At 38.8% G+C, this 136,364-nt stretch overlaps 2 protein-coding genes across 2 annotated transcripts; both read right to left on the minus strand.

The window, feature by feature from the left end:
* Positions 1-289: 289 nt before the first annotated feature.
* LOC121504742 (NACHT, LRR and PYD domains-containing protein 1-like) lies at positions 290-4,223 on the minus strand. The gene is made up of 5 exons (XM_041779792.1): positions 4,065-4,223; positions 3,831-3,959; positions 3,597-3,738; positions 3,186-3,218; positions 290-584 (listed from the first exon to the last, which is right to left on the minus strand). The coding sequence occupies exons 1-5, from the start codon at positions 4,188-4,190 to the stop codon at positions 322-324; spliced, it is 693 nt and encodes a 230-aa protein (XP_041635726.1). The 5' UTR covers positions 4,191-4,223; the 3' UTR covers positions 290-321.
* Positions 4,224-31,186: 26,963 nt separating this feature from the next.
* Positions 31,187-104,218, minus strand: LOC121504148 (astrocytic phosphoprotein PEA-15). Its single transcript, XM_041778783.1, has 4 exons — positions 103,804-104,218; positions 33,779-33,953; positions 32,232-32,387; positions 31,187-31,398 (listed from the first exon to the last, which is right to left on the minus strand). The coding sequence occupies exons 2-4, from the start codon at positions 33,948-33,950 to the stop codon at positions 31,334-31,336; spliced, it is 393 nt and encodes a 130-aa protein (XP_041634717.1). The 5' UTR covers positions 33,951-33,953; positions 103,804-104,218; the 3' UTR covers positions 31,187-31,333.
* Between the last annotated feature and the right edge of the window lie 32,146 nt (positions 104,219-136,364).

Here is a 136,364-nt window from a genome sequence, read left to right on the forward strand (position 1 = left end):
CCTTTTCTGTTTGAAACCTGGAAATCAAGGAATATAAAACATTCAAGACATGAACTTCATCTCTGGCTGAACATTATACATTTTTTGCATTAACTTTAAGTGCAGCATTTTTCTTCAACTCTGACAAAGTGATATTGCAAGCTTTTGTTTTGTATGCGTATCAAAAAGTCCAGTGAACATCCAAGTAATTGTAGCAGTATCCAAAGGCTTCTAAATGTCATCTCCTCACTTCCACTTTTGTGAAACTTCTTTGTAATCCCTGTGACAGATGTCTGCCCAGACTCAACAGCATGGTGGTACTTAGATTCACACATTGCTGCATTATGTGGACCTTTTTAGATCTTCTATTAAATTCCTCTCGGCCTTTTCCAGGATCTCATAGAGAGTGTCTTTTCCTCGCTTGCCTGCTGAAGTCACAACTTGAAAAATCTCTCTCATTTGCTCTTGGGATGTCTTCAAAGCTCTCACTGTGTCATACTGTTCTTGTGAGATCCACTTTTTTACTAAGAGCTTATCAAGGAGCTCTCCAGTCTTCCTCACTCTCTGTACCAGGGCAGGCCGGTAGCGGTCCACGAAATGCTGATCTGAGACAATCAACACGAAAGCAAAGATAACAAACAGCAGTGAGTACTACAAGCTGCTTTTCTCATTGCAGTGGTGCAGTGCTGTCAAAAAAATCTCCCCTTCCTGATTTTGTTTTTGTTTTTTTTTTTGTTTTTTTTTTTTTACATATTTGTCACACTTAAAAGTTTCAGGTCATCAGACAAATTTTATTGAACAAAGATAACCTGAGGGAAAGTCAAAATTCAGCTTTTAAGTGATGATTTTAATTATTAAGGGAAAAAGCATCCAAACCCCCCCAGCCCTGTGTGGAAGAGTAATTTCTGCTCTAAAACCAAGTGTACTTGAGTTTGAGGTCACAAACTGATGGCTGCACATTCTCCTTCAGGATTGTCTGTTTGAAAGCAGAATTCATGGTTCTGTCAAGCACGGCAAGTGGTCCAGGTCCTGAAGTGCCAAAGCAGCCCCAGACCATCACACTGCCACCACCATGTTTGACTTGACTGGTTTTATGCCAGATGTAATGAATAAGGTCCACTTTTGTCTCAGTGAGGTTCAAATGTGAGACGAGGGTTTGTGTTCTTTTTTGTCAGCAGTGGTTTAGGCCTCTTCCATGGATGCCGTTTTTGCCTGAGTCAAGGGAGGCCTGCAGGTCTCTAGATGTTGTTCTGGGTTCTTTCGGGACCTCCTGGATGAGTTGTTGATGCGCTCTTAGGGTCATTTTGGTAGGCCGGCCATTGTTGTGGAGGTTTACCACTGTTCCAAGTTTTCTCCATCCCAATGGCTCTCACTGGAGTTAACTAGAGCTGTAGAGCCCTAGAGATGGCTTTCTAACCCTTTCCAGACTGATAAATGCCAGTGGCTTTGTTTCTCATCTGTTCTTGAGTTTCTTAAGATGGCAGTATGTCATGTTGCCTTTTGAGATCTTTTAGCATACTTCACATTGTCAGATGGTTCTATTTAAGTGATTTCTTTATTCTGCAGCTCTGGCAGTGATCAGTAGCCTGTTGCACCAGCTATGCGTTACAAGCATCACAAGCCACACACAGTTTCTGATGGGAATCCAACCAGATGCTAGGAGTGCACGGTATATGCAGTAGATGATATAAACGGTATAAATTTGGCCTATGGTAGAGGTTTGGACTCTACCGACCAATCGCGATAACGCTTGTTAATGGCGTCACCGTATCTGCCTTAGTGTGAGTTAGCAGGCAAAAACACGTGTTTTTTCCTTTCAAAGTCTGATGGCTGTACCACAACAAAGTCAGGGTGCTGTCTCTTTCAGCCTGCCTGGGGCTTTAACCAGCTAAGTGCTGCTTTGGCTGGTCGCAGAGGCCAGCACTACAGCTCTTCCTCTTACAACGGCATAAACAACTGTTTAAAAGTCTATTTCAACTTATGACTTTCTTTGCTAAGTCCACAGTGAGTCAAAGATCCAGGCTGCGATGTTAAATGAGGTCAGAAAAGCTGCTGTAAACTAGCTGTATTCTCCGGTACGGCAGCCAAAGCTAAGCTAACTCAGTGCTAAACACAATACTTCTGTCAAGCTCTACAAAATAAAAGCCCGCAGCTGTTATTTTTCTGAAACGCTTTTATTGTGAACGCCTTCACTAGAAAACGTATTCAAGTCATCAGCAGCTTAACACACTTTATCAGGATAGATATAAAGTGTGAAACTTGGAGTGCAATTAGAAGTAAACCTAGAGAGACTTAAAAAACATTTTTTTCTGTGTTCCTATACTCAGACATAAACTGACTATGCCATTAAAGACTTGTTTTAAGGGGAGAAGGGAGTTAACAACACTTGAATTTGGATTAAAAAGCATTATCTCTTTTTAATTTTGTAATACTGTGATATAATACTGTTATCGTCAACAGCAAGAAAAATACCATGATATGATTTTTAGGCCATATTGCCCAGGCCTGAATGCTCTGATGAATGCTCTGTCTGTCATATCTTTACGGGCCAATCGGAGCAACAAAGCACATGACATCATCACTGCTACCGAGGTACCCGACTTTTATCGTTTTTGAAAAGAAAACAACTCACTGCTGTTCTTTGTTCTTCTTTTAACGAAGAAATGTCATCAAGTTATGATAAAACTGGCACTTTAGCAGCATCCACGCTAATGTCTTCTGCCATAATTGCACCGGCCTCTTGTTGCTGCTTGCTGATGTCACGACTCCGCCTGAAAGTACTGCCCCTCGATGCTGATTGGTTCTGTCCCTTTCTAACCGGGCCCAAACGGTTCAGACGGGAGCTTTGCAAGATGGATTCGCCAGTGAGAAACACGGAAACGAGCAGATTTATCTGCTTTGCAAGGTTATTCCCCTGACCTATTCGAGCAATTAAAATTTGAATTCCAAAATTTGGAATTAAAAAAACTGTCAAAATAATTAGACCATATGCACTAATGCAGCCAAAATGGTGAGCAGATAGAGAGGAAAAATTTGCTCTTTATCTAGTATTAAAATTTGATCTTGAACATTTCAGTGTGACAAAAAAAAGTGCAATCAGGAAGGGGGCAAATATTTCTATCACAGTACAGTATGTTCAGAGTCAAATACAACAAGCCAACTCTTTGATACTTGCTTGTTTTGGTAAAATGCATGTCCTTTCTTACCTTCTTCATGTGTAGACTCATTCATGTAGTCTCCTGAAGTAAAGAAAAAAAGTCACAAACCCAAGTAGTGGCTGTAATTAGTTGAATTTTGCATTTACTTAAAAAAAAAAAAAAAAAAGCAAAATACATCCTCTGTGCTGCATCATACACTTCAAAGCTCCTATAGGGAGCTTTAACTGGTTATGAGACTGACATAAGAATAATGATGTCTTTTCATGACCTACAAGATTATAGGAGACCTACAGCAACATTATCTAATATTCCTATTTTGTTATTATCAGCACCTCTGTATGCCACTAAAGAGTTACAGCATGCCATCTTTGTTTACAATATTAATATCCACAGCAAAGACTCTCAGTCAGTGATACATTTGATACATTTTTTGTGTGAAAACACAGTGAGAGTTGTCACCTTTTCTAATTGTGCAGGTCCAGACTGTATCCTCTCTGCCGTTTTTCTTTTGCTTGCTTGTGAGTGTCAGGCTGAAGTCACTTTCTGCATTCCTGATGAACACCTCAAAGAAGTTCCTCCTGTCATATTGCAGCTTCAGTTTCTGTGAAGAAAGATAGGAGGCCTTTAGACTAAGATTCATAAGTGGTTTCCTCATGATTCCCAGTTGTATTTAAAGAAAAACAACAACTTTACATCTGGATTGATTTCAGCAGTGTTCATGTTTGCTGTCAGGAGGAAATGATCCTGCATTTCAAGAGACTTGTCAGGGTTTGGTTTAGGGATTATTATTGATCCGTAGGATGTCTCCTTTCTCTCCACTGTCTGTAAATGATCAGTTGGAATTAAATAACAGAATTAAATAACTTTTTTTAATGATTTGTATCCGTCACTATTTAAAAAAAAAAAAACAACAAAAAACTAACTAACCTGTTGTACATCATGATCAGGTGGGACCAGGTAAACATGCAGTGTGAGGAACTCTTTTGTGGTCTGTCTGTATATTAATGTGTCATAGTAAACTTTCACTGGGAGGCCCAGTCTCTTCCTGATCATGACACCTCTTGGAGAGAAGTTTGGCTGGTTTAACCTCACATGGGACGATGTAACTTCAGTCACATTTTCCACATAGTATCCACAGGTATCCACATGCAGAACAACAAACTGATCTGACGGTGTAGATGTTTGATCTAAAAAAAAGGAGACAGAATCATTAAGTCACACAGAGACATGCATAGATATAAACATATATATCTCATAAACCCACAGTTTGTTTACAATAAAACATAAACAACATATCAGATGTTGAAACTGAGACATTTTACCATTTCATGAAACATATCAGTTCATTTTGAATTTAATGGCAGAACTATATCTCAAAAAAGTAGAGATGGGGCAACAAAAGGCTGGAAAAGTAAGAGGTAGTAATGAAAAACAGCCGGAGGAGCATTTTGCAACTAATCTGTTGCTTGGCAACAGGTCGGTAACATGACTGGGTACAAAAGGAGCATTTTAGAGAGGCAGAGGCTCTCAGGAGTGAAAAGGGGCAGAGGTTAATCAATCTGAGAAAAACTGTCTAAAAATCATGGAAACTTTTCAGGAAAAAAAATTCTCAACATAAAATCATGAAGACTTAGAATATCCCACAATATACAGTTCATAATATCATCAAAAGATTCAGAGAATTGAGAGGAATCTGTGTGAGCAAGGGACAAGGCAAAAAGTCAATATTGGATGCTTGTGATCTTTGGGCCCTCATGCAGCACCGCATTGAAAGCAGGAATGAGTCTGTATTGGATATCACTGCATGGACTCAGGAACACTTCTAGAAATCATTGCTTGCAACACAGTTGGCCTAGCCATCCACAAATGCAAGTTAAAGCTGGATCACACAGAGAAGAAACCATACGTGAACAGGATCCAGAAATGCAGCTGTCTTCTCTAGGCCTAAGCTCATCTAAAATTGACTGAGGCAAAATGGAAAACTGTTCTGTGGTCAGATGAAGCAAAATCTGAAATTCTCTTTGGAAGACATGGATGCTGTGTCCCGGGACTAAAGAGAAGAGGGACCATCCAGTGTGTATGGTTGCAGCCTGCATCGCTGATGGTATGGGGGTGCACTAGTCCCTACGGCATGGGCAGTTTACACATCTGGAAAGGCACATGAAGACAGCATCTCTTTCAAGGAAGGCCTGGCATATTTCAAGACTGTTGTTCAACTTGAATCCTACATCAGGCAAGAATGGGACAACAATCCTCTCCCAGAACTCCAGCAACTGGTCTCCTCAATTCTCAGAAGTTTACAGACTGTTGTTAATAGAGCGGGATGTTGCACAGTGATAAACATCGCCCTGTTCCTACTTTTTTTAGATGTGTTGATGCCATCAAATTTAAAATGAGCTAATATTTTTTCATGAAATGGTAAAATGTCCCAGGTTGTAGAGACAGGTAAGTTTAGTCTAACAACTGAGCTTTGGTTAATGAAAAAAGACCACTGGAAATAGAAACTTACAGTTGTTAGCTTAGCAAAAGCACCTTGCTCCTATGTTTGTAGTACTTATATTCTGTGGTGTGACTACATTTACTTAAGTGATAAAGTCAGAGTGCTTCTCCCTCGGCTGCAGCTCACCTATTAACATGTTAAATCCCAGTTTTGTATATGCAAAAATCAGTGAATCGAGGAGCAGGGAAAGGGGAAGTCCTGAAAGCAGGTCAAGGTTACATGTTAACAAAACAAATCAGTGAAATGTCTCTGATCTAATTTTTTGCACAATATTAAAACTCTCAAATACCAAAGCTGGGATGTTATGTAAAACATAAATATAAACAGGATACAGTGATTTGCAGGTCCTATCAAATTGAATAAGATATTTTATTTCAGCATTTCAAAGAGGCACAGTCTCTCAGAAATTCTGCAAAAAACTGTGTCTAAAAATTGTGGAACAATTTCAGAAAAATGTTCCTCAATGTAAAAATAAAAGCTGGGCAGCTTACACATCTGGAAAAGCACTATCAGTGCTGAAAAGTATATAGAAGTTTTAGCACAACATATGCTCCTATCCAGACATTGCCTCTTTCATGGAAAGCCATGCATAGTTCAGCAAGACAAAGCTAAACCTCAAAACACAGCATCACAACAGCATGGCTTCACAGTGCCTGCAGTGCAGACCTTTAACCAATAGAAAACATTTGGACTATCATAAGACAAAAATATCAGGTAAAGAAGACCCAGGACTGTTAAACAGCTAGAATCCTCCATCAGACAAGAATGGGATAACATTCCTCTCCCAAAACTCTAACACCTGTTCTCTTCACTTCTCAAACTCTTACAGACTGTTGTTAAGAGAGCGGGATGTCGCACAATGATAAACACTGCTCTGTCCCTACTGTTTTTGAGATGTGATGCTGCCATCAAATTTAAAATGAACTTATATTTTTTCATGAAATGGAAAAATGTCCCAGTTTTAACATCGGATATATTGTTTATGTTCTATTGTGAATAAAATATGGGCTTATGAGATTTGACAGTCAGTGCATTCTGTATGTTTTGAAGACAATTACTTGGCAGTGTCTTATACTGCTTACCTATCCAGTGTGGAAAGTGCATCTCCTCTATCTCCCCATCTGAGACAGTGATGTCCAGTAGTGGTCCAGCAGGCATGTAATCCATGCATTCAGGCTTTCTCATGTGTTCCTCCCATGAGCTGAACTGGAATGTGAAGGCTACTTTTTCCTTACAAACCCAGCGCAGAGCAGACACACTACATTCATAGTGACCTGCGCTCGACTCTAGGCTGAGTATTAGGAAGAAAAGAACAGGATTGGATACAGTTAAATGAAATACTGCATGAAAAGAGAGATACCTCACCCATTGTTGATGTTTTATATGTAAGGATTAATGTTAGATGAGCATTAACCTGCTCATGCCATGGTCATGAAAATAATAAAATAAAATTAATAAGAACACTCATTTATCATTTCATATGTTTTACAATCAAAATAGAAAGTTTTACAAACTGGGATATTCATTCCAATCCCACAATGTTCTTTGGGAATGTAAATGGAGCTCAGTACTCCAGTTGATAGGATGGGTCATAGATACAAAGTCGAAACCAAACAAAAAATTAGTCTGCTCAGCGCACTTTCTTTATGGATTTATCAATGAAAAGGCAATTTAATAACATGATGAAAGCCCTCATCGTTGTACTTCACTTCTCAGAAGATATGACTGCTGCAGGTTGCCGTGGTTACTCCTATCATCTAACTGCTGCTGCACATTAATTTGGAACAGTGTAAAGATTTTTGACCGGAAACACTTGAAAGTTTGATTCTAATTGGCTCTGGAATTTCCATAGCCAGTCAGAATTGAGTATTCACCAAGACCATGGTACAATGCAGTGCTGTTAAAAATGATTTGTCCCCTTTCTGATTCCTGAGTGTCTGAATAATTATTTAATCTTTTAGTGGGGGGGCTATGTCAAAAAGAATTTGCCCCCCCACATGCTGACAAGCTTTATGGAGATGCTTATTTCATTTTCCAGCAGGACTTGGCACCTGCTCACACTGCCAAAAGTACCAAAAGCTGGTTCAATGACCATGATGTTACTGTGATTGATTGGCCAGCTAACTGGCCTGACCTGAACCCCATAGAGAATCTATGGGGTATTGTCAAGAGGAAGATGAGAGACACCAGACCCAGCAATGCAGATGACCTGAAGGGCGCTATCAAAGCATTACACCTGAGCAGTGCCACAGGCTGATCGCCTCCATGCCACGCCGCACTGATGCAGTAATTCATGCAAAAGGAGGCCCGACCAAGTATTGAGTGCATAGACATGAACATACTTTTCAAAAGCCTGACATTTCTGTTTAAAACATACTTTTTTTTATTGATCTTATGTAATATTCTAACTTTCTAAGACACTGAAATTTGGGTTTTCTTATCTGCAAGCCATTATCATCCAAATTTCAAGAAGTAAAGGCTTGAAATACTTCACTCTATGTGGAATGAGTCTGTATAAATATGGGTTTCACTTTCTGAAATGAGTGATAAAAAATATTGAACTTTTTCATGGTTTTCTAATTTTTTTGAGATGTACCTGTAAGTGTGATAAATATGCAAAAACGTCAGGAATCAGAGAGTGGGCAAATACTTTCTCACAGCACTGTATGTAAATATTTTGTGGAAAGCTGTATTCCTTACCAGTAGGTTTGGGCCTCATCCACTGTTTTGATTTCAGGTCTCAGTTTAGCCCAGTCAACGTTGACCTGTTTCAGCAAGAAACGCCCTTTGTAGTATTTGCCATTATAGGATCACTTTTTCTGTTTTACACCAAACAAGAAAACATAAAACTTACCCCAACACCACAGCATGCCTCAAGTTCTCCTGTAGGCTCTTGTTGAGACACATTGGTAAACATTACTAAACGTTAGTTGTAACCATTTTATAATTTACAGAAATGTTAAAAGCAATAAGAAACAAGATAACTTTCATGACCTAGTAGCAATAAAAACCATAGAGAAGCACTTTGAAACTGAGGCTGTGGGCACTACCAGTGTAAAAAAATGGAGATTGTGGACAAAAGCCTCTGGTGGACAGTAGACCTCCCAAGAAGACACTGGAGAAATTTATTTTGCACCTCTACATTAGCCTAATTTTCCAACCATAAAAGCTGCTGTTTGTCTTTTAATGAAGGCCAAATTGTGATCATAATCAGCTCTCTTACCTTCAAAGGTGGTTCTTCTCTTTATGCTATAGGCTACAGGGCCGCTGATTGTAAATCCAACGTAAAAGGAGACTTGACCAGGTTTCCACAGGCTATCTCTCCGGTTGACATTTAACTCAATCTCTGTGCCGCCAAAAGTTGCATACAGCTTGTATTTTCGGACAACTCCCTCAACTCTGAGAAGGCGCTCTTGGACGTTGGGATCTTTAAAAATTTTCTCAGATCTCCAGTTAGTGTTTGGGTTTTGTAGTACATCCTGCATCCACAATGTCTCAAGGACTCTTCTGTGGACATGTCTGCTCAGACTTTTGCCTTTTCCAATGAAAAAGAGAGGGCGAAGGTACCTTGATTGAAACAGTGTCTGATATTCTCGTTCATAGGAGTGCTTTAACTTCCTGATTAACTGCTGGAGGTCAGAAACAGGCTCGTCTTCATCATCTGTGGGCCAGCAAATGAGCAAAGCCAACATGTGAAACTCGGGGGCATCTGTTGAGCCTAGCGGCATTTGTTTTCTAAATGTGCTTTGGTAGTCAGAGATTGATGTCGTGTCTTTAACATTTGCCAGCATGATATTAGTGAAGATGTAATTGACCAGTGCATTTCTAGTGGTATCTTCCCTCAGACATAGTTCTTCCCACCACAAAGCAATGTTTTTGAGCGCTGACTCACTCCAGCCTCTCTCAAGAAAGGAGAGCACTCCTGCCGAATGGGCAGCAAGGTTTTCTTTAAGCTTCTGGATGGTTTTGTCCGATTTTCCTTTGTGTTTGGGTTCTGAGTCTCCAACATACTTTCTGTAGCATTCTGAAGTCACTCTGGGAATGTAAAGTGCATAATTTTTCTTGATGATGGGATCAGAGTAGGTTGAGAAGGTGCTAAAAAATTCAAACTTATTCTCAACCTTGTCTCTGAGGCTGTTAATGAACTCACTGTATCTGAAGAGCTTATTGTCTCCAAGCAATTCCAAGACTGAGCCCAGGGCCACAGTCTTTGTGAGAACTCCTCTCCAGGTGTCGCTCAGGTTGACAAGTAGATCGTACAGAATGTTGCATACCTGCAGAAAACCAAACATCCCTCTGGTGTTTAGATCCCATGAAACTTTAGTCGTGCCATCTTCTTTTGTGTGTTTCTCATGTTCACCATAAGCAAGTTGTTCTTCCTTTTCGAATGCTTCAATGGCCTTCTTTGCGAGTTGCAAGATTTCTCTTGGTGTGGCTTTGGAGTCCATGTTTCTTAGATGGTTTTTGTGTACTTGACCTAGCGTATCTGCAATGAAAGATTTGTCGGGATCTCTTTCTATTGCTGTTTTTGCCCACATTTCAGCTCTGTTGTAATCCTGTATTTCTCGGTAGTAAAAACGTGCAAGTGCTTGAGGAAACATTGAATTCACAACAAATTTGTTTGATGCAACTTTTAAAACAGATGCACTCATATTCTTATCCTCCATCTCTTCGATGTCTAAGATCAGCCTAGAGAACAGTTCAAGGTCCTCATCTTCTCTTTTCTTCCCTGGGTCGTTTTTTTTTTCTTTTTCTTTTTTCACTTCTCTTTTGGTTAGCATGTCTTTGATAAACCCAAGCAAACATGGACGAACCTCACCTGTGCACAAACAGGTCAAGAGGTTTCTTGCTGTGTCACTTCTGGTCACACCTGCCTCAGCTAGTAGTTTAATACAGTGCGATGCTATCAAAGGGTGAGCCATGCAGACTCTTTCTTCAGACTTTTCATCTTGTTGGAAGGTGATGATGAGATCACTAAAGGGCTCTATTTGGTCCTCCAGTGAAAGGACTCCATGGATCATGTCTTTATGATTGAGGAAGTGTAGGCACTCAGACTTCAAGAGATATGAGCCTGGCACATACGCATTCAACAAGGACAGGAAGGCAACAAGCTGGGTCTTTGGTGATTTTTTTTCTCTTTTTATTGTTTTGAATGCAGAGCATGCCTCATGGATGTATGCCTGAGAAGCGTTCGTTTCCATTACGTTAAAGCCATGGAACTGGTTGCACCTATCACCATATCTTTTGTGAAGCTCCTCGTTCTTCTTGTTCAGTTGTTTTTTCTCCTTCTCTGAGAGTTCTCTCTGGAGAATGACATACCTTGTCTTGCTCCATGCATCTTTTGGTTTCCCTGCATGTGAATGCTCCTTTTTGTTGGTGACATGCTCAAGTTCTCTCGCACAGTTCAGTATGATCAACACGGGCATGTGAATGTCTATCTGCTGCTCAGCAATCTCTTCCATAATTCTGTCCTGCAGATTGTTCAAAATGAGCTCATCACTCATCAGAAGTAATACTGTGTTTTGACTGCCATGACTGCCAGCTGTGAAAAGGTGGACCACCTCCTTCACAATATTAGTGATGTCTAATGTTGGGCTTGTTAAAGCAGCACATCTAAAGGTCTTCCGCAGGTCCCACAACACCTGCATTGCGAGTGTGGTTCCCCCACACCCTTGCTCATGGAACAGCTTGATTGTCGATGTTCCAGGGCCTTTTCTTTTTTTATTAATTTGTTCTTTAAGTCTGTCGTATCCATCTCGTTTGATTAAAGATGTTCCAATGCCACCAGATTTTGCCTTCTCACTGATGTAAAAGTTTAACCACGTAGGTGGTGCTCCTCTGTAAAAGTTTTCCTCTGTCTGCTCAACAGTTTTTGGGTTTATGACATCTCCTTCAAACTGATTAGCAAAGACAACATCCAGAAATGAATACGAATCTCTGAATTTATGTCCCACATATATTTGTCCACTCTCAGCAGTGGACAAGGCTGGTGTCTGGGTCATGTTCAGATAGTCAGTGACCTGAGTACCTGAGTGTAAAAATGTTGAAGAGAAACAGGTTAACTTGAGCTGAATTCACACTGAAGGCCAAAGACACCTGAATTTTGTTTATCTATTTATTCATTCATTTTTTTGACTCAAATCTATCTCATGAAAGTACACAGCAACAACTGGAGTGTTAATAATCCATTGTTTAACATTTCAGAGTTGATTTTAACTCCCAAAGGTTATTTATAACACAGCCTCTTGTTGCTGCTTGCTTATGTCATGACACCGGAAAGTACTGCCCCTCATTGCTGATTGGTCCTGTCACTTTCAAAGCAGGCCCAAACGGTTCAGATGGGAGCTTTGCAAGATGGATTCGCCAGTGAGAAACAAGGAAATGGGCGTATCCATCTGCTTTGTAAGGTTACATCAGTCACATACGTATGTGGAAACGAGGTGTAAGGGTTAGGATGCCAAAGTTTAAAGTAATTTTATATATTTTGTGATAAAAATATAAAGTTTTACTGAATCAACAATTCCATTTCCCTAGCAGCGCCTGAGGGCTTGACTAATAACTGGAATAACTGGAAAAATGAAAAAAAAAAACACGTAGGCTACTCCACAAACTCACTCGACAGGTTTATCAATAAAAAGGTATGAAGATGAGGGAGACGGAGCATCATCTTTGATCAGACTATAAACCTGTAAGTTAAAATGGACAGTAGAGGTGGGCGGTACACCGACATTAATACCGTCCCCGGTAAAATTTTTGCCACGAATGGGTTTCTGCACCTCCGTCATCACTGGTTCAAATGCCTATGTTGTGCTGTGATGCACACGTGAGGCATATCCGCTCCCACAGCTGGCAGAGTGAGTGATTTGTGACGTACAGCTCAGGCTGAGTCTAGTCAATTGCACGTTTAGCTCTAGTATTACGTGTAGCCAGGTAACTAACCGAATGTCACCCACTCTTGCCATTGAAAATAAGCCCGGTTAGCAGGCAAAAACACGTGTTTGACTGCTGTACTGCAACAAAGTCAGTGTGCTGTCTCTGTCTGCCTGCCTGGGGCTTTAAGACAAGCCAAGTGCTTCTTTGGCTGGTCACAGTTTGTCGAGAGCCCAGCACTGCAGCTCTTCATCTTTCAACGGCTTAAACAACAGTTTAAAGGTCTATTTTAACTTATGACTTTCTTTTCTAAGTCCACAGTGAGTAAAAGATCCAGGCTGCGATGTTAAATGAGCTCGGAAAAGCTGCTGTAAACTAGCTGCAAAAACTCTCCGGTACGGCAGCCAAAGCTAAGCTAACTCAATGCTAAACACAAGACTTCTGCCAAGCCCTTCACAATAAAAGTCTGCAGCTGTTATTTTTCTGAAACACTTTTATTGTGAAGGAAACATGCCCATTTCATTAGCAGCTTAACACACCTCATCAGATTAGAGATGAAATGCGAAACTTGGAGATTCAAGGCTGTAGTAGTTCAATTTGTGTAAAAAATATCATCAGATATGTTAGTTGTAACAAGACTGAGCGAGCAAGGCATTGTTGTTATTATATGTGCTATGAAATTTTGCTGTCATACTACAAATTAAAGTTTCTGTAAAAGTGTGAGAGGTTTTAGGAAGAGATTTACTACTGGTGAATGAGGCCCACTGTTCATTTTTCTAAAGATTCTCACCACTTTTTCATCAAAATAATGTAACTGTACTTTCGCTTTCAATACTAAAGTAAAGTTAGAATCAAAAGTGCTTTTGATACAGGAGTTTAACAACCACAACATGCTTTAAGGCTTTTACTTATGTATTTCAGAACAGATGACTCACCTCTATGTAATTCAACTCAAATATGGCTTTAGGTACTTTATTCACCACAAACTGCGACATTTGCATAAACTAAAATCTAAATAGAGTTTTTCTGAAAGCGCAAATGAGGAAATACTTTCTCCACAATGTATCCAAAATGTTTCTCCTATAAACAAGATCTTATGTTTCTCTTACCTTTCTTTTGAATGATGCATCTCCTCTGATGAGTAGGGCTGTGTTCGATGTCGGTGGATTTGGCTGTATAAAAACTGAGACATGACGGACGCAACAGGAAAAAGCACCACACCCAAGTAGGTGGTTCAACTATGTTGAAACAGAAGCATACAGTACACAACAAACACTGAAGAAATTCCAAATAGACAATATTATCGTTGCTTATTTCTGAGGGTAATAATGACATAAAGACATGGAAACAATTCAACAGGATTGTAAACCAGGTGTAAGCAAAAGTAAATCATGATGATGCAGCATGGTAGCAAACGTGCCATAGCAGGCATAATGTTACAAGCCCATGACTTGTCCTACCTGTTTGGTAAACAGATTCCAACATGTTTAAGTAACACTGATTTTTTTCCAGGTGAAAAATCTGATAAGCTGATGTCAGGTAAAGATGTAGGAAAGCCGCCCAAGGTTATTATAGTTGTCTAAATATCTAAAACTAAAATTCAAAAATCTTTTTAGTTAACTGAAACTAAATAAAAACTAAGCTTTACCAAAAAATAAATAAATAAAAAATAAAACTGTATAGTGCACTTACAAAACTAACTAAAATAAAAACAATAATGGAGACAAAATATGCTTAGTTTTAGTCTTTGGCACAACCAGACTGACTGGCACTGAAACCCAAGTCTTTGGAGAGTAAAATTGCCTGATCTGATTGGTTAAGACTTCACACAGTGGTAGTTTTATGTCTAGAGTTGTATTCAAACATCATTAAGTAAATAAAATGATAAACGAAGAGTCGCCTGTTTTAATATGTTTTTAAAAATGTTTTACACTCAGTCCTGACATCTATTTGTAAATAACTAAAACTAACACTAAAACTAATAAAAGCCAAACTGAAATCGAACACAGAAAGTGAAAATGAAATAAAAACAGAAAGTAATGAAAAATCCAAAACTATTATAACCTTGGTGCTGCCTTGTGATGTCAAGAATCGTATTGGAAGACCCAAGTTTCATTGCATTTTACTTCTTCTAAAAAAATTTATTTCCATCAATTTTTTCAGCATGTATCGACTGTAAATTTTTGCCATCTGTACTAAACCTACACCCACTTTTCTTTGTTCATTCTCAGTTATTTTTACTTCATAGTATGTCTTAAGGACTCGTTTCTTTCTTTGTTCATCCTTATTAGGGCTGTCAATAGATCGCATTTTTAATTGGGATTACTCTCACAATTTCATAGATAACTAACAATAATCACAAATTAATCACACTTTTTTTAAAAATCTGTTCTGAATGTGCCGCACAGGAATATTTCTCAAGATTTTTGCAACCTTGTCAACACAAGTGGACAAAAATGCTTTCCTTATGCAAATGTTTGTTACTGAATGCTCCAAAAATCAGAGCATAACATTGTAAACTCAAGCCCAACAAGGACAACAGATGACTGACCTTAAAGAGGGGGTATTATGCCTTTTTTTTCAAAGCTTTACACCATCTCTCTGATACTCATGTAGTAGCTTCACAAGGGTTACAGCTCAAAAAACTCATGTTTCTCACACTGGCGTCCTGAAAAAACCCTTATTTTAACCTTCATCTGAAATGCTTTGTTTTCGCTGCTGTCTCGAAGGATAGAGAAGGACGTATCTGTTTGGTAAGTGTTTAATTACTGTGTTACTTTGATAATGGTGGACTTATCCCTCGCTGCATTTAGTGGTGTATTTATTCATGTCTGTTCATTTTGTGGGGGCGGTCTGCTCCGCTTTGCCGGCAGCACGGACGAACCAGTCAGGAAGATTCAATTGTGATGACCTCATCAGTTTGCTCCATCGAAATCTCGTCTTGGGAGGATCTCGGAGAGATTCCCAATGAACCGTTTTCATCAGTTTATGCTCTAATTCCAAGATTACTGCCACATATGTTTATCTTGCGTTTTGAAAGTTTGCATACGTGAAGTATGGACACCCAACATTGTGACTTTATATTTCTGTTTTAAAAATTGGAAAAGTATAATACCCCCTCTTTAATGTAACATTACTGAATAACACCACAATGTAGAGTCCAACTTAAGACTTCTAGAAGTTAACTCCTCTGTTGTTCTCAGCAGCTTATCACAGAATCACAGATCTCATCATCACACATGGACATAAAGTACACGGTAAATTTAGTTTTAAATAAATAAGAGATCATTCCTGGACCCCTCACACTTAAAGCAGATCATTTCAACCTCACATGGGGGAAATAAAATGTCTCATAGAAACATCCCTGAACACCAAGAGGACTCACAACAGGATTATACCAAAGACAGACTAAATACAGTTCAGGAATTAAACTACAGATCACCGTCAGAAGTCAAGTCTCCACTGAGAGCTCAGCAGTGGCACAGACACATCTAATGGTGTTTTCACTGTTCTGACTGACTACCTGTGGTCAGAGCTACTCGAGTAGCTGCAGAAAAAACAAGTTATTAAAAAATGTCTGCTATTATTTATTGGCTTTTTTTTTGTTTTTTACAAATAAAAAAGCCTAAATGTAAAATAAATGCTTACAGTAAGAAGTAACTGTCATCAGTCCAGTAGACTTACTGGAATGATGTCAATAAACACATTTGAAGCTGCTTTTCAAAACTCATGAACACACAAAAATAAAAAAAAAAGTCAGATTTCAGGACTATTATTTAAAATTGAGGACTTTGAAGGTGTAGTAGTAGGTGTAGGACTTAACCATCTCTTCATTCTTCAGATCATAGAAGAGCTGCAGATTTAATCTCAAACATTTTTTTCTTCATAAAGAAAGGGGACCCACAGTCTAACAATGCTTTAAGCTTATATTATGATACTCTACAGAGCTCATTCACTGCTTCAACCAGGGGTGTAGAATTGGGTAGAGACGCTACGGACACGTCCCTATAAATAATATGTCCCTACCGCATGGTCCCTTCAGCGATGGTTATTGATATAAACACACAAACAGTTGGGTAGAAGAATAGGCCACTGACTGTGACTGTATGTTGCAGCTATTGGTAGGCAGGCTAAACAAAAAAAAATCGTCATTTCCACGCAGCCTATCACATCCTGACTTGTGCGCAATAGCATCATGTCAGTGAACGCCCCACCAATCACAGATAATCAAGCGCTATTTTCAAAGTAGAAACTAGCAGTGAGAGTTAACTTCAGCTAACAAAATGGACAAACGGACATTTTTGAAGGCAAAAGGTAAAAACAGCTGTGACTCAGGAGTCATCAGCAGCAGTCGCGACGCTGAAACAACAGCTGATGCACCTGCATGCCGACAGTGAGTTACCTCACCTGTACAGACAGCTGAGAGCTGAGATGAAGAGGTAGCAACATCCGCTAGCAGGCCGCTATCACTGGGTACCTGAATTATGACTAACGGGACAGACCTGAGAGGAACAGGCAGCGGTTCATCCATGTCACGGTGTCACATCTTGCTATATTAAGGTAAGACCATGTTTTAATTATAAATTTGGCCGCCGTGCCTTAACACTAGCTCTTTATTTTTCGCTTCCCGTAATTATGTTTGGATGCATTTATAGCTTTATTATGAGATAAAAACAAGCCGTCAGTAGATCATTCAGTGACACCTGAAGTGTGTGAATTCTGTCATGTGAGCTGTCCCACAGCTACTAACGTGGGTGTGTGTGCTGTGAACTGTGGAGGCAGTCTACGTCATTTAGTTGTGTGTGTTTGTGGGTCCATTTGCGTGTGTGTTGGCGCAGAGTGTGTCCGTAGTATTGAATCCAAACAGAGGAAATGTGTTGGTTGACACATAATCTCATCCTGTCCTGAGCACAGCAGCTGATTTTAGGGTTATTTCTGAAGAGAGTTAGAAGTTCTGACTGAAGTTAAACCCTGTGCACCAGCTGGACTTAAGCTGCTCTTATGACATGGTGTAACATTTTATGCCAGGGATGAGCTGGCGCAAGTTTAAAACATCTTAAGTAACTATAGTAAGAGTGGAAAACGCACAGCAATGTTCATAAAACGTGACACCTACATGCAGCATACACCTGTCCTCTGAATTTTCCATCTACTGGCTTTTTATTACTTATAAGTGGTGAAATTTCTCTTGTAACTCTAACTGCTCTTCTCTTTGCTGTTCTTAAAGCTGTCCGGTGTTTTTAGGGGCAGTTTTCTGGCTGCATGTGGTTAATCTGAGTTATGCTGCAGTACTTGCAGCATTAGTCTCTCTCTGCACCTGTTTGTAGGTGCACTCTTGTCCTAGAGGTGTCATTCATGCCCGGCGCCACTGATCATACTCGACCATTTATCAACATGTATGACATTATATTAGATATAATGTGCAATAATGTCATATCAGGAGAATACAGAGTAGTGAGGCAGTTGAAGTGATGAAAGGTGGAGAGACTGAGGAAGCTCAGGTGAGGTCTTAAACTGATTAGTGAAATATGTATTAGCCCATTAATACTTTTAAACATAATTTTAACATGAGAATTTTGAATTTTAACTAGAACACCCCACCAGTGTTCTGCACATTTATATGGTGAAATGCTACTCCATAGTGACACATAAGTGGATTTTTTCCTGTTTAGTTTTAAAATGAGCCACCTTTGTGCTCAGGAGCTGCACCTTGACAGCTCATAATCATTATGCTTTGATTAAAGACTCAAGCCATTTTGTTCAAGAGGAAGAGGGAGAAGTGGTTTTTCTGGGTGGTTTGCCCACATCTTAAGATCATAAAACATATACATACAGATATTATACATGTCTTTATATAGGTATGCACAGCACTATTTTTCCAAGAAACATTTGAAAAAAGAATAAAGAGTAGACCCCACTGCCACACTCATACTAAAACTACTACTTAAGATATTGATGAGTGTATGAACATATTTATTTTAACAATTATAAACACTTTGAACATGGCAGCAGAAGCATACATGACATAAACAATGGCAAGTCAGAACTCTAGTCAGATCAGGGCCGGTCCTAGCCATTTTGGTGCCCTAGGTAAACTTACAATTTGGTGATTTGATAAGAACAGTGAAAAAACCTTATTTTTCAAGGGCAGTGCTTGAGTGAACATAATATTATAATAAATATTTGAATATCACTATCTATATCAGTATCGGCTAAAATTAATCTATAAATATTGGCATATTGGTTATCAGCAAAATATCCAATACCAAGCATCCCTAATTAAAACAACTCCACAAACAATGGAGATTGAAACAACCTCATCAGGAATGACTTAATGCTTCTTTGTTTTTTCATAAATTTGCCTGTGTGCAAATATGATTAATCTTCACACACTTATCTGCCCATTCTTGATTAAAGCTGCAGTTTAAACTGCTGTCTTTTGCCTTCAGGCGTTTTAGGAGTGCAGTTATCTTGCTTGGGGATTTTACCTATCGCTACACAGCATATTAGCATCAAACCCAGTGATGGACAATTTAACCGCCACAGAAATATTCAGCTAAAAATATCTAAATTGTCTACTTGTGGCAGGCTGCAGTTGGGGACTGATATCGCTGTTCGAGGTGAAAAATTAGGTACTTCTTTAAGATTAAAATGTTAAAATAAAAAATATGTTGATTAGACCAAATCTTTTTTTTCTAAAATTTCTGGTATAGTCTATTTGAGAGTTTGGCCCCCAAAGTGCCCATCAAGCTGTATAGTGTGTGAACAACTAAAGCCGCATATGGGATGCCTCCCAATCAGAGGAGTTCTGGATTTTCACTAGTGTTTTTTTTAATTTGGTTTTCACTTTTAATTCCAATTTTAAGTTTAGTTGTGGTTAAGCCACGTCGGTGTCTACCTGCAGCCACAGTGACGGAAAACAAGTCCATCACTGCTCCTTGTCTCATTTCACTCTCAAACTCTCAGACGCCTCAGTGGACAAGTCAAAACTCATCTGCATCTTGTGGTATTAAACACTCACCTAGTTACTGTTCTCTTATTTCTTCTTTTAATTGATAACAATTTTTTTTTGTTATTAGGTTAATGTTAACATCTTTAAATCTACCTATATAAGCAGGTCTGTATCAGGAAAACAATGCAAAATAATGAAACTTTAAAATGCAATACAAAGGATGCCTGTAAAATTTGAGGCGTTTGACAGCCCTTGTAGTAACTGAAGACTTGGAATCCAAGCAACTACTGATGCCTGTACCATTACTTAACTAGAAAAGCACTCGGAGAGCGTAGACCTCCGCCATTAGCCCTATCTCCCAATAGTACAGAATCTTTCAAAAAAATTCCTGGATCCAGACGGTGATCCACATCACTCCCAAAATCTAATCAGTTCTTCCTTATGCAATTTGTGACATTTCCTGAAAATTTCATCAAAATCCGTCCATAACTTTTTGAGTTATGTTACTAACAAACTAACAAACCCTGCCGATCACATAACCTGGCAGAGGTAATAAAGAACCATAGTTGTTCTCCAAAAGTGAATAACACCCCATTGTATGCTTTTAGAACAATGAAAAGATGACATTTCTATTTGCTAATTTATATAATTCAGAAAATATAACTGAGGATAGGTGTATTTGAAAAAAAGGCTCCTTTGGATCCTTGAAAAGTCTTATATTGGACTACTAGTATTACAAATTTCAGCCCATAAAAGTCTTAAAGCCAGATTTTTATTTCAGAAGTCTTTACTAGTAGTACTTCTAAAACTTGTTATCCTCTCAAGTAAATCTTTACTTGAAAAACAAGAAAAACAATTCTAATGGGATTAATACTATAAATGCAGTACATACCACACTTTTCATTGTTTTTTTCTTCACTGCTGCCCCTAACTTTAAAAGAAAATGACTTCAACCCAAACAGCTTAGGTTAGCAAATATATTTTAATATATAATATTTATATTCATTTTAGCACAATGACAAAATGGCATATTTTCAGTTCAGTCTCATTTAAATCATGACAAAAAGCCACACCTTTATATTGGTTTGATGTCATATTTTGTTGCAGTCATTGTTAAATTAATCCTGAAGTTCTTCTCGCCCCATGAGAGGAAAATGTTAGCAAAAGTTTCTAACAGCATAGAGCCCATGGTACCAACAGAGTTGTATTGTGAGCTGGAAACGTAAAAATGGATGTTGTGGAGCTTTTCTAAACCGTCACTGTCGGAGAACGAGATCAATTCATTGTCCTCAAACCGAATTCAACTGTGTGCACCTGCTAACAGGTGTGAATTTAACACTAAAGTAGATTGACTGACCCAGTGAAAAACATACGCCACTTGCGACTCCATTTAAGAACGAAGCACTTTACAAAATAACCGGCCAAATACGAGAAAACATCCCATTAACTGACTCACAAAGCAGCAACACAGCAACTTACGGGTCAACTCAAAAAATTACGCTATTTCTTTAACGTCTAGCTGAATTTGTCACGTTAGCTTCCGTTCGTCTGAGATGCGGCTAAAGCTAACGGAGCTTAAGTCAACCGCTAAACAAGCGTCTGAAATAAAGATTTCCATTTCAAACAAACATAAATTTAATGAACACATTTGCTACTTGGAGGTTAGTGGTCAAAAGAATTGTCTTAATTTGTCTAGTATTAAAACTTTATCAGACTTTTCAAGTCCTGGCTTACACTTCTGCATAACCTTTCTGTAAATTCAACTCATTCCTGCCTAGTGGAATTAAAAGATGCACAAACCACATCACAGAAATGTTTTTCAGCCGTACATGAAACCTCCAGTTACAAAGATTAGCGCTGCAAACACAACACTTCAAAAATAGCGGCTATTGCCCACTGCTGCCAAACGCACATACTTCAAAAATCACGAATCTAGCCACAAACATTAGCATGACTTTTCAAAATAAAGATTGTTCAATAGAAACATGATGAGAGTTTACTAAATGTCAAGCATAGCATGATTTCAAGTCCATCCACCTCAGCAACTGAATCAAGTTGGCACTTTAACCTGTAAACTTTATCCTTCAAAATTAATATATTTTATCTGTGCAGCTCTTTAGAAATGTAAGCATGTCAGGTTAGCTTGTGCACAATATTCAGGAACCTCTAACCTCATACGATTATTCCTGCAAGGTTAGAGGGGCAAAGGAAAAGCTGCTGCACAACTTCACCCCATAACCGACCCGACATTCAGCATTCCCAACATCAACACGCCTCTATACCACTGCGCACTTCTCACAGTTTTCAGCATTCTTGTGCAAGACTTGCCACATTCAAAATACTAGCTAAATGCAGATACAACAGAGATCTTTCTGATTCTATGAGCCCATTTCTCTCTGTGCTCACGCCTCTACATTTTATTTGTAACAGCTACAACCGCCAAAAACTACCGTTCACTATTCGCAGTACTCAACCCAGCACTGACACACATCTCCCTACTCTATCACACTATCCACACAACCTTTTACCATTCACTTACACCTTAAAACGAAAAATAAAAAACACCTATTTAAACTATGGAGCCTTAAGAGTTCAGTATTAAAATGGCTGAGTTAGGAAACTAGCTAACAGCCTGAATAAACCTTGTTAAGTAAAAATGGCCTAACGAACAAGAAATAACACTAGAATGATATAAGGAGTTGAACATAAATGTCTCAAAACATTGTTTTTAATTCAATGCGTCACATTAGCCAAGCTTCTTTCAGTGTCACAAGCTAGTAAATATAGCTAGTTAGCTTCTGTCAGCTAAATCTGTAACATCTTTAAATGTGTTTTTTCCTTCTAACTAAAAGCTGCTGCTGTTTATACACGGTTCAAATAAAAATAAACTAAACTTTCTTTTCTGTATCCTAACATGTTGCTAACTAGCCAGCCGGTTAAGCTAGGCTGTTTAGAAGTGTTACCTCAATCCTGATGACTAGAAAGCAAACTGAGGTTTTGTTTGAAACTGCATACTTTCACACTATTCATAATTAAAGTGGCATCACTCCGTGGATGTGTTCTACATTTTTGGTGGAACACTAGCCATATAGCTTGTTAGCTTGTGTTAACTAAAGCTAAAACATTTTTCAAAAATCTAAGCTTCTGCTATGAATAAACACAGGTCAAGTAAAAATAATCTTTAATTTGTTTACTTGATCTCAACAACATACTATTTATCTAGCTAGACTGGCTAACTGCCTGTTGCTTAGAGGTGTTAAGAAAGATGCAACTCAGGTTTTGTGCAAAACCGCACACTTTCACACTGTAAATACAAAGCATGTCGTCACGTTTAGTAAATAGTATGTTCTGAATTCATGCTAGAAATCCCTGGATGTATAGCGGATTTGCTCAGATTGTTGGGTAGCTAACTGCTCATTCTAACTGCAGGCAAGTTTAGCTAATTAGCTTGTGTTAAGTGGCTAGCTTGCTGCTAGCTTAGCCAACAAAGTGCCGGCTAGAAATGATTAATGAGATGACTGACGATTAAATATGGTGGAACTGCATACTAAATGTTAGCTTAGTAAGCAGAATGCAGTATATTTGTTTGAATATGTAGTAGTAGTAGAAGTAGACGTTGTAGTAGGATGCAGTTTCGGACATTTAGCTAGCTAGCTGGCACAGGAGTTAGCATGTCTATTCATTTAACTCAAATTACTTTGCTAATGTTTTTGTTCTAGCTAACAGAAGCTAACTGGCTCGATTTTCTTAGTGAAAGTCATCACTTTACTCAATTTCTTCTTACTGTGATTATTAATTCTATAATTATTATCTATTTATTTAATACTCAACACTTAAGGCAGTTGTACAAAACTAGAATGACAGCCCATTGTTCAGAGGCTTGCCAATATCGCCTTTCTTTACCTCAGTTTGATTATTTAATCAGTAGATGAGCAGATACTTCAACATAAACTGTGCTAAAGATATAAGTAAAGACTGCAAACCATGGGTGAACATTTCTTAAACTTTGTAAAAGCACCTAGCTCAACATTTTAGACCATTCACTCCTTAAATTTGCCCTTTGCGCAATTCCTATGTGAAAACATGTCCCTAGTAACCAAAATGGCAGATTTTGACTTTGTGACTGTGTTTATCTTTTGTCATGATTTGGAAACTCTCTGAATAAAATCATTTTACAAGCAGTGACCACGACACGTCTGACCAAATACAACACAGTAAAACAGAATATGTTACATATCAGTAAATACAATGAAATGAATATCAATTTTTCTTTTTTTTGAAAAATCATCACCCAAAGCCAAAAAACAAAAAAGAATAACATGAGTTATAAAAGTGTTTATGCATGGTTTGCTTGATATTGGAGAAGCAACATGGTTTCATCCCCATGATTTGTTTCCAGTTAGTAAAACAAAATCAGGATAACATACATAAAATCAACAATTATAAGCATTAAATAAATTAATTTCAAAACAAACACAGTGATATATATTCAAAATACATATTTACAACCTAATAAAATGAACAAAAACAAAACATAACACAGTCTTATCCTAAAGGGACACTGGTACTCTGTTGTTTGGATGAAATTTTATTGACTGTTAGCACTACGTACAGATGTTTACCTTCACATAATGGCTCAGTCCCACTACGTTCATTCCCCTTATTACTTAGCCTACATTTGGCTCAGGGTAGAGTGTCCTGATTGTTGCTGGAATAGATGGACAAGATAAAGTGCAAAGGGTACATGACCCTTCAAATGGAGATTCTCTAGAGGCATACTCCAAACCAAGTTTCTGGGAAATCTCCCAGACTGCCTTGGGAATCATTGGGAATCAAGCAAGATGATACCCATCAAATGAAGGGTACAAATGTAGGTATTCCATGAATATCTTCTGCATGATACTGGTAGAGCAGATATTACCTTAAAAAGCGAATTACCGGTGACATTTATCGTTGATAAATCAGCTGAGAATGTTGGCCTTCATTGGCTGTAAATATTAACCATGATCTGCTGCAATTATCAACCGCTATCAGTTGTAAATATCAACCAATAATAGCTGCAAATTTTGGTCTATATCTGATGTCAATAACAACCATATTGGATGTGAATATTGCCCTATATCTGCTGTAAATGCTGGTCTACATCTACTGCAAATATTGACCTAGATTAGTTGTAAATATCGACCAATATCAGTTGTAATTATTGGTCTTTTTGCAACGTTAATAACAACCTTTATTAAGTGTAAATATTTACCCATATCAGCTGCAAATTTTTGTCTATATCGGTTGTCAATAGCAGCCTATATTGGCTGTGAATATTGGTCTGTATCTGCTGTACATATTGACCTGTATAGGCTGTAAATATTAGTGTATATCCAGTTGTATTAAGACCCTACTTTGGCTGTAAATATTGGCCTCTGTTTGCTGTAAATATTAGTCAATATCTGTTGTTAATAATGACCTATATTGGCTTCAAATTTTGGTCTTCATCAGCTGTAAATATAGATCTATATCTACTGAAAAAATCTACCTATATTGGTTGTAAATACTGGTCTGTATATGCTGTTAAAACCCTTTACGGTTAGTGAATATCAGCTGTAACTATTGCTCTAAATCCACTGTAGATACAGACCAATACTGGCTGTAAATATTGACCTATAAAGGCTGTCAATATCAGTCTGTATCTGCAGTAATATCAGCCTTTATTAGCTTTAAACATTGGTCTATACTGGCTATAAATCACAGCCTATATGGCTTTAAATATTGGCCATAAATACAATAAGTCTCAGGCAGGGCCAACAGGCTTTTGTTAGCTGAAGTATATTACTTTGTTTAGCTACAGTCCTTACAATTTAAAGTGTTTAGAGGGGACAAGGGAGCAGGGTAAGGAAGGGATAAATGAACCTTAGAAATGGGACTGAGCCACTATCTGTCCTTTACTTCTATCAAGTCTATTCTCATGAATTAGTTATAATCACCATTAATACACATACATAGTTTAGTAGGTTTATTCTTCTGCAGCATTTAAAATGTTTGATATGTACTTGGTACGTGGAAATCCAAATTTGACATCATTTATGACTGATATGTTCATATATTTAGTGCCGATTGGCCACAGAGTAAAACGCTAAGCAGTGCCAAACACAACATCCGTCTGGTGGGAAACAGGGATCAGGTGTAAGAAAAGAATGAAAAGGGGCAGAGCTGCGTTTGGATGCTGACAGAAATCTGAAACACTCCGGTAAATAAAACTGCTAACAAGGAGCATCTAGACCATCACACAGTTAGATATTTTTTCTTTTTTGATGTTTACTGAGTTTTTTGGACAAACTAGCGACTGACAAACTACCACAAAATTGCTGACAGGAGTCAATTGCCTACTGAAATTCTGAGAGCAAGAGAAAAAAAATAAAAGTCACTTGGTCACATACATCTAAATTCACAAGCTGCTATTCAAAAAGCACTTTAAATAAAAATAAAAGGAAAAATAAAATACAATGGCCCAAATCCTCCCTTGCTGATTTTTTTTTTTTTTTTTACAATGATGAAAACTCGTGCGAACATCTGGAAAGAAAAACCTTCTTTTGGTCTGTAAGTTACCAAACGTCTTTACTGAAAATCTACAGTCATGGCTGATAATCACATCCATTTTGACGCTGGAGAAGACCTTTACCCACAGGTCATAGCAGTAAGTAAAGCTGCCTCCCTCTACACGACACAGCGCTTAAACTTCAGCTCTGTGATAAATACAGTGGTCCCGCTTTGTGTTTCAACAGGCTCAAGCTACAGGAGGGCAGCAACCGCTTCTCTTGGGGTCAGGCCTAGCGAGGGCTAGTCTGGACGCTGGAGGAAAATCCACCCAGAAACACTCAAACACTGATATACGTTATTATTCCTTCAAGTAAAGTGCAGAACAGACGCTTTTTGGTGCATTCACATCCATTTTCTAAGTAATTTTGTAACTAGCGCCAGAAAAAATAACAGATTTTAAATAGCCGATGGAACACACTGTGTAATAGCAATCCAATAGGCTTTCTGATTCATTGAACACAAATTTATTGTTGCTTCTTGGGGCAGAATTTGAACTTTGGCCTCCTTTTTGGGTCTCAAATTACTTACATTTTCCTGCCATTACACTGCGTTTAAAAGTAGCCCTTTGAAAGTAAACAAGTATTTGATGGTTGATGTGGTGAGAGAAAAAAATGTTGCTAAAATCAAATTTAGACTTGATAAAAACACAAAGATATGGGCTGGTTTCACTTTGGCACACATGCTAGTGTTAGCGCACAAACATGCTTGCAATAATGACTAGCCATTAGTATACTCATATTTGCTTAATTACAAGAAGCACTAGTCATGTTTTTGGCAAATGAACTATCAGTTGCTAATCTTAGCAGTGCTAGCACCGTTCGCCTTAGATTCTCTTTGTGAATATCGCCCACATTCCTGTGCTGGATGTCGTCACTTTATTTTCAAATATTTATTGTCACAACACTTTGAACTTCATCCTCATTTTCTAGATCAAAATAGTGCTAAATCCCGCTCTTCCAAGAGATACTATCGATGTTGTCAGTTGACTGTAGTTAACACTGCATTAAAGAGCACTGTGGCAGCAAGTGGCGGGAAACTGTACTACAGTTTCGACATAGCATTTGCCATTAAGCATCATCTGCTGTGAATTAATCTTCTTGTCATTGATGAATGATGTCACTTTGTTGTAAGAAAAAAAAACGTGTTTAGACAGACCACACCTCTACATTTGATGACATTTACGTTAAATGTGTTTCAACTGACTACAGATGTGTTTCAACTGACTACAGATGTGTTTCGACTGACCACAGATGTTTTTCAACAGACCACAGATGTGTTTTGACCTACCACAGATGTGTATCGACTCACTACAGATGTGTTTCAACTGACTACAGATGTGTTTCAGCTGACTACAGATGTGTTTCAACTGACCACAGATGTGTTTTGACCAACCACAGATGTGTTTCAACTGACCACAGATGTGTTTCAACTGACCACAGATGTGTTTTGACTGACTGCAGATGTGTTTCGAATGACTTCAGATGTGTTTCGACTGACTACAGATGTGTTTCGACTGACTACAGATGTGCTTCGCCCAGCCACAGATGTGTCTGGACCTACCACATCTTTACATTTGATGACATTTTACACTAAACCTCTTGGAGGTGCCAGAGGATGAGTTAAGGAATCCCCAAAGTAAACAGATTTCCTCCTCTGTTGAATAAGAAGGGATGCACCAAAGTTAATGTTAATGAATCCTCTAGTTGTTGAGAGATGTCGGCTCTGGCCAAAGTGCTGGACCAATGCTGGATAAACCGCAGACAAATCCATGTTTTCTGTTCCAACGCATTATACATCAGTGTTTAAGTACTCATGGGTGGACTATTCCTTTAACAGTACTGTAGAAAGCTGATCTGGCCTGATTAACTTGATGTTTTATGCAAAGAAACATGTCCACTGTTTGTAAACCAGTAAAGGTTGTGGTTGAATTGCAGGCATTAAAGGTCTATTAAATGATTTAGTTACCTGAAGACATCGCTTGCAAAGGAGTAGAATGGGAATCGTACAGTATAGTTAGTTATAGGAGTGTGTATTTACTCTCTGGACACTTGTGCCAACCAACCCTGAAGAAACGTCATGCAGATTCAATACAAGAATCTTGTAAAACACCCTGCTTTTACAATTTATGTTTTTTTAGATGAAGTGATTTGTTGGGAGGATATGTTACAGTGCAGTTTTTCCTACAAACATAAATGCATAGGATACAAATCAGTCCAACACTACAAGATACGTCGAGCAATACAAAAGAAAAAACAGATCACAGAATCTGTTAACAAATAAAAGTCTTGGTCGTTGGCACTGGGGGTGGGTTGTGTTTAGGAAGGGGTGGGGGAGGTAGCGATACGTGGGGGAAATGAATCAGTCGTACACTGATTAATTTTTGTGGTCAACTTTTGATCCTATAGTGTTAATAACAGCAAACATGGGTTCAATAATAGACCCACAGACATTCTGTACACGCCAACATTGAAGTCCTTAGCAAATTTCCCAATAAAGGTAGCATCGCCCCCTGTCAAACCGGGAGTTTTGATTAACTTGGCGTGAGTGCGAGCGTCCGGCTCCGCTTCACACAAGGTGTGTCACAGTTTAGAAAATTTTTAGGGATAAACAGAAAGTCTGCTAAGGCTTCAGCGCGGGGAATAAAGAGACACAGTGTTCAAATAGCGGTTATTATAGTTTAGTTTCAACAGTCTTACTAGGTTTTATGCCGATGCAGGGCGGGAATGGCATAGTCGACAGGTTATGAGCCATTGGATTTAATTGTTATAATCTGTTGTATGTACAGTTCATTGAAGGATAAGATTTATCACCTCATGCCAAGTATTCTGTCTGACATTTTCTCCTTTCATATTCTTTAATTTGCACCAACTTTTACTAGAAAGTCTGCGCTCTTACCAAGCAGGTCAGTCATTTTCTGTCAACAAATGAAATGAAAACAAAGGGGTCAAAAAGAAAATTTACTGTCTCTTCATGTGTCACGTAACATGACATTTTCAAACACTAAATATAATATCCATCATATTATGTCAAAATATACTTTTATATCCTTTAGTAAAGTCCAAAGAAGATGTACTTTTAGTGCTCAATTCTTTTTTTAATCTCTATTTGTCACAGTTAAGAAAAATTGAGGAAAAGCCTTTAGATACAAAACCAGACATAGTGAAACTTAACGTATTGTGGAAATTTGCTGCTGGAGCTACAGATCGATATATAATTTAGGTTAACTTTTCCTGTAATATATTATTTGTATATTTACATCACTTAATCAGCTCATATATCTGGTCGTATATCTGATGAAAAAGGAGCCTAAAGACCGCAAACATTTTAGGTTAATGTTCATAACGTTCCCATCTATGTAGCTTCTCTCGGTAACTCTTGCTACGACTCGTTAGCTAAAGGCAAATGTTGGCTTTTACTATCAAAAATCAGCATTTAACATCTTTCTCCAAAATGTTAGAATATCTGGTTATTTGCTCTTGAACATGATATAATCAACTGTGTAAGAGTAAAGGGAATGCTTAAAGAGCTTCTAGCTTGACTGTCTGAAGTTTCACTTCAAATTCAGCAGCCTTATGCTAGCAAAAATAAGCTATAAAGGTGATAACTGCAATATTTTCACTGACTTAAACATGTTTAACAGAGAGTTGGAAAATTTGTCCTAACATAAATTTTTATCATGTTTTTGCTGTGACTTAAGTGAGAAGATAGGCACCTATCTCATGTTTGTATGCTAGCAATGATGGGGCTAGCTAGCCTGCGAGCTTAGCATAGTAGAAAGACTTGAAACTGAGTGAACTTGCTAGCCTAGGTTGACCTTAAAGTCGAAAATGTTCTTATCATCACTTTTGAACTCTAAAAATAATCAATTTATCTACTTTATTTGATTATAACCATAAAAGCCGAAGTGTAAAGATAAGGCTAGCATAGCTAGCACTTTCCTGTCTTTCTGGTGAGCTATGCTACCATGCTAGTGTCTGTAGTTTTTAAGGCTACGTCCACTTTTACACAATAATGATTCCACTTGAAAAAAGTTGTGTTTTGGCGGTTTGTTTTTGGGTGCCTGAAAGTACAAGTTTTGCTAATGGGTGCATTAGCGCAAACTTTGCCTTGTAGTTCAGTACTTCATTAACAGGTGTTAGCCATTTTTGTATGTTTATTCCTCACCATGCTGTTGAAAAACACATGAATTTATGGGTGTCTTGTTTCATTACAAAGTCACACTGCCACCCACTGGCCTAGCATGCATACTACAGTATTTTTAAACGTTGCAGATCAGTGCACGCTCCTGTAGTCAAGAAAATGTCTGAATGCAATTTTTTTTTTGAATGAAAACAAAAAGCGATTGTTTTCAGTGGATCATTTCCGTTTAAATGTGGCTCAGACAGCTTTGTAGCTGGTGTCCATCTTCTCAAATAAGTTATTAAAGACAGTCGAAAAGCACTTGTTTTGTATTTTGTACTCCATCAAGCTTTTACCGTCACATATCATGGAAAAATAGTGCTTTTAGACTCTAAAACAAACCAGTCATCTGTTTAAGATTTCAAAGAACTACCTAATTTGGTCTTTAACAGTAGTTTCAGTTACATTGCACTTTAGAGATTTAGTGGTTTCATCTCCTTTTAAGTAGTTTTTACTTTGTCAGTTTTTCAATATTTTGATTTATTTTCTGAAACAAGATTGAAGAAACGTTATGTATTATTCTCTGCTGAATTTTGTTAGTCATATGTATCATTGTACATACAATACAACAGCTAAACTGTTACCTAGCAGCCTTCTGACTTTCAGAATTACTCATTCTAACGTTTCTTCTTCAGTTAAAGGCAGGGTTTTACATGGGTGACTTTTTTTTTTAACTTCATGGGTAAATGTTTTAAACTATAACACTCAAACACAGCATCACAGATTGATAGTTTTAACGAATCACACTCGCCCTAAACTGACGTACTCAGCCTTTAAATCAAGGGTACACTTTGGCTCTCTCCTCACACACAAACACAGCCGCTCCCTCTCCAGATTCCTTCTTCTTCTACTGTCTTTCTTCCCCGCAGCTTCCTCTCTTCCACTCCTCTCAGCTCGGGAAGAGACTGCATCGCTACGATCTGATTGGTTGCTTTGTAGGTGGTGGTTTCCATGGTTTTGTGGCTGGCGGTGCGTGTGTGTGTATGTATGTGATAAGTGTGAGGAGAGGGAGTGATGGGATTGGTCAGAATCGGTCGGTCGGTTGATTGGAGTGCCAGGAGTGAAGAAATCAAGGTGCAAAGATCGGGGCCGGGGGTGGTGACCTCACACTTTTTTAGGGGGAGGGGCCAACTTGATGATCTCATCTTCAGAGGGCTGGCGGATGATGTCTATGAGGAGGGGATTGAAAAAGAGGAGAAAATAAGAGAAAAAGGCAGAAATCATAAAAAAAATTATATAATTATATAAGTAATACAAAGCTTGACTGTCATTATACTGAGGATCTACTTAACTATACAAAAGCACCACAACTAACCTCAAACTGTGATCCAATCTATAAAAGTTTATTTTGGTGGTGACAGAAGGCTGGAAAAGTAAGTAGTACTACTGAAAAACAGTGAAAAACATTCCAATTTCAACATCTGATGTGTTCTATTGTAAATAAAATGGGTTTATGAGATTTGCATTCTGTTTTCACACAGCACCCCAACTTGTTTTGGAACTGCGGTTGTATATAAATTTACTTAAATCCAAATTATGCAGCTCTTTGGTGTTATAATGAGCTGCATTCAAATGACAATGATGAAACCTTTACTGTGTAGAGAGGAAAAAAAAAATCCAAGCTGTTCATAAAACTCTGGCTCCAAGCAGAGCTGGGCCAAACAGACTTTTCATCATTTTTGTCATAGAGGAAATTAAGTTTTTCATTTGCCCGTTGCTCCTGTGTTCTTATGTCATTTTAACTTCGCCTGGCTGCTGGCTGAATTTCCCCTGTGAACTCAGCAGAGCGGCGAGACAAAGTTATAGCCCAATAATGGCAGCAAAAGCAGGTTAGGAAAAGAAAAAAAGAACACTCTTATAGTTACATGACCCTTCTTACAAAACAAGCTCACCTTCTCACAGACGATTCTTCAGTCTTTATTTACACTTTTGCCCTCTTGTAGCAGACTGATATAGTCTGAGGACATTCTGATAATAATGTATGTTTTCCAGTGAATGCTACCTTTGTATTTCTTGGCTGAGGGGATGCGTGTGAGCTTGGTGTCGATCTCGTCGTCCTCAGAAATCTTCAGCACGGTGGTGCGGTACTCAATCACCCTCGTCAGCAGGTCAGGTCGCCGTGAAATCTCAAAGATGTGCTCGATGTATGACAGGTTATCTGCAGAGAGGAGACCATAAAATATCAAACGTTTGTGCAGTTAACCATTAACAACAATGTTAACTTTGATAACTGTTAAGCAGTTAATTCTGTTCAAAATTAACAAAAATGACATTTTTGTCAAAAGGAACCCTGTATAGTCAGAGATATTTACCTTGTTAGATCAGCATCAGTGTCTTTTAAATGAATAGTGTGCAATTTCACATGAAGCTGCCATTTTTGCCACATGGCTGCATAGTTTTTCTTTATACCTTTCAGATTGTACTGATCTTTAATCTACAGTGCCTTAATATGAAAGGGGAAACAGATTTCTATAAAATAATTTCAACTGAATAAAAGTAAGTAATGTAAAATAAGTGACTGCATAAATTTTCACCCCCTTTAAGTCAGTTTTTGGAGATGCACCTTTGGCTGCAACCACAGCACTGAGACTGTTTGCAATTTTACTCCATTCTCCTTTGCAAAACTGCTCAAGCTCATTTTCATTCCAGCCACAAACCCTTGACTGGACTGACGTCTAAGCTTTGACCTGGCCACTCCAGAACATTCTCCTCGTTCTCTTTAAAGCATTTCTGTGTAGATTTCGCTGTATGCTATGGGATAAGCTCATCCTCAAGGATTTTTCCATATTTTGCCACATTCATTTTATTCTCTACCTTTGCAAGCCTTCCAGGGCTGGCTGCCACCACCATGCTTCTGAAGGCCAAAAAGTACCATTTAATTCTAATCAGAGCAAAGACCTTTCTTCCAATTGATCATGGACTCTCCCACATGCCTTTTAGCGAACTCTAGTGGAGATTTAAAGAGATTTCTTCAACAGTGGCTTTCTCTTTGCCACTTTCTCATAAAGCTTTGACTGGTGAAGAACCCAGAACCCTCTCCCAAATCAGCGGCTGAAGCTTGTAACTCCTTCAGAGTAGTCATAGGTGTTTTGGTGAACTCTCTCACTAGTCTCCTTCTTGCATGCTCACTCAGTTTCCATTTCTTGACGATGGATTTAAATGAACTCTGGGGGATGTTCAGTGCCTTGGAATTTTTTTGTATCTATCCCCTGACTTTTATGTTTCAATAACCTTTACTGAGTTGCTTGGAGTGTTCTCTTGTCTTCATGGTGTAATGGTAGCCATGAATACTGATTAACCAGTGTTTGGAACTTGCTCAAGTGCAATCTTTCTTATCATGCATGAGCTGAAGTGAATCCATGAAGGAAAAATGACAGTAAGGTGACTAAATTTAACGGAAGTTTTGGTGGTTTTCCAAATTAACATCCTTGGAAATTTTTGATATCACTAAACAAACTGCTTAAAACAAAATACCCCCTAGTAGACAGCAGCATAGCACCAAATCTTCAAGTTTAAGCTTAAGGATTAATCAATAACTTGATTTCTCACCTTGAGCCAGCTTGTCGTTCTTCTCCAGGTAGCTGAACCACTCCTTGGACGAGGTGATGTTGTTGCTCTGGTCCTCGGGGATGTCCTCTTTGCAGGCCGACTTGAGCTGCTCCAAGTCTTCGTTGGTGATGTTTTCAGAGAGGTCGCTGAGCAGAGAGCTGTACTCCGCCATGGTCTGAACAAAAAGAGAGAGAGAGAAGGAAACGATTAGATATCTGCACCGAAATGATGCCAAAAAATAAGGTCAGAGCGAGGACAATGCTTAAAGGAGGGGGATGAAGAAAAGAGACTGAAAATATCCCGATATTGTCTTAGCGCTCAGAAAGCAAACGGCCCACCTACTTCCCAGACTCCAAAATGGAAAACAGCTCAGAAATCAGAGGTAATGACAAAAGCATACAGTCAGAGGAGGAGGGAAAAGCAGTAACGTAGAGAAAATATCCAATAGATTTCATTTTTAGGCAGCTGAATGAGGAGAAAAACTGTGAACTACTTCTGTATAATTGAGACATCCCTAATAGAGTGTCTTTGTGGTTGTTGTAATTCTTAAGTATTCAGCTTCTGTTTCTGATCACAAGGTTATCAGCTTAGTTTTGATACCTTGGGTATTTTCTAATTGCTAGCTTGTAAAAGAGGACTGAAAATATACCAAAATTTGACCTTCTATTTGTAGTGAAAGAAGGTGAAATAAACAAGATTAAACAAAAGCCTCGGGTCTACCTAAAATCACATTCCCTCTCAATTATCATTAATAAACCAGAAAATGTGTCTACAGTTGTCTACCATTTGGACATTTTTACTGGAGGTACAGGGCCCCCCCAGTATTTTACCCTATTTGCTACAAATGTCAGTCTGCTGAATGATTCATTTAGTCCAGTGGTGTCCAAACTATGGCCCAGGGGCCAAATGTGGCCTGCGGCCCATTTTTGATTGGCCCCCCAAAAATCCTTTAAATGAAATTAAATATGGCCCTCAATAGAGGGCTACACTGTACTATTCTTCTTAGTTTCAGTTCAAGGCAGTGCTAACATGCTAATACTGTAAACAAACATTTTGACAAGAAGGATTTGTTGCTGTTTTTCAGGATAAAATTGAGACGACATAAATAGTGAAAATACTGGCAACCAAAATATTAAAGATACCTTGATTTATGACGCCCTAATGGATTACGGCAGCAAATAGCAGCACCAATGATGTTCCAGGGGTGGAGCCAGAGTTGACTAGGGCCCCCAAAGATCTGACTAGCCTTGGCTTGTCAGCCATCAACTAGCCATTTAAGCATGCTCAATCACTGAGTATATCTTCACCAACATTAGAATGGTTTTACTAACTTTAATATCAAGCTGAGATATATAAACGTGGCCCCACCATTCTTATATATTTCTGTATGTGGCCCCTAAAGGAAAAAGTTTGGACACCCCTGATTTAGTTGCTTTTGAATAAAAATGGCACTAATTAACGGTAAAAAGAACAAATAAATAAAAACACACTTCATTGCAGGGTTCTCAACGGCCCCTCCCTACTGTGGGCTCGGGTAATCAGTACCCTTTCCCCCCGTGCTACGCCCATGTCACTGACTCGTCTGTTTCCCCTTTCTCCTGCTCTGGTAATCAGCTGGTATGAAATAAATAAATGAAATGAAACAATTGCACCTAAAACACATGATGTATTTTGTTGGTATCCTTGGTAGCAGTGGGAGGTTCAGTAGGAGGTATTGGACGTGTTGGTAATGGTGCTATGTTGGCATCAGATTTCAATACACATCCGCCCCAATTATCAGTATCTTTACAATTTAATTATTCAACTTAATAGTTATACTTTCATGGTCAAAGATTGGGTGAATGTAAGAAAAAACTTCCTCCAAGTTTTGCCTTTAGAAAAACTCTACTTGACATGATCTCAGTCTGATGTTTTTCAGATCTCATTGTCAGAATCAGAGTGTAAAAGTCCTGCAGTGGTTACAGATCTGAGCTGGCATTAAGGAGTAAATGTTGTCGAGATCATGTGGTTTATGTTCTCCACACAAAGACAGAAAATCTGTCCATGCGTGAGCGTGTCTGCAAGCGTGTAGGAGTGAGTGTGTGTTTGCATGCAAGCTGTTCTTGAACAGGCTCAGTGAGAAAAAAAACAGTGAAATAGACAGAAAAACAGACATGTAGCGATGCCGTCTGCTCTCTCCAGCTCTGTGTGTTTGTGTGTAGAAGAAAACACACACTTCATGAACGCTGTGCTCCAAACTGCAGCTCATTTCTATTGTTATTAGCAGATTTAGGTCAAGCTTTTTATATGCATCTTTGAATCTGCATGGCTGCAAACATCCACACATCATTGGATTACTACATGCAGCTGCACAATGAAAGGAAATGGGAAAAAAGCTTTTTGTGGAGGTTAAGCAGTCAAGTGCTTATTATAAAATGTTTGTTTGATCAAAATGAAAATGATCAATTTATCCAGAATATTTCTGCTTCATTGGGGAGTAGGATTTATGAAGACTCTTGTTTTTTTATCTTCCCCAAAAGGTAAATTTGTGCAAAAAATGACCTGTAGATGATATGATGGCACTACAACAACAAATGCTTAATGGCTGGTATGAATAATTGCTTAAATTAGCTGCTTTTTTATGTTAAACATGCATATAAATAATAGCCTCTTCCTTGTCTTCCTTTTGAAGCTAGCCGTTGCGCCGCTCCACTGATGCTACCCATGTTGTTATTGAAGCTTTTCTAGCAAGCCTGGAACTTTGGTCACTTTTCTGGGACTTGTAAGATTAAATCCACCTCAGTAGATCTGACATTCAACGCCCGTTAATCAATTTTTAGCTATTTTTGACCATTTACTGCTGCTAGCTTGAAAGCTAATGCTATATTGTTTTCCTAAAATGCTTTGTGAGAGGTTGTCAACCAATGGCAGGCTGTTCCATCATGCTTTCTCAAAGTGTGCATGCTTAAACATGCAGATTATTATGGAGACGGCCTGAATAGAGCATAATGGAGAAAGAGATAGACAGAGAGCCCGTGAAGTGGCCCTCTGTGTCATTGTTATTTGATATGTAGCAGTAAAACTCACTATAATTAGCAGGAAAAACAACTAAAGGATGTACATTACTATTCTATTTACTCAGTCATATTCTGAGTTCACTGTGAGGCTAAAATAATGTGCCAGCTTTCCACAGTACAGTCGATCCAAAGTCTATTGCAAGTCAACAGCACAAAACATGAATGAGATACAGCAACAGAACGGCAACTTCAGCCCAGTTTAGACCAAAGATTTGTAACAAGATGAGTTGAAGTTCGCAAACCGGCAGCTCTGCAACGTTCTAAAAACAGTTCACACCGCTGCGACTTGAGGAGAGGATGCATCATTTTCATAGCAATGACTTTCACAGTCACTTAATTTAAAGGGATTTATTTTAGGGCCCGACCAATATGGATTTTTGGGGGCTGATGCCAACACTGATTTGATGCTCGGTCAAGCTGCTCTTGGCTCTAGATCACGCCGCTGTAAGGAGGTAAATATGGAGCGTGGGACATGAAAGGAGTCAGAGCATCTGTCAGCCAACAGATGCTCATTGGCATCTGTCAGCCAACTTTTGGCCAATTAACGATTATTTTCAAAGGCTATTATTGGCTGATTAAATCAGAAGAACGATCAATCCGTTGATCCCTAATTTATTCCTTAAGTTACTGCAAAATAAATCTGAAATCAGCTGTTTGTGACTTGATGAGCTGAAATGCAGGTAACATCATCAGACATCAGATGTCGATTCTTTGATCCAGCCCAGGCATTACTTATTATTTTTATTTTATTTTTATTTTATTTTTTTTTTTTTAGCAGTCTTAGATGGGATATTCAGTATTTCCAAGGAAATGATAAATAACTTCTGTCTGTCATAGCAGCCACCAGGACAAAAATAAGAAATTCTTTGGCTTTTAAAAATGTAGATATTTGAGATAATGTAAATACTCCATTAAAAACATAAATAAAGTGGAGTTATGTTGTTTAATTAATTTAGATATCTCAGTGCAAAAAACAATGTATTGTGCCTTTTAAAATACAAAAAAAAAAAACAACAACAACAAAATACAAAACAAAACAAACAATATATATATCAGGTAAAAATAGCATAAAATTCTTGGAAATTCAGGATTTTTTTCACATTTTTCTCAAAGATTCAGCAGAAATGATTTATGCATGCCTTTATACCAGCTCTGATGTGATGAATTTACAAAGCAAATCACACAACTGCTTGTAATAGTTAATATAAAACCTCTTCTATTTGATCAGAAGAGTACCATAACTGAAAAGAATCAAAGGTATCTTTAAAATCCTCTCAATTTAATCGTATTTGAGGTATAGAAACCTCATTATTGACAAAGGAGATAAACATGCGCTTCTTCTGCAGTCGCCTTGTATGAAAGAATGAAAGTTGTCTAGAAAATATGCCGATGACACCATGGTGATCTGTCTCACATCCAATCTGCTGTGTCTGGATTTCCAAAGCTGAGATTTACCCCCCACATGTGTAGGAATGATCAAGGTCACCTTACAACAGCTGCTCGATGCTGAATTTTTCTTTTGGGACGGAACTTTTTGGGAGCATTACAAGTTACAGCAGGACTACGTTTCTTCCACACATTCCTCCTTACATGAAAAATTATCTTCCTACAACACAATCAGAGCATATACATATCTATCTGTGTCAACCCCCCACCTCGCCTCCTCCCCGCCTTTGCATCCATGCATCTGGCGAGAGGCTGCAGTGCATCATGGGCACTGGCACGAAGCTCAGTCTGCCTCTGATCCCTTCAGTCTCATGGCAGATAAACACGGAGAACAGAAAGCCCAGAAGAGCCGAGCGACGACTGCTGTGACCTAAATAACAGACGCTGCTGTTACCAAAAGCTGCCACCAGAGGGCGCCACACCACTGTCATGCTGCAAGACAGATTTTCTTATTTTAACATCTCATGAAGCAACAATTCCACCATTATCTCACCATTTCTAACATTCATATAGAAAGGATTTCTGACATTTTAGCATTAATCTTGAATTTTCTACCATTCCTTCCTAAATGTTTAACTCAAATGTCTGATTTCATGTGTTTCCTCTCTAATATCTAGTTTAGTTTGTGTGATCTGAGCCTGAGGCGAACCTCACAACGATGACAGAGCGATTTCTACAGTACATATGGAGCGTTTGTGTGACTGTATTCTCAAATGACACGTTCATCTCCTCTCTAACCAGAACAAGTCGCTTAATCAACACAAAGCGCTGCGTGGGAGCGAGCAGGGCTACGCACCTTCACTCAGCAGTCCCAGCACTGTGAGCGAGTGTGTGTTCGAGTGTGTGTGTCAGGCTTGCTAAAAGAATCAATGTGTGTGTGTCACCCTGCGTGCTCTCTGTTTTGCACCACAATGGACCGGCACTGCTTTTGTGTACTTTTAGAGGAGAAAAGGGAAAAAACACAACAATGGGTGGAGTGGCTACATTTAGTTTTAGCCCCCCCCCCCCCCTCCCTAATGCCCCCCCAGGCTGAACCCTTTCACTGCTCCAAACAACCAAGTTAAGTATTTTGAGTGAAACTTCCTCCATATTAATCCACGTTTTCTCTTAATGTACCATATTTCAGTCATCATCTTAGATTTTTTTTGTCCTAAATTCTTCAGTTTAATGTAATTAAAATGTGCTCTGTAATCAACTATAGCCTGTGAAACTATGGCATGACTGCAGAACCTTTAGAGATTTCTTTTTGAACTGTGAAAAAAACAGGCTTATGCATGTTTTAATTAGCCTTTTCAATGATTATCCCACTCATACCCAGATACAACACACTACGACGTGGTATGATACCGGCAGGACAGTAGGACAGTGGTTTTAAAACTTGTTTCACCCAAGGCACACCTGAGATCAAGTCAAGGCCTAGGGCACTTCATACCCATAAAAAATAGCCCTTTTAATTCTTGCTGAGTCAGGAAAACTCTTATCCTACATGTAACCATTTCACTGCAAAATGGATTTACAATTTTACTTGGCAGAGAAGGCTCTGCTCAAAAGATACATTTATGACAATGTGTACTGAATACAATATAAATTAGTTCAAAAGCAACTAATCCATAGTAGCATGATCCGAATATGAGGGTGCAAAAAGCTATATGCTATAAAGGAGGAGGCTGGGGTGGAGGAGGTTAAGCTTTGCCAGCAGCAGCAGCATGGTGCATCAGCATCAAGGGTATAATAGTTTGGGATTTTTTATAAGTTTTTATTTTTATTTCATTTACACTTTCTGTGTTCGATTTCAGTTTAGCTTTTATTAGTTTTTGCTGCTGGTTTGCTAGTTTAGTATTTATTTCACAAAAATGCTTCATTTTAGTTTAGTTTTTATTAGTTTTAGTGTTAGTTTTAGTTTTTTATGGCTAGATGTCGGGGCTGAGTGAGCGTCATACATTTTTAAAAATGTATTCAAACAGGCTACTCTTCACTTATCATTTATTTAATGATGATGTTTGAATACAACTCCAGACATAAAACTACCACTATGTGAAGTCTTAACCAATCAGATCAGACAATTTTACACTCCCAAGACTTGGGTGTAGGTGCCAGTCAGTGTGGTTGTGTCAAAGACTAAAACTGAGGATATTTCGTCTCCACTGTGAGCACACTATACAGTTTTAGTTTGTTTTCGTTTTTCTTTTTTTTTTTTTTTTTTGGTAACCGAACTATTTGTGATGTCTTGTGTTTGTGTATCTAATATCCAAAGCAGAATAAATGACTTCATTTACCCTCAAATACAAGTATATCAACCAGCAGAGAAGCAGGAAAACAAAGACCATGGCACACAAGCAAAGATCCGCTGTGCCACTCTGCACATCAACATACAGAAGCAGCACACCTGCACATACACGATATATATATGGTGTGGCAGAGGTTTTACTGGCTTATGTTGAATTTTCAGCATTGGGCTTGGTTTTGGGCTAGTTTTTATCAGCCATAGGGCTAGATTTTTCATCCAGACCTGGCAACCCTGTCGCCTTCACACCATTTGAGAACCACTGCCAAAGGATACGATACAGTACAGTTTGTTATGGTACGATAAGCTGGAATATGATATGATAAATTCTGATATAGTATGATACAATACGATGCAATGCAATGTGATACAAAGTCAGACTGGGTTCATATTTCTTGTGAAGATATTTCAACATGCACCTACTGTACAGTAACTAAAGATGAAAAAAATGAATTGATATTAAAATTGTGCACACAAAATATTCAGTAATTTCATTGCTGCAATTACAAAAAGGGGGAACAATTTAAACATGTTACAGCTCTGAATTTTCTATCTGTAACATAAACATAATGAAAACACGTTTATTAAATGATTGGTATTTCCAGCTGTAGAGTTTGATAAAGTTTTGCATGTCGGCCAAACAAGCAGAGAGTTTATAGAATAGAGAGTTTTAAACCATGTTTTAAATTCCTGTGCATATTGAACTCATGCTCTAAGTGCGAGAGTTTGTGAATTCCCCTCAAACCAACCCCCCCCCCCCGGTCTCTCTGGGACGAGCCTGACACTGCCTCCATACATAGAGCCCCACTGTGCTTCACATTCTCATGAACACAAACATGCTTTTGTCTGATCACTCCTCTGTCCCTGCTGCTGCTGAGTGTGCGTGTGCGAACCCGTGTGTGTGTGTGTGTCTTTAAATAGAAGAGGGACAGGAAGACAGAGAGAGAGAGAGAATCACTGAAATTATAATCACAAAGATATTGACCTATATTAGATATAAGAGCATCGCTAAACAATAACAAAAGTATATTAACCCCTTAAACTATTTCCCCCAAATCACTTCTGTTTAATATGAAAGCACAGCCAGGAGCATGCTAGGCTACTTTAGCATACAACCTGTTTTGTGCTGCTATGCTAACCTGGTCCTAGCTTTAGTTTCATTTTTAGTTGTTTTGTTATAATATACTCCAACAATCGCACTTTAAAACAACAGGGCTGAAAAATAAACCAATCCCTAGAGTTACAAAAACTGCAGTTCCTCTAATGGCCACTTGGGGCTGACCCCAAAGGTGAGTCAATATCTATAGAGTCCATTGTTATATTTTTCAACTTCACTACCCAAATACCAGGCAGAACCTCAGTTAAACTGAGCCACTTGTCACATGCCTATTCATATCACTCCCTCCTGCAGGCTAAGTCATAGGCTCCTCCTCTTCCATGTTAACAGATGGAACAATTGTCAAACTTTAAAAGCTGAATACAAAATGAAGACATGCTTCCCAAACATGGTTTCTGCCATCATATTTACTTCTTATCATGCTGATTTCTGCCTGAGTGTTTGTTTCTCTGTGAAGTTTTGTTTTGATTACTTATTGATGCTTTAAAAAGGAGATATGACAACATGATTAACAGCTCTGTTGTCTGTAACAGGAAGAGGGGGGTGGTTAAACATGAACACTAAAACACAAGTTATTTTCATGCTGCTCAAACCGCCACAGAAATCTGTTCTGCTGCACCGGCCTAAGGAATCTTTGATTGTGTGATCTGTGTGCCTCGACCAGCCAGATGAGCCTTTTTTGTCCAGTTAACACAGTGGGCCAGCCCATTGAACTTTTCTGTTTGGTCAGTACTTCTGGACTGTTTATTGCCATGCCAAGACCTTCAGAATAGTCAGGATGCCAAAAAAGAAAGAAGGAGAAAAGGAAGGCGCTGGCGTACCCATTTGACCACAACGCTAGCTTGGTTTTTTTTCAGTCAGCTCTGAAATGTAATCTGAGTCAGGCCAAAAAGATGCACGGTAGTCAAATGGTTTTCACCAGCACTGCTGATTTGATCACATCATGCGAGTGATGCTTTCACTGGGTCACCCCACTGGTTTCTGAAGCTGACATCTGAAGCAAAGCAATGGTGGATGCAAAATCCTGCCAAACTTTTGGACAAATTAGGAAGAGGCAAAAACGTGCTGCCAAGAGGGCCCTTAAGCTCCAGGCAGACAGCTACAATGTGCCCACATGTCCATCTACTCAACCACACCCTCAGTTATACAAAACTATCAGCCTTCACAAAATCAAAAAGGATGAGTTAGAAAAACACTCCCTTTACCAGAGGTGTAAATCTTTCAGTATCTCATGATTTGATTTGATTCAGATTCTGGGGGTCAAGATTTGATTCAAACTGATTCCCGATTTGCAACACATTCCCTATTCATTACAAAGAGGTGTTTATGTCAGCATCTACTCCAGTCTGCTGCATACTAAGGAGGTATATTATCATCGGATGTAAAAAACACTACAAAATGTGTTAAAGATAATGCATTTTTTAGCCTATTTGTAGAGTTTTTATCATCTGATTACAATTATGCTGAGAAAACCTAAAACAATTATCAAGATGTGCTTAGTTTGCAAAATAGTTCAATTTGAATAAAATGTGTGGGCTTAGGAAAGAAAAGTCCTAATCAGAAACTTGCCACTGAAAAATGATCTGAAATCTGAAGCCGTTACTGTTGAAAATGCTTTTGGAGAGCAGGTGTTACAATTAAACAAGTGACCATGTTAGCTGGTGACTTCTCAGCTGAATGTCTAAAAATGCTTAGAAGCTAGGAATTTAATTTTAAAAAACTAAAGAAATGGGACCAACATCGATTCATCCAACATCGGTTATTACGACAACCACAGACTTACTCTGAATTGTCACTAGTTAACATGGCCACTCATTTTTCTTCTTGCCTTTTTTGCTCCTCATTTCACATTTATCTTTATCTCCATGTCACATCACAAAAGAGCACGCAAGGACAGATCGTGAGCACAGAAGAGCGATTGATTAGTTTATTGCATGGAGTACGTGAGCTCACAATGGAGGCCGCTTACATACAGATAATACAGGTACAAGAGTAGGAGACCCTTGATGTGAGAGGTGGGATCTTTGCTGAGTGTTTCTGCTATTCTACTTTCCCACATGTATACCACTACCACCAAAAAACTCCATTCACCCTCCACATCAATGACGTTGCCATGGAGCCACGAAGGCTGTTACCTAGCGACAGGGCAGAGACCAGCCTCCCTCCCCTCCTCACTTCACCTCACAACATTTCAGAATAAAAGCCTCCAATTAGATGAATGAAATACACTAAAATGAACATTAAAGGTTTAGATAGTTGAGATTTTGTTAACTGGACTTTGAATGGTGTCTAGTTTTGGCACTGAAATAAGACATTTTGTTCTTAATAGTCCAAGTTTTGCTTCATAATAGTCAGAATGATTAAACAATAAACATAAAAATAACAAAAAACAAGCATGTTAAGTTTATTTTTTCACGACAAGTCATATATTTATAGTGGAATTATACCTTTATACTTGATTATCTCTGGATTTTAATCAAATTTGTGCACTTAAATGTTAAATTTTGTTCCTACTTCAACAGCTTTGGTTCTTCCAATCCAACAAGACAACAAAACAAACAATAAAAAGTTAAGTAAACACTATAAAAAAGGAAAAAAACACACATGAATGAGTACAAATCCTCGCTCTCTTGACTCCCACATCGTGACAGTCTTATGATCAATACACACCCAACTCTGTCTCCTCTCTCTCCTGCTATCAAAGCCTTGCATAAACAGCACACGCTCGTACACGCACACACAGAGCGCTCGCCAACTGTGCTGGACTGCAGCGAGAAGACAAGCCTTTAGATTCAACCATGGCAACCGAACCACCGGGACAGCAGCTCAAAAATCTCTCCAACAGAGATGTGGAAAGAATAACAGACTCTGTTGTACTGTTTTCTCAACAATACATTCAGACTCCTTTGTGAGTCGAGTTTGTCTTTCTTTGCTTTTTTCCATTTTGCTCTCTGACTAAAGCCTTTCTTTTTCTTATTTTTTGTCCTTTTGTAGCTGTGTCCTTGCATTTTATTCCCATGCACTTCAAGCTAAATCAATCACACAGGAGACTTGAGGAGCAGAACTTGTCGGTTTTACATTTTACACATTTAAAGCTCCTGTGAGGGACATCAGGTTTGTGTCCATTTTGGCGCCCTCTGTGGTTTGGTGACTGTTTTAATATGAGGCTCAAATGAAAAGTTGGAATCCTAAAGTACACCTAAGCTACGGGAAGAGGGTTTATTATTAGGCAAGGCTACCCATAAGAGGGGACAGAGGGGAGAGCTTTAGGGGCCTATGAAGGCCGGGAAAATCATACTCAATTGTGAAGTTAAGCTGTGATAACCATTTTTAATTTTTAACCTTAATAATAACCACTACTATTAAAGCAACAAAACATGAATTTATTTATGCTTAAAACAGAATTACCTTTTTATTAGTAGTGTTAACAATGTGGATGGACGCACTGAACTATTAGGAAAGTAATGTCAGACTTTATAGCTAGGCCATGGTGTGCACAAATGTCAGGATGCTATAAAAAATAGAAGGAACTGAGAAACCTTTTTTGTAATATAGTGAATAGCCTAATTAAATTATTGTGAAAAGTGTTTAAAAAATGGGTGAAAAGTGGCAAGAATGGGTTAATATAGCACAAAAAATGAAATAAATGGGTTAAAAGTGGCAAAAAGGGACAAAAAGTGGCAAAATGTATGAAAAGCGGCAACAAAAAAGTGGCAAAAATGTGGTTAGATGCCAAAAAGAAGTGGCAAAAAATGTAAAAATGGGTTTAAAGTTGCACAATTTGTCAAAAATGAACAAGAAGTGGCAAGAAATTGCAAAAAAGAAGCTAAAATAGGCAAAAGTTGCCTAAAAGGTTTTGTAGTAATGTGCAAAAAGGGGGCAAAAAGTGGTTAAAAAGTGACCGAAATGGGTGAAACAGACAAAAATGGGATAAAATTTGCAAGAAGTTTTTAAAAAGTGGAAAAATGGGCACAAATGAGTGAAAGCAGTAAAAATAGACAAAAAGTGGAAAAACAGGAAGAAAAACGGCAAAATGCAGTTGAGGTAGGCAAAAAAGTGTTGCAGAAATAGGTCCAAAATGGTTTAAAAAGTGTCAGAAATGGGTGAAAAGGAGGAAAAATGGATGTCAATAATGGATGGAAAAAAGTAGTGAAAATGGTTAAAAAGTACTACAAATAAATCATTTCAATATCAGAACCCAATCATAGCTTGACACTTTTTTCAGCTCCAAAATGAAGGAACTGTTAGCCAGGTTGCTAGTACCAATGCTACTGATCCAACACGCACTGATATCATCAATAAATCACAACTGGTGAGGGCCCATTCTATAGGTTTTTCAGGGGCTCAGCCTGTTATTAGATACTAAAGGACAGTGGTTGCTATTGATGATAATATAGTTCCAGATTTGGGGTTGTTTAGTTTCTGAAAGTTTTTATTCATCCAACAGTTTACATTAGTTAAACTGTCTTTGACAGCAGCTAGGCTTCTAGAGTCCCCTAGTCTCAAGGGCAGGTATATCTGTGTGTCGTCTGTGTAGCAGTGAAGGAGACTTTGTGGTGCTGATTTTTTTTTGTCCATGGGGCAGCATATGAATAGAAAATAAAATAAAATAGGACCTCAATCTAAACCCTGTGGTACACCACAGGTAATAGTAGCTGTGTAAGAGGAGGGTTACCTATGGTGACCACAAAGGTTTGCTCATTTTTAAGACGCTCAATTAAAACGAAAGCATGATCGGGGCATTAAACGGTTAAACTTACTGACATTCTTATCAGTTCAGGCGCTCAAAACAAACGCTTCATCTAAAGAGCTGCCACTTGTAGCACAATAGCTACAATACTCTTTAATTTGATATAATCTTGAACTTGTAAGGGTAAATTAAAAATATTTAAAGATCCTAAGAGGAAAATCAAGTTTGTGTTGATTTTGGCGCCCCCTATGGACAAAGCAGAATGTCCTTTCTCTTTGCAAAAAAATCTCACCATACTTTTTATTTTACAATGAAATGTTTCACATGAGGATATCTGTTCATGCCACACAATTTGGATGATGACTGATATCAGCAGGTACTGATGAAAAATCGATGCATTTGTGCATCCCTACAAAATAAAGTTGGAATGATTTTTTTAAATAAAAAGGACTGAAAAACTTCCAGACAACATAAAATTATGTTATTAGACTGTTGAGAGAAAAATATATAAAAGCAACAGAAAATACAAAGACACTACAATGATATGAGGTGCTATCAAGGAGAGGCACACATACACAAAGAGTGTGTTCCTTTAGCAGAGCAGATTTCTAACAGTGTCTTACAAATGTAAGATGAAGTAGGGATGAGTTTTAAAGCTTGCATAACTTCTCTCTCCTTTTACTCCGTTTTCCCACAGTGTTACTGAGGGGCTTAAGCAGCTCTCCTCTGTCTCCTTCATTAAAATCTCTCATTAAACATTCCCTGACATTTGACAACCTCCCATCCTCTCCTTTTCTCTGCATTTTTCTCTTTTTCACTCAGATGGACTGAGAGGCAGAGTGTAGGAGTCCCACCCACTCTCCATCTTTAAATCTCCTCTGAAACTCACCTCGACTTCATTCTGAAGCCGCACAGCTCGTATTCCAAACAAGCCGAAACCTGACAATAAACACGAACAATTACATCATTTTATCTCACTCTAAATCTGCCAAAATAGATGGCCTTTGCTCTAAAAACATCTCCTTTCATCTATTTCTGTGACGCTCTGTGTTATCTTTCTGCTAAGAATATTTCTTGTGTGTTGCAGGAGCAGCGGGGGAGGAGGGGAGGGGGTGAGGGATTACAGAGTGGGAGGCAGAAGAGCTTGCAGTCACAGGTCGAGGCAAATGTCCGCCTCCAAAATCTACCACTCAGGTCAGAATTCTCTCCTACCATCTAGAGATAACAGTTAATATCTCTGGGCAAGAAACTAATTTCCTTTTCTTGTGCATTTCAATCATCCCACTGCGCCATTTTGCTGTTTTCATGTTTCCACGGTTAGAACATCTTTTAAAAAACTTTAAAAAAGGTAAAATGATTCTTAAAATCACTGAGGAGTTTCGGTATCCGTATCTGGTGTTAATGCTGGCCAAACATCGAATGATATTTTAAAATGATTTCAAGTCACAAATTTCTGAATTGGACTGAAGGCACAGGTCTTTTCATTTAGCTTTTTTTAACTGTTGGCGATATCGATCAATGCTAATTCCTCAATTACCAGTGAAATATTTAAAGCTGATATAAACCCATATTTAAGCTGATATATTCCAATATTTACAACAATATACACAAATATTTATGCCTGGTATAGACTGATATTAACAGCTAGGATTGATTGATTTTACTGCCAATACAGGTGGAAATTTATAGCTGGTATGCTGGTTATAAATATCAAGTAAAATTCTTATATCTGCTGATATGAAAAATTTAACTGATACAGCCAATTTTGGCCAACATTTACAGCTGATATAGGCTGATGATTACAGTCAATATGGGCCAATGTTTACTGCCAATATAAGCCGGTATTTAAAGCCAATATAGGATGATATGTTCTCCTGATATCAGCCAATATTTACAGCTGATGTAAGCCAACAAAACAGATGAAATATACTGATATTCAAAGCCAGAATAAATTGATATTCACAGCCAAGACAGTCCTAAATTTACAGCCACTATATGCAGATATTCATGGCTGTATAAGCTGATAATTACAACCAATTTAAGGCAATATTTACAGCCGACATAAGCAAATAATTACAGCCAATATAGGCTGATATTTTTGGCTCTTATAGACCAAGTCTTGCAGCAGATTAAGGCCAGTCCTTACAGCTGATTAAAGCTTATATTTATAACCGTTACAGACTAGTATTTACAGCTGATAAGCAAATAATTACAGCCAATATAGTTTGATATTTATGGCTAATATAGGCCAAGATTTACAGCCGATATCGGTCAATATTTACAGCCAATATAGGCCTATATTTACAGCTTGTATGGGCCTATATTTATAGCTGATTAGTTTGATATTTATGGCTAATATAGGCCAAGATTTACAGCCGATATCGGTCAGTATTTACAGCCAATATAGGCCTATATTTACAGCTTGTATGGGCCTATATTTACAGCTTGTATGGGCCTATATTTATACCTGATACAGTTTGATATATACAGCCAATATAGGCCTACATTTACAGCTCATATATATATCTATATTTACAGCTTGTATGGGCCTATATTTATAACTGATACAGTTTGATATATACGGCTCATATAGGCCAAGATTTACAGCCGATATTAGTCAATATTTACGGCCAATGTAGGCCTATATTTACAGCTGATATATGCCCATATTTACAGCTTGTATGGGCCTGTATTTATAGCTGATATAGTTTGATATTACAGCTGATATAAGCCAGTATTTACAGCAGATTAAGGTCAGTATTAACAGCCATTACAGCTGATATTTACTGCCATTAGAGGCTTATATTTACAGCTGATAATAGCTTATATTTACAACCAATATAGGCTGCTGTTCACTGCCAATGTTAGTCAATATTTACAGCTGATATAAGTCTCTATGTACAGCTTGTATAGGCCTATATAGGTTGATATAGGTTGATATTTGAGGCTGATACAGGCCAATATAAACACTCTTCAGAGGCTTGTAATAATGGCCATTAGAGGCTTAGATTTACAACTGATAATAGCTTATATTTACAACCAATATAGGCCTATACTTACAGCTGATGAAGGCCCATATTAAAGCTGATATAGGCCTCTATTTACAGCTTGAAAAGGCTGATATTTATAGCTATTTGTTGATATTTACAGCCTGTTTAGGCCCCTGTTATAGCTGAAAGATTGGTTGTAAACATTTGTTAGTGTCCTTGTCTGCTAATATGATGAATGTTCTAAGCTAATATCTGCTAAAACTAATATGATGTCAATAATATTGTTTATCTCTAGTATTTATTACAAACATGCACACATTACAAAGGTGATCTCTTTCATGCTGGTAATTAAAGCAATACGGTGGCGATTATCAAATACCCTGGATACCGGATTACCTCCCAGTCCTAGCTCTGTCTGTTGCTGTTTAAAACATGAATGAGTCCTTAGACGACGACAAGCATAACTCAAAAATTTAAATTGTTTTTATTCAGAGACACTTCTATTTGTATTGATTGTATTGAAGGACATTTTTTCAAACATTAAAAGTACGCTATCTGAGCTTGGTATCCCTTCTTTACTATGCTTACATCTCTTACATCTGTAGCTGAATAGAGGCGTGAAGGCAGGGTCACAACAGATGAAGATAAGACAGAAAAAGGCATTATAGAAACACCATATATGACATTTTTATGAGGCAAACTCTTGTTTAAAGCTTTAAATTTAACTGGCACCCAAACTGTGAACTCAGCAGGAGTACTGGGTTTTGGGTTGGTGGAAGTGACTCACTCATCACCAGTAATGAAAGACTGTCCTTTAAAAACACGGAAGCTTTTTGGTTCTAACAGCAGAGCTGAGCTGCATGGATGTGGTTACTGAGCTTATAATTAAAGTTACTGGTCAAATATTTTGGTTTACCCAGCGCCTCCTCTTCTCTTTGACTTAATCCCACACTCCTGTGTTGAAAAACACACTCTTTTGTAGTGATTTCTTTAACAGTGGAAAATTAGAGGCTCATTACACATATCATGACTCAAGGTGCATGAATGTCCTGTTGAAGTGGTTTCAAACAGTGCAAATGGAGTGAATGCAAAAAAGTTATTTAAAACTGGATGCTTTTGCCAAATGAAATGTCTTCAATTTACAGGATGGGAAGCTACATGGAGACTTTAACAATTATTGTTTTTGAAGGCAGGGTTTTTTTTTTTTTTTTTTTTTTATGTGTTATGTTGATGACCTGCCATGTAATTGGACCACCCAATACCAACCCAACACACCAATAAATGCATATAATCTCATGGCCTGTCTGCTATTCTGTGGTCTTTTTGACCTTAAGTTAAAGTAAATGTTTTCTTCCCTACATGAGCAACATGTGGAAAGTCCTGTAGCACTCCTGCAGAATCTGAGTGACTCAGAAACAGTCAGGCATCGATTAGAGTTCGATGCCTCAGGCGAAAAACCGATCCAACCTTCCTCTCTGCAGGCTCCTTTTCCAATAAGTAACAACAAACAGACGCCCCCTGCAGATGGTGACCAGGGAGGAGGAAACACTGTCCTCTCCCAGCAGGGATCAACTAGCCCTCGCTGCACATCAACGTGTAAAAGATTTATCCACTGCTTCTGCACCGCGATGTCCTGCTGGGCTACAGAATGGCACCCTGTTGTTAGCGTGCAGCTGTGTCTGCTTTTTCATTTTTACTGAGGTGGTTGGGCGCAGTTTGAGTTTTGATTCTCTGCCTGTGCTTATCTTGGTTTCTGTTTGGTTTGTGGAAATGCAGCAGCAGTCTCTGAAATTCACCACAAATACTAAATCAATACAGAGAGTGGTGCAGTGAAAGCAAACAGGTGTACAATGCTGAAATGATGGATGTTTGTGTGCCTTCATTTCTGAAATTTCAACCTGAAGTTTGAATAATTTCTTGACAATCAGAGCAGAAAAACGATTTGCTTCAACTCAACACCACAGAATTCAATCAGAGGGAAATAGTGCCTGAAAATACTTGAATGGTTTGAAAAGAGAGAAGTCTTGAACTGCTAGAAATGTGCAAGAAGACAAACAGACCTGACCAGCGTTTCAGACTGGGTGCATGGAGGCAGTGCAACAGCAGCGTCATGGCTTGATTTTCATTTTGGCATGCATGTTAACAAATCAGGGTTTTCAGACAATCTTGGCCTCATGTTGGCCATCATCCAAGCCTTCATCAGGCCCATGTCCCATCTCTCCAGCTGTCCTCCTAGCTGTTCCCTCCATGGTGGAAGCAGTCGCACCTGGATCATGCCTGGGGAAGCAGGCAAGGTGCCCGTGAAAGCACAGCTGCCATTCCTATCAAGCAGCTGACCCTCCCAATGCGTTCTCGCCTGAGCATGTCAGCATTAGACACACAGTCTTGCCAACAGTGCCCAAAAATGTGCTGAAGAGAAGTTGTCACAAAGGAGTCTCGCCAGCGCCTCTGGTCATCAGTCAATGCCCAGGCCTCACAAGAGTAAAGTAAGGACCAGATCTGATCCACATGCTCAGATACTGCTAATGCCACACTGTCTTGCTCAGCAATTCCATTGCCCCATGCGTGAGTCTAAGTCTGGCGGATCGATGGATTATGCTGCCAAGGTAGGTGAACCATTCACAGACACAGATTTGATAGCAGCATCCAAGGCGTCCTCAAATGCCTGGATCTTTGCTTTGGTCAAGCAGACGTGCTTTCTTTCACTGAGCATGTCAAGAGCCCCCAAAAGGACAACTACAGTTACCGCAAGAATCACAGCATCAACAGCAAAAAGACACTCCAGCTTGCATTTAGATACAGTTAGATGTATTGGGAGCCATAAAGTTTGACTGAGTACTCAACAACAGCAAATCCAGTTAAGTCACCAGTATAAAGAGTCATGTTTTGAATCTTGCCACAGCTGTTTGCTAGCATTAGCCCATTCAGTGCCTGTGTTACAAATAAAACACTGCTATGTAATGTGTTATGCTTGACATTTTATGAGAGAGCTTGGGAGAGACATGCAGGAAATTGCCACAGGACAGGTTCGAACCCGGGGTAACCGCATACATTGGGCGCGCCTTGAACCACTAGGCCACCTGCGCCCCAGAACAGACATTTTGACATTAGCTGCAAACAGTCACTGCGCCTCCGTGAGGCATTTTGTCTTCTAATTACATGCTAAACACCAGATTGTTTGAATGAAGCTTGTCCATCTTTATCCACCAGTGTCTGTGCTTTAAAGCTTTTAAAAGGGTGATTTAAAAAGTCAAAATTAAAACTTCGCAAATGTGTTTTTTTAAGTAGCTTGAATTAGTTAGTTCCTATGCAGTCTAAGGGCACTGAATCCCAACATTTATTGGCCTGACCAACAAGAAGGTTAGAGGAATTCAACTGGCAAATGGTGTAAATTTGTGCCCCTTGGTTAAGGTCACCTGGGGAAACTTTTTAACATTAAGGTCGTTTTCACACCTGATAGTCTGGGGGACTCGGTCCGTTTTGGAACGGATATTGCTACATTGTTGCACTTTCCTTTGGTTTGGTTTGTATTCACACTGCTCTTGGACAAACGGACCAAACATAAGGATATAAGATTAATAAATCAGCTCCAAAGAAAAAGGCGAGCCAACATGTTTGCAAGAGACTACAATGTGTTGCTATGGCGACACAGATGCCAAGCAAGGTACCGACATGTATTTAAGTGAATTAAATCACAGTGGCTTTATGCCACTTCCTGTCTTTGGTTCACAAATCGGTCTGCTTTGCTTTCACATCTCAAACAACATGCACCAGAGTTCATTTGGAAGCAGACTGAGACCCCCTGTTATCAAGTGTAAACGTGTACCAGAGTCTGCTTGTTTGCTCCGCACCAGAGTTTACTCCAAACGAACCGGACTATCCGGGAAAATGGACCAGAGTTGGTTTAAAGTGGACCAAACAGCTCTGGTGTGAATGCTCCCAAAATGGACTTTTTGGTGAGGTTGCTGGTCAAAAAATAAACTTTGTTTTTGTCTGAAAAACCTCAACAATGCTTACTGTTTGTTAAGAGGCAGCATTTTTATAGAAGCCTGATTGATTACTTTCTTTACATCGCACTGACTCCAACTGAGGGCATTTTACAAACGGTAAATCACCGTTTTGCTGACACCATTGATCTTAACCACATCTCAGATGCTATAAAGCAGACTTAGTAATGGACACATTATGTTTTATTCATACCAGTGATGAGCTAACAGTTCAGTTAGTTCACTCATGGCCAAGCAGCCCCTTCAACTTATGGCTATTAATAGCAGATGTTCCTTTTCTGCAAATGGATGTTTAAGTGAGCTGGATTTAAATGAAGATGACATTTGTGTCGCTCGTACGGCTTTTCGCTTTTCATCGCTAAGCCATCTGGTGCACACGTTCGCTCACACACGCACAGACATCTCAAATTAAAACACAGTCCTGCCACGAAAAGGTCAAACTCAATGCTCCAAGGTTGTGCAATCCGCCGCCTCTCTTAATCCACATCATTCCCAACTGATCTGCCACTTCTTTCCCGCTTTTCTCTCCCCCTTTGTCTTGTTGTCTCCACCATCCTTCTGCTGTAGCATTTCAGCTTTACTCTCCATTTTTCTAAGCCTCCTGGGAGTCTTCGCAGCCTGAAAACAGGGCTGGATATGAAGACGGAATCATCACTGGAGCAAGTTGCTGCAGGGGAAACATTTAAATTGATTTCTGACCATTAATCTTACTTTGATGTCTCGCTACACCGCCTGTGTTCGCTCGCCAAATAAAACACCTTGTGTAACAACATCTTTCTTGTTTAGCTCGCTCTCTCCTCCTTTTACTCGTTCTGTAAATCCTGCTGTTTCTCTCAGGTGGATTCTTGCATGCTTTGGGAGAGATTCCCAGCACATTACCACCAGATTAACCCTCATCTAGTTATTCTTTGCCTCTTTTCCAGTCACACCACAGGCTTGGACAGTGAAAAAGAAAGGATAAAGAAGTGAAGAGGAAGAGCAGAGAGAGCAATATTGTGCGCCGGATTATGGGATGAGAGGGGAAGAAGAGAGAAAGAAGGAAGCTCGGCCTTTTCCTTATAGGCGGCCTCGTGTCCAATGAGGCAGCGAGGACTGCCAGCACTTATCAGTTCAGAGGCCCAGAGCGAGAGAGAGAGCGAGAGAGGGAGGGAGAGAGAGATACGGAGGGACGGAGGAAGCGCTAATCTGGGGAGAAGCTGCGAAGCGCCGGAGAATATAGGCCACTGGCCCATTTTTCATTGAGGAGAAAAGAAGATTTGCTGCGTGTAAAAATAGTGCGGTTGATTTAAACAGCTTCATCTTTAATTTTTTGCTCTTTTCTCCCGTCCTTGATTTGTCTTCTTCTCTAAATCCTCCTTGAAGCCTTCTTTTTTCTCCTTAAACTTGGTACCTTTGTTTCAGCAATCTTCAGTGACATTTTCAAATAAATAAATAATTTTGGCAGTTTTAGCTCCTCTAGTCATACAAAACTTTTTTTTATCTTTGCTATTTAAAAGGTTGATCTTTTTAAGGAAAAAGGAGGCAAAATGAGCTGCTGTGTCTAGATGTCAGTGTTCAGACTTTGGTCTTTTAGAATCATGTGATGCGAGCTTGTTTGGAGAATAAATAGAGTGAGCATGAGTAGAAATAGCTTACAAAGACAAATGTCCACGACTGACATAAGAAATCTAATTTTAGAGACAGAAAAAAGAAAGACTACAGCTATGCTAACATTACTGTTAAACTGTATTTTTAGCGTAGCATCTATAGCTAGCTTAGTACCATTGTTTCAACAATTTTAAGCAACATTTTCAACTTCTCAAAAAGTTATAGCTCTTTTAGTTAGACTAAACATTTTATTTTTGATCTTTTAAAAGACTTGGCAAAATCAGATGTTTCACAAGTTATTCAGACTTCAGTCTAAATCACACAAAGCTAGCTCATGGGTAGGACAAAAAGAAAGTAAAGGAATTAGCTTGAGAAAAAATATCTGCCAGTTTCAATAAAGGGACTGAAAAGGGGAAAAAACTGACATTTTAAAGGCTTAATAATCAGGTTAAAGCTACACTGCTATCCATGTTTTGCTGTACTCTTTGGTTAGCTGCATCATGATTCAGCAGTTTATGCTAGCATAAAACTACTCTGCGTGTAGAGAGAGAACCTGATGTTTTCCTTGTGTTTCAAACAGTAGTTAGCATGAGTAGATAAAAGAGAGAAAAAGTAGTGAAACATACAGAAAAAGATGAGAAACTGAAGCTTTAAAGACTGTTAAAAAACCCAAGGCTAGAGCTATGCTGGCAGCACTGTAAGGCTGCTCTCTTTCAGTTAGCTTCTTCATGACTTGGCAGTTTATGCTAGCATAGAAACATTTTCACAGTAACATATTGATGATTGGAGCAGAAATGTGATCTTTTGTTTTTGATGTGGGATGGGTTGATACATTATTAAATAAAAGTAAATAGCCAAAGACGTAGTGAAACGATTAGAAAGACGAGAAACTAAAAGACTAAATATACAAGACTAGAGCTATGCTAGCAACAATGCTAAAGGCAGGTCTCTTCAGTAATCTGCTTCATGACACAGCAGTTTATGCTAGCAGCACCACCACATTAACATATTGACAAATAAGGAGGCAAAGTCCGTTCATTTGCTTAAAATGTAGTTATTTATCAGACCTTAGTTAGCATAAGTATGAGGAGACAAAAGAGGTATTTAAACATTAGAAAACAAGATAAGAAAACTGAAACTTAAGAGACTAAAATAAACAAGGCTAGGGCTATGCTAGCAGCACTGTCAGGCTGTACTCTTAGGTTAGCCGCACCATGACTCAACAGTTTATGCTAGCATAGAAGTACTCTCACTTTAACATTAGAAGGAAAATCTCACTTTTTGATTGCATTTCAAAAATTAGTTTGCATGAAAGGTATAAAAAGCCCAAGAAGTGGAACGAACAGAAAAAAGACAAGCAACTTAAGTTGTAGAGACTGGAAAAATGAGCCTACAGCTATGCAAGCAGCACTGTGAGTAGAGAAAAATACAGTAGGTGGGATATGAGTGACTCCCTCACAACTAGATATCTTTACCTCTTCTGGAAGATCATTAAATCAGAAACTGTGTGGACCTTTGTGGTTTATTTTTATCAAGAAAACTGTTATAGTTTTATAACATAGGCTACTAGTATGACATAAGCATAATCCTTAAAATCCTCAGCTGTCACTGTTATTATATAACCAGCTGTTACTTTTATTCAACTATATTTTTAAGCACAACCTAAAAGCTGACATACATTCAACACACAGTGATTAAAATTTAAATTAGAGGAATTCTTCAGTAAAACAAAATTGGTCATTTTTTCTGCTTAGTCATCAAACTTCATTCATCTCATGGTTGGGCTGAATGACGCATGATTAGAGCTGAGTGCAGAGCTGATTCAAGATTTGTGCTCCCTGAAGAGAGCTAATAGTCAGAACTGTCAGCTGCTAAACCTGCTCTTGGAAGGCATATTTTACAATATATCAAATAACGAGCTTCCTGGACTTAATGGGCTTCATTCAGCAAGATTGTCCTAATATTTTGAGGGATTTTCCTTAGGCTGTGCTCAAATGTTCACTCTGATTTAAGGCTGCATATGTGTCACACTTTGATAATCAAACAAGTTGTATCAGACAAAGAAAACCCAAATAAATACAAAATTGAGTTTTTATATGATGATTTCATTTATTAAGGGACACTGTATTTCTTTTTATGATTTTTTTTTGTATATCACGGAGGGAAAATGGACAGAAAGGAACAAACAGATGGCAGGAAGGAAGGAAAGAAGGAAAAAAAAGCACAGAAGGATGGATCTTTTATTAAAAAAATACCTTCACTTCGGGCCTTAACTGGACCGTAGTTTAGATTGTTCTGGGCTGAGACCACCTCGTTTCGTCAGACCAAAGTCCGACTGTTTGGTCTGGACCATGGTCCAGGGGAGGTTTCATACCTGTCACTTAGATTCCGATCAAACTGAAAAGTCTGACAGTCCGTCCCAGACGATACCCTTTGTTTCATGCCAGGGGTAACGACACTCACACCTTCCAAAAAGTTCAGCTTTAGTCCACAGAATATTTCCCAAAGGTCTTCGGGACCATCAGGATGTTTTTAGTCAAATGTGGGACGAACCTTTGCATTCTTTTTGGTCAGCAGCGGTTTTCGCCTTGGAAATCTCCCATATATGCCGTTTTCACCTAGTTGCTTTCTTATTGTTGAACCATGAACTCTGACCTTAACTGTGTCAAGTGAGGCCTGCAGGTCTTTAGATGCTGTTCTGGCTTCTTTTGTGACCTCCTGGATGAGTGGTCGATGTGCTCTTGGAGTCATTTTGGTAGGCTGGCCACTGCTGGGAAGGTTAACCACTGTTGCAAGTTTTCCCCATTTGTGGATAATGACTCACTCCCTGGTTAACTGGAGTCCCATGGCCTTAGAAACAGCCTTGACTTTAGATTTAAGGGATTTCTTGAGGTCTGGCACTAATCAGGCCTGGGTGTGGCTAGTAAAATTGAACAGTAAATTCCTGACTTAACAAGGAGATGGTGACTAATTTTTCCACATAGGGCCAGGTAGGTTTGGATGACTTTTCCCCATCATTTAAAAACTGTGTTTTGTATTTACTTGGGTTATCTCTGACAAATATTAAAAATTGTTTGATGATCTGAAACATTAGTATGACAAATATGCAAAAAAATGAGAAGCACAGTATATACTGTATCGTTTTTAATAACTATATGCCTGTAATCACATCTCTGTGAGTTTATCTGTTTCAACATATGTCGGTATTTTCTTCCCTCTTATTTTTCTCTCAGCTGTAGAGAAACAGTGGTGGGGAGTTTATGTAGGCAGAGCCAACAATCAATCCTCCCAAGTGACACACAAACACTCACACACAACACTCTCACATACACACACTGTCGGCTCCGTGTGTGTGTCCTGCATACAGATACCCCTTATTTTTTGGCACAAGCTTGCGTTACAGAGGGTAAAGATCACCCACAGAAGAGAAACAGAGAGAGAGACTTTCAGTAGCTAAAACGCTGTGTTTCACTGAGTGATCACTTCAGTAAATACATGTGAAAATGTGAGTGTGACTGCATGTTAATGGATGAGAAGAGTGCTGGATTTGTTGTTCAGAAGTGGAACAGATGGAGCAAAATGTGCTGTTCTTTACAGAGGAGGAGTGATTCATTAGTAAAACACAAACACATAAAAACCCACATTACTGAGAGAGCAAACAAGCACAGACACGAAGGCATGACTGCATACTCACGTGCCTTCTTTTTTGACAAAATAATCAGCAAAATTATGATTTCATGGCTCCTTTTTGTCCATAAGAACATTTTCAGTGACGCAACATTTGATGGAGAAAACAAGATACTCAGTCGTGATTCGTGCCGTTGAGACCTGGCTGCAACTGACCAGCCAAGGCTTTACTTCCTGCTGTCACCATGGACACACTTCCTGGCCTCGGGTTTAGGGCAGCGGAAAAAACAGCAGCCAACAAGAGAGGGAGCAGATAGAGAAAGGAGAGCAGAGAGGATGGAGGAAGGAGGAGAAGGAGGAGGGGAAAAAAAAAGCAGCAGCTGGACTCGGCATCCGAATTAAATGTGGAGCTAATCCCTCCTGCATTGTTCAACACAGCCCTCTTCCTCTTCTCTCTCACTCAGTCTTCCTCTCAGGGATTTACGGAGACACATTTAGCAGACAGCGGCTCTCATTAGTGAAATAAAAACACATTTGGAAGAGGCTTCAGATGTCCATAAAAACATGCTTATTGAGCCTGGGTAGCAGCGTCTTTGACATCATCTGTCACTGTCACAGAATGATTAATAGAGAGCTCACCATGACATGAAAGTTTCATAAGAATTGCTGAAATGGCAGATTGACTGGGAAAATTTCAACTTAAACCGTTGGTACTGAAACATAAAGCCACTGTGGAAGTGCAAAAAGACTGCAGTTCCTTGAGTGTTCACTTGAGGCTGGCTGCAAGAGCCCCAAAACACACATTAACACCCATATAGAAATGTACATTTTTTACAAAAAAAAAACACCTCAGAAGTGCTTCTGGATTCAGCTTATTCATTTAAACACTTCTCAATAATTCCTGCTTACATTAATGCTGTTGCATCATGTTGCTGCTAGCAAAGCTTAACCCCCTCCACCCCAGCCCCCTCCTTTATAGCATAAGGCTTTAAATAAAATGGTTAATTGTATGACTAGAGTGTTCCTGATTGAACTGAAAGAAAGGAGTTAGCAACATGCTAATATTAGCTACTTAAGAACTGAGGTTGGCAAGCTGTTGTTCTGTCCTTGAATTCTGGTCAACTAGCTGAAAACAGACACAATAGGATTTAATAATCAGGCCAAGTGTGTTAAAAGTGTCACAGCAGGTCAGCAAATTAAATTAGGAGGCATTGATAAGGATGCTCATAAGAAACTGTGGGCCAGCTAGCAAGCAATACAACAGCCTGAAAATTATAAGTGAGGCAAAACTGTCGAATAGACCCGGCAACTTCAACTGGAAACACTGAACAGTAACTTAGCTTCAACTGAGCTTAACCTTCACATTTACAGAATTGGAGCTGATTTTAAATACTGCAGAATATCCACAAGGAGTGATTCGCTTGGCTGTTTTTGAAGCCACATACCATTTCTTTACTACTCCTACTTATTCAAACCGTACAAAATGCATTCTGCATACTAAGCTAACAGTTAGCTTGCTACTCCACTACACTGAAAGCCAATCATCTCCACATCATGTGACCATACTGTTCAATTTTTTGACTTGTCGGCCAAGCTAGCATCAAGCTAGCGTGGCTGTCCATTCATTAATAGAATCAACAACATATGCTGATAATCCCTGCAACCAAGCATGGTAATGTCAGTATCATTTAAAAAGATTTAAATTATTTTAAAATACTGTTTCCTTTACTTTTAGTCCAGTGTTAGCTGCACTGTTGACTTAAAGTATGACTAAAAATGTACACTAGACCAAAACTAGCTAAAAAAGTACATCTGTGACGCTAACACTCTGATGAAAAATAAGTTCAGTTCTCATTTAGGAGGCTAAAACGAAACTAAACTGTGCATTTAGGGTACACTATAAGGACTCAAGTATTCAGCCACCTGACCATTACACCAGAAGGGACTGTAATGGCATTGTGTTCAGATACATGTACTTCAATATGGAGTTCCCCCCTTTTTGCAGCTATAACAGCCTCCACTTGTGTGTTTCTGTGTGAATTTGTGCCCATTCATTCTGCTGAGCATCTATGAGGACATAGACTGGTGTAGGATGAGAAGCCATGACTCTCAATCTCCGTCTCAGTTCATCCAAATAGTGCTTGATGGAGTTGAGGTAGGGGCTCTGTGTGGGCCAGTCAAGTTCTTCCACTCAAAACTCATTAAACCATGTCTTTATAGTCTTTGCTTTCTGCATTGGGTTACAGTCATGTTGGAATAGAAAAAGGCCTTCTCCAAACTGTTGCCACAAAGTTGGAAGCGTAGTATTTTCCACAAAGTCGTGGTATGCTGAGGCATTAAGATTGGCCTTCACTGGAGATAAGGGGCCAAAAAACAACTGCTAACCATTATCCCTCCTCCACCAAACTTTACAGTTGAAACAATGCATCCAGGCAGGGGACATTACCCCCTTAACCCAACAAACCCGGACTCACCCAACCCCTTCCATGAAGCTCCCACCGTGCAGGTTTTGTGCTTGCATTAATACCAGCAGAGGTTCAGAACTCTTCAGCTGTGGAATCAGTAGAGCATTTGCGACTTTTACGCACAATGCATACCCGCCTGCAGTGAAACTAAACCCGCCTGTCGCTACCGCCTCCTTCGCTTAAATGATGCTATCTGGTCCAGTTATTCCAGGTATAGTACAAACATTTCAGATTGTTTGTTCGCAAGATGTATCAGCCTCTTGACAGACATGGAATCTGGACAGACCATCAGCTTTGCAAGGTTGAAGATTTTGCATGTATACAATGAATTTGGATTGTACACACTAAATCTAATGCTATCCATTCTGTGATGGTTGCTTCAGGTTTAAGAGCATTATAGCAGCAAGCAGCAGCCATTTTCGGTGCAATAGTGGCTAAGTGTGGCTAATGTAAATGTAAGAATTAGCCTAAGCTACTAGTGATTGGACTGACAAGGAAATAGCCATTTAATCATTTAACAGGCTAATCATACACATCCCTATTTTAAAACAACACAAACTCTGTTATTTCAATTATCAATAGTGTCAAAAGGTGCTTAAATCCAAACTAATGCTGTATGTTTATCATGAGTATAGTGCATGCAAGAGGAATGATTCTATTGAGCACACTTTAGTTGGCAGAGTTTGCCTTTGATTTTGGTTATACAGACACAAAATCTCAAAGTTTTAGAGTGTAGACAAAAACACTAAAGGAGACATAAATTCAGTTCTAGGTATATCAAAGTTTAAATTCCTGGTATCGTGACATCCTTAAGGGAGACGAGGAGACACAGGAGAACTGAGTAACTGGAGCTGCCTTCTGCTTCATCTAAATGGTAAACTCTTCATGTGGCTGCAGGAAAAGAGCAGATGGTCATGACTACAGCCAGAGAAAGAAAGTGACAGCAACCAGATGTGATGTGCAGAGACTCAGGAAGAGAAGAAGTTGACTGAGGAGATGAAGGTAAAAGCAGAAATACCAAGAGTGAGACACCAAGCCCGTAAGCACACAGGTACACGGTCATTTGTGCTCCCTCCAATCACAGCAGAGCCACGTTTATTCCTGGACAAACCTCGTCGGCTTGTTGACCCAGAAGCGATGGCGGTCAAGCCAAACGAGACGGCAGTGGTGGTGCAGTCACGCAAAGCACCCCCACAGCGCTGCATTCACATCCAGGTTTAATTCTCTAATCCATTAAAACCCTGCTTCCCTGAGGCTAAGCTACTGAGGAAGGTGAGTAACCTTCAGTGCCTGATAATAGATACAGCCAACAGACATTACAAGCTGTTTATGCTTCAAGGTGAATTAAAGCTGACAATGTTTGCTGTTAGAAATGTAGTTCACTTCTGATTTGATCGGGCAGATGATAAAGGGAGTTTAGGTCTCTTAACAGAGCTCCTGAGCTGAAATGAGGTCTGTAAGAAAACCAATTAAGCAAACAAGGCCAAAAACTGAATCATAACAAGTGACATTTGACATTCCTATGAGTCAGTATCCAGGAAATTACAACATGTACAATCAATTAAAGCAAAAAGATGAGAAATGGAAAAAAAACCTCTCAAACCAAGGTCCATCTTTTAACTTTTTCTGGATCTTTCACCAATGTTACTTTCTTTCCAGAGGCTGGGTGAGAACTGGAGACCAGCAGAAAAAATCTTTTCCAAAGCTATTGAAAATGATTGACAACCTTAGAAATATTAAAACCTTCAGGGGCAAGGGTATTTGCAAAACAAAAAGAATTCTCATAGGCTCGAAAACACTTAAAGCCTTGACACACTAAGGCTAAATACACTTATCACCCCTATCACTTGGACTTACCCCTATATTTTGTGCCTCTGAGTCTAGTGGCAGGGTGTCCTGATTCTTGTAGGATTCTTGCAGGATGAAATACTGCACGGCCCTTAAAATTAATGATGACATTCAATACGAGTATGGGGCTGGATCCAACATGTCCAATATCTACCAGACTGAATCACAACACAGATTCCGGGGCTTCATTTTAGTACTATTCAAAGGTTAAAGCCAGAGATGCTGAACCTTCTTTCTATTCTCTGATCAATAAAATGTCCAATGTCAGCCCCCAGCATTCATAAACAGGCAACAGAAGCATTAAGACACTGGCCACAACAGAGCGTAAATATACCACCTGACAGCCATGCCAACAAGTTAGCTAGCAGCTAACTGGTTGTATGCTGAGCAGCATAAACTTAAAATTGTAGCTTTGTAAAGTCTGTTAAAACACTACGTTTTACTCTTGTGAAGATGAATGCAATACCTCTATTTTATGATGAAATTCAAGGAAGACGGCAACACAACTCATGCAAGGTTTAGCTCAGTTCTTCTAATTCTGGGTCAATGTCAGGCCTGGAAATATGGAGGATGTGCAGAACACCTAGCCATTTAATCCAGTCTTGTTTTGTTTTCTCTTAAAAGTATCCAATCGGGTACGATTGCATGTACACTTTAGCCACAGGTGATGTTGCTGCTGTCACAGATACACCGGCATGATGCTTGAGGCAGATGCTCAATTACACACACCATGCAGCAGACCAACACTGAGATTTCATATAATCAAAGGTTACACACATGGGGCTGGTCAGGTTGACTATGTAACACAATAAGGACATGCTGATGTGTTTCAGAGACGTGTATTTACTGGTTTTAGTAAGCCACAAATGGCAACAAAAATGGGGCAAGTCTTTGGATCCATTTGTAAACTTTGAAATTCCTGAATAGGCATGTATCCATTCCTTTTTTTTTATTTTACTGTCAAATGGTAACGTCTAAGTTTTGGTTGTTATCTCAGGATGGTATGATAGTTTCAGTCATTTCTCAAGATCTAAAGAAATCAACTCATCAACCAGCCTTTTTATCTCATTTTAGTGCTTTAAGTATGTCGAGTTCCCAAGAAAACAGCCAAAATAACTTGTTACAATAGGAAACAACATGTTTAGATGTATGTCTGCTTTGGGCTTCTGTAGTAAAGCACTGAGATAAGAAACTGAACTGAATGGTTCAAACACATCACTTGTTGGATTTTGCACATAATGAACAATAAGGTATCATCTGCAAATTGGCATAACACCATGAACATGATGAACGTGCTGATGAATGCACAGCACGCACATTCTGGAGAGTGACTGTAAAGCCACATGTAAAGCTAGGGGAAGGCCTTTTGCTCGATGTAAGCAGAGGATTACGTGACATTAATCCTACCTATAAATAATCAGAGAACAGGTAAATCACATTTTCTCTGCACTGATCTGATAGCACTAAAGGTAAGTAATATCATGAGCTGCCAGGATGTCGTCTGTCCTGGGATGACGGAGCCTCCTAACGTCAGACCTGATGACAGTCTGTTACATCATACACTCTCAACCGTCCACCTACTACTCAATCCTGATGTTTTTAAATAAGCCATCTTGGTCAGATGCCAAGCATGTCAGAATGTGACATTTTGGTTCCCCTCTGGATTGTTTTCTAACAGTGCCCTCTATTTCATTATTTTGATTCATCTGAATTGTAAAGTGTGCAAAAATCTGCTTAGGGTGATGGATAGGGGAGATGAATGGGCAAACAGCCCTCTAGCTGACGCCAATGTCTGGAAGGCCCCTGGTTAATCAGTATTCCTGGCTACCATTACTCCAAGAAGATAAAATAACACTCCAAGCAACTCAGAGAAAGGATTATTGAAAAGTATAAGTAAGGGGGTGGATACAAAAAAAATTCCAAGGCACTGAACATCCCTCAGAGTTCAGTTGAATCCATCGTTAGAAATGAAGGGTATTTGGCACATGTGTAAATCTGAATAGATCAGGTCATCCTCATTTCTTTGGTCTAAGGGTATCCAAATGGGGCTTTTTGGCAATCAGACAAGATGGACACTAAACACTGCGCATCACCACAAACACACCATCCCCACTGTGAAGCATGGTGGTGGCAGCATCATGCTGTGGGGATGCTTCTAGGCAGCCAGCTCTGGAAGGCTTGTAACGATAGGGGCAAAATGCATGCGGAAAATCTCAAGAGTACCTTGATGCAGACAAGATGGCTGACATACATCCAATCTATACTGTAAGTCTCAACCGGAAGTCCGTACGTCCAAGGTTAGGCTTAGGCATTAAAACCCGAGTGGTTAGGTTCAGAATAAGGCAGTGGGGAAGGTGACATATTTGAGATCCAGCACCAAGGGTTAGGCTTAGGCGTGAAAAGACTGGCAAACACTGGCAGCTGAGTCCAACACGAAGAAGAAACTTCCGCTTGGGACTTCCAGCATGTATTGGATGTATAGCAACGCCCATGTCGGCCATCTTGACTGCAGTTGGGTCCCTCTCGAAAATCTAGAAAATCCTGGAGGAGAGTCTTATTCAGTCTGCAGTAGAGCAAAAGCTTGGGAGGTTTATTTTCAGGCAAGAGAATGAGCTGAAGCATACAGAGAAAGCTACACAGAAATGGTTTATAATAGTGCTGTCAAACGATTAAAATTTTTACTCAGCTTGATCACAGGGTTGCTGTGGATTAATATCAACTAATCATGATTATATAACATAATCTATATTAATCGCGTTTCATTTTGCAAGCTTGGCGACGCGTTAACCAAAGTGCTAGCAGAATCCCTGATGAATGTATGCTTCGCTAATGTAGTATTTTAAGCCAGAATTGCTCTGGTAAAAAGAAAACTCCTTCCTGCAGAAAGTGCATAATACTTTATGTCGGTCGACTGTTCTGTCTTGGGATTTTTTGTACTCAAATTTCTCATCGAGTCTTCCATATCGAATTGGTTGGTCACTACCGGATCAACGGCCCATTTGTGCCTGCGCGGCTGCATGCCCGATGGTAACCCTACTTGGACAAACTGTCCAAAATACATTGCCAGAGACGTTTCAGGGATTTTGAGTCAATCTGCGCTGTAGATGGGTTAACTGCGTTAAAATTTTTAATCTGATTAATCATGATGATGGATTAATCTGCAGTAATGCATTGATTTTGACAGCCCTAGTTTAAAGACAAGAAGGTGAATGTTTTAGAGTGGTCGAGTGATTCATGGTTGACTCCTGATTCCCGTGCAGTTGCAATGTCCAGACATTAAAGAGGGTTTTTTTTTTTTTTTGGTTGAAAAAGCAAAATTATATAGGCATGACTGCAAAAACAAAAAATAATAAAAGGGTAAACTATCCAAGGGTGTGAATACTTTTTATAGGCCCTCTTAAAGGCACAGTCAGAATGAAACTTTCCAAGACCCAGCTGATGACAGACATGGAATCTGGGCAATCCAACAGCTTTGCAAGATTAACTTGTAATTGCTGGAGTAAAACCCTCTGTTTCCCACTCAAAATAAAGCTCATATGCCCAACTTTTTATATAAAAAAGTACTTCAGAAAATGGTGCTACTACTATTCCATCCCATCACATCAATTTATTTCCAATTTTTCTACACCCTGCTGTCCAAAAATGCAGCTAAAACCCACATTTGTGGTGATTGCTTTGACTCATTTCCAATTCAAATACATTCATTTTAAGAATTTCCTTGAATAGAGAGTGATATTGTGTTGGCAGGGCTGTCACTCTTGTTTAATGACACTATCAGATGTTTCACACTAAAATGCCGGAAACAAATAAATGGACTGGAAATAAATGGAATCATCTCAGCTCGTTGCCTCTCTCACATAGTGCAACTTTACGACTGAGTCCATGATTAAATGTTGATTTTTAATGTACAACTATCTCTGAATGCTGCTTATATAACATTAACTCTCATGCATTGTGACAGTTTTGAAAACCTCACAGAAAGGCTGCAGTGTGTCTCAGCAGTGATGGTAGGAGCCAGATTTGAGAAATCATGGAAATGTATTTGTGTCGTCGATGCTTCATTAGCGTTTGGGCTCTATGGAAGATAAAAATATCCTCATGCCTCTGGGAGGAGAGCGGATGAGAAGAGGAGGGGCTGGATGTGTGTGTGAATGTGTGCAGAGACAGAATAAGGAAGCAAGATTGTTTTATTCTTGTTTTTGCTGTGAATGTAAATGCATTTCCGGTCTATTTGCGTATTTATGCATGAGCACGACTGCAGCGCCGTTTTGAGCAAAACTTGCGGGAAAAATGTGCAAATTATGAGCCGACGTCAGCCTCTTCAGACTTCCTGCTGTGAAGTCAAAAATATCTCCGCTCCTCATCTCTCCTTTCTCAAGCTTCTTCTTTCTCCTGCTCCTTCATCAGAACCACACTGCAGGCTTCTGTGAGCACGAGCATTAAAACATGATGCAAAAACCATCAAATTAAAACACATTTTCTACAATCTCTGCTTTCCAAGCTCCTCTAAGAACATTTCTTCTTGGTTGTAACCTGCTGTGTGACTAAAACACCTTTCTGACATGTTCTGACAGAGAATGAAAGGCCTAAATTGAGCACAATTGCAGGAAATTGTACTCATTTCAGGTCCATTCATTTGCAGCAACCTGTTGGAAAATTACAGTGTGTTAGCAGGTCTTTAACAACTAGCTGCCATGTCGTCAAATTGCAGAGCAGCTGAACACTTTGAAAGGCGACATGAAGGTTTTAAATTCTGGATTGTTTCAACACAGAAGGACTAAAATGTTTCAGAATAGAACACACTGTTCAGACTGCAAGTGCATAACAGGTGTGCATACAGGCAGACCATAAGATCAGGAACAGGTCTGTGATGCCCTTAGATGTTTGTGTTGTGCCGTTGGATGTGCATGCATCGGCAATGGGTAACCTGCTGAACCCCATGATCAAGGAATTCCCAGTAGGCACAGGTCATAAGCTCGCGTTGATTAAGTCCCTGCCCTTTGTATGGTCCGCCCATCACCACTCCCAGATGGTCTTTGGAGGTCCAGTACTTTATTTCCTCTGGGAGCGATGGCTAACCTGACCCGCCAAATAGGCTTTTCATTTATCCACTCACTGCATTAGATATATTTCACTTTCACCTGTTCCAAAGAAAGCGTTTGGAGGCAGGACTTTAAAGAACATCCTTGGAAAGGTGATTGGATGAACATTTTGTCTGTCACATTCATTACAGGCCAATGGGTGTTAGCAGCTCCAGTAGTAACCCGAGTGCGACAGACAGACGCTGCCATACTGATCAGTGGAGATTGTTGGTGGATAAAACTTAAGCCGAGGCTGGTCAGGAGGAGTAAAAAGGTTTTCGCTGTGGCTCTTTGCTCCTGTTTTAATAAAGAAAAGTAGCCCAGTTCTGATAAAACTGCCACTATACTATAGCTACATCCAAGCTAAACTCTACAATGATAGTTAGTCATTGTATACACCAACTAGCTAGTGTAAACTTTTGCGGAAGCAGGTCAGAGGAAGAGTGAAAGCATCTTTTCCATCATGAAAAGCTTTCAGTGCTGTTTTGCTGTTTAGTTAATAAAGAAATGTGGACCAGTTGAGGTAAAACTGCTAATTGCTCTTAACCAGTGGAAGCCATTGCCATCTGCTTCCATTATAACCAAGGCCGCACGTAAAGATAAATGAGAGACCAGCCAAATCAGGGAGTCAGCAAAATCACAGTCCACTGCAATGGGAAGCTGTTGTAACAATATTTAATTTTTTACCAGAATAATAACCACTCTCATCAAAGCAAAATGAGTATAAAATAGAATAAGCTTTGTTTATGGGAAATGTTAACAATGTAGATGGGCACACTGGATTACACCATGAGGAAAGTAATGTCAGACTTCAAACTATAAAGTGCACAAACATCTGGGTGCCAGAAAAACGGTGAAAAAACTGAGAAAACTTTCATGGAAAATGACTGAATAATTGGGAAAATAGGCAAAAGAAATTGCCAAATAGTGGACAAAATTGGATGAAGGTGGCAAAAATTGGAAAAAAAGTGGCAAGAAATTGTTAACAAGTGGCAAAATGAGCTAAAAAGGTCAAAAATGGATTAAATGTGGCAAAAATGAATTTAAGAAGGGAGCAAAAGTAAGCGGCAACACAGGGCAAAAAGCAGCGAAATGGATTAAAAGTGGCAAAAATGTGTGGAAAAATGGCAAAAAAAGTTTGTGAATATGGGAAAAATTGGTAGCAATTGGTAGAAAAAGATAAAATAAAAAAATTTACAGTGGAAAGAAATTTACAAAAAATGGCAAAAAAGTGTGGAATGTGAGTTAAAAGGGGCAAAAAGAGGCAAAAGTGATTAAAGTGGCAACAATGGGCAGAAATGGTTTAAAAGTGGCAAAAATCGGCCTAAAGTGTCAAATGCTGGCTAAAGGGGGCAAAAATGTGGCAATTAAGGAAAAAAAGCAGCAAAAAACAGGCAAAAATATGTTGAAAATTGGAAAAAAAAGCAGTAAAAATTATTTAAAATGGCAAAAAGTGGCAAGACTGCATCAAAAGTGGCAAACATGGGTTAAAAGGTACTTTAAAAAGTGACAAAAAGAGCAAATAGCAGCAATAATGTAATAAATTTGGCAAAAACAGGTGAAAAAAGTGGCTAAAATGGGCTAAAAGTTTCAAAAAAGAGGTGTTAGAAAAAATGGGTCAAAAGTGGCAACAGAAAGTGGAAAAAATGGGTGGGAGAATCTGAAATGTGTTAAAAAGGAAGCTGTATAAATAATTTCATTACATACTTTTCAGCTCAATAATGAGGGAACTGTTAGCCAAAATGCTAGCTACTGATCCAACATGCCCATTCTGGAGGGCCTGTTCTCTGGGCTTATCAGGGGCCCAGCCAATTCTGTGGGCAGACCTGAGTACTAGTTAAATGTGGATGTTTCTGAACAGCAGCTGTTAGTTATGAGGCTGAACTGACATGTAGGAAAAGAAAAAAACTAGCTAAAAAATATTTTATTACAATCCCCTTTCCCTCAATGAAATCATATTTCTGCTATCCAAAATAAAGTCAGGACTTTGAATATTTTCCCCCTGAAAGTGCAGCTCTGCCTCAAAAGCCAAGTGACAGAGCCAGGCCGACAGGTGGCCAGGTAGTGAAGCGGGGAAACTAATTAAGAGCCAAAAATGCTGCGACACAGTCAGCCTGCAGGGAAACTCTGTCAGATGTTTTGATCTGTTGTCCAATAATCAAGAAAATCAGATCAGGAGTCTGGCTAGGCTCTTGTGATCGGCTGCTGACGTGTCTGGCTGTGTGTTACGGGGGCATGAGCATGAAATGTAAAAAGACAAGCGAGGAAAAAGCCCACGGCAGAGGAGGAAAGAAAGAGGGGGATGAGGAAGAAGAAGAAGAAGGGAGCGGTATTAAGATGTTAAAGTCAGGCAGTTTGTCAGTGAGCTACAACTACAACCCTTCTCCCGATGAGAAGATGAGAGCCAGATGGTGGAGCAGTCACTCTAATGGCTTCTCATTTCCTTGAGGGGTTGAAGTTCACTGAGAAAATTCATCACTGGAAGAGGGAAGAGGTGAAAACAGTGATTCCTCTGTGGACATGAAGCAGAACAGGAACATTAGTTTGCGACTAAAAATCTGATTATTGAGCTTAAAAGCTGCTCAAATCTTGAATTTGACCACAGCAGGGAAACTAGCATGATGGAGAGTAGGTGCTTTAAAGACTCTTATTTCATAATGAAGATATTTGGTTACATTTAATTTCACAGTTTCAGTTCTCTGTATTAATTTTGTGATTTCCTTTTGTCATTGAAAAAGTCAGAATTCAATCATTTTTGGCTTTTCTACGACAGTATGCTTCAAATAAACCCTGTCTGTCTTCTTTTCATCAGTCAGCACATGCAAAGTCCTAATTACCACTTACAAGGTTGTAAATGCCAGCTTACAAGGAGCACATGAAGGCAGCACAACTGCAGGAGACTAGTGAGAGAGGCCACCATGACACTTATGACTACGCTGAAGGAGTTACAAGCTTCAGCAGCTGAGATGGGAGAGATGGAATACAACAACTGTTTCTCAGATTCTTCACCAGTCAAAGCTCTATGAGACAGGCAAAGAGAGAAAGTTATAGCTGAAGAAAACTCATTAAATCTGGACTAGAGTTTGTGAAAAGGCATGTAGGAGACTACATGGTCAAGTAGAAGAAAGTTCTTCGGTCTGATGAGACTGAAATGGTGCTTTTTTTGGCCATCAGGCAAGACGCTTTGTTTGAAAACTGCACATCCCCACTGTGAAGCATGGTGGTGGCAGCATCAGGCTGTGGGGATGCTTCTCAGCAGTCAGCCATGGAAGGCTTGTAAAGGTAGAGGGTAAAAGAGTGCAGTAAGATATGGGAAAATCCTGGACAGTCTGATTTAGTCTGGAAGAGAAATACGGCTTGGGAGAAGATTTATTTTCTGCACAGAAATGGTTTCAAGCTGTGGTTTTCATCAATTTGTTCCTGCACACAAAAAATTATACAAAAAGACCATGAAACTTTTCAACACAGAGCTCCAAAATTTCCTACTACAATTTTCATTTTATATAATGTGTTTCAAAATACCACTTTAAAGTTTTTTTGCAGGGCTGTTATTCTCTACATATCATCCATCCATATATCCATCCATTTTCTATACTGCTTATAGTGGGGGGGGGGGGCTGGAGCCTGGAGCCTATCCCAGCTCTCACTTGCCTGAAGGTGGGGTACACCCTGGACTGGTCATGCAAACATTCAAGTGTCAAGTTTTTTCTGGAAAAGTTTGCAAAAAATCCTGCTTTCCCTGTTTTTGTTTGTCTTATTGAAAGCGAGTCATAAAAATCATCATCCCCTTTGATTCTACAGTTCATGTATTGCAGATTTTTTTTAGTTTATTCTACACAAAATAGTATTTGCTATAATATAATGATTTATTGCTTGTTTAGAAATACTGTACATAAGATGAGGAACCTAAATGCTAGTAGACTTTTCTCCCAAAGCGCTCAGCCCTACACACCTTTAACAATCAAATTTAAGACTTTCAAGACCTTTGTAAGACCTGAGCTTAGAAAAATTAGTACAATTTTTTGTGCGGCAAACTGTCCAAAATAAAAAAAGGCACGTTGGATGTCGTGGCACACTGAACAGGACTGGACTGATTTACCTGGTTTAAGGTCGCATATTATGCAAAAATCACTTCATCAGGCTTTTCTAACAAAAATATGTGCCCCTGGCCTGTCCACAATCCCCTCAAGTACCAGAAAAAGTAAGCCTACTCTATAAAGGAGGTGGCTGGGGTGGGGGAGGTGAGGCTGGCTACCAGCTTACCAGCTGATCACAGCTGGGGTATGACTTTTGTGACGTTAAGCTATGCTTCATCAGTTTTAGATAGAATGAGCTAACTATTTTTGCTTGTATTGCAAATATGATGTCATTTGCTTTGTTTAAGGACATTATCACTCATTTGTATTAAGAAAAACATACATAAAACACAAAAAGGAGGATTGTTATAAACTATTATAAAAAAAGAAAAACACTTGAATGTTTGCATAATGTGCATACAATCTCTGCCGCTGCAAAAAATTGATTTATTAAACTGGTATTTTGACACATTTCAAGTTAAAGAAATATTGCAATTTCTACGATTTGAAAATTGCAGCAGGCCAAATTGCGATCTACTCTAATTTGCGATTAATTGGCCAGCCCTATTTGTAGCCAACTGAAATGGGCTCTCCAAACCACCAGTTGAGAATCTCTGATCTAGAGCAGACATCACCACTCTGACAACAAAGATGAAAAGATATGACAAGTAGCATCTTGCCCTTAGCCTCACCAGTAAGACAACAGATGTAACAGAGAGAGAGAGCTATGCTTCATCGTTTCACCTCATCCTATCTGTTTCAGGTAGCTTTGTACTGACATAGGCATACATTTAAGAGTTGATGTGCACGCTGAGAGGTGGGGTGGCTTGAAAATATTTTACCCGCCAAAGTCGGGCCTGACTGAAAGGTTTGAGAACCATGGCCTTATTCTTAGCTGCAACTCTTCCCAAATGAACTAAGGTATTTTAGATGCATGCTGTTATTCGCCATGATTGTTTGTAGTCATGATGATAAGTACTACATCACATCCTGAAGTTACACAAGGTATCATGGGAGCTCAGAATAAGGTGGATGGTAGAAGATCTTTCGAATGCTCCATTAAGAGGTGTGGTAGTTCTTCACTTTTCTTCTATCTCTAAGGAGAAAAACACATGTAACACTTGAGATGACATCATTTCAAACACTCCTGATAAAAACACTCCAAAGCCACGTCTCATTTTCTTTTCTCACATGCTCACATTCTCCAACACCTTGTCTGCACGATCCCACTATCTGTTTCCATTACCTCCCTCCTTCCATCCACCTTTAGAACACCTCCACCTTTACTTTTAGCCTTCCCTTTCATCTCCTCCTGTTATCACTTTTCCCTCCTATACTGCTCACGTAACATCTCACCTTCCATTTTTCCTCTCTCTGTTGTGTGTGAACGGCAGTCTTCTGCCCTCTTGAGCTCGTCTGCGTTGTTTTAGTCTCTTTCTGACACTATGGAAATCAAAATGAAGTGAATGGGGCAACAACAAGATTTATGTGAAGCTCTTTAGTGCAGAGTGAAGCCAGAGGGCATGTACAGGTGTCGAGAAAGGAGCACGTGGAGCAAAAGGAACACCAGAGCCAATGGTGTTTCAATAAGGGAGATGGATCTAGTCATTTGGGGGGCATTTTACTCCGCCAGTTGGTGACGGAAAAGTGGAAATAAATGTATAAGTACAAAAAAAGGACAAAAAGTTACAGCAGAGTGGCCATCAGAAAGCTACACAGAAATGGTTTAAAGTCAACAAGGGGAATGTGATGTAGTGGCCAAGGCAAACAAATCCCACAAGGTGCTCAGAAAGATCACAAAAGACCCTCTAAAGCAGTGGTTTTCAAACTTTTTTTGCCTAAGGCACACCTAAGGTCAAGCCAAAATATCAAGGCACACCATATGTAAATTCATACAAAATAGACTTTTTAAATAATGTTACAGTCAAGGTGGTCTGTAAGGGGAGATAAAGAGGAGAGATTTCTGGGGCCCAGCCAACTGGGAGATCATGTAGATGGCAAAAATGGGCAAAAGGTGGAAAAAATGGGTTAAAAGTGATGGAAAAACATGGCAAAACTTGGCAAAAAGTAGCAAAACAATGTCAGAAATGGGCGAAAATTGGTAAAAAAAAAAAAAAGTGGCCAAACAATGGGTTGAAATAGGCAAAAATCTGTTGAAAGTGTCAAAATAGTGGCAAAGATGGGTTACAAGTGGCCTAAAAGGATTAAATGTTGTAGAAATGGGCAGAAATTGGCAAAAAGTGGCATAAATGGGTTGAAAGTGTCACAAAGGTGGCAAAATAGATCACAAGTGGCAGAAAAGTGGCAGAAAAAGGGCTAAAATTGCTAAAAGGTGATAAAAAGGGGTTAAAAATTGGCAAAACAATAGCAAAACTGGGTGAAAAGTGGCAAAAAGGCTTGCAAAAATTTGTTAAATTTGGCAAAAAGTTCCAAAAAAGTGGCAAAAATGGGTCGAAAGTAGTCAAAAGAACTGGCTAAAATGGGTAGAAAATTTGGTTAACTTGGTTTAAAAAATAGTAAGAATTAATAATATTAACACCAATCTCAAACCAATAATAGCTTGCTACGCTTTTCAGCTCTTAATGAGATACTGTTTGCCAGGATGCTAGCACCAATGCTACTGATCCAACACACACACACTGATATCATCAATAAATCCCAACTGGGGCGGTCCCATTCTCTGGGGTTTTTCTTGGGTCCAGCCAGATCTGTGGGCAGGCCTGGTTACAGTACTTGCTATATAGTTGTAGTAATAACGTACAGTACAAATTCCCACGGCACACCCAGACTTGCCTTGGGGCACACTAGTGTGCCTTGCAAACACCATTTGAGAACCACAGCTCTACAGTGATGCTAAACACAGAGCAGATGCTGTAAAAATGCTTAATTTTAATGTTGCTCTTGATTTATATTTCCTTATGAAAACCCCTTTATGAGACACTTCATTCTGCAGATAAAGAAGGGTAAAGAAAGGGCCATAATGTTGTTCCCTCTACTATTCAAACATTTTACCTCTCTGATAGTCAAACAAAGTCAAAAGGAAGAAGCACAGCTGGGTCAAAACGAGTTACTACGCAGACATGCAAAGCTGAGCTGATAAAAGGCCTGCTCCGACTTTGATAGTGCAGGGATTGTAACCCACACAACACCTTTGCATAAATAACTTCAAGCTGCAGTGACTGAACAAAAAAGGGAAGAAAGAAAATGACTTCCTGTTTGGCTCTTGACTGTTCCCAGATGGAGAAATGGCAAGATGGGAAAATTCAGCCAGAGAGCAGCTTGGAAAAAACAGCAAGAGAATAAAAATATTCTTGCGAATGTATTGGCATAATATACCTATGAATAAAAACATCACTAACAACAAAGCAGCCCTATATTCAAAACAACATGGGAAGGTTTTCTTCTGTTGCAGTCCCCCTCTTTATGTGCTGCATATTGTAACACCTTATAGGTGTAGCTGTATGTTTTCAGATCCGGGTCTGTATTGACAGACACCTGCACATTCTCACCTATTCTCAAGCTGTTATCAAAGTGTGAGAGTCATATTTTCAACTACAATTTTCCTTTCTTATTGTTTGCCTTTGTGGTATTTATGAGTATGAAGCATATGCAGAAGTGTCAGGAGACGACTCACCGCTCTGTTATTAGAGCAACCACTGTTTTACTCGCCAGAGAAGAGATGAGCCCTGACACAAGCTAATGTGCAGAACAATTAGAGGTTTTCTTCGCAGAGCTCAGTGACTTAAAGCGTAGGACTGTGATAGATGCCACTTTTGCAATAAGATGAGATGTGAAATTCCATCCCTGCTGGATATTCCACCGCTAACTGTGAGTGACTTTAGTAGAAAATAGAAGCATTTAGGAACAACAGCAACTCAGATAGCCTCATATCACCAAGTCCACCAAGTTTGGTGGAGGAGGGATAATGGTATGGGGCTGTTTTTCAAGGTTTGGGATAGGTCTCTTATCTCCAGTGAAGGCCAGTCTTAATGTTTCAACAAACCAGGACATTTTGGATAATGCTATGCTTCCAGCTCTGTGGCATCAGTTTGGGGAAGGCCCTTTTCTATTCCAACACGACTGTACCCCAATGAACAAAGCAAGGACTATATGGTTTAATGAGTTTGGTGTGGAAGAACTTTACTGGCCTGCACAGAGCCTTGACCTGAACCCAATCAAACACCTTTGGGATGAACTGAGACGGAGATTGTGAGCCAGGCCTTCCAAGAAGAGTGGAGGCTGTTAAAGCTGCAAAAGGGGGGCCAACTCTACATTTTAATGTACTTTAGTACATGTTACATTGACATTACAGTACCTGTTGGTTTTATGATCAGGTGTCTGAATACTTTAGTCTATATGGTTGATGCTTCCTACTGTCCAACAAAAGAAAGTACACTTTTTCACAGATGGATAAAAAGCTGATAGCCCTGAGGGCAGAGGCTCATTTTGTCAGTTTTTCTCCTTTCAGTAGCTTGTGAGTAGTAGCAGTAGAATAAGTGTTGGAAAATTAACAAGACAAAAACAAGATGTTAAGAAATAAGAAGTTGGTTTAGCCAAATGGCCTAAGACTGTCAGCAATGGGAGACCGGTCTCAAGGTATATGGTACCAAAATTCAACTCTCAAGGTTTTACTTTAGAGTACCTTAAAACAGAAATTAAAAAGTATTACAAAAAAAAAAGATGCCAAAAGGATACCTTAGACTTGAGCACTGATTCCCAATCTGAGGTCCAGGACCTCCTGGGGGGCACCAAAGATCTCAGGGGGGAGCGCTTTGTCTGCTCCAAGGTTTATAAGAGTTAGACTGGTATATACAGTGCTTTACAAATTTATTAGACCATCCTAACCCTAACCAAAGTAAAGTTTATGCCACAGCTGCCCTAAATTAACAGCACTGGTAATTACCAAAATAATTTTTTATGTTTCTGCAATGGTTAATACACCAATATGTAGAAGCTCTTTAACCCAAATGATATTTTTAATGCTAAAATATAATTATTATTGTTATCCATGAATTTTCAAGCTAACTGATTTACAAAAAAAATGAAAAAATAGTAAAGCACATTAATATTTCTTGATTAATATTTCAAATTATAGTTATTTACTTGCATTCCTGAACAGAAAAATTACTTTTAGTGGTTGAATGTAATGCTTGATTAATTTCTTACTTCTCAGAGAAGCCTAGTGAGCCGGCTCAAATTTGGGTGAATTCAGTTTGAAATCCCTCATTCCTGTTAAAAATTGTGAAACGTGGAGAGCTCACTGAAAATGAAAGAGTCCACATTAAAGCACTTCATGATGCTGGACGGTCTCTGAGACAAATATGACAGGTGGTCTAATAAATTTGTTAAGCACTGTATATGAACAAAGATCATAGCAAAACTCTACTTAAATAGTAAATACAAATGTCTTTTGGAGTGATAAACATAAGTAGACCTTTTTCTTATGGAAATGGCTGTTTATTTTTGACAGCATTTTTAATTTGTGTAGGTCTTTAGGGGGCTCAGCTATTCTTAGATACATCTGGGGGGACTCCTCAGGAAAAAGGTTGGGAAGCACTGCTTTAAAGCATTTAGGAAAGGGCACCTTGAAATACGGATCATAATAAATCTTAGCCCAAAAAAACAGCCGAGGACACACACATAAAGGAAACCTGAAACAGACTCCACCGTGTACCTTAAAAATGTAGTAAAGAGTATAAAGACACCACAGGGTGCCTTCAAAGAGACACTTAATTGCACCTTTAAACAGACACCCAAGTGTTATCAAAGAGACTCAAGGGTGCCTAAAAGCCACTTGAAGGTAGCCTTAAACAGACATCAGATGATACAACAAATTAAGGATGCACGATTGGCTGCCTAAACGGTCAAAGTCAGATCCTTTTTTACCTTTGAGCACCAGAATTACAAGTCAGTTAACTATCTATTACATGTATATTATTTCATTTTTGTCTTAACACCATTTTTTAAATTTTCAAGCCTCAGGCATTTAGTTTTTTTTTTTTTTTTTTTGTATTTTAATGGCATTTCCAAAAAACTTGTCTTAACTCATACCCCATGCCTATAATGCACTGTGTACAAAAATCCTGACATTTGTGTCCCTCATGCCCATTTTTGTCCCATCTTCTTCCATTATAATTTGATTTTTTAAAATCCTGGAGCTATTAGAATATAAAAACATGAATGCAGTAAATGGGTATTTTTCTTTAGTATTGTTGTGAAACTCGTAATTTATACTATTCTCCACCAGATGCTACCATTTTCTCTATTGTGGTCCATGGGGAAAAAAACCATAGAATCTCTAGAATAGTGTCTTATTTCGTTTAACCCCTGCTCTTTTCTCCAGTGTAAACATCTGCTAACGTATAACATCGATAGCATCCCCTAGAAACAGTGTGGCTTGGCACTGTTTTGAAACAGAAAATGGAGATAAGTTGTCCAGAATTAAGTTATACTTACATATAGCCAAAGGACTTAGTGACAACACTAAGCACAAGAATGTGGATGTTAACCTGCAAAGAAGATCAAAGGCCTGTAGTGTTAGCATTGCTAGCTTTAGCCACATTCTGTAAACCAACTTTGCATCTTCACAGTGTGGAGCTGTACTGTTGCAGTGTGATGTGAATGTACAGAATGTTTTTACATGGCTTTAGACGAGTCGGCTAAATGGGAAATTATTCACTGAGGAACATCCCTACTTAAACAGACACAGGCATCTTCACTAAAGACCTTAAATCAAAAAAAGGGTGAATAAAACACACAAGAGCTGCAGATATCAACCTCATATATCAGTGTTTTGGCTGTGTAGTTTCCACTATGGTATCTTGAACCAAGTCTGTTCTAATGACTTCCAAAAGTTACCAATTTTAAGGCTAGAGAAGAAAAGAAGCCCCATCATTGGAGTTTAAAACCCTACACCCCAGCACAAACATAAGTACTCTCAGACACATGGTCACACAGAAGGCCAAGGTCCGGATGCCGGCATTCTCCACACTGATAATGGGGCTGTATCCCACTGTAACGCACAGTTCACTGAAGCTGGCTCGGCTCCAGATGGAGAGGCAGCTCGGAAAAGGAACAGGATGCCATAACCTCCCCTCGCACAGTGGACAAGAGCCACAGCTGCAGCCACACACTGTCTACACAAACACACATACACAAGGATGAACAGGCCAGAGCACCCACGCCTGCATCAGCCCACATGAATGCTTGCATCTCCAGAAAGACAGACACATCTGCTGCATATGTTTATAAGGAGTGTTGAGAAGCAAACACAGGCATGCTCTGCAACAAATATGCATGCACGGTTACATGTACTCTGTTCCACAAAACCACCACGAGCTTATGTAACTACACTCGATAGAGAGAGTTTGCTGTAATGATGCAGTCTGACAATAACACAAAGTAAAGGTGGCAGTGTTGTTGAAAGTAGTGGAGGAGTGAGAGGAGGAGAAACTGCCTTTTGTTGTATTTTAAGGCTCCATGTGACAAGAAAGGCACCGGAGCCTGGATGTGTGAGAGGATTTGTCACTGGAAAGTAATAATGTGGTTCTGACCTGTTTAGACGAGGAAGCCGAAAAGCTTCCTATTTGCAGTTTTATACAAGAAATGATTTAGTCCCTTAGTAAAAAGGAGGGAAATAGAAACTTTAAGACCCCCATGGGCTGCTTGATCCTGCAAAATCATAAAGTTTTTTTTATTATTGCTATATTTATACTACTTTTAAAGATTGGATAAATGTTTTGTCAACTTTGGGGGCAGCCACAACCCTGTAAGGCCCAACTCATGAAATCTGAAGTGGTTCCATACGACTGAGGTCATTTTAAAACCAGATTTCCAAAAAAGTTGGGTTGCCATGTAAAATGAATGCAATGATTTGTAAATCTCGTACATTTTTTTCATAATAGAACATAAACGATGAGACATTTTACTATTTCATGGAATATTAGCTCATTTTGAATTTGATGGCAGCAACAAATCTCAAAAAGTTCGGACAGGGCAACAAATGGCTGGAAAAGTATGTGGTATCCATGAAAAAACAGCCTGCAAAGTATTTTGCTGCCAATTAGGGTTAATTGGCAGCAGGTTGGGAACATGACTGGGTATTTAAGGAGCATCTAAGAGTGGCAGAGTCCCTCAGAAGTAAAGATAGGCAGAAGTTTACCAATTTGTGGAAAAACTGCAACTAATATTGGATGCTCAGGCCCTCAGGCACCACTGCATTAAGAACAGGCATGATTTTGTAGTGGAAATCACTGCAGTGGCTCAGGAACACTTCCAGAAATCTCTGTCTGTCGACAGTTGGCCATGCCATCCACAAATCCAAGCTAAAGCTAGATCATGCAAAGAAGAAGCCATATGTGAACACAATTGAGAAACGGCACCATCTTCTCTGGGCCAAAGCTCATTTTAAATGCATTTGGGCAAAAGGGAAAGCTGTTCTGTGGTCAGACGAAGCAAAATTTGAAATTCTTTTTGGAAACTACAGACACTAAAAAGGAGAGGGATCATCCAGTATGCTATCAGTGCACAGTTCAGAAGCTTGAATCTGATGGTTGGGGTTGCATTTGAGCCGAAGAGGTGGGCAGATTACACATCTGGAAAGTGCTGGGAAGTAGATAGAGGTTTCAGAGCAACACATGCGCCCGTCCAGACTATTTCAGCAAAACCACATCCATCACAACAGCATGGCTGCCCAGTAGAAAGGTCCTGGTGCTGAACTGGCCTGCCTGCAGTCCAGACCTTTCACCAATAAAATCATCTGGTGCATCATCAAACGAAAAATCAGACAAAGAAGACCCAGGACTGTTGTAGAATCCTAGACTAGACTGGAACAATATTCACCACTTTTAACAGAATACTCCTGCATACTGATTTGATGTTGTGTAATCCTGCTCTGCCCTTTTAATTGTTCTTCATTCCTCAGATGGGCTCTGAGTGTCTAGTCATACCTACACCCTTCCAGTACACAGAAAGCAAGCACACATCTGAGACCTTTGGTTATATAATAACAATCCTGTGCCTCTTTGTTATTTTTTGCAGGACTCAAAAGTACCAGCAAGTGAGGTAACTTGTATTTTTAGACAGTGTTAACTTGCATTTTGCCTTTTATGTACTGCAACAACCCTACTGATCATACAGGAACCTCCACTGCAGAGATGAAACCGTTGCACAGTATTTCAACATTTCTTATTATCTCTAATGGCATTGATATGAGTCATGGCAAGATATGACATTAAAGAAAATTTTTCATGTTTTTACATTTGGAAGGACCTCCAGGTGAAGGTTTGTTGATGTTGGTGATAAGACAATGCCTGCAAATTATTCTCAAATATCTTCAAATAGCAAAAATAAAAGAATATTTTGTCGTGATGAGGGTCCTGCATGTTTTCTCCAGTATAAAGTGTTTTAAAAGGGAGATTTCAAAGTACCCCTTATCCTGAATAGTCTGCATTTCTGAAAGATAAAAGAGCGTGGGTGGAGAGTACATCTACACCCTGAGCCTTAATCTACCGTAACTGCTTTTAAAAATGATAAGAGCTGCTGCTGCTGTGATGAATTTCATTTTCATATAAAAAAAAAAAAAAAAACAGGATGAGGCGACATAAAAGAAGAGGAGGTGAAAAGAAAAATGGAGAAGGAAGAAGAGCAGGATGAGGGAGAGGAAAAGGAGGGAGAGAGGGAAGGAGGGGTTGGTCGTAGTCTGAGTCATCGTCAGTTACAGCCATCATCTGAGCCGAGGGGGAGAAGGCAAACGCACATACATACAAAAACACGCACATATGCATGCTTTTATTTCTATACTAGTGAGGACCATCATTCATTTACATATGACTGAACTCACACACAGAATGTGGTTATTTTACACACAAATAGTGATGCATATCATAAAAACAAACCAACTAAAATATGGAGTGAATCCTGGTTTGAAAAAGGAAAAGGTCAGAGATGGAAGTTTGAGATCTGCTCCGTGGACTCTGACTGAATACTTCAAAATAAAGGCTACTGAACTGGTTATCTCCTTTAAGTTGGAAATCCCTAAAATGTTCAGTAATGCATGCTATATAGTTTGACATTTATATATGATAGAGCCACTTTTTCACCACTTTTCACCATTCTCCATCCATTTTGGCACTTTTCTTAACCCTGTAACCAATTAATGTCTCTTTTTAACCACTTTTCAGCCCTCTCCATTCTCCATCCATGTTGGCCCTTTTGAAAATATTTCATAGCCCGTTTATTTCCATTTGTTTGCCTCTTTTTAACCACTTTTCACCATTCTCAATTCTCCATCCACGTTGTCCCTTTTTAGGAAATTTGTAATCAGTTTATCCCTCATTTTAAGCACTTTTCACCATTCTCCATCCATTTTGACCCATTTTTTAAATTTTTGTAGCCCATTTTTGGCTAATTTTAAGCACTTTTCACCATTCTCTTTCCATTTTGGCCCTATTTAGAATTTTTGTAGCCTATTTATGCCTCTTTTTAACCAATTTTCACCATTCTCCTTCTATTTTGGCCATTTTTAGAATTTTTGTAGCCCATTTTTGCCTCTTTTTTTCACCATTCTCCTTCCATTTTTATTCTTTTTTAGCACCTTTTTTGCCTCTTTTTAACAACTTTTCACCATTCTCCTTCCATGTTGGCCCTTTTAAAATTTTTTGTAGCCCTTTTTTTTTTTCTTTTTGCCTCTTTTTAATCAGTTTTTCTGGCTCCTTTTAGAATTTTTGTAAACCATTTTTGCCACAGTTGTGTCAATTTTTGCCTTTTTTAACCCCTTTACATTGCCCATTTTACCAATTTTTGCCACTTCTACCCCATTTATGCCGCTTATCAATCATTTTTCTTTTTTACAATTTTCCCCATTTTTTTGCAACTTTTTATTGTATTATTGTACAATGTTATTGTATTTTTACCTTTATTATCCTCTTTTCACCATTTTATCACCAATCTTTGCCACTTTTTACACATAATTGCTACTTTTACCCAATTATGCCCATTTTTGCAATTATTTACTTATTTTTCCCTTGAAGTTGTCTCAGTTCCTTCTACTCTATTTTCTGGCATCCCTTATTTTGGTGTACATCACAGCATTGCTATGAAGTCTGACATTACTCTCCATCACTCCATTACTCATGTGGGTATCATTAATGAGCTTGACAGAGAATGATTTATTGCCACCTAGCACTGTTACGACAAAGAAACAATTTTCTTAATTTTCGTGCCAAGTTTATTTCAGGCCATATCACCCAGCCCTAGACTTGGCTAAACTTCATGTCAGATTCACCACTAACATACTATAATACACTTTCTACTCACTAACATAAACCTAAAATAAATCAGAAGTCCAAATTATCACACAGACCTTCAGAAAGGAAGGACTAGCCAAAACATCCTCACTTTCCTAAAAGGTCCCTGCTCCCCTGATCTAAAGCTGGCATCAGGCCTCACATACATAGATTTATAAACACAGACTCACAGAGAGGCAGCTCTAATGGAAGTTCCTCTTCTCTTTCACTAAAGGGGACACAGAGTCAAATGGTCAGGGACTGTTGGGAATCGCTGTCTATACTGAGGCACTGACCCCTCTCTAACACACCCACACTCACATAAATGGGCCAGATCTCCCCAAACAGTCCATTAGAGATTAAACAAGTTGTTCAGTCTGTTTCCAGGCGTGACTCAAAATTTCAGATTACTGTGCCTGCTCCTCCGCCTCCCTCTGTCTCTCTTTATTCCTCTCTGTCTCTCTTTCACTCAGCCCTCTCTATTGCTCCATTAGTGGATTGAGCGCACTGCTACCAGAGAGGAAGATGGGTGCAATTCAAGGGAAATGAAACTCAGTCAATCACCGAGCCAGGGGGAACGTTACGCATCTAACTGGCGTACTTTACCTGCCTGCTCTCATCGCCTCTTCACATTATGGCTCGGTTATGGATTTCAATAATAGCACAACAGAAGATGGATTCACAGCAGGGCTCCATGTGCAGTCCTGCTCCACATTATTGATGCGATAACTCACACTTTAATGACTGTTTCTGTTGCAAGGCAGGACTATTAAGCCAGTTATGGCCGTGTTACGCTTGGAACCTGTTGACTGAGGAGTATTTAACTGCAAGATCTGCAACATGTTGGGTAAAATGAAGGACAAATTAACAGACTAAATGGAAATGTTTTAGCATCACAGCAGCTCCGCAACATTAGTGGGCCAAACTGAGATGAAAATTAAAAGAGAAGCTGAGGTGCATCTATAACGACATGGACTTGAGGGGGGGGGGGGGGGTAAGACACACCCACTCCCTCCTTCCTACTGTCCCTTACCAGCCACAACATTGTTTAGTCTATGCTACTTTTGCTGAGTGTACTATGATTCGTGTGAATTCATTATCAACCTTGTTTTAAGAAAGAAAAGTTTTTTGTGATCTTAGGGGACTACATTACCCACAATCCTAGAGTGATGTTATAGCCATGAATTTCAGCTGTCAGCTGCGGCTTGTGCAGCTAACAGTCATGGAAAAAGTGGGCTGTAATTGTCTTTGGTGATGACAGATGGAACCACATACGCCACATAGGACAAGATCAGTCGGTACATTTTTCAAAATAATTCAGTTGCAGTAGATGGTCTGAACCTGTTGAGGGTGAGCCTCTGCACAATTTTAATACTCTATGCACAAAACAAATATTTTGTGCCAAAGTGTCAAGATTTGGACCCTAACTGAGCACAGTCCTACTGAAACCCTATTTACAAACAGTCATGTTTTAGGCATGTGGAGCACTAAGGATTCATGATGGGGACCTGTGTGCCACAGCACGGGGCTTGAGAAGGGCAGGGGGGCAGCCACAGTCAAAGGACACATGTCGATACACGGATGTTGCTCGGCAGCAAAGGTCAAGCTTGATGGCATCTTTTTTCTTCGACCTTTTCACCCGTGATGTTTTGCCCGGAAACCGCCAGCAGATTTTCGGCCCTAGGGAAATCCTGAACAACCAAGGGGCTCGTGGCAACCCTACTACCCATCTGGACAGCACCGTAGGCCGTGCTGACTCACAACATCAACCTTCACTGTACCCCTGAGGCATAGACTTTTCTAATTTTTCCACAGATTATTTTCCCATGCCTCTGGTAATATGCAAAGACATCCAGAGCACGACCTGGGTTATGTCAATCCTCTTTCAAGACTGGGCTTACTTACTAGGACTGGGCTTCCTCTACGCCTTACTACGCCTTCACCCTGAAAAAAGTGGTCTAGTCAGTTAGGATCTAGTTATATTTAAATACATCTAAATCTTTTTAGAAACACAATTAAAATTGCTAACCTGCTAACGTCTACAGTGACATAGGGACAAGGTATGCATGTTATTGGATTTTGGCAGATATCAGATACTGCATTCATTACACCAATATAAATGTCATTTAGACCTAAATCTTCAGTCCTTAAACCAAAATTTTTAAGTTCAAGGAATGAGCTTAACAAAGAAAAGACTACAGCTGGCGTAGATCTGTTGGTCCATCCTAAAACTCCACAAACCTACTGTATGGACAATAGTTACAATCAATGTTTTCAGCTGATAAATTGGTTGGAGAAATGTTCATATCTGCCAATACTGATAATTTAATTTTCAGGCAAATATCTGCCAATATCATACCAATAACATAGTTCATCTCTAGCGGGAATAAATATCTTTAAGTAGCTCTGACTGTTTATCCAACAATTTATATGAATCAATCCAGAAGTGTCTCTTTAATTGCACTTAAAACTCAAAGTTATATCCTGGTTTGTGTGCTTGGATAAAATTAAAGGATTTACCAAGGTGACTGTGATTAATCCAGTGATCACCAATGATAGCTAACATTTACAGCTAAACTCATTATAATCTCCCTTTTTGATATACGTTACCTTAAGGGTGCTTTTTCTCCCATATCACCACAAACACATGGAATTACAGAGAATTACAACATTTAACAGTAAAAGGATTCCACAATCGAGATAGCTCATTAACTCCATGTTTACAGCATAGCTGAAATGTTACTTTAATGAAAAGAGTAGCTTGGATTCAATTAGCGCTCCATTAAAGTAACCATTAAAGACCCTTTTACTTCGATTACACATCATTGTTCCGCTTTAAAAGTACAACTTAATGCTGTGTCAGGCCCTTTGAAAGAAACATGAGCAAAACGCTGATGTAAAATTTACTAGATGTCTATCCAAACTGTCTAGAACGCCGACAGAAGACAGGGTATAATATGAGCAACAAAGCAGCACCGTGATGACTAAGAGATTTTTGTAATATGAAGGGCAAATACAGTAGCGGGGTGAGTCAGTCAGTCTACTCGAATATTAAACCACATGGCCTCGGCTGTATGAGGCTTTTATATGATAAAACACACAGCCAGAGGAAGCTGTTAGGAAGCGTGTGAAAAATAAGAGCATTTTTAGCATAGCATGCCTTGCTAACATTTGGTAAAGGGTAACATTTTTTTAAGTACATGAATACCATCATCAAACACCATTTATTAACAGTTTTAAACTATTTACACTTGTTGCTGACCTATCACTGCTAGGTTATCTCAAATTATCTTGCACTATTCTAGTACCAGACAAAGAGCTAGAGCTGAGGTGGCTCTTTAGCCTCAAGGCTAATAGCTGCAATGTGCCAGCCTCCATTTTTATATTTAGTGTCAATATTATCAAAAAAGAATAAAAAATTACCATTCATACAGTGTGTGCCAACAAAGAAAGGAGCACTTAAGAACAAATAGGTTGTTCGTAAAAACAGGCATTTTAGAATGGGTGTTAATGAGGCTTCTTGGGCTTTTAGAGCAAGCCTCTAGTGGACATTTGAGGAACTGCAGTTGTTTTGCACTCCTGTATTGGCTTCACACTTTAACACTGGAGGTTACCACTTGAATGTGGAGGCCATGAAAATGATTAATCTTTACTGCCCCAAGTGGCAGAAGCAGGCATTACATTTTTCAAGAAAAATCGATACAAGTCATCAAAGTTTCTGTAAAAGAGCTGATAAAGTTCAATAGTAGGGCGGTAAAATGATTAAACCTTTAACTGTGATTAAGTTCCCTATTTAGAACTTTATCATTTTGAATTTTTGGGCGCAAGCACTGAGGCTGCAAAGTACCCTCACAATTGCAAATCAGCGGGAAGTCCTTCATTTTTAATTTTTTGGCAAAAAAAAAAGAAACAAAAATAGCCATTTCCAGAGCTCCTTCTTTATCGACTCATTCAAGAATGTTCATTCAACCTATTCAAAATTTGTTTTACAGCTAAAAGAGACCACTGCAAAATTAATAAAAAAGAAGAGATACTAAGCTTGTCTACAAAACTCAAAGTGCGTAGCAGTGGCATCTTCTCATTCTATTTTTGTGTCGCCATGCAACAGCAAGTGGCTTTTACTCAGAAAAAAACCCCAGACAAATCCTTCTAGGTTGCCAAATCCTTCTTCAAGTTGATTTTTTGTATCCTTAAATGAACCCCCATGTAATCATGTAAAGCTCACGGGTCAGCTTTTGCCATGGCAATGCATTATTTGCCATGAAACAGGAAGTAGGGGCTTGAAAAACCTATTTTTTTTTTCAGCCTCTACAGCATGTGCAACCTAAGATTATGATTTATCAGGCATGTATAATATACCAAGACAAAAAAGCCTCTTGCATGCTACCAAAGATATCTTTCATTGTGTCCTTAATTGTTAAGGCCCATTCCAACCTGGCTGACATGATTCAGTAGGTTACTCTGGTTTCGGTGCTGTGTGCTCTCGCTTCAACTTTTGAGTAATAGTCATGACAGATTATCTCATGTGTCATGCAACCTTCATTCTCATTCACCATCTTAATGGGATTTCACACAGGGGTTTGAACAAGGCTGTCAATGTAACCACTTCTGAAAGTGTATAAGCCAAAGCTAGAAGGACAATTTTTATTCTCATCTCTTTTTTATGATCAGGGCGGACAAGCTAAAGAAAACCCCATAAAGTCTGTTTTAATGATTCCACCTTTAAACACCACTTCATTAACAATGCAGAGATGCCAAGTAGTTTCAACTCTGGATGGGTCATTTTTAATCAATGTTGTGAGTGTGACACAGACCAAACCTTGAATTTTAAGTTCTTTAAGAGATTGAAATTAAATACCCACATGGGCAAATGTTGATTGTTGCTCACCTCCAGTTCTCTGAAAAAACTCCATGAAAAGGTCTGACGCTGACGCTTGTAGTCGTGCCTTTGTGAAAATGGTACATTGCATTAGTGTGAGCTGCTGCACCTCCAGCGCTGGGTAGGTACACAGGTCCCTAGAGGGTTACATAAACCATGTACACAGAGCGAGTTTGACGCCTGCATCGCATTTTATCAGTGCAAGCAGTGGAGAGAGGGTACACGTTTGTGTGTGTATGTACTTTGTCATGTTTTTGTTTTTTCTTTTCATCTCTGTGGCGGGGAGGTTAACCTGTTTCCTGAGGCTTTTTTAACCACACAAACAGCTGCATGAGCACAAAATCCGGAACACACGAGTGATTGAGACGGAGGTAATAACATTAAAGCGGGGAAAGACACGATCTGTGCTTCGGCTGATGAATCCAGGAAGCAGGCCACTGTTTTCGAGATGCTCAGCACGGATGGATGCACATAGCTGAGACAGCTGTGTGGAGAGAAGACAATTAAATAGCAGGAAATGCCAGAAAACAAGCTTTGAAATAAAATTAAGGCCACAATCCTTAATTGGGATGCTGGATTTTAAAGAAAACACTGCTCTAAGGTTGTCATGATAGCAAAGTTTGAAATTTTGATATGATTTTAATTAAACCCAATGATATTGACATCTGTTTGACGGCATGGTAACAAAGAGTTGTCTAAGGCATCGGTTCCAGGAAAAAAGATGTCAGGTCCCAGGATAAAAAGGAATCAGGAGTCTCAGGGAATAAAGGTGCCATGTCTCCAGAAAATAAGGCATATCTCAGAAAACAATGAATAAGGTCCCAGAAAAACAAGCTATCAGGTCCCAGAGAAAAAAGTAATCAGGTCTTAGATAAAACGATTCAGGTACCTGGAAAAAAAGAAGTGTCAAGGCTCAGGAAACAAAGCATCATGCCTCAGAAAAAAAGGACTCAGGTCCCAGGAAAAGAATGAATCAGGTTCCAGGAAAAAAGGAATCAGGCCTCAGATTAATAAACGTTAGGTCCCAGGAAAAAAACGCCAGGTCTCAGAAAAAAAGGACTCATGCCCCAGGAAAAAAAAGGAATCAGATCCCAGGAAAAAAGGGATAAGGTCTCATAAAAAAAGGAAAAGGAAAAACAGCATCAGGTCTCAGGTTACAAGACATCAGGACCCCAGAAAAAAGGGCATCAAGTCCCCAGAAAATAGGACCAGGTTTCATAAAAATAGGCATCATGTCTCAGAAAAAAAGGAGTGAAGTCCCTTAAAAAACTTATCAGGTATCATGAAAAAGGAATCAGGTCTCAGAAAAAAAGAGTTCTGTTTTCCTCAGGAAAACAGGTGTCAGGTCTTACTGGGGGAAAAAAACAGATCCCAGAAAAAAAAGGCATCAGGCCTCAGAAAAAAAGAATCATGTCCTGGGAGAAAGGGACCATGTCCCAGGAAAAAGGCATCAGGCCTCAGGTTAACAAACAGCAGGTCTCAGAAAAAAGGTATCAGAGGTCAAAGAAAAAGGAATCAGGTCTCAAGAGAAAAACAAAAATCAGGTCCCGGGAACAAAGGGACCATGTCCCAAGAAAAACGCATCAGGACTCAGGTTAACAGATACCAGGTCTCAGGAAAAAAGAGAATCAGGTCTTAAAAAAAGGAATCATGGCTGAAGTTAACAGGCATCAGGTCTCAGAGAAAAAGTTAATAGAGAACAGGGAGAAAGGAATCAGGTCTCAGGAAAAAAGGATTCAGCTTCCAGCCTTTCATTTTCTGATACTGGACTTTCCTACAGACACCTGAATGCACCACAGAGTTCTTCCCTCGGCTTAGTGAAGTTACTGGAAATAAGTGGCTTGTCTGGAAAGCTACTTTGGGAAATTGACCTAAATGGTAAAGTAATTGTGACTCTCTGTGTTCAGGACTGTTGATGCAGATGGGAAGGCCTTGAGAAGAGCGTCAGCCTGACAGCAGTGAAAGTGACCGGAGGGCTTTAGTGGAGCAGCTGACGAGGGAAAACTCAGTCTCGTGATGTTTTCTACTCCACTGTATCTTTAGCTGAACAGTGTGATTTTACAGTGTAAACATGTAAGGGGAACAGTTGGATTACTTCTGCACCTGAACGTTCACACAGACACTGAGGTAGTGCAACCACCTGCCTCCCCTCCTGCTTCATCGAAGCAGCTCTTATCAAATCCAATCAGACCCACTGAGGCATTTCATTTGGAGTAGAGTGGCAGAGTAGATTATGCACATGGACGACGGGGAGCGGCTTGAATCTAAGTGTGTACGCTAAAAGAGAGAGAGTGTGTGTCAGCCCATCTGTACCGTTGCTGTTTGTGTGGTGCTGGCCGTCTGTGCAGGCTTAGGTGTACTGCTTGTGTGCGTCCCAGCTTGTGTGTGTGGATCATTTCATCCATTATTCTGGCCGCTGTGAAAAGCTGCCAGTCGGACAGATTGAGCTTATGAAACACTTCCACAACTGTGTTAAAGCAAACAACAGCCCTCGATTTCTCCCTTTATGCATGAAATCAACAGAATCGCTCCAAATTCTCAAATCAAGACGCCAAAGTCGCACCATTTCTGCCAAACACCTGAAAAGCTGATGTGAAAACACTGCAGAATGTTTTACAAGCACAGATACTCAACAACACAGGGCAGATAAACTGCATCCAAAGTGATGGCATTTTAAAAAGAAGCTTTTTTTTTCTAGTGTAGGCGTCACTTGTAGCACAGCAACTGAGCAACCACGCAACCAAGCTGCAGGGAGGGATAAAATCTGTTTTGTTGTATTTATTTTTTTATTTGTTGGACGTGTCCCTGTGGCTAAAGAGAAAAGCTCAACTTCCTTGGCATCGTGGAATTTGAAAATACATCACTTTATAAAGTGGCTTACTGGTCATCAGGGTGAATATGTCACAGTTTTAGCCTTATTAAAAGCAAATATAAGGTGTAATCACATGGTAAAGTATTTACCTTGTAAAAGTGTATTAATTATCAAGTATTTCCATGTAATATTATGGGAATTTAGTGGGAATTTGGTCATTCCCAAGTAATTTATTAGAAATAAGATAATTTTCTATGCGTTGCTTGATAATTCACATTTGGTCAGCTTCATGAAATTGAGTCAGTCCTGAATAATTTCAAGTAATTTCTAGAGTTAGGGTTAGGTTTATTGGCTAAATTTATCAAATTTCAATGGCCCTCCTAACCCAGGCTGCCGTCCAGGTGTGTTTGGAGTAGAGGGCCAAGGGAAAGGCACATTGCTCAGGGAATTTCAGTCCATCATTACCCAAACATTCACACTCATCACTAGCAAGTAAGGTTAAAGGGATATTTCAGGATTTTTGAAGTTGGGTCGTATGAGGTGCTTGGCTATAATAGTAGCATTAGCCTCCAGTGATTTCCGTGTAATTTGATCCTGTTGTTATTACGAACTCGGAGAGAGCTCGCGCATAGCGGCTGTAGATGGGAACATGTTGTCCGTGTAAATTAACGAGTTTTACGGAATAACGGGCCAAGAAAATATGTTGGCTCGCCTGTGCGTTGTGTCGAAAATGTACACAGCACTTTATTTCTCCCAAAAAACCCCTCTGTATCAGGCACTAACTTACGATGCAGCTTTCGCCATTTTGTATCCTTCCGCCTCCGCTCACTGTTTACTTCACACATCCGCCGGTCAGCTGTGTGGGTCTGCGGACTTCTTCAGGAATAATAACACGCCGTCAAGCTAAAACAAAGATAACGAGCAATTTTGGCATGAGTGATAATGATGTGCTCTTTACTGTGGATATGAGAGGATATGTGTATGAACCGGAGTACACTGAAGAAGAACTTACACAGATGGATACACACCAGACTTATACAGCGGGCTGAAAGAGAGACCAGAGAACCTTCATTTGAAATTTTAGAGCAGGAGAGATCCCTGAGTTACCTGGTGGTGTAGGTGTGGAAAATGTGAATCCATGCCAACCCACTCAGAGAGCTACTGTTGTCATGAGTGAGACTTAGTTGTGACACTTCTTCAGGACATAACTGAATCAGAGGATAGCGGCTCACAGACGCATGCAGTCTGCATCACGCTCCATCCAGAACCCCCTGCCTAAACGCCGGTGTTTTGCGGACCTTCTTCAACTTTTCTTCTTCTTCAACTGTTTTCTAAACTAGCGTAATTTGTTGCAGTGTCATAGGCAACGGTTAGGTCCAATAACTTTGGCCCTTGAACTGCAAAGGCTACTCAGTTCAACCTTGAGTCAGAGTGGACATTTCTGCAAATAAAAAATTTGATTGTAGCTTCACACAGCTGGCCAATGAATTTGAAACCAAAACAAGCTGGAAAGTGATTTATGGCCTATAGTGATACCCAGTAGGTTTAATGTTATAACTAATAATTGATTACAGACAAAATTGTTCTTTTTTATTGCTGCTGTCAAAATGTGGGTTTAAATATGGATCCTAATAGGGATTCGCTCACTTGTGGAGTCAGCCTCAAGTGGACACTCCAGGAACTGCAGTTCTTGAACCAATGTGTTGGTTATTTTGAATATTTTATACTCTTTTGTTCTCCTTTGACTCTCCACACTGGATGTAAATGAGAAGCCTAACTTGTGGAGTCACTTGATTTTAAAGGAAATTTAACTTTTTTGAAACTGAGAGAAATTTGAAAAGGAAGAAATAAAAAGTACAACAGAATATTTCATTTAATTTCTTTGAAAAAACAAAACCATATTGACTAAAAATGCACGTATCTTTGATATCAATTTGTTTGCTTCCTCTGGGCCAGAGGGTTTACTCTGTCTGTTTTTATTCTATTTTAGGTCCGCATCAGGTTTCTGCACAGTTACAGACATATAATGCATGCCCTGGACAAAGATCAGTACAAAAATCCTAGAAACATGAGAGTTTTCTTTTCTGCTGTCTTGATGAATCAATCACACGACAGTTTAAGGATGCACTAGAGTCGGTTTAAAAGAGAAGGCTTTGTGTACAATGATACAGCTAAAAAGAGGAAGTGTTTTGACTGGCAAATGAGGTTAAGCTCTTTATACTCTCAACAAATGACTCACAAGAGTTAAGGTGGCAGTTTAAAAAACACCCCTGAGGTGATTCTTTAACAGAAAAAAAAGGGATAATGTACAGGGAGTGTGTTGTTGGAGCAGATGGACCGGTATAACATCCTGATATTATACTGCAAAATGCCAAGATTTAAAAATCTGACAAAATGTTTTATGTTTTTTAATCCAACAAACTTTACTTGTGGAAGAGTTGTTTTGAGAGTAACACCAAAAACGCCTCTGATGCTGAAAAAATCAGACAATGGATACAAGGGAGCCTGAATATCATTAGCGCTGTATGCTTTATTAATAAGACCTGTAGACCAGTAGTTCTCAACCTTTTCAGCCCATGAGCCCCAAAATAAAGGTGTCAGAGACCAGGGACCCCCACTGTACCTGAAGATGGCTGAAAACACCCATGCACAATTTGGAATAGTCATGTGCAGACAAGGCCATCCATAAAGGGGAATAAATGGGAGAGCTTTCTGGTGCCCAGCCAAACTAGAGGCTGATGTAGGTCAGCAAAACCATGCTGTTATACCCATATTTCATATTTAAAATGGTTTTAAAATTGCTACCATAGGTTAATAATGGCAAAAAATGATGGAAGAGGTGGTGAAATTGGATTTTAAAAGTAACAGAAATAGTTTAAACATGGCAAAATTAGATAAAACAGGCCAAAATGGGTGTAAATAGTGACAAAAAAGAGTTAGAATGTGGCTAAAATTGCTTTAATTTGGCAAAAATGGGTTGACTAAGAAAAACAATATAGGCAGATACTGGCAGAAATTGGTTGAACTAGCAAAAATGAGAATATCAAATGGTGAAATGGGGTTAAAATCGGAAAAACTGAGTGTAAAAAGTGGTTAAAAAGGGTTAGAAGTAGCAATAATGGGTCAACAGAGACATCATTAGGCTTTAGTTGCAAGAATTGTTTTAGAAGTGGCAAAAACAGACAGAAAAAGTGGTGGAAAGAGTTTAAAACTGACAAAATTAGGAGTTAAATTGTAAAAATGTGTTAAAATTGGTGGGAAATGATGAAAAGGGGTAAAAATTTTGACAAAAATGGTGTAAAGTAGAAACAGTGTAATTCTAAAAATATTCTTGGTTTTTTTAGGGCGACTGGAGACCCCATCTTAGTGTCTCGCGGCCCCCAAGGGGGTCCTGACCCCAAGGTTGAGAACCACTGCTGTAGACAAAGTATGAAGGGGGAGCTGTTATCAATTTTTTCAAGGACTGTTAACTTCACTAGTAGCAGCCACCTGCTGAAATTCACAGATCATAGCAGGCTCTTGGTCATTTTATTTCTAATGGCTATTACGAAGTGGCTAGCATAGCAACATGATATCATGGCTGATTAGGGACAGCAGAAACAGGGAGTGGGTGTGTTATCCCCCTCCTGCCCAGCACTGTCCATGATGCTGTAAAGGCATTTTTTGAAACTCCGGGTAGATCCAGCTCAGCTGAAACTCTGGGTTTTTTCTTTAATGACTGATATTTGAAGTCAGAGTTTTATTCAACACATCTCTGAATTGTTAAAGTTTGGCATTCAGTCGTTCTAACCTTAAGTTCTGCTTCTTCCTGCATGTCCGGAACATTTGTGTCTGTTTACATTTCCCTGCCGAGCTCGAAGGTGGCATCTGCTTCAACAGTGTAATCTGTAAATGGATACCTACAACAGAGCCGAGGAAAAAGTAGGCGGCGGCAGAGCGGAAGACGATGTAAGCGAGCAGCCTGAGCGCAGATTAAAGGCGGTGATGTAACGTGGCGTACTGACACTGACCCCGCTGTAACTTATAGCTTCCTGAGAGCCTCGGCGCACACATGGAGAGAGTAAACAGAGGCTCAGCAGGCGGAAGGACTGGAAACAAAAGGCAGGGATGGTGAGAGGGTGACATATCTGTTCCCTGTGTGTACCAGGAGACATATCAGAGGATTTACTGCTGCAGGATGCGATCATTTAAGAGTGACAGTGAGGCTGCTCTGCTGCTGTCAATACTGAGGCTTTGACTTTAATTGAACCTTGTGTATTTGTCTTTTAAACCCAGTGCGCCTTGTTGGCCAGCCTTGTTATTGGGCTGTTACAAGGTTCAGTCAGTGTGTCTCTGAATTTATGCAATGCACGTTAGCCTCGATCTGTTCTTCGAGGCTTTTGTATACTTTAAACAAAGCCGCCCTGCAGCAAAACATCAATCTAAACAGAAATAAAGAACATACTCAACAAGAAAACTAAATATCAGCCACGTCAAGGACTGTTTATTAGTTCTTTGGAGAAAAACACAGAACAAAGAGAGCCACTGTGAGAGCATTAAAGGCTGTAATGTAATAAAAAACATCACATAAACCAAATTCAAGGCTCAAACTGGGAGTTTAAAAAGCTTTCAAGCCCATTATCTGATGATTGTTGGAAGATATGTGTGCCCCTTGAGGAGGGCCAATGCCAAACACATTGATGTACTCAAAGTGCTTTTGACACATGCACTTCTTTTTCAAATAGTTTATGGAATAACAACTTTAAGACTTGTTATATACCCTTTATTTTGTGCAATTCTTTGCAAAATGTTGTGCTTAGGAAAACTTTAGCTATCATGATTTAGCCAACTTCACAAAAATACAAAATACTGGCACTAATATGTGTAAATACTTTATCAGAGTTATCACATTATTCAAAGTTTGCTCATGCCTCATGTTAAATGCCCATCTCTGTTCCTGGTCATGTTTTGTTTTGAGACAGAGGGACTCGTCTACCAGAGGCAGATTTTGACACCACAAGTTCAAAACAAGACAGTCACCATAGTGTTTTGAGAACAATAGATCAAAAAACCTCAAAGCCATAAAAAATCTGTTTCATAAGACAACTACGTAGCAGAAGAAGGAATCAATTAAAAATAGCATGCAAATTCCAAATGAGCTGGTTACTTTTTGCCATGAGCCTCTGCAGAATTTTCAGAACTAAAAACAAAAAAATTTCCTGTACTTGTGCCTAGGACTCAAGTATTTGTTACCATGGTATCAAAGCAAAAAGTTTTCCTCAGAATGAAAAACTTTCCAAAACTTTCTAAACCTTCCCTGGTTAAGTGATAGACTGAGGGTCAAGGTGAAATACAAGATTTGAGTACATTTATTCTATATTGATTTATTTTTCCAAATTTTCTCATAAGAATCCTGAAAGCATTTTAATTCACTACAACAGATGGGAAAAATCCTCATCTTCAGATTGCATGCAGGACCATGTATTTTTTATTTATTTACTATACATAAAATTTTAATACATTTTCATTAATAGATTAATTCTGTTATATTCCATATTAATTTGAAATTGCATAGTTGTTATATATATATTTATAAACACAAATACATATCACAATATATCGTCCTGCTCATAGTATCGCAATATACCGCGATTTATCGATATTGGCACCCCTGTATTAGGATACATATCATATCGCCGTATTCTTGCGTATGCACACCCCTATTACAGGGTGTTTAATAAAGCTTAGTTACAGTCTGTATACTAGAAAAAAGCTTGTCCTCCATGAAAACAATGTAAAGTAGCAAGCTTAGTTTACATGGCTCCATTAGCTGCTTAAGCTATGTAGATAACGTAGCTTCATGGCCTATGTGGCTAACGTAGCCAAAGCTAAGCTCACAAAGCAGTAAAGCAGCTACATTTTTTAATATAGCTACATTAGCCTTATCTATGTTTGCTAAAGCTCATGTTGCTAAAGCTCACTTAGCTATATTGGCTTATGTTGTAACAATAACTGTGTAGCTATGTTAGCTTTAGCTAATTAGACTTCTGACCTTTATCTCTATTTTATTTATAAATGTCGCTTAGGCTGTTGTGTTTGCAGTGTGGTTATTTCATAAATGTTACTGCCAGACTTTATTTATAAGCAAAGTTCAATTAAAAAAAAGAGGCACACATGGAACTTCCATTTGAGAGCGGTCTGGCCGCAGAGCGAAAATCTTTGAGGGACATTCTCATAGACTGTTCATCTGAGACACTGACAATTTCATAACAGAAAAACATGCTAAGATTTTTGATAGATAATGTAGCTAATGTACGTTTCGAATGTAGCTACAGCTAAGCTTGCAAAGCAGCTACATAGCTACATTCTCTACATAGCTACCTTAGTGTCCTTTATACGTTTGCTAAAGCTCACATTGCTATAGCTTACTTCGCTACACCGGCTTATGTAGTAATGTTAATTATGTAGCTAGCGTAGCTAAGTTAGCTTTAGCTAAAGCTAATGAAGCCAAAACGAGCCACAGTTCATGTAACTTCTTCTAAAACAGGTTTGTACATTATCTAATCCTGGTTTAGACCTCTGTTTCATTTATGAAATATTTCTTAGCCTATTATGTTTACAATGTAGTGATTTCATAAATGTTACCGACAGACTTTTTTATGAATAAAGTTGAATTTTAAATAAACAAGGCAAATTACTACACTTCCACTCACAATTACAGTGTCTCAGATGAGCAGTCTGAGAGTGGCTGTATGAAATGTAAAGTCTTCAGCCAGACTGTCTTGAACTCTTTGCCTTTTTCTGGACTGATCAAAAGTAGACTATAGTCAGTATTTTAAACATGGCAAATAAAGGGCTTCAAAATGTTGGTGTATGGTTTTATCCTCATAGAAAACAAAACAATTGTCACCTTTTATGGTGTGAATTCCTTGCCCTATTTTTTCAAAATCTAAATTGTGCCAAAATGAACCCAATGAAACCAAAAGTGAGTGAAGAGGAAGCAGATCGGATGTTGGCGAGTACAGTTTTGTCTAAAAAAAAAAGTTTCTATTCCTCTTTTCCTGCGGTTGCAGAAGTTTATTATCGACACTAGACATTTATTTTGAGCTACCTGCACAACATATTCAGTTTTTTGGTTATCAGCTTGTTTCCTCTGGCTATGATGAAGAAAGTTCAGTCCTACTCTACTGATTCCCGTATGAATTGTAAACTAATGAACAGTTGGACAGTAGTCATAGAAATCCGTACTGTTTCCCTTGTTTTGACTGTTTCAAGTTTAACCAGTTGAAGCTGATCTTCCCGAAAACAGTGTTTGACTCAGCGCCTGCAAACACTCGACCACAAACATTCCCCTGGCGGCGGCCGGGGGACAACCGACACCACAAACACACACACACACACACACACACACACACACACGCACACAGAGGAAGTGAACCCGAGAGAGGAAGCTCATTTTTGCTGCGCTGCCCAGTTTAATTCTCTGTCCGAACAGACGGATCAATACGTTTCAGAGAGGAGAGGAGACCGGCTCCCAAAAAGCTGAGTCAAGGTGAACACATACATCTGTACCTACATAAGTACATGACACACACCTCTGGATTTAACCTTGAACTATGCTTTATCAGGCTCCTGAATCCATGCCCCAAAATCCATAAAACAGCACCATTGGATGAGTCAAAATGTCCTGATTAATCTGGAAGGAAACACACTCATGTTAAATGCAATATTCTGAGGATGCATCAGTGTAGCTAGAACATTCTGTGTGCTAAATTAATAGTTAACTAAGATAAACCTGACTTCAATGTACCATAGAATGTATAAAACAGTCATACTCAACGCATAGCTCTTGATGATTTGTGGCTCTTGTAAGTCTTTATTAGAAATATTTTTCCCCAAGAAAACCTTAAAAAGGTCAACTTTACCCTTAGAAATTATCCATTAATCAGTTAAATTGTCAACCTTTATTTTTTGTTTTTATATTTCCATTGCACTTATTTGCAATTTTTCCTCCTTTTTTGCCACTTTTAATCTATTTTTACAGCTTTTTAAGCTCGAGTTTGCCACTTCTTTTGCCCCCTTTCGCCAGTTATTGCCTTTTTTGTCCTGCTTTTTGCAATTTCTTTTGCCATGTTTTGCCCCTCATCACTCATTTAAGCTGTCTTTTTCCATTAAATGCCACTTTTTCCCATTTCAGTGTCTTTTCACTCATTTTTGCCCCATTTTTACCCTTTTTTCACTATTTCTACCACCTGTAACTCATTTTTCAATCAATTTTGCCACTTTTTCTCCCTATTTTTCATAGTTTCACCCATTTTTTGTCCTCTTTGCACATTTTTGATGGTTTTGCCATTTAGGCCCATTTTAGACTCATTTTTTGCCACATTTTTACCCTTTTTTCACCATTTCTACCACCTGTAACTCATTTTTCAATCAATTTTGCCACTTTTTCTCCCCATATTTGCCAATTTTCACCCATTTTTTGCCACTTTTTTTTGCCAGTTTTTGACGTTTTTTTCCACTTTTGCCTATTTAAGTCTCTTTTCAATTGTTTTTTTGCCACAATTTTACAGTTTTTTTGACCACTTTTGCCACCTGTAACTCATTTTTTGTAATCAATTTTTGCCATTTTCCACCACTTTTTGCCTCTTTTATCCTGCTTTTTGCTTTACTGATTTTTTGCCACATTTTTGCCATTTTTTGACCATTTTTACCACTTGTAAGTCATTTTTTAAAATTCAATTTTGCCACTTTTTCTCACCATTTTTGCCACTTCTTTGCTGCTTTTGGAACATTTTACCACCTTAACTTAATTTTATTGCCACTTTAACCCATTTTTGATGGTTTTCATCACTTAGATTGTGGCTCTTGCTAAGGTGTTTTTTTTTTTTTTTTTTAATAATTTGGCTCTTTGGTTGGGTAACACTAGTATAAAAGATGGACAACAAGGCAGCCAAAAATAAAGCCAAAACATCTGGAGCTGCTACATCTGAGTAGCTGCTGTACAGGTCATAAGCTCCGCCTCCTCCATGTAAACAGATGAGACATGGCTAGAACTTAAAAATCAAAATCGTCATCCATAAACTGCAACTTAAACATGATTCCATTTTTACTTGTTCTTTTCAAGCTAATTAAAACCAATGCATTCATTTTCAAACAAACTAACATATTTAATGCTTAAAGGTACAGTGAGGAATATTTTTCCTAGCAGCAGTTAAAAATAGGTTAAAATAAAACATAATACCACCTGGATGTAAGAAAACATTTTATTTTCTTAACTTAGAATAAGCTTTTTATTCACTCAAAGGGAGGGTCCTCTCCATTGACTCTGCAGTCTAGGATTTTTGCATGTTTCTATGGTAACACAGCTCCACTAGCCAACGTCTTACCAGGATTCAGGTGCTGCCACTACCACGCAATAGTAACACCTGTCTTACAGGGGTACTTTGGCCTCACTTTTGCTCAAAGAGAGGAGACAGAAACCAGTTATTCATCTTTAAATACAGTCAAGGAGAAGTGATTGATATTTCTGAGGCGTAGAAGGACCTGCAGTAAAACAAAGTTGCATCTTCTTTATATAAATGTAGTGGGATTGTTTATCAGGGTGTAGAAGGAAGGATGCTATGACTGGAATGTAACACAACAGGAAACGAACTGACAGCTGTCACACTGGTCAAGACGTCCTCTCACTGTAAAGGTTTAGGAGGGGGATGTTTGCTGAATACATGCATCATAGTCTTAGTATTAATTCAAGTTTTTAAAGAATTGTGAATCATTTAAGTCACAGTTTAATTCTTGTGTCTCTATTGGTCTGAACAAACAAGACACTCAATGGTACCACCTCTGGCTCTGATACAATATAGATAGGGATGCAAATTTTAATTAAGGCCGTATCTTATCTCTTAAACCAGGGATGTCCAAACTATGGTCTGGGGGCCAAATGTGGCCCATGGTCCAATTTTGATTGGCCTACAGCAAATTCTAGAAATAAAATGAAATATGGCCCACATTTGAACATGGGGCTTGTGCTTTACCTCATAGTTTCAGCAAAAGACAGTGCTACCGTGCTAATTCTGTAAACAAACATTTTGACAAGAAGAATTTAGTGATGTGTTTGTTTTGTGATAAACTAAGACAACACTGTATGAAGTTAAAAAATGGCAATCAAAATACTAATATCTAATAGCAGTACCATAATATCCTGAGGGTTAAGCCTGTGGCAGCTAGGACCAAACAGGGCCCCCTGAAATCTGATTTCAGATTTTTAGTCAGTAGCCATAAATTGAGTAGTGATATTCTCATCAAATTAAGCTACCACCTTCCAGAGATGAAAATAAACAATAACAGATAATCTGATTTTTAAGCCTCTAAGATGCTTCACAAACCATTTTCTGAAAGCTAAAAGTGGAATACGTTTTAAGTTTATATTGGCATCAGTCCAGTTTAACTCCAACAGTAGAAATAAATCTCAGTTATGTTAATGTGTTTCAAAAGTCCATTTTCAGAGTTGGTGGTCCCTTTTTAATCAGCTTGAAGCAACCTCTAAAATCTAAAATGACATGTACAGCATGATAATGCTCATGAGACTCCATGTAATTGTTTCAAAATTCAAAATTAGACATTGCAGAAATAGTCAAGTATTGTAAAGTTCACCTCTATGCAGATGATGCAATATAATATTCCTCAGCCTGAACTCAGTTACAACACTCTCTAATTCAGTGATTCCCTAACTTTTTTCTGGTGACCCACTTTTAACAAGGTTCAAGCCATCGCGACTCTACAACTTTGTTTTCCGCTGTAGGCTGGTGTTAGCTTTAATTATGCTAATTCTGGATTCAATCTGGTCCTTATCTCTGTTTTACAAGCCAGAAAGAAGCCACTTCACCTTAGTTACACAGACTTTCTTCAAATGCTTGACCCCTTGAGCCCTCTGTAGCTGTCTGGTCTGGATCAATGGGTTTCTTTTTTATTAGCTAAGCATCTATAACCATAACTTTAGCTCTTTTGCCATCCAGTAGCTGGTAGAGCCTTTGTTTAGTGTTTTAATGTGGCGGAAAGGGTTCGTGCTATAGGGTAGCAGCCCCCATGTGACTCTACTGTGTACTGCAGAAATGTCATAAACTCATCTGGTGACCCCGAAATAAATTGCCTGCAACTCTCCTTTGGGCCCCGACCCAGACTTCGAGCATCCATTTGTGCTTGACTGTACTGCACTAAATATTTCTGACACTAGGTGGAGCTGCTGTGCCAATTCTGTAAACAAACATTTTGACAAGAAAGAACTTTCGCTGGCTTTCTTTTATTGTTATTTATTATGTTAATAATGAAAATAATAAGGATAACTCTATTTATAATGCAGTGATAAATGAAGACTAAGGATTATGGTGGAAAATAACAATAAGACCTGTGGTCATTTGCTTCACTTGTAATCAACATTGGATCAGTTTTACTTGCATTTGCACACTTAGGTTGAAAAATTCCAAAATGGCCACTTCATCCAGATATTTTTCTGTCACTCTGTTGAAAAAGTTTGAACACTCCTTCTCAAAATCATTGAAAGCAAACGCATAATGGCTTTTCTATGCTTCATTTGGAAATATATGGTAATGTTTACCACCTAAATGTCGATTACTTAAAAAAATAGTTGAATTTAAAACTTTCTTTGCATGTTGTTGTCCTTTTATATCTTTTTTGAATGAAACAAAAACAGCAGTAAAGGCCTGAATTACACTAAGGATACTGGGGAGAGAAGTATTCGTCACACCCACCCCTCCCTGCACACAAATTCTGGCCGAGCAGATCCATCCATTCATAAAAGACACACCCCTTCCCCATCCGTCCACACACATCCTCACACAAACATCCACAGCCATCCGGGTCAGTCACAGGTGGTCACTGCCAGTTTCTAATCTCCTCTTTCCTCTCCCTGAACACTGTGCCAGTGAAGCACTCCACATAATGTGGCCCAAAAGCACTGCAACTGTCTTTTCAAATACAGACATGGACCAGTGAATGCATCACAGGCTTCATCAGGGGAGCATATGTGACATAAATAAAGTTATATTGAAAAAGAGAGCATAGGGTATAGCAGTATCGCCAAATGAAGTGTCTGTAGGAGGATGTGGGAAGAAATGAAAAGGACAGTTGATGCCTTCAGGGACACCAAAGCAAATCCAATTAGTTTAATCAATGGTGTGTTAAATGCTCTCTTGAGGATGGGAAATTCCCCCACTTAACCATTTAACGTCAATTTTATGAGTGAGTTCTGTCAAATAAACAAGGCAATGCATGTTTGGTGTGATTTACTACTTCATAACACTTATTTATAGACACAAAATAGCCTTAGCTATATGTTTTAATGCCTTTAAAATCAAGCTACTGTTTTATTTGTACGCTCTCTGTGTCAGATACTTTGCTGATAAACAAAAAGAGAGTCAAAAAATTGTGAAGAAAACATTTAAACTACAATTAACAAAGTCATACGGGGCTTAAACGCACCATTTTTTTTTTCAAAATGTGTGCGTTTTAGAGCAAAAACAAGGCGGGAAACTGTATTATACAGACATACAGTGAAGTAGGCGAGTCTTTCACACACTGCCATCATGTAACGGTATGTGAGGAGAGAAATGATCCATATCTATGAATGGAGGAGGCTGACTCACTCACAGCACGGTCCCATAAATGAGCTACACCCTGGAGAATTCAGTCTTGAAGAAATACAGCCCTCTCTGGTCTAATAAAGGAAAGAAAAGCAGCTGTTTGTGAGAAAAGAGCGTAAAAAGAGAGATGTACTCACCCTGAGCGCAGCAAATATGAGTCAGCTACAGACAGGGAGAGATGCAGGAGAGTCAGCGGGAAGATAATCTCCTCTGGATGTCACAGAAAAACAGCTCTGTGGGGAATGTAATGTCGGTTTAAGAGAGTAGAAACGCTCTGCAGGGGAAGATGTAAAAAAAAAAAAGTCCACTCCGTTGGTCTCGCCGGGTTCGGTTCCCTCGTGCGGTGTCAAGTCGTTCAACGGTTGGTTTTTAGTGTTCCCAGCGACGCTGCCCTGGAGGGGGTACGGTTTAGAGGAGCTGTCAGTCAGCGTTCGCAGAGAATAAAGGAGAAAGGCAGGGTAAAGGAGGTGTCGTGATCCCGTTGCTCGGTCCGTGTGCGTCGTTGCTGTCCGCTGCTGCTCTGTCACCGGCTGCTGAAACGTGGAAACGCCTTTTCCTCGCTCTCCCTCTCCGTCTTTCTCTCTCTCTCTCTCTCGGTCACGGTTAAGCACGCTGTCTGATACATCCGAAGATCGTCTATTTGCAACAACAGCTCACTCTCACAATACATCACAATGACGTTGACAACCTAATTTTTTACAAACTTAAGCGGTGTACCACATACTTGTTTGAACGCCTTGTCTCCTCTTTTATGTTTAGGCCAGCAAAATTCTAGCAATGTATGTATGTTGTTGAAAACTTTGCAGCACATATCTGGTCTTATGGCAGTATGCTAGCTTAGCAAGCATGCTGCTACCTTGCCTAGCTAACAGACATTTTCCTTGATTTAACTAGTTTTACCACATTGTGACTGACAGAAAGATTTAGCAGTCTGATATGAAGTTCAGTTAGACTAAGTTTTCACTTCAGAAATCTGGGGACATTTACAGTTCAGCGGCAGAAAACCGTGACAGTAGTGATGGGTCGTTCATGAACGAGTCAATTCAAAGAGCCAGCTCTTTGAATTGAACAAAAGGGCCAGTTCCTGTGTGAGAGCCATTTTATATTAGTATAAGCATTATTATTATTTTTATATAGATTGTGTGTGTCTGTGTGTTATTTAAATGATTAGTAGGGACGATCTTTTATCCTCTGCCGCAGGTACACCACGTAAAAGGACTTGTGTTTGATGGTGTAACACTAATGCTTTGTGTCAGGTGTGGCATACATCCCAGCCAGTGAGCAGATTTCATCTGTAGATTTTAAAAAAGTATATATATTATATTTTCATCAATTTTAAAGATTGAGCACAGTTGGAATAAAATACCAGCCCAAATATCAGTCATATGTTATAACATTGCTAAAATTGGAAGGTCAAATGAAGCCAAACTGGTGCCTGAATGCAGAGCTATTTGGGAGCCAAAAGAGCAGACTCTTTTTGCTGAGCCGAGCCAAATGAGCCGGATCACTGAAAAGAGACAGATTTCCCATCACTACATGACATACCATCACGATGATGCAAAAATGGGGCCACACAGTTTCATGTCATTTGACAAAAATAAATTACACCATGGTGTTAGGTGCCCTCAACTTCGCCTGGAAGGCAGCAGCTGCCTAAAAACCGCCCTCCAACTGCCTTCCAATCAGGTCAAGGCATGAGCTCAACCTCTCATCCAATTACCAGTCAGCATCGTATAGAGAGACCAAGCTTGTTGCTTTCCTAGACAACTATGCTAGCTTCTATATTAACCATAAGTTAAGTGTTAGCTACCTGCTTGGTAACACTATAGAGCCTAGCTGACTTCAAGGCAGCTAAAGACATAGTAAGGACATGTTAATATCTTTCCAGCTGCTTATACTAGCTACCTGCCAAGCAGACTGTTGGTGTGGATAACTGTAAGGCAGCTAGACATAGATAGCGTTTTCCTTCCAGGCTGCCTATGTATACTGGCTACCTGCTGGGTAACTAGCCAGCTAGCTTCTATTTATCTACCTATCTATCAATCTTTCATGTGTCTTTAGATAGTTTACCTTGAAAGAAACAGTAAATCATCTAGTTTGACAAAGTATGACCTGACAACAAAACAGCCTGCCATTGGTTGTGACAGCCCAGTCACTGTTAAATACAAACAAGACAGTATGGCAGATAGCATTAGCCGCTAGCAGTACATTAGAAAATGGATTAAAAAAAGGATAAAAAGACTTTCAATAATGGAGTTCCAGGTATGGATTTAATTTGTAGAGACCCCAGAAAGACACCTTAGTTCTAGGCTTGCTAGATTAGCCTCCATAAGGGATTCAAAGGCATGGATACACACTTTATATCCACAAGGCGAAACCTAAAAAGCATTTATATGGAAGGCATGCTGTCAAATTGGCCAAGTTTTGTTTGTTTAAGTGGTCTGAAAGGACCCTGAGCTCCTAAATGAACAGGGCTGAGTATAATGACAGTAGAGTTTGTTCAAATGAGAATCAATATATCCTTTCCAGTGAATGGTTTGCAAACTGGGCCATGAGCCCAGGATTGAAAAGGGCCAAGAATGGTAAAATTTTTACAGACTTTAACTCTTTTTGCTATTTTTCTTGTCAAAACACACAATAGGGAATCTTCACCACTATAATGCACGTTTCTAAATAAATGAATTACCACAAATGTTTATTTTTCAACCTTGTTGCTCTTGGTCCTCTAAAAACAGAACAGAGTGAGAGCTCTTACTTTCCAACTCTGTCCAGAGTCCACATTTTTCCCAGACACACACTCAGACTCACACATACCCTTGCACACACACATTTTTCAAAGCTGATGTCACCGCGCTATCCGGTCCACAAATCCCTCCTCCTGTTTCTTTTCTCTCTCCATCACAACTCGATCCAAAACATAGAGTCCCACCAACCCCACCCCCACCCCTATCACCCCCGTACCCCCATCCTCACCCTCCATCCCTGGATGCTTTCTTTTAAAAGTGACAGAGAGCTAATGGGTGTTGTGCTCAGGGCTTTTGATCCCTCAAAGAAAGTTAAGTTATCCATCAGTTCCCTCTTTGTCTGGTGAAAAACTGCACTTCAGAGCAGAAACAGTGATAAAAGAGAAAACAAAACTGAAGTCATTGAAAATAGAGCGCAAAAGAGCTTCCTATAACAGATAAAGATTTCTGCTAGTAAAATAAAGGAAAAAATTGAAATGAAAAGAATGCAATAATTGTCAAATCTCATAAACTCATATTTTAATTACAATAGAATAGAAACAATGGTGTCAATACATCTCAAAAAAGTTGGGACAGGGCCATGTTAACCATTGTGTAGCATCCCGTCATCTTTTAACAGTAGTCTATAAATGCCTGGGAGGTGAGGAGACCAGTTGCTGGAGTTTTGGGAGAGGAATGTTGTCCCATTCATGTCTAGAGTAGGATTCTAGCTGCTCAACAGTCCTGGGTCTTCTTGGCCAGATTTTTTGCTGTTGGCTGCACTAAATGTTTTCTGTTGGTGAAAAGTCTGGAGGCCAGTTCAGCTCCCAGACTCTTTGACTGTGAAGCCATGCTGTTGTGATGGATGTGGTATGTGGTTTACCTTTTCTGAGAGAGACCTTGTCTGGATGGGAGCTTATGTTGCTCTAAAACCTCTCCTTTTTTCAGCATTGATAGTGCCTTTTCAGACGTGCAAGCAGCCCACGCCATAGGCACTAATGCAACCCCATACCACCAGAGATTCAGGCTTTTGAACTATGCCAGGATAACAGGCTGGACGGTCCCTCTCCTCTTTGGTCAGCAAAACACAGCATCCATTGTTTCCAAAAAGAATTTCAAATCTTGGTTCATATGACCACAGAACAGTTTTCCATTTTGCATTAGGCCATTTTAAATTAGCTTTGGCTCATAGAGGATGGCAGCATTTCTGTATTCTCATATGGCTTCTTCTTTGCATGATACAACTTAAACTTGCATTTTGCTAACATTGGCCCAAAACCTCGTATCTCCAGTGCTATTGGTCAGCCTTTACATCTGTCAGTTGGTTTCAACAAATATTAAAGCTACCAAAAGTGTCAAAAAGATGCTGACTGTGACCATGCAGTTTTAGATTAATTGAAAAATACAGCATTATTGTCATTCCCTAAAAAGTGGTGATTTTTGAAGCTACAAGGTTTTGTCCTGCCAGGATGGCATAACAAACTGTGTTGATAGACAGTAATTTCTGGAAGTGTTCTTGAGTCCATGCAGTGATTTCCAGTAAATCACAAGCATGACTTTCAGCCTTGTCCCTTGCACAAACATTTCTCCAGATTCTCTGAATCTTTTCATGATGTTATGGATTGTAGACAGTGGGATATTCCATAATTTTGTGTTGAGGAATGATTTTCCAATTTGACACAGAAATTTGGTTTAAAACAGCTCTGTTGAAGCTCATTTCAGACTTTATTAATGGACAAAAATAAGGTTAAACCATTAGCATGTCACAAAATAAAACTTTCACTGATAATTTTGATAACTTGTTCGTGGTAGTGTTAGGATGACAAAATGTTTGATACACCGAAACTTTTCAACGCTGTTCCAAAAGATATAATCTCTGTTATTCAGTGACTTATAATGTTAAAAAGTAACAATCATTACTGATTTGTTTGAGCAACATCTAGGTCTATCTATTTAAAGCCATCAACTCTTTAAGCATCTATATATCTGCCATGTTTGCTTGATTTCTTAACATTTTTGTAGCTTTTTCCCCCAAGGACAATCTCCTCTATGAATTCCTCAACAATAGTTTTTCAAAATGCTCATGCTGGTGTGAAAAGCACAGCTGCCTCTTCACTGTGTAACTTAAGCCTGATGGTTCACAGGTGTGTTTGACAAAAGCAGTCCTCTAAATGAAAAGGCTCAGAATGAGCGTGAAGGGGTGGATGACTTCATCTGGTTTCACATACCGCTATGGTGAGCAACAATGATGTTCCCATGCAAATAACGTCAAATCTGGTTAGCTACCAATCATTCTTGCAATAGTCAAAGTTAAGAAAACACTGAAAATTGACAGGAGCACAGCGCCAGTGGGTAATCAAAGCTGGTTTACAGAATATGGCTAACGTTAGCAGTGCTAGCACAGCTAGCATTCAATCCTCTTTGCAGGTTAGAGCTGGATGCCGTTAAACAACACATCGGGTATGTGAACACAGCCTGACACAGCCTACCGACAACTTTGTCCCTATATTTAAGATGAAAAGTATAAAATCATGCTGTTCTTATGAGATGCTATCAATGCTACTGTCCAGCATTGTTTCCATTTAGGTCCCAGAGCATTGTAGCAAAAATTTGGTAGCAATCAAATGGAGCTTAAGTGGCTACTATTGATGGGCGGCTGTGTTGCAGTTTAGACAGTGTATGCTACTGAGTTATTAATAACCGAAGAACTCAGAATAACAGACAGTTGGTTTAATGAAAGGAATGGTAATATTAGTGTGTTTATTTAAGCACCACCCTGACAAAGTTTCCTCTCAACACTCACATCATCGCTGCTAACTGCTGGTTATGGCTTCACAATAGCAATGTCAAAGTAGTATTTGACACACCATTTATTTCAAAGTTATACAGAGGTGGAATTGTTTCCTGATCTCTGGAAAGTTCGTGTGCCACAAAAGTAGCACCACACTTGCATCAACTCTAACAAACAGTAGACTAATCTTTACTCTATTTACGCCGTGCTTTTACATCCTCATCATTAGATGCGTAATGCAATACGGCTAATTGCATGGAAAGGGGTGTTTTTTTTCCCCACAATAACTGCATAATGGCTCAGCGTCTCCACATGCCGGTGTGTATTTGATTTGTATTTTTTGATTGGCCTACAACATAAAAAGGGAGCCATTAAGCATGTGCTTTTTGACTTATTTGCAAAGTTTTAGAGCATGCACTTTATTGTGGAGTTTTAACAAAGCATCACACCATTCAGCTGCACAGAGTCAGACACAAATTCAAACATGCTAACGCAGCACCGCCAACTACAGCCAACAAATAACATCAAGTAAACCGTGAGTTCTAACACCATTTTGTGACATATCTACTGTGTTATCTTGTTTGATATGAGTATGGAGAAGGGCTGTTAAGAGAGACAACTTTAATCAGAGATCATGGAGTAGGGGTATCGTCACATCCAGGCTTATAATACATTTCCTTATGGGCGTGTTTCAACAAAGTTCAGTTGTTCTCCAGCGCTGTCACTTTCTCTCTCAGTTATAAAGAACAACCAGACTCATGAGTCCTGTGAAGTTTCCATCATTTAGAGTTTGTGTTTAAAACTCTGTCTGCTCTTTGCCATCATGGCAGAGATGTTTTACCGTGGAAGTGATGTAATGGGGATGATGACAGCAATTTTGGATTTTATAGAAAATCTGTACACATTTATGATGTTTTTGTTGCACCAGTTTCAAACTAGTCGACCCAAGAAGTCTCCTGAAAAATATCAAGGACAGTTGGAGCAACGGTGTGGAGTGCAAATCAAGACAGACACAGAGATGGACAGTAGTAAGATTAGCTTATTATGCGTGCAAATTCATTGTGTAAGCACGTCTTTCCCCCACTCTCTAGCCCCACATTTCCTGTCTTTCTTCAGCTGTCCTTTGAAAGTAAAAGCAAAAGACCCAAAATAATCTTCATAAGAAAAGAAAAAAAATATCTTGGATGTGCAGTGAAAGATATTTTTGAATTGAATCCATCGTAGCACTTTTTTTTTGACAGAGCCTCTTTTGACGCTGCATCTGCCGGCCTTGAGTCTTTCAAAATGTGCTCCATTCTTCATCAGAAAATGTCTTCAAGTTTTTGGTCTAAAAATCACAAGTCAGTGAATATGCAGCAATCAGACTTGCTTTGAGCCTGTGACCTGTGGAGGATAAATTCAGCCTTTTTAACACACAGTAATTACACAGCAACACTCAAAGACATATTCACAGCATATAAATACTCTCAGATTTGTTTTTATATCTCTAGACCCTCTAAAAGCAAACAGACCTTTTGTACTGGCACAATATAACCCTCTGGATGTTCATTCATTGTTTGTAATCAGCATAACAGCACAGTAAAATCAGTGAATGTCAAAGACTGAAACTGCATACTGACAGGATTACCTGAGTCAATACAAAATGCAGTTTTTGAAGCATGTTTTAATTTATCAAGGGGAAAAGAAAAAAAACTTTTCACAGCACGGTACACATGATTCTTATTTCTAATTTTATAAATGGTTGATATCTTTATGATTAAAAATTTTTAAAAAAGCTTATAATTAACACTCACAGAGCAGCCATTCTTTCCAGAAGAATCAAAAGAGAAAATAAACAACCTGTTTTTTCAAGTCCTGTTTCAAATAGCTCTCAGTGGGTGATGTATGAGTCAGTTGATGATCTGTTGCTGCCTGGGAGGCCATATGTTGATTAGCATGCTGGGATTTATGGAAGACTGACACACGCTCACCAACTTCAACTCCTCCACCAGAATAAAAAAAAAAAAAAATCAATACAGAGTAAGTTATTACAGTTCTTTTTATCTGCAGCACTTTGCAAAATACAGCTAATGTCATTTATTATTTTTAGTAGAAAAAGCTTTCACGTGGAGCTTGAGCTATAGGAAGTCTGAAATTGTAATGGAGGCCTTACAGTTCACAGTGGGAAACATTCATCCATTAGTGGTTCTATAAGAAACTCACAATGTGCTCGGTTCTTACATGACTGGGAAAAAAATATCTATATTCACACTTTTTTGTTCTTTCTTTAACCCTTTTAAACCTCAAAGATGATGAGTATATTGGTAAAAACTCAACCCAAAAACCTTCGTTGTCTTTGGTCCTCAGTAAGAACTTTGAATAAGCTGAAGTTGACATTTATATTTTTTATTTAGTAGATCAGAAAGGAGAGAATTACAGCAGTCTAGCCTGTTAGTTATGAAATAGTTTGGCTCTGGGAGAAAAGTGGCCTTACTTTGGCAATGTTTTAAACTGACAAAATGCTGTTTTTGTGAGACCCGCACACAAGTCGGAAGAGTTAAAATCAAAGATTACCCCAAGGTTTCGTGCGTCTTTGCCAGAGTTAAGTCCTGTTCTGTGTAGTTTGGGGGTCTATTTCTCTCTCTAAGCCTGAGCTGACTGTCATCAGTATAGATGCAGTTGATGACACCATCAAGGGGTAATGTATAAATTAAAAGTAACAGTCCTAAAATTCATCTGCTGAAAATTGCGTGCCATGCCGTACCGAACTGAACCGGTCCGCTCTGTGGAAACGACCTATAAACGACAACAAGACTAAGACTACAACAAGATTAACTGCGTTATGTCATGTTACATTGCGTTACATCATGATATGTTACAAAACCATGTGGTATGAAATAAAATGAGAGTATAATAGGATACAATATCATAACTTACAATGTTGTATGACACAGTAGGACAGGATATGATGGGATATGATACAGTATGATATGATACAATACAATGATATAAAAAAAACAAAGCAATAGGATACAAAGAAAATGCAATACAAAACAATGCTATACAATACAAGATGATATGATGCAATACTTTATATAAGTGATCCAATGTGTGGCTCTGGAGCCACATGTGGCTCTTTTGTTATTATCTGTGGCTCTTTTATGTCTTAATTTCAAATGTTATTCCCCCAGAAAACTTAAAAAGAGAAACTTTTTTTGCCCTTTTTCACCATTTTTTGCCACTTTTCATCCATCCAAGCAACGTTTTGCCAATGAATACCACGTTTTCCCTACTTTTTTGCCAATTTTTGCCACTTTTTTGCAACTTTTTACCCATTTTTTTTTTACCACTTTTATCCCATTTTTACCCCTTTTTCACAATTTTTTCTCCCCAGTTTCACCCACTTAGGCTACCTTTTGTTATTAAATACCACTTTCGTCCTAGTTTTGCCCGTTTTAGCCACTTCTTTTTGCCAATTTTATCCAATTTTTGCCCCTTTTCACCTTTTTTCCACCACTTTTCACCTATTTAAACTACCTTTTTACACGTTTTTCCACTTTTGGACCATTTTTTGCTACTTGTAACTCACTTCTCACCCATTTTTGCTACTTTCTGACCCTTTTTCCACCCTTTCCTCCCCCATTTTTGCCCATTTTCACCCATTTTGTTGCTTTTTGAACATTTGTGCCACCTTTAACTTATTGTTATTGCTATCTCAAGCTGTTTTTGCCACTTTTCACCACTTAGATTGTGGCTCTTGCAAAGGTATTTTTCAACAATTTTGCTCTTTGGTTGAGTAGAGTTGAGTAAAACTGCTTTACATTATTAGATACGTTACAAAAATGGTAAAATACAATATTTTAGGTTTCAACACAGTACAATGCCATACATCACATTACCTTATGTTGAGCTATGTTACGTTACATAACATTATATTATATAACAACATAAGGATATGTTATGTAACATTATGTCAGTGCTTTGCAACCTTTTTTTCTCCCAAGGCACACCTAAAATCAAGCCAAAATTTCAAGCACACCAAATCAATATCTATAAAAAATTGCCTATCAAAAACATGCTACAGAAAAATCGACTGTATTGAGATCAGCTGATCTCATGCAAGCCCTCATCAGCTGACAACCAGCTGATTTGCTTTCAAGCACGCTATTGGCTAATCACACTCATGCTGCCATATTTAAATTGCCCTAACCTGGCTATGCCTTGCTGCTCCCTCTCCAAGCCACTTTTTACAACCCTTCTCCAAAACAGCCACATATGAATATGGTACAAGGCCATAGGATACAACAAGATACGTTATGCTATATAATGTTACGAAACATTATGATATGACATAACAGCATAGGTTATATTATATTATATTATGTTATATTACATCAGTGGTTTTCAACCAAGGTACACCAAAAATCAAGCCAAAATCTGGAGGCACACCAAATCCATATCTATACATAATTTCCTATTTAAAATATGTTCCAGTAAATCGAGCTTAAAGCATTAGTTCAGGCAGGCCATGAGTCAAGTACTGCTATATAATTGAGATCAGCTGATCTCACGCAAGCCCTCACCAGCTGACAGACAGATGATTGGCTTTTAAGCACACTATTGGCTAACTGCACTCCTGCTGCCATAATTAAACTGCTCTAACCTGGCTATGCTTTGCTGCTCCCTCTCCAAGCCACTTTTATAACCCTCCTCCACCCCAGCTTCTCCTTTTCAGAACAGCCACAAATGAATAACAGCAGAAGTGCATGCATGTCTCTTAACACCAGTGTGCCCTGCCACACCATTTGAGAGCCACTGCATTACATCATGATACCATAAGATATGATGTCATATGATACAATAGGACAGGATATGATAGGATACAATTACATAATATGAGGTGATATGATGCAAAAAAGTACAATATCAAACTTTTCTTGTCTCTTACTTTCTCTAGTTCTTTTCTTTATTCTATTTTTCTTATTTGGTCTCTTTGTTCCAACTCCCACACTCAAACACAGCTGAGTTTTGTCTTATTTTAAAACAGTATATTTGCATGAATCTGTTACATCGTACAAGTAGGATATGTAAAGTATATGCATGGCTGTTTGTGTTGTGTGTGTTTGTGTTTTCCCTGGAGCAGACTGAAATAGGGAAGTTCTTGTTTCCCATCACAAGACCAGCTCGTTTTATTGAAGTGGGGGAGAAAAAAACGACAGGGAGGAAGTTGTCCCAAACACAAACAGCTCAGAGGATCCAGCCGCAGCAAAAAGAAAGGAAGGAAGGAAGGAGGGAGGGAGTTGGAGAAACGAGAGATATAATGAAAAGAGTAAAGTAAGACAAACGGGTGGAGGAAGGACAGAACGGAGATAAACAGGGAGAGAGAGATGGAGAGAGGGACGGTTGTTTCAGTCTGCGTGAATGTGCTCATTGAAAGGGATGAGTCAGTGCAAAAAAACAAAGAAAATGCAGAGTCACTGCACTCTTTTCATTTAAATCTCTTCTTCTGCTTCTCTTAACTTTCTCTACCTCTGTTATTCGCCTGTTTTTCTATTGATTAAAAGCTTCATTCATGCTTCAGCTGAATGTCTTCTTATTTTAGCTTCACCTTTTGACCTCACAGCAATGTTTGAAAAGTTCCAGTCTTATTCTGCTGTTTCTGATGTTACTCCGGTAGATGTATTATACAAAATAAATGAACCTTTAGATACATATGACCTTTAACATTTAAGAATGTGACAGACAAGTTAGAAAATGATGGTAATGTGGCCTTGAACTAACAGAAAATGAGATTTTGCTGCACTTCAACTGTATGGTATAAAAGGAGCTCATACTGTGGCCTTGTGGATTTTAAATAACCTAGTCTTTCATGATCACATTACTCAAAAACCAAGTAACACAGAAATCACTGCAATTATTTGAGTTCAAATGTCTCAAAAGCGTTTGTTCTGCTCAAAATGAATCACACATGTACGTCTTTATTAGCAAAATTACGACAACTTTTCATTAAAACTTCATCCAGAAGGCAGCGTTGATGTGAATTCACTGCTTTGTCCTCCTCTGTAACATAATGTGGCTTGCTTCTTCCATCAAGTAAGAAAGCTATTTAGCAAATTCTGGTTACATTAAGCTAGCTTTTGATTCATGCAAAACAGGCTGGCTGCTACTGTAAGACGCTGACTCTTTCAGAACAGAAGGATGTTTAAACGCTAGCTAAAGCTAACAAAGCTACATCAGCTACAAAGATAATGTAGATACCTAGCTAATGCAGCTAAATCTAAAGCTACCAAATTTACATTAGCTCCTTAAGCTGCATAGTTTACGTAACTAAATCTAAAGCTTACAAAGCTATCTAAGCTACTCAAGCCCACTTGGTTGCATAGCTAAAGCTAAAGCTAGCAAAACCTATCTCCACTACTCAAGTGCATAGGTTACATAGCTAAATCTAAAGCTAACAAATTAATGTTAGCTACTCAAGCTGCAATGCTACATAACTAAATCTAAAGCTAACAAAGCTATGTTAGCTACTTAAGCTGCATAGGTTACAGAGCTAAATTATAGCTTACAAAGCTATGTTAACTACTTAAGCCATTTAGGTGACATAGCTAAATCTAAAGCTAACAAAGCCAGTTAGCCTCTTAAGCTGCTTTGGTTACATAGCTAAATCTAAAGCTAACAAAGCTACTTCAGCTACCTAAGCTGCATAGGTTAAATAACTAAATTTATAACTTACAAAGCTATGATAGCTACTCATGCCCCTTTGGTTACATAGCTAAATTAAAAGCTAACAAAGCTACATAAGCTACTTAAGCTGCGTTGATACATAGATAAATCTTAAGCTAAAACTATGTGATCTACTTCAGCTGCATAGGTAATACAGCTAATTCTAAAGCTACAAAGCCACGTTTGCTTCTTAAACTGCATTGGTTATGTAGCTAATGCTAAAGCTAACACAGCTATGTCAGCTAGTTAAGCTGCATTGCTTCATAGCTAAAGCCAAAGCTTACAAAGCTTTATTAGCTAATCATGTTGCAATGGTTACAAATGTGACAAAGCTATGTTAGCTATATAAGCTGTAAAGGTTACATAGCTAAACCTAAAGCTTACAAAGCTGCATACACTACACAGTGAATTCTTAAGCTAACAAAGCAATGTTAGCCACAAGAGCTACACAGTTAATGTCGCTACATAACTAATGCAGCTGAAGATAAAGCAAATGACTCGACATAAGCAATATTACATAATGCTTTGTTTCCCATTTTAGAAGTAGTGATGCAAATGGTGGTTTGCTTTAGTTACATTAGCTTTAGCTTAAGCTTACCTAGCTACACTGGTTTATGTGGTAATATTAACTACGTGGCCAATGAAGCTATGTTAGCTGTGGCCAAAGATAATGGAGCTTAAGCCAGCCACCATTTGTGTAACATGTGCACTAATTAGCTATCTTAAATCATCTTATGGAACTCATGTAAATCCGCACACATCCTTACATATTTCATACTCCTCACCATGTCTAGTCAGCATTCTTGCACCATCTGCATGTCTTGCAACCATACTATCATTGCACACTGTGCAAACCAGAGTCCAATTCCCTTTAGAGTAGCATACTTGGCCAATACAGCTGATTCTGAAATATCCCTTTAGTGCACTAAAGGTGGGCTTTATTAACTCATTGAGTGCCAGCCCTTTTATAAATGGAAAGTGGCTCATGTCAGTGTTTTTGTCCATTTTGAGTCATCTTTCAAGATCCACAGAATATTTTGTACTATGACTCTAAAAACACCAAATAGCTCAAATGAAAGAAGAAACTCTCGATTACATTGAGCAAAAAAAACAAAACAAAACAAAAAAAAAAACGTTTGTTTGCACCCTGTTCCTTTCTTGATTTATTTGAAGTTGAATAGAGGCTAGTTTCACCAAAAAGACCACTTTTCTGTAGAAAGCTGAAAAAAATGCATTTTTGTGAAAGAGTCTGTCAAGCAAACAGTGATTTGAATGTTATAATTTTGCCTTCAATGACATAAAAGACATCTGAAAATTGTATTACAAATGTTATTTATTGTAAAATAATTAAAAATAAATACAAAATACAGCATAATACAACTGGACAGCTGCCACGGGACCCCCGATACACCCGCGTCCTCTCCTGCTTGCGTGCCCCCTTGCACTGCCTGTAAATTATAGAAGTAATATAATATATAATATGTTATATATATTATATATATATAACCTATGATATAGAAATTTGTTTGTTCTTACCTCTTTTTCTGACAACATACGGTGTTGCAGAACTTCAAGGGGATTGCTCTTCTCTCAAGTCTGAAATCACAGGAGCATGAGTGATGGTTTCATTAGATAAATTTGGCTGAATAATCAGTGGGCTTCTAACGTTAACTTACCTCCATCGCTCTGGGACGGAGAACAAGATCCGCTCCACTCACTTGGCAGCCATTCCTCAGAGTCTGGGTTGGAAAAGTCCATCTGTGAAATGTCGTCACTGTATGCCTCAAGCTGGCCAGTGGATGCCTTTTCTCGCCGACGCACGGGGGGGGAGACCTTGCGGCATTCTTTAGCCTCTTGGCCAGCTGAGGCAGGATGAATGAACGCGCTGATCCCTGGATTCACTGTAGGTTTCAGAGTAACCAATTTCTCACGCAGAGGTTTAATGTTTCTTCCAGTGTTCGCTGGCGAAACTGGCCACTTGACTCCCTCAGTTTTTTGGGGGGCATTTTTTGCCGATACTGAATATTTTAGAACTTAGATTAGTTTAGACTACCTCCATCCCAGTGTCTCCATTCGTGCTCTGATCTCAGTGGCTTTGATCTACCGTCTCTTCCATGTTCCGACTACGTATCCCAGAAGCCCCAAAATTACTCACAGGGAGCGTGAACACTTTGACGTATATATACGTCAATGGCACTCAATGAGTTAATGTGGCCTCATCCTTGTATTTTTCTGTATGTGCCTCCAGAGTAAAACAAGGTTGGACACCGCTGCTCTCCAAAGTCTTGTTTTTTGCAGTGGTGATATTTGATGTTGTTCATTGGGTAAAGATCATTAGAACCTGCTATTTGAAATCCACCCCCCCAAACAGCTCAATCAATCACAATTATCATCTGCAGCTGCTGAAAATAAGCCTCTTCGATCGCTAAGCAGACTGTGAAATTGTTTCACACAAGGAAACTATTTCACAAGGAAAATATACAAAAGTTAGTAAAAGTAACCATGGTGTTTTGTTAATATGATTTTAATAGCAGGGCTTTGATACTCATTTTGTTTTACAGCAGAAAGCTGAATCTTTCCCACTGCATCGTCTTACTCTTTGCTCTCCCACCAGTGGGTGTCTGTGGTCATTCATCATTCTGTCATAACACCTTCCTGCAGTCATCCCTCACTGCTTTTTAAAATCTCCTCTTATGGACACTTTCACCCTCTTACAGTCACACTTGGACAGTCCTCACTTGGTTTCTATCTAATCCTTGTTCAGCATCCTCCCTTCCTTTAGTCTTATACCCTCTCTTTCACCCTCTCCCTTCGCCATGATGACACTGACTCTGCAGCAGGAATTAAAGGACGAGCTCTAATCACCGACTGCACTCGGTGAAAGCGGGCAGCTCAGGGCATCAGACCCCATTATAACAGGCAGACAGACAGCTGAGAGCGGTAATGACAAACCACACAAAGCAGCTGCTTGATAACAGAGACATCACCCTGCCCTCACTTGTTAAACCTTTGCACCAGTGAGAGCACAGTGCTGTACCATGATTAAGTATTAAAAATAAGAGTATTATTATTGCTTCAAGGACTCATAAAACAGCCATTATTATGGCCTTTTAAACTGTTGTAATTACTTTTAGCAATTTCCAGTCAACAGGTGGCTGCCTTTTAAACTCAGAGCTCTTCATGTAAACAGAGCAGTGCCCTTCAATCGAAGGATAATTAGAGTTTATTGCAGCTTCACTGTTTTTGCTTAAAGTAAACCATCAATCAAGTCTGTTTTAATTACGCTATAAACCATACATAAGCAGCTGAGGTCAGGGAACACAGCAACACTCCTAAGAAGCAGTGAAACCAGGTGTTTTTGACTCATTAAATAGACATTACAGGTTACAGACAGCAGTAAACACTACTGGTAGACTTTACTGATTAATCTGTCATCTGTCTATGATAGTAGTTGAATTGTTAATTATATCAATATTCAACCAAAGTCAACATCAAAAACATGCATGTCAACAGATCAGAGTTCTTATGAGGCCACAAGAAAACTCAAATTTACACGTATATTGGAAATCTTCAAATAATAAAAGAAATTTTGTTGTGTCACCACTGTCTTTGCTCTAACTGTGCCCTAGTGAAAGAGAACAGCCTCTTAAATGCCCTATAGTGGACAAACCTGATAAAGGCCCTCTGAAGTCCTCTCTGGTGCCATTTACAGAAGTGTAACAAAAAAAAACTTGTTCACAGTCCCCTCTTTAGTGCCCTCCAAATAGACAAAGTTTGATATAGTGCCCCCTTTTTATGCCCTCCAGACACAGTTTGACAAAGTGCCCTCTCGAGTGCCCTCTAAGTAGACACAGTTTGATAAAGCATCCTCTTTATCACCCTCCTGATAGACATCGTTCAAGAAAGCGCCCTCTTTAGTGCCCTTTAAGTCCACAAAGTTTGGCAGTGTTCGCTTTTTAAAGTCCTCCAAGTAAATATAGTTTGACAAAGCACCCTTTTTAGTGCCCTTTAAGTCCACAAAGTTTGATGAAGTCCTCTCTTTAGTGCCCTCCAAGTAGACATAGTTTGATGGTTTGCCCACTTTAGTGCCCTCCAAGTAGACATAGTTTGATGGTTTGCCCACTTTAGTGCCATCCAATTAGACATATTTTGACAAAGTGCCCTTTCAGTGCCATCCAAGTAGATGTAGTTGGATGCAGTGCCCTCTTAAGTGCCTGCCAATGATGATGCCCTACCAGTAGATGTTGATTGACAAATTTCCCTGAGTGCCCTCCGAGTAGAGACAACATGCCCACTTTAGTGATTTTCAAGCAGAGATATTGTGACACTGTGTCCTATGAAGTGTTCTTAAAATAGAAGTAGTTTGGCAATGTGTCTGCTTGTGTACCCTCCAAGTATACATAGCTTGACAAGGTGCCTTCTTTATTAATCTTAAGTAGACATAGTTTCGAAGCTTCACATTTTCAAATTACAATATAAACAACAGAAGAAGGCTGATAGGAAACATAAACTAAGAGAATAATGGTTTTATGTCTGTGAAAACTAGAATTTATTTATGTCTGTGAAAACTAGAATTTACCTCTCCTGCTTTGTCATCTCACATACATCTGATTAAGCTTGACAACACAAGTTCATTTTCACATGAAAACAACAGCTTTTAAAATGATAGTCACGAGTCAGGATCCACTTCTCCTCAGGATGACCTGAGTCATTCAGAGCTTTGTTTGCCCTCTCTTTAAATACTCCGGCCTCGTCAAAATGTGTCAGACTGTCGTGACTATTCAGCACGTTTGCTAATTGTATCCCTGTGACGTCTTCTAGTGCTGCGATGAGTAATGACTGATTAAACTAAAGGACCTTTATTTTTGGACCATGGAAACATGGGGCTCATGACACATAAAATTACTACACATGGCATGTTTTTGATGACAAATATGGATCACTCTTTTGTTTCTATTGCTACTTAATTGACACTTCATTCTGTCTCTGTCTTCTTTTATTACACACCAGATGTGAGATGTGTCAAATATGCCATCATAGTCACAAAAACAAGCATTGGATTCAGACTTTTTAAAATATTTCTGCTGTTTCTCTGCTGTCGAGGTTAGACATCCACAATACCTGGTCTCTACTTCCAGCAGTTTCTTTATTAGCCCATTCCCACAAGGCCTTTTAGCCAGGGCATGCTTGCAGTTTGCGTCTGCCGCCTAAAAGGGTTGTCACATTAGGTGTTGCTCAAAAAACTGCAGAGGTATTGATTACAGGTCATTAATCAGGACACAAAGTGGATGCTCCTTTTTGTGCCGGTGTGCTGAGGTAAAAGGGTGAAATGTTGTTGGATATATTATGGTTTTAAAGGACCAGAAAGGCTTGAAAGTGTTTTTATTACTTTGATAAGCTCATGGATGTTTCAGTGGGGTTGGCTCAGCAGGCTGCTCATGGATTTAGAGGATTTGTAAAAGGAAAAGAGTATCAATGTTAATTTGAGAGGTAATGAGGAAGATTATTGTTAATCTAGGAGCGAGAGTGGGCTTTGCTAGAGTACCAAAAATCATAAAATGACTAAGTCAAAGTGAGTGAGATAAAAGAATGATGCTAAAATATGAGTATAAACTAGAAGTACCACCTGGTTATATGCCTCAACCAGGTATACAAGAACAGTGGTGAGTTAAGAAGAAAATCTGTGGATTCTGTGTCTGTGTGACACAAAGAACCATTATAAAGAGTGGATGAAAATAAGACCCCCTGGCATTGACTTTCTTTCACTTCAAAATCCATCCAGCTCATGCTTGAGTCATAATGAATGTCTGTGCAAAGTCTGAGGAAAATCCCTCACATTGCATTTGAGATATCTCATTTACAAGCAAGAGGAGAACATGAGGCCCAGTGACCAAGAGCTCTGGCCCATTACCTCCATCTTTGAATTAGAGTGGAATTTGTGCAAAATTTGAAGAATCTCCTATAATACTGGAGATATAGCGTTCACAAGAACACGATGAACATGGGGCCCATAAACCTTTCTGCATGGAACTGTGTCCTACTGTATCACATCGCATGGTGTCGTATAGTATTATTCCCAGTCCTATGGTGTTGTATCATATCCTGTCATATTCTGCCTTATTACACTCTGTCATGTTGTATTGTAATTTTTGTCATTCATTATACCATCCCATGTCGTATAATATTGTATTGTATCATATCATAGTGTGCGATATTGCATCCTATCATATGGTATATGTGATTGTATCCTATGTAGTTGTATCATAAATGTATCTGATAGTATTGTACGATATATATATGTATAAAATCATATATATGTATATATTTTTTCATATATCATACCATGACTGAGTCCTTTTGTATATATCATGTCCTATTGTATTGTATCATACATAATTTTATTGTATGCTATTATACCATAAGTCGTTGTTGTGTATTGTATTGCATCATGTTGTTATGTGTCGTATCTTATCATATGGTATCGTACAGTAAACACATTGTTTTATCATGCCGTAAATGCATTGTAAATCATCGTATTTTATTGCATCTTATCCAATAGTTGTATCGTATTGCACAATAGTTGTATCATGTTGAATTGTATCATTTAATCATTTCATGTATTATATCATACAATAAATATTCTTATGTAATTGTAGCACAAATGTATCATATTGTATCATATTTGATATTTCAGAAACTACTGTATAGAATAATACCTGAAATTATTGTATCATATCTAATCATATTGTATTTTATCATACCATATCATATCATATTATTTTGTGTGATGTAATAGATATTCACATCGTTTGTTATGGTACAATGGATGATTGTTTCCTATTGTATTGCATCTAGTCATTCTGTATCATATCATATTGTCTTATATCATATTGTATCTTATCTTATTGTTTCATACATAATTAAATTGTATGTTATTGTTCCAAAATGTATCCTTTTGTATGGTATTGCATCTTATCATATTGTATCATATCTTATTGTATTGCGTCTTGTTCTATTGTTTCATTTTGCATCCTACTGTATGGTATCACACATCATCCAACTGTTTGTTATTGTACCATAAATCATTGTTTTGTTTTGTAGTGCCTCTTATCAAATCATATTGTATCTTATCATATGGTATCAGAAATAATCCAATCATATGTTATTATCCCCTAATTTATCATTTCATATTGTACTGCATTGTACCTTCTTATTGTATCATATCGTGCCATGCTGTACTGTTTCATATTGCATCTTATTATATTGTATCATCAGGATTAAATCCTATGTTTACAGTTTTGTATTGTAATGCATTGTATCGTACCATATTGTATTGTATTATATCATCTTTATATCATCAATATCTATCATATTGTATGGTATTATACATAATCAAATTGTTACTTATTGTTCCATAATTAATTGTTTTTATATTGTATAACATTGTATCATATCATATTGTATCTTATTGTATAATATTATCGCATATTGTATTTTAGCATATGGTATCATACATAATCTTACTGTTTATCTTACTCTAAATGAATAAAATCTCTAACTGTATTGTACCCTACCATTTTGTGTCATATTGTCTCTATCTTATGCTCTTGTACCCTAACATATTGTTTTCTATACTGTTGTATTTGATAGTGTCTTATTGTTTCACCCTGCATCTTATTATACTGTATCACATCATACTGTGTTGTATTCTATCATATTTTATGGTATCATCCATATTTGTATCGTATGTTATCATACCATAAATGTATCCTATCATACCATTTTGTTTGTATTGTATATCTTATGCAACCATACACTGAATTATCATATCGTATGGCATGGCATTCTATCATATTGTATTGTGTTGTGTCATACATCGTATCTTATCGTATGGCATTATACATAATAATATTGTTTGTTATCAGAACCTAAATGTAGAGCATCTTGCCTTTCGAAATCATATTGTTCTGTTTTGTGTCGCACCATATCCTATGCAACCATACCTTAAATTATCATATTGTATTGTACTGTATTGTATCATATAGCTTATCTTATTATTCATATTGTGTTATCGTACCACAAATGTATCGTATCATTCCCTTTCAAACACTATTGTATCCAATAATATGCCTTAAATTGTTGTATTGAGCATCATATTATATCGTATTGTGACTTATCATATCTTATCATGAAGCTCATGATAAGAAATGGTAAGACCTTATAGTATCCAATATTGTATTGTTTTGTTTCATATCATAGGTAATTGTACCATCTTGTTTTATGTTGCATCGTATTGTGTCATATCTTGAAATATCTTATTGTATCTCCCACTCTTACTCTCATTGGATTCAGCATGCAAAGACATATGGTCCTTTGGTTTTGATACTTCCCCTTACAAACAGAAAGTCAACTGAGTGGCTCCAACTAGAAATGTTTCTTCTCTTTTGTTGGGATGATGCCAGGCCATGTCTTTAGCTCCTTTTGCCATCATCCTCAAGCCGAATGTCACCAGGGACCGAAACATATCTAAAGGGAAGTCAAAGACACACTCTGGCTCTCTGACCGTGACCATCTGCTCCAGTCTCCTGATTGCTGGCACCCCGACTGTAAACTGGTCAGACTCGCTGACCCTGCCTCAGACATTTGCATTTTCACTCTCTGTCCTCCGCCACATGCTTGTATCATCGATTTACACTGTCCACACAAACACTAAACCAAACACGCTACAGAAGCGAGTACACTCATCCTCCACACACCAACTGCAGGGTCTCAAGCTTGATCAGTCAGTCTGTCAGGTTTTTGGTTTCTAGGCAACGTCCCATCCTGTAGTCATCAGCCAACTGACAAAGAGTCTGCTCATATTGACACTTCTTGACAGGCAGTGCTGGCATTAGCATAGCACATGAGCTGGGAATTAACCTCTGCTTCCGGATCAGATGTCCTCAAATATTCATGGAACAAGCAGTTAAGACCCCTAAGTGGTCCTGATAAGGTGAGCCTTTTCTCTGCACAAAATGTCTTCATCCAAATATTCATGCTTGATGCAAATGCCCTCCCCCTGTGGGCCAATCCTGGTGATGTGTGACAAGGGGACTCTCTCCAGTGCATTCTGGGTGAGAATAAATATAGTGGTAGAAATCCAAGTGCACAGCGTGTGACTGTTGAAAATGTTGGCAGGAGACAGCCAGCAGAAACACTCGGTAACCAGTTTCCACACAAAAAACCAAGGCGAGAGTAAACATGATTTTTAGTTCCATATCTCAGCAACGGTGTCAGTGTTTGTTTTGGATATTGATTTGAAATAATTAGAAACCAAAACTGAAAATACAAACTGAAAGTTAGATAAGGATAGAAAAATTTTGTCATTACAAAGCAGCAACATAAATGGGAATATTAGTAGGGATGCAACAATACATTCCACTAATAATATATTGATTATGATACCACATTCACAATACAACTATTCTCCACGGCAGCTAAGTCAAAATATGAATAAGTTGACTTTGTGTTGATTTTCTGACTGTAGCGCCCTCTACTGGTGAAATCAAGACAGTCTGGCTGCAGATCTCAGACTCTTTCAGGTCGCTACTGTGAGATGCTGCCTCTATCAGAAGAATACACGCTAAAACTTTCAAAATAAAATCAGGTTAAACTTCTGGTCAGGATTAGGGTAAGGTCTAATTAGGAAACCAAAAGTTTTAAGTCCAAACCCGTATTATAAAACGTTTAATTAAGCCCAGTAAACAGTCTGCTTACAGAGAAAAGCCCCTCCATGAAAACACTCTAAAGCAGCTAATGAAGCCAAGGCTAAAGCTAACAAAGCCAAATTAGCTACATTAACTTATGCTACATTTCTCAAAGCTAACCTAGATATGCTAGCTAGGTAGCTAATGTAGCTACATCAGCTTTAGCTATGTTTGGTAAACTTAATGTTGCTCAAGCTAAAGCTAATGTAGCTACACTGGCTTTAGCTGTGTTTTGAAGGATTAATGCTGCTAAGGCTAATGAAGCTACACTGGCTTTAGGTGCATATGGTAAGCTTGATGTTGCTAAAGCAAAAGCTGATGTAGCTACATTGGCTTCACAGTTATTTTAACCATGTTTCTAGCATAACTATTTTAGCTTTAGCTAAAGCTAACAGAGCTAAAGCCAGCCATCGTTCACGTTACTAATTTTAAAACAGGATTATAAATAATTTGTTAAAGTGTAGTTCTTGTTCCATGTTACTATCATCTGATATTGTTTATTAACTTGGATCAGAAACATCATCACTGCATCCATTCCCTCAGTTTGTCATTAATTCATCCTTTCCCCTCATCCCTCTTTCCCTTGACCCTTACTCTCATCCCTTTATCCATCAACCCTTACCCTCATTCCTTGACCCTTACCCTTATCCCTCTATCCCTCAACCCTTACCCTCATCCTTTGACCCTTACTCTCATCCTTTTATCTATCGGTCCTTACCCTAATCCCTTTATCCATCAACCCTTGCCCTCATTCCTTGACCCTTACCCTTATCCCTCTATCCCTCAACCCTTACCGTCATCTCTCTATTCTTCAACCCTTACACTTCTCCCTCCATCCCTTGACCCTAACCCTCATTCCTCAAACATTACCCTTGTCTTGGCATCCCTCGGCCCTTACCCTCATCCCTCCATCCCTCATCCCTTATCCCCCACCACCATCCCTGGACCTTAACCTTAAAGCCCTGACCCTTATCCTGATCCCTCATCCCTTGGCTTTTACCCTCATTCCTCCATTCTGCGACCCTTACCCTCATCCTTTGACCCTTACCCTCATTCCTCGACCCTCAATCCCACGACTCTTACCCTCATCCCTCTATCCCTCGACCTTTACCCTCATCCACCCATCCCTTGACTAGTCAGAAAAGTAAAAGTATTAGCTTGTTTTGATGCACATTGCATCTTTCTCATTGAAACGTTAGATCTTTGCACCTCCACCTGTGGAGGAGCCGAGGTAAAACAGACTCCTGTTTTGAAATCAGTCTTGAGCTTGCAGTGCAGTGATGATGTATTTCTATTGGTTGAAATAGCAACAGCATCGTGAGAGATACTGAATGACAGAACAAACCAGTGTTGCAAGCATTCTGTGTTGTTTTTATGTTTCACCTGGTTAAAATCAGGGCCAGCGCTCTCCAAAATCTGAACCTTATTGTGTTTCATAAATATTTGTCTGAACACAGAGCTTGAAAACAGGATCTTGCCAAGCTCAAGTAAGGACATATGATCACCCAAGCATTCACGACATCGTCCAGGATGAAAAGTGCACTGCAATGCTCATGCCACATCTTGATTAAAGTGCCCTTATATCAAGTGTTTTATAAAATCAAGCCACTTCTAACCCTGCAGCATGCTATTTTTCACTGTCTCCAGTTTTTGAGCTTCCCAGGGACGAATTCAAGCCTCGAGTCTTTTTGACACAACAGTGCAGTATTGAATTAATCATACAGTCCAACTGCTTTTTATTCACAGCTGAACGCTTTCCTGGAAGACAGGTAAAGTCTGACAACAGCTCAAAGTGTCTTACTTGAAAGACTGGGACTTCTGAACCATGAAACATTTGGTTCACCTGAAGCCGTTGCACTTAGACTTTCCCCCATTCTTCTGGAAATGTCAAGCCCTTAACTGTTAATAATTGCTCTCCAAAGATTCAATGTGTATAACTGTCCTGGCTTTCCATCTGCATTTGTGTGCCATTGTGTATGGGGGAATATTCACTCTTCTCTGCCCTGACTGGTTGCTTGGACACCAGTACAGAGAGGCTGGTCTGTGAGTGTCGACCCACCACTTTACCAAAAGAGCTGTACGAGAGTTTTAAGTGTTAATATTTGAGTGCATTTCAATGTGCCTTGTTCAGTCTGCGTTAACATGCCCCTTATCTGTGATTACAGCACAGCCTGTGAGTGTTCATGTGCAAGACAGCCAAAGAGTGTTTGTTTCATGTGGAGACGCTTAGTAACATTTATGCCAGCATACGGACCGTGGGTGTGGGACAGAGAGAGACGTGCACCAGGGCCAGGGCGGTCCTGGTGGGCGGTGGTAATGTGACTGTGCAGGGTTGTGACTGGGTTCAGATCTTGCAGATTAGTCAGAGCTGATAAACTACCAGTCAAACAAATCTCTTATTAAACTTGTTAACCCTTAGATCTGCTCAGCTAGAGCACATTCAGATAATTTGGAGGAGAATAAAACAGGGGGATGTGATATTTGATAAAAAAAAAAAAAACTCTACAGAATGACTGGGCACAAATCCCACAGAAACCCTTGAAAATCTTGCGGCAAGCCTTGCAAGAAGAGAGGAGGCTGTTATAGCTGCAAAAAAGAGGGGGTGGGGGCAGTCACAACTCCATATTACAGTGCCTGTATTTGAAGACAGTGTCATTACAGGCCCTGTTGGTGACATGGTTTCTATCTTATAAAACCGTTATTAAATCCTACCATACTGTACCTTACTCTGTCACATCCAATCATTTAAAACTGTCATAGGTATCAATTTTATATTGTTATCATATGTTATTGCATCATATGGTATTGTGCTGTACCCAATTGTATGGCACAGTGTCTGTGTTGCCTAGTGGCGTTCATCACTTTTAGGCGTTGGCTTTTCTTGCTTTCGTGGGTTGGCTTACTTAACTTTCGTGGGCGGGCTTTATTTTGTTGGGGAATTAGTTAACAACAATAGCTGCTTCAGCTAGAAAGCTGAGGACAATCTGTTGCCATCCACTGAGAGACAGAAGATTGGCAATGCTGTGAGTATTTTAAGTTATTATAGAGACGTTAGACATTATATATAACGAGGTATTGTTAGAATATGTTTGTGCCATTCGTAGTTTCATGTCATGTGCATGTGAGATGCAGTTCTTGTGTAGTGAAGAAAACAGTGAATGTTTTTATATCTTTATTTGCAGTTTGCACCATTATGTTAATGTGGATTAAGTTTCAGTAAATGAGTGACCTTACTGCTCCTCCTGTCACTATGACTCCATCTTCATTGATGTTGATTTCACTCAGTGTTTTGTCCAGAGTTTCAACACAGTTGACAAGAAGTGTTGAACCGTAATCTTCTTTTGTCACACTAAACTGTTACCATATGAATCATTCTCATATCATATTATCCTGTCCTGTTCATCCCATTGCTACCGTATCATTATTGCTCTGTACTGCATTGCTTCAAATGCTTATCATATCATATCATACCATTTTTGTAACATATCTTTCTGTAATATATGGTATTGACTGCATCAATTCAAACTTTTATCATATCTTATTGAGCTGTCATTCTACAGTTAGGTTCCGTTCCATACTGTATTTATACCGTATGGTATTGTACCATATCATATTGTATCATAACATACCACTTTAAACTTTTGTGATAATGCACCCTATCACTATTGTAAGATAATTCAACAGAATGTAACATTTTGTTTCATATCATGTTGTATTGCTTCTTATCATATCTCATCATACTATTATTGTACTGTGACATTACCGCATTGTGCCAAAAATATGGTATACGTATATATATATCGTATCGTAACACATCACTTTAAACTCTGATATCGTACCATATCATTATGATAACGTAACTTAAAGAATGTAATGTTTCGTTTCATATGAAATTGCATTGCTTCGAACTCTCAACAGATCTTATTGTACCACATCCTAACATAATGTATTTTTATTACATAGCACAGTATCCTAATCAGTGCTTCAAACTTTTACATGTTATTCTACAGTTATTGTACTGTATCGTACAATGTAACTTTTTTTTTTTCTAAGATTTATTTTTTGGCCCATTGAGCCATTTTTAGATAGAGGAGGACAGTGGATAGACTTGGAAACAGGGAGAGACATACGGCAAAGGGCCACTGGCTGGATTCGAAACCCACCCGGGTACATAGGGCACGCCTTAAACCGCTCAACCATCAGTGCGCTCCGTACAATGTAACTTAATGTTATTATATAAGTACCATATCTTTTATATCGTACCATAATGTGTCCCTTCAAACTCTTTTACTGTACCCTACTGTTATTGTAACATGATGCAGCGTTTTGTTTCATGTGGTTTTGCGGCGCTTTAAGCTGTCAACATGTTTTATGGTACCGTTATTGTATTGAACCGTAAGGTAATGTACTTATATCATATACTGACATAACTTTTTCGTTTGGTGTGATATAGTATTATCATATCATACCCTACCCTTATTGTAACATAACGTAACGTAAAGTTTCATTTTGTGTCGTATCATGTTGCTTCAATTTCTTATCATATCTTACCATAACGTTATCTTAGGATACATAACGTATTAGCATTGTATCACTTCAAACTGCTGTATGGTATGAAACTGTAATTTTACCAGATCATACTGTTTCATGACATAACATAACATATCGTATTGTTTTGCTGCGTTAGCGTAGCATAGTGTATTTTAGTGTATTGCTTCAAACTCTTTTGTCTTATCTTTTATACAGTACCGTCCTGTAACGTATCATATCATAATGTAATGTATTTATACGGTATAGTTTGGTATCATATGCAGTTTATCCCACGGTATTGTATTATATAATATGCATCACGTTACACAGCTTCACATCGTAATATTTTATACTGTGAGTAACCCTGTAGTTCACACCCTTAACATTAATTTTGGCTTTTCTAAACAATCTGCCTCGCTGAAATATGAGTTTTTTCTATCTCACCATTTCACTGAGTTTATTATACTTGACTGACAGTTGTATTAGCTGTATCTGTATCAAAACCAATATCTTGATATTGTTTCTGATTTTATTAGAATGAATTGAGCCGACCAAGTGCTTCTTCGCTCACGGTTCTCAGAGAAATATGAGACAGAACCAGATAACAGAGATGTTTCAGAAATATATATTCATATTATGATATAAACAGATAAAAGTTGTAAATGAGAGATTTTAGAAAATGAAAGTGAAAAGAAAATGCTTTAGTCACTTTACCATCTGTTTTTCTACATTCACATTAAAATCTGCCTGTTTTTTCTGCCTCATGCTCATTTTAAGCATTTCCACTCAGCCTTGAAGCTCTTCCTGATCATCCTTACAGAGCGTCATTACCCAGAACTTATTACACACATTAATTACTGCCTGGTTATTACTGACACGCGCACATTTTCCTGTTTTCTTCTCCCTTATTTAATTTCTCTTCTCTCCATTTTCAGTGTACCGTTGTTCCTTCATTTCCTCTCTCCTCTATCCCTCGCTCTCTCACCTAATTTTCTCTTTTCCTATCACACCTTGCACTCCCCCCTCCTTTTTATTCTTGCTCTCCTGGACTCTTCTGCTTCTGTGTGATGAGGCCTTAAGATCTCATTAGCGCCCAAGCTTAAGACGTGTCACATTCTCACCCTCTGCCGTGGCGGCGGAGATGATGTACAACACGTATGCCTTTCATCACCTCTCTCAGACGCGCTACAGGTTTTTTGACGGATCAAATCAATACTAGTGTATAGAAACAACTCAGAAAAAGACTGTGAATTAGTCATTTTTTAAGGGATACGGGTCAATCTGATCAAAAATCTGGTATTACTTTCTATATCCCTTTCACCAAATAAAAGCTAAAAAACATATTAAGCATGAATTTGAAGCAAAAGATGTAATCATTTGCTTTGATTTGCCTTTATCTCATTTTTTCAATGTCTTCAGGCAAGGCCGCCCATAAGGGGGGTATAGAGGAGAGAGCGCTCTGGGTACCAGCCAATGGGGGGGCCATTAGGGACCAGCTGAAACATGATCCATGGTAAAGGTAGGCTTTGATCACCATATTTTATTTTAGACCTGAATAATAACCACTCTTATCAAAGCAATAAAAACAGAATTTTATTTATTTATGCTGTAGTAAAATTTGGTCTTTACCAAAATGTAAACCCCTTTGATTAAAAAGGATAGGTATACTGAACTAAAACATTTGGAAAGCAATGCCAGACTACGTATCCTAGAATTGATGTGCAAAAACACCAGGATGCCTGAACATAAAGTAGAAGAAACTGAGACAACTTTAATGAAAATGATTAAAAAAATGCGAAAAGAGACAAAAACATGGGTGGTAAAAATGGGCTAAATGTGTTTTAAAAGAAGCACTAAAAATTCAAACAATGGCCAAAATTGGCAAAATATGCAAAAGGCAGAAAAATTGGCAAAAATTTGGCAAAACAGTGGCAAAATATGCTGATATAAGCCCTACATTGATTTAAAGTGATAAAGGCCAAAAACCCACAAAAAATGGTTAAGAGTGGAATTAATAGGTCAAAAATGGGAAAAAAAATGATCAAAAATGGAAAACTTTAAAAAATTAAATTACTGGGGCTCAAGTACCACAAAAAATGATGAAATATGACAAAAGGCAACAAAAATAGGTTGAAAATTGCTAAATAGGACAAATACCTATGAAATGGCCAAATGTAGAGGCAATAATAGGTGGCAAGTGGCTTAAAAAATGGCAAAATTGATCAAAATTGGCAAAAAGAAGAGGCTAAGTGGGTGAAGGGGGCAAAATTAGATTGAAAGTTACAAAATACATTAAAAAACAGCACACACAAAAAAAGTGGAAATAGCGTGAAAAGTGCAAAGTGAAAAGTGTAAAAAGTGGCAAAAATGGGTTAAAGTCTGAAAATTGGCAACAAGTGCCAAAAAATGTGTATTAAGGGCAAAGAGCAAAAAAAAAAGGAAATTGTTGTAAGTGGCAAAATAGGGCAAAGAACTTTGAAATAGCTACTAAATAACCCACAAAAATGGTTAACAGTGGAATTAAAAAGTCAAAAATGAAAAAAAAGTATCAAAAATGGGAAAAACTTTCAAAAATCGCATTACTAGGCCTTAAGCAGTACAAATGTGAAATATGGGTAAAAGGCAACAAAAATGGGTTGAAAGAAGCAAAATAGGACTAATAACTATTTAATGGGTCAAAAGAGGTCAAATGTAAAGGCAATAATAGGCGACAAGTGGCTAAAAAATTGCAAAATTGATCAAAATTGGCAAAAGGAAGAGGAAAAATGGGTGAAGAGGGCAAACTTGGGTTGAAAGTGACAAAAAATACATTTAAAAAAACAGCTCACAAAAAAAGTGGAAATAGCGTCTAAAGTGGCAAAAATGGGAAAAATATCAAGAAAGTGTCATATATAGGCTAAAACATGCAAAAGTGACAAAAATGGGTTAAAAGTCAGAAATTGGCAACAAGTGCCAAAAATGTGCAATATGGGCAAAAAGCAAATAAAAAAAAAAAAAAAAAAAAAGGTTGTGAGGGCAAAATTGGCTAAAAACTGGCAAAATGGTTGAAAAGGGCAAAAATGCATTAAGATTGATAAAAAAAAGTGTCAAAATGGGCAAAAGCGAAAAATGGGGTTAAAAGTGGCAAATAAAGGCAAAAATATGCAAAAACAGGTGAAAAGGGCAAAGCGTGGCAAAAATGTGTTTAAAAAGTGGTGAACCTTGTTAAAACGTATCTGTTAGCCAGGATGCTAACACCCATACATTAACATCATTAGTAAATCCTAACCACTCTCAGGGATTTTCAGGCCCCGCCAGTGCTGTGGTCAGGTCTGTCTACAGGAGGGGGGTTTTCAGTCCTGGTTTCTCTCAGGTTGTTTGAATCAGATGTTTGGTTACTGTAGCAACAGCTCCCATTAATGACTCGTACAGATGCTACTGCTTATCTCTCTCTGATTTGATCTGAAAGGAGGCTGACACAGAGGGGTGAGAGGGAGATGATGAACTTAAGAGGTTTTAAAGTGCAACCACCAGACGAGGGCGCTGTTTAGCTCAGAGGTGCAACATTTAAAGAGAGGGCCACCGGGCCAATCATCCCATCTACTCACAAAGACTGTCAGGAGCAGAGGAAGAGGGAAATATCAACTATTATAACAGAAGATCCCTGCAGAAAAAAAGAGGTAAAGTGTCAGAAAGATCTTAGATGATCTTTTATATTTATTTATTTTTTTCATATTGTCACACTTAAATGTTTCAGATCATCAAACAAATGTAAATATCAAAGATAACCAGCCTTGTTTGCTTTATTAGGTCATAAAGAAGAATCAGAATTCATTTGAGCCTGTGTCATAAACAGCTTAACACCTCTCAGAGAACCTTTAAACAAACATTTGACACAGCCTCAGAGTTATCTCAGGAATATCAACACACCAGAGCCCAGTTTAACATCTTCCTCCTGCCAATCCACATTTTTCCTAAACACAACACCAGAGCTCTGATATTTTTATGTCAGAGAGCTCACACTTTCATGATATCTGGCCAGCTCACACTCGCCCTCACTGGCATCCACAGACACTGTCTGACCCACCATGCTGGCTGATCAGATTACACACCGGTATTAATAGCCACCCTCTCCCCTTCCTCATTGTAAACTAATCGCTGACATGATCCCAAACTGTCTCAGTCCGTCTACTTACATCTCGCTTTCTCTCACATTTCATGTTTCCACCTCTTTTCTCCCCTTTAGATCCCGTCTGCATGAAATCGATCCACATGTATGAGCGACGTGGAGAAACATGATGTACATGATCCTGATGTGTTTTTTCTATAGTCATTTAAAGAAAAAGTCATGAATCTTTTGGACATTTGAATGAAGAGATCAGAAATGACTAAACAGTGTAGTAAAACTATTATAATTGTGAAGCCATGATGTTGTGACTCATGCAGAATGTGGTTTGGCGCTGTCCTGCTGAAAAAGACATCATCTGAATGGAAGTGTATATGTACCTCTCAGTAATAATGTTGCCTTCACAGTTGTGCATTCAACCCAGGCCATGAGCACTAACACACCCTCTCACCATCAACAGATGCTGGCTTTTCAACTTTGCATTCATCGCAATCTGGATGTTTCTTTTCCTCTTCAGCCTGGAGGACTTGATGGCCATTATTTCCAAAAACAGTCTGAATTGTGGACTCTTCAGACAACCACACATTTCTGTACTTTAGGTCAGCTGGTCTCAGGTGAGCCCTGGAACTAGAGAAGTTCAGGTGAATCTGGAGTCAAAAGTCAGGAGAATTCAATGCTTGTTTACACCCTTGCCCCTTACATGCAAAGATTGCTCCAGATTCTCTGAATCTTTTGATTATATTTTGGACTATACACGGTGAAACCTCTGAAATACTTGCAACTGCATGTTGAGAAATATTGCTCATGAACTGTTTAACTATTTCCAAGCTTCAATTATGCACAACCGCTGTCACCTTTCGTTTTCATCATTTAACTTCTCTATAGTCAATTTAGATAATTTAGAGGTTAAAAAACTTGTTTAAGCCATCACTTTTTATCCTCATTGTCAGCTTCATTAGATACGTGTCAATTCCATGAAATCATTGTTTTGTTCCTCTTACAAAAAATGAATTATTCTTCGTCCATTTTATCCTGCTTATTTGTTTAAATGGTCTGAGCAAAACACACAAAAGCCCACTCTGAATTTGCCAAAGACTCCACGTAAAAGCCAAACAGGCTTACATGTGTTTGCACCAAGGAGAGGCTTCTGTCTAGCCACTCTGCAGTGTTAATTTCGTCTACTAAAACTGACTAAAAATGTTCGTCGACAGCCATGACAAAAACTAGACTAAGACTAACAAAAATAGATCTGTGATGACTAAAACTAGTAACAAATAAGTTTAGTTTTCATCAAGATGACTAAAAGTAGATAAAATGTAATTTAGTGATATTTTTCCACTGTGGGTAAATCTGTCAAAAATAATGCAGCTGTAGCTATTCAGCCTCTCAGCTGTAGAAAGCAGGGACCCCAGGTTAGGCAGGGTGCATAGAACACACTACCATGATTTGGTACCAGAGGACGGCAAGAAAATAAATGCTTGGACTCAAAGTAAAGGCTAAAATGTGAGGACTTTCATGGACTAAAACTAGACTAAAACTAAAAAGGATAGATCTGACTAAAATGGGACTAAAACTAATGCACTAATGCATTTCATTTAATGACTAAAATTAACAATAGCTGCCAAAATTAACACTGCCACTCAGCCATAAAGCCCATATTGGTGAAGGGCTGCAATGATGGTTGTCTTTATAGGAACTTTGTCCCATCTCCACGCAGGATCTCTGGAGCTCAGAGTGACCATCAGGTTCTTGGTCACCTCTCTTACGAAGGCCCTTCTCCCCCTGATAGGCTCTATGCACGCATCACTTTTGCATTTAACATTAGGCCGCTCCCAAACTTCCGGTCAGAAGATTAAACGTGAAAGAGAATGGCGTATGATGGTAGAGTCGTTGCCGTTTACCCCCTGTTTGCAGGAGTTACCAAAGGTGGTTGTCAGTGACAAGTTAACTGGTCTTTGAAACATCATTTTAACACGTTTGGATGCCATTATGATAAGGCGTAAACACAAACGACAATTAAAAAAAAAAACAAAATAACTGACTAGTAAATGCAGTATAGGACGGTTTTCTTTTGGAGAACGATGACAGGAGCTTGTATCCT

This window comes from Cheilinus undulatus, linkage group 22, assembly GCF_018320785.1.
Source record: "Cheilinus undulatus linkage group 22, ASM1832078v1, whole genome shotgun sequence".
NCBI lineage: Eukaryota > Metazoa > Chordata > Actinopteri > Labriformes > Labridae > Cheilinus > Cheilinus undulatus.

Bases quoted from the DNA above. Each gene is read 5' to 3' on its own strand.
- LOC121504742 (XM_041779792.1), bottom strand. From the start codon at position 4,190: ATGATCAGGAAGAGACTGGGCCTCCCAGTGAAAGTTTACTATGACACA. The intron at 3,960-4,064 runs GTTAGTTAGTTT...GATCATTTACAG, and splicing joins CTGATCATGATGTACAACAG to ACAGTGGAGAGAAAGGAGAC. The intron at 3,219-3,596 runs GTGACAACTCTC...TCTTTACTTCAG, and splicing joins GACCTGCACAATTAGAAAAG to GAGACTACATGAATGAGTCT.
- LOC121504148 (XM_041778783.1), bottom strand. From the start codon at position 33,950: ATGGCGGAGTACAGCTCTCTGCTCAGCGACCTCTCTGAAAACATCACC. The intron at 32,388-33,778 runs GTGAGAAATCAA...TCCTCTCTGCAG, and splicing joins GAACGACAAGCTGGCTCAAG to ATAACCTGTCATACATCGAG. The intron at 31,399-32,231 runs GTAGCATTCACT...CCCTCCTCATAG, and splicing joins CTCAGCCAAGAAATACAAAG to ACATCATCCGCCAGCCCTCT.